General features: G+C 42.5%; 2 protein-coding genes across 3 annotated transcripts; one reads left to right on the forward strand and one right to left on the reverse strand.

The window, feature by feature from the left end:
* Nucleotides 1–3,350: 3,350 nt before the first annotated feature.
* LOC142059546 (amine oxidase [flavin-containing] A-like) lies at nucleotides 3,351–43,052 on the forward strand. The gene is made up of 15 exons (XM_075098358.1): nucleotides 3,351–3,492; nucleotides 15,339–15,433; nucleotides 17,972–18,109; nucleotides 25,157–25,261; nucleotides 26,508–26,599; nucleotides 29,598–29,739; nucleotides 31,455–31,604; nucleotides 32,808–32,967; nucleotides 34,264–34,360; nucleotides 35,957–36,010; nucleotides 37,548–37,605; nucleotides 38,033–38,130; nucleotides 39,569–39,680; nucleotides 41,127–41,189; nucleotides 41,687–43,052. Exons 1-15 carry the CDS (start codon nucleotides 3,447–3,449, stop codon nucleotides 41,840–41,842), a joined length of 1,566 nt encoding a protein of 521 aa, XP_074954459.1. The 5' UTR covers nucleotides 3,351–3,446; the 3' UTR covers nucleotides 41,843–43,052.
* An 8,281-nt stretch (nucleotides 43,053–51,333) lies between these two features.
* Nucleotides 51,334–104,019, reverse strand: LOC142059556 (amine oxidase [flavin-containing] B-like). 2 transcript variants are annotated; one of them, XM_075098372.1, is made up of 15 exons: nucleotides 103,893–104,018; nucleotides 87,397–87,491; nucleotides 86,349–86,486; nucleotides 73,046–73,150; nucleotides 72,192–72,283; nucleotides 69,156–69,297; nucleotides 67,694–67,843; nucleotides 66,868–67,027; nucleotides 65,369–65,465; nucleotides 64,563–64,616; nucleotides 60,326–60,383; nucleotides 59,241–59,338; nucleotides 58,076–58,187; nucleotides 56,314–56,376; nucleotides 51,334–55,895 (listed from the first exon to the last, which is right to left on the reverse strand). In XM_075098372.1, the coding sequence occupies exons 1-15, from the start codon at nucleotides 103,936–103,938 to the stop codon at nucleotides 55,740–55,742; spliced, it is 1,566 nt and encodes a 521-aa protein (XP_074954473.1). In that variant the 5' UTR covers nucleotides 103,939–104,018; the 3' UTR covers nucleotides 51,334–55,739. The 2 variants fall into 2 exon arrangements, with proteins under 2 accessions (XP_074954473.1, XP_074954466.1); XM_075098365.1 differs by lacking the exons at nucleotides 58,076–58,187; nucleotides 59,241–59,338 and having other exon boundaries at nucleotides 103,893–104,019.
* Nucleotides 104,020–132,571: the final 28,552 nt, after the last annotated feature.

Genomic DNA, 132,571 nt, shown 5'->3' on the forward strand with positions numbered 1-132,571 from the left:
CCTCACATCAGTAGCTGGTAAAAGTGAAAGCAAAACACCTGTAGTACAATAAAGAACTTGGTGATGGCACTCACCTTTGGATATTTTTCTTCAGGTTCTTTGATCAATAAATTTTTGCCCATTCTTGGGGCTACATGACAATTTTTATTGTTCCTGACACAGCTATGATCTCAAGTGAGAGCCTTGCTGTGGATGTTCCACTGTATTTATCAGCAGCTTTCAGTGTTTTTTTCCTGGTAAATGCAAAAGTCTATGTCAGTCTTGTAACTTTCTATACTTTCACATTTAATGATCATGCACACTCTGCAAGCTCAGCAAATTATTACGACTCATTCACTGAAATAGACATAGATAGACCAGAGAGATTGCTAGGAAATGGTTTAAGCAACAGTAGCTTCCTATGTTCATCCTTCAGAGTTGTCCCGTTTTTTTACAGTGCATAAGAAATAGGGCCCATTGGCAGGCATTTCTTTATTATTCAACTCTCTGTTCTGAGCAACAATTAGCTTCTTTTGAAATAAAATTTTATCTGCTTGGAATAAAATTTCCTTTACTGTAAAGTGTGCCATTCCTTTATTTTCTGTTGATTTCTTAACTGTAGCTGTACGCTTCTATGGGAGAACTTATCTTGGGCCGCATATCTCCGGGACACAGGGCTCTACCCACCCTGGGGACAGTGATGCACAGACATCAATATGATGGATACAAAATGTCCATTTATTTAGCTGCGTCACACGCTTATATAGCTCTTGCGCTTCCTGTTCCTGCCACTCCTATGGGGAGGAGTCTATCTTTCCGTCACATCCCGTGATCTTCCGGTCGCCGATCCCTGTCTATTCCCCTACACTTAACACATTTCAAATTTATCTTTGAAAATGTGGTCATAATATTTAGGAAAGGAGGCTCACTCTCAGTGTGACACATCACCTACTTCCTTCCCTGATTCTTGCATTTTCAGCAAGTCCCCAGTTTGTCCCATTGCTCTCAAGCAAGACTTCTGTATCTGCTTGCTTTTTTCCCAAATCCTAGATGTCTGCAGACCTGTATGAGTCAAGCCAGAATTATTCCGAGGTCTCCTATTTGTATCATACAGATGCTAAGGGCTTAGAAGTTATGGGGTTATGGCAGACATTGCTACCCTTGGAGGCTGCCAATGCCAGAGGTAATCCTTGGTAGCCCTCTACTCCAAGGTCTGAGGCAACCACAATATGTACAACACGCACTTTGATGTCATCTCTTATTGTTAAAGCTGTTCTAGGTAAAACCACTTGAATCTCTATTGCTCTCTAACAAGACTGTTGCAGCTCCTTTTACCACTAGACAACTTTTGGCAAGTTTATCTATCAGCAAGTTATCTAGACACACACGTTTCCTGTTCTTATCACAGAGGATGTTTGTGTTGTTTTCCTCCAAACTTGGCTTCTAGATTCTGAGGGAGGTGCGCTTGGTGAAGCTTTTTATTCATCAGATTCCCTGTGACCTGCTCAATGGAGTCAGCTGAGCTGTGAGAGTGGGTATCCTTATCACCCCCAAGAAGCAGAGACTTTCTTCCCCAATTAGTGCAGACAGCTGTTGGTACATTACATTTTCTGTTCCAGAATACACTTCACTCTCACAGTCTTGGACCATCCCCTTTTTGCTCACTTTACTCTGGCATGCAAGCAGCAGCAATCTCAGCGATAATGAGTTTCTGCATCAGTAGACAATCTCTCAGAGCCATGGGGATCTTGTTGTTGTTCTTGTTTGCTATAGCACCTAGCACTTGTGTGTCTGCAGCTAGTGCAACACACTTAGTTAGCATTACACATCTTTACTTTTTAACGTACCTGGTGTTACTTTGGAAGAAGATCTGTTATTCTGTCTCTTCTATTGTTGATCCTCATGGAGCTTAAAGATTTCATAGATGTTTCTGCCCTCAGTCACTGTTGTCATAGAATGGGTTGGGTTGGAAGGGACCTTTAAAGGTCATCTAGTCCAACCGCCCCTGCAATGACCAGGGACATCTTCAACTAGATCAGGTTGCTCAGAGCCCCGTCCAGGCTGACCTTGAATGTTTCCAGGGATGGGGCATCTACTACCTCGCTGGGCAACCTGTGCCAGTGTCTCACCACCCTCACTGTAAAAAATTTCTTCCTTGTATCTAGTCTAAATCTACCCTCTTTTAGCTTAAAACCACTACCCCTTGTCCTGTCACAACAGTCCCTGCTAAGAAGTCTGAAACCATCTTTCTTGTAAGCCCCCTTTAAGTGCTGGAAGGCTGCAATACGGTCTCCCCAGAGCCTTGTCTTCTCCAGGCTGAACAATCCCAACTCTCTCAGCCTGTCCTCGTAGGAGATGTTCCATCCCTCTGATCAATTTTGTGACCCACCCCTGGATCTGCTCCACCAGCTGTTTGCCTTGCTCATTTGGCAGAACTAGCACAACCCAAAAGCCCTAATTTTTCCCACTGGAAGAGAGCCAAGGCATTTCTGAGGACACCGACTCTGTAGTGTTGCGCTCTCATTCAATTCTTTGGTCATAACCAAGTTGGAACATGATTGCAGAATTGGGCAACTCTCAGAACTTATATCAATATTTAACATAAAGTGGCATTAGGATTTTCTGTAATTATGCGAAAGGTAAAGGTCTCCTGTGCTTACTTGGAAGGGGATGGACAGGGTCTCTATTTTTTCTACTTAGCTTCACAGAGATGACATTTACACTTTGGCAATAAAAATTGTACAAGCTGTAGAATGCATGAAAAAGCACAACCATCATGTGTTTCAGAGCCGTAATAGTAGAAGTACAAACAAAATTGGTATTTTGGCAACCAGTTATTATTTCAGGCATTGTCTTTGGAAAACTACTGTTGTGCAAAGGTTAACCCTTCATTCCCTGGCTCATGGTCTGATTGCTATTTGATTCTAGTACCAGGTGAGGCTTGTATACAGCTGTAGCCTGTGACGTTCTAGCTCCGCCGACCTCCTCCTCTCCCACACTCGCCGCTAGCATACCTTCTAAATTTTAGGAAATGAAAAGGGGTTAGCGGATGCAGGCTGCTAGAGCCGCTGCATCCTGCAACAGGCACACCTATCTGCCTCCAGGCCTTCTGGTGCACCCGGGGCGGGCTGGTGGGAAACAAAGACGGCAGCGAGCCGGGCCCAGGCAAAACGTTTACCCGGAGACAGCCTGTGGCAGCAGCTTCGCCCCCCGCTCCGTCGGGCCCTCGCACCGCACCGCCCCGTCGGGCCGGGCTGGAGGGGCGAGCCGCGGGAGGGGGCGCGGCTACATAGACCCCGCCTCCGAGCGGCGCCCATTGGCGGCCGCGGCGCTGGGGGCCGCCCAGGGGCGGGGCCAGGGCGGGCGGGACGGCGCGGCGCTGTCCGCCCGCCAGAGCCGGGTCGGAGCCGCCGCCGCTGCCGGGGGAGGGCGGGTTGGCGACAGCGGCCGGGACGGTGGGCAGCGACATGGCTGAGAAATACGACGTGGTCGTGGTCGGGGGCGGCATCTCAGGTGGGTCCCGGGGCTGGCGTGGCCACCACGCGTCCGCCGGCCTCTCCCGGGTCATCACCCCGGGAGCGGTCCCGGAGCACCGGAGCTCGGGGCCGGGGTGCTCTTGGCTGGGCAGCGCGGGGCCTGGGAGCGGCGGGACCGGGGGAGGCTCGTCCCCACGGCTGGCCTGTGGGCGTGGGCGGTGGTGAACGAGAGTGTCGTGTCTCCGGGGGCTTCAGATGCACGTGGGGAAAAAATTAGGAAAAATTATCCAGGTCGATATTTTAGGATGTATTTACTTTTTCTTCCATTGGTTGGTACTTCGTGCTCATCAGAAGAGAGTCTGTAGGAAAACTGGCTTTATAATGTCCACAGGTGCAGGAGAAGGCAGGGATATAGGCTGGGACTTCTGCATCCCATTAAGGATGGTATTTTGAAGTTGTGGGTTTTTTAGGTGGCTGTTGCAGTGCTGGCCATCATATCCTTTTGACAAACACTGCAAAAAGACATCTGGGAATATCTGTAAAAACGGGTGAGGTTTTGTTCCTGTGAGAAGAGCTGTACTACAGCCAGCCACATTCCCCCAGTGCCATGGGCTCTTCACACCTTACTAGGAAATACTTCCCAAAATATTCTTCATATCTACTTCAACACTAGCAAGTGCATCATGGCCCCTGATCCTCATGCTTAAAAAAGAAAAAAGAAGTAATTATTGTTATGGTACCTGAGATGAGAATGTCGCTATGTTAGAGAAAATCTGTATTTGGCTTGGCCATCAGATAAATACTGGGTTAGCAGCTTTGTCAAGGTTTTGATTTTCAGGGAGTCTTCACTAGTGACTTAGAAAAGGTGAGTTATGTGACTGAGTGACTTCAGTGAAACTACAACCGTTATAGCTATAGGTAAAATTAGTTTTCATTAGAATTAAGGAGTCAGAGGCTTTCCTTTCTTCAATCTGCAGTGAATTAATGCACAAAACAGCAAATTGTTTACCTAACTACATTATCTCATTTGCTAAAACAACAGTAATTGTTTAAATAATTATTTGTGACAATGTGATTATGTAAATAATCTGTAGTATCACCAAACAGAAGAGATTGGACCTAGTTTTGCTTGCTATCCATTTTCACCAGATGCTGGCTATTTTCCTGCTAGCACAGTGTCATTTGGCCTTCATCTTTAAGGCTCCTGTCAGGCACAGAGTGTCCTTAGGGAAGTACCACCCATGCTGTGTGCAGCTGATGGCGATGTGATCTTAATATGGTTTTTAGGGCTCTGAGAAGCTCTTCTTCCCTTGAGGGTATGTTGTTCCTCTAGCTTTCCAACCTGGAACAGTGTTTTGGAAAATGCTTCCAGCGTTTCTAAGTAGTATTTGCCTCACTAGTACAAGAATCAGTAAGTTACTTCAGAACACTTAAGCCTTGGACTAAAGCCTGGTGAGGAGTCTGAAATGGAGCCAAGCAGGAAATTTCAAAGCATTACAGTCCCTGAAAATTTGTCAGTGGCATTAGGAAGACGAATAAACATGTCATGACATACTTGGGGTACAGGAATATTTTTTTGCTAGTGGAAACCCTTATGCCGTGCCAGTGGCATAGAAATTGGCGTTTGCCTGTTATGAGTTAGAACGGGCTTCATTTTAAGAACACGGCCTTAGAAGAAAAAAAAAAAACAACACAAACAACAAATGCTTTATTTCATGATTAATCCATCTTTGTAATTCCTATCAGCTCTTGGTTTGTTTTGCTTTTCACACAGCTTCTCTGTCACTGCCGTTCCTGTACCAAGACACCTACACCTCAGTTCTGCAAGAGGTTAGGCAGTGCTGCTTTCTGTCCTTAAAAAAGTAATCTCTATCTAGAATTTTGGTTCTGGTGAGGCAAATAGTAAAACATGCTCCAGTATGGACAGGGTTTTGCCCTCTATGTCTCTCTGACTCCAGTCTTGACTTGCTGCTGTTTATTTCTCTGAAGATATATTTGCAATTGCCTCTTCTGGTAAGGTTACTGTCTCCTCTCCTTCTACTATATTTTAGATACTCATTAGCCAATGCTTGCAAGAAAGGATAGGAAACTTTGGGATAAACTAGTTCTTTACTAGAAATACATGAAATGTATATCAGGTATAAGCAAGCTGCTTGCTATATTAAGTGTGAGCTTCCCAGTGGTGAGATTATGGCTTTTTAAAATATTTGTACAATATTTGCAAAACAAAGCTCCCATCCTGACTGGCATTTCTGGAGATATCTATTCCTTAAAGTGAAGCACGGTGTTGAGAGCCAGTTTCTGTACAACCTAAGGCACACTTCTTGTCCAGGCACCTTGCCTCTGTATGCGCAGGGCTGTACGTGGTCATTCACAGGGACACAGAATCCGCTCTGCCTGTAGGAATCTGCAATCTAGGGATGGAGGGAGCTTCTGCAAAGGGTGCTTCACAGTGGGGAAGCTCTTGGAAGAGGAACTTGGCTCTCGTGGCCCCTACTGCTGAGATTTGTCTGCTGTACCCCGTGGAATCATGTTTGAATTGCCCAGACTGCATCAGCAAGTACGTTTGGACCCCACAGAGAGGGAGCTGCAGAGCTTGGGCTAGATTCCTGTCTTTACATGGGCGTGCACATTAGAAATGTTGATGTTGGCCAGGAAAGGCCCCAGGCACATGTTTATATCATTCTTAATGGTTAGTGTCCCCCATAATACAGTTAATATTAATTATAGCATTTTATACTCAAGCATATTAAATAAACTGATGTCTGAAGTTAAAGACTTTTCCCATACCCACAGTTACTTCTTATTTGTATGCCTTGAATGTTGTTTCCATTATTTATAGGAGTTTTCTACTGGACTGAAGAGGGTGTTCTGGTTTGGATTGATTTTGACCTTTTTCTCGTGCATTTTGGTTTAGGCTATTTAATTCCCTTGTTTGTTAAACACAGCAGGCTGGCAACACATGATGTGCCATGGATGTGTATCTGATTAATCGGCAGGATCATAACCCTGATGTCCCATCAGACGGTCCTCTGACACTTGGGTTAAGGGGCTACACTAGTTGAGGGCTGGGAGATTGTCATCTTCTGTGTGGACTGACTACTGTATTGATGACTCCCAGAAGTTGTCCCTTTTATGCAGCAAGTCACTGCCATACTTAACACACCAATTAGGATGCTAGCTCCATTACCTGCTCCCTATAGCTAAGGCCATAATTACAGGAAAAAACAGATTTTGGCTCCAATGCTCTAGGATGGACCATACCCACTTGTTCTGAGATATGAGATGGGTTGCAAGGAGGTCCGGGATGCCCAGTCACTCCTTGGGAACTGCTCATTAACAACTGGACAGCATTAAGTGCTTGGAGAGTTTTGACTGAAACCTGAGATATTTCAGCTTTTGAGATCTAGAAAATGGCTGCTGCCTATGTGATTCCTCAAAACTTTCTAACTGACTTATTGGGGCGTATTTTCACATAGATAATAAAATGCGCTATGTTGACTCAAGGGCTACCTCCTTGCCAAATTTCAAGTTGCTGCAAGAACTTGCAAAATAGGAGAAAAAAAAAAAAGCCATCAGTTTTCAAAACCAAAGATGAATGTTTGTTTCCTGGAGGTTTAGAAATAGCCAGCCAATTTTGACCAAGATTTTCCAGCAAAAAAGAATCAACCTGAAAAACACACCCTGAAAATTCAAGCTTAAACAGTTCAAAATTTGGCAAAAAAAAGAATGTAAGCAAAACACCCCAACCTTTTCAGCGGCAAGCTTGGGGTACATTCATATGCTAGCCTCACCTTACACGTGAATTTTGGACATTGGAAGCCCAGTTTCTCAAGAGAAGGCATGGAGAATTTAGAATGTTTTTCTACATAATGCAAACTAGAGATGTGTCAGATACAAAGTATGTCCAGAAGCAGGCAAGTCCAAGAGAACTTGTATGCAAATATCTTTTGGAAGAAATTTCAGCACATTGTGTTACGAGCACAAAGCACAAGGGAAACACAGCTGTAATTGAAACTTGCACTGAAGATTATCATTATTTGACGTGGATACTTCTCATTTCCAAATAAAACCACGTTTGTTCTTAGCTCAAAACACGGGGATCTCAATGGCTCAACAAAACGGATGCTTATATTTGCCAGCCAAGTGCAGGAAACAGCACTGTTTTCTATTGAACTTACGGAGGGGCCCAAGGGCTATAAATTGTAGGAGAAGCTGGGTTGTAAAAATAGTAGTAATTAGTCTTTATATTGAAATAAAACATATGATATACTATTAAGGCTTTTTTTTCCCCCACCCCTTTCCGTGGAAGAGTGCTATGTGTCGTCATCTTTTGCTCCATGCTGCATGATCGACAACCTTACCACTCAAGCCACCTACGCATTGGCTGTGGTCTCTGAGTGAAATACCGAATAATGAGGAGATGCAGATTTTCCTTGCTTGCTATAATGGCAGCACAACTTATGTTGTATACTGCTTGGTTTGTTTTGACAGCATGCCAAGATGCTGGTGGGTGGTAGTGTCAGATAAACTGTCAAATACACAGTGACTGGTAGAAGATATAATCAGTCCCACCTGTGTAAATCTGGAGTATTTTTCAGTAGATGTTTTTCTACTGTTACTCCTAAATTTACCCAGAACTTGACCTGTAGGAATGCAATAGCTGGTTCCTAAAATGTATCCTGTGTTTATCACATCTGTCTTGTGCTAGGCTCCAGCTACCTGGTTCCTTCCGCTTTCTTTCCAGATCCAACAGGAAAGCTGATAATCAGTCATAATACTGGCACTTGGTACCAGAAATTGCGATAAACCATTTTTTGGGGATGCAGAAGTAAACAGCAATGTTTCACAGAGCTCTCAGTTCCCCATGCACTGCAGCAAGCTGACTGCCATTATGACAATAATTTACAGCAGGAACAAAACAATCAGACCCCATATAAAGTGTAATGGACGTTATGTACAATACTCACAAATAAGCAGAAATACCAGTTTCCATTTGCCGCCTTCATCATAATGTGTTCTAATGGTTTGCTACCAAATACGCAAAACCTTATGATGTGGGGTTTTGGTTAAGATGCTCTTTTGTGCTATGCTCAGTGCTAGATGTTTAGTTTTGGCCAACATATAGTTGTGATGTGTTCACTGTATAACCAGATTTAGAAATATTATTATTATTTTCTTCATCTTTCATCATATTCTTTACATGGTTTTCTATGGTAATCACATCATTTATAAACATTGTCTAACCCAGGGAGCAGCCTGAACAGTCACAGCTGGTTCTGCTCCTGAATGAAGAATGTCTCAGGCTTGTTTCTGGCAAAACCAAAATGTACACCAGCATGATTCATAGGTTAGCAAATTCAGAGGTCCTAAAAAAGCGCTGTAAATGTATGGTTTGTCCTTGAGGAATAGATCTTGCACCATGCCTCAGGCTTAGGTGAAAGGTGTTGAAAGGTAGGAAAGAATATTCCTGTTAGCTAGGTAGGCTTGAAGTCTTAAAGAGTGTTATTTACTCCAGCGAGCAAAAGAAATAGCCAAGTAGTTAGGACAGATCTCTAAATATCCTAGCAAAACAAAAATGAGCATAGGGCAGGCATTATGTCTTTCCCAGGAATACCAATGCTGATGTTCTTGGTATTCGTGATAATGATGTTGATCATAGTTTTGCAGCAACATTTTTTCACATAAGTATTCAGCTGAAGATCACCAATTAACTGACAGGAATTTATTCTGTGTATTAACCACAACAGTTATCAGTAGTTAGAAAATGTGCATAATTACTTTAGATGTTTCCATAAACTAGACAGAGTTAAGTCATCATAATTTTAACCAGTGCTACTAATTTAAATATGTAAGAGGAAGGAGGATGCTCCATTTCTAACCCCATGCTTATACTAGTTAACTTTTTTCTGCCTTTATTTTGGGGGGAGGAAGAGAGAGTAATTCTGGGGAAGAGTTGTTTACTGCAATGGGCTTTGGACTTGAAAATCACAGTGGGTATGTATGGAGGAGCGGATTCATCCTCGGGATACAATTCCCTCTTCCTGCCCACTGTGTTTCTGTTAACATTGTCTATGAGAAACTTGTCTTTGTACCCTTCAGAACAAGGCTTGTGTCTGTTGAAAGCGTTTAGACAGAGGTGTTGTTGAAATCAGTTAGAGTGGCTTGGTCTCAGTTGGACAATGTACTCTGTAATAGAAAATATTTATTCTCCTTTGGTTGAAATCTTTGCTGAATCAACTGGTTTATTTTTGCTAGAGGGGGAAAAAAAATTGATGAGAGAACTGAAAAACATTTTGACATGACAGTCATCAAATTTAAACAATGAAGATTGACAAAATGACAAAATAAATAAATGCAACCTCATCCCCAGTATCAAGTACTCTACAGCAAGGATTGTGAATGAACATATGGAAAGATAAAATACAGTTTCTAACAAGCAGAAAGTTAGTGATGTTATGTTATTAGGCAACACTGATGAAAAAATGAATGTAGACTTGTGTGTTCTTGCTGTTTTGTGCAAATTTAAGGGGCTGTAATTAGGGTTTTTTTTCCATTTTCAGTGGCAATTTTAAAACTTCAAATACTTAGTCTGTGAAGGAAAACAGTTCTTTCATTCTTGGCCTTCTCTATCTACAACTCTATATTTACAATTCTCCACAACTACCTGAAAAGAGTTTGTAGTGAGGTGGGTGTTGGGTCTCTTCTCCCAAGTAACTAGCAATAGGACAAGAGGAAATGGCCTCAAGTTGCATCAGGGAAGCTTTAGACTGGGTATTAGGAAAAATGTCTTTACTGAAAGAGCGGTCAGGCATTGGAACAGGCTGCCCAGGGAGGTGGTGGAGTCACCTTCCCTGGAGGTATTCAAAAAACGTGTATACGTGGCACTTAGGGACATGGTTTAGGAGGCGTGGTGTTGGGTTGATGATTGGACTTGATGATCTTAGAGGTCTTTTCCAACCTTAATGATTCTATGATATGTTGTTGCCCATTAGCGATTTCTCTGGTCAGTCTGATGTAACTGAGTGCATTTTAGCTGTATTTTAACTATATTTTTAAACCATGGTGTGCACAAAAGTTCCAATTAAAAGAAAATCAGGGACGGGGGAGAAGGATAAGAAAGAGGTGAGGAAGGGAGATTTTACCCTGCGGTCATGACAGAAATATTTTGCATCTCTTATTGACAGGTTCACGTTTACTTGGCAAAGAGACTTCTAGTTAAATAACAAGAGCTGATTCTAAGGTGACCATTGCCAGATTTAATTACTCAATTGCGTTTGGAAAAAGTTAGGTGTTCCATCAGGGAAACAGTAAAAATAAACCAATATTAACATGCTGTTACAGTGGAACTTTAATGAGGATATAGTGACAATTGTCTCACTTTACTTACATATTATGAGAAAAAAAGTTTAAAAATTATTCTCCTGCTAAGATCAGGAAAATGAAAAGATTTTCCAGAAAGACTTTTTTCCCCTTATTTTATTAATTTAAAGCCTGCTACAGCAGTGCAATAATGGGTTAGTAGTCTTTTACACAATGTATTTATCCCACTCCGTGTACAGTAGGGTGGATTAACGAGGATTTTACAAAGGGATGTTGTATTAGGTTGGTTTTGGTAAATTTTCGGTTTGATAGTGGATGTATAAAAGGCAAATGCACTTTGTCAAAGAAGCTAGCAAGTTAGCGAACAGTGCATCGAGAAAACCAGCAGATGGTTACTTTTTCAGCAGTAACAGGTAATTTTCTCTGCCTTTGTTTTGGTGTGCTAAATATAGCATATACATAGCAGGCTCAGTTTGAAAGTTTAAAAGGTTAATGGTATCACACTGTCATCCCTCCCCTTCACTGCCCTTTGTTATGCTGTATGGGCACTGCTCTTGCATGTTTTGGAGGTGCTCAGCATACACCACGTAAGAAGTGCTGTCTCTGGGAAAGATGCTGGTGATTTTTGCTTCCAGTCACGGTGTATCAGTGAATCTGTTTGATGTACTGGATTTACAGAGCCTAGATTTTGCAAAGTAGAATCCTATACTATTACTACAGAATTACTATCCCATTTCCAATCAAGTAACTTTTTTTAAAACTTTTTTTGTGCTACAGAACTTGTATCTGCTCATACGCTGTGTATCAACTCCAGTATTGAGGCAACTTGGAATTACTCACATAAACACTAGTCTTATAAATGCTTCCCTACGAAACAGGGAAACATCTCCCACATTATGGGGCTCGGCTGGGAATCAAGCTCAGGTCTCTTAAGTCCCAGTCTTGTGTACCTCCTATAGAGATGAACTTTTCTCTCCTATGAGGTAGAGACGTGCTTTGTTGTATTTACATCAGGCTACATACAAAATTCAGTATTGTTCAGCATCTCTACGTGTATGTCTGATAGTCTGCAGGTTGGCATAAATTCATCTTAGTGGCTTTTTTTTTTTTTAAAACTATATATCCAGTGTTTTGATGCACTTGAAACTACTTTGCTTGATAGGATTACAACAGTTTTCTGAAATGAAAGCACTGGCAGTATGATCCGTAGCAGCAGCAGCAGCAATTCTGTGTCCTTAATAGCACTGCGGAATCAATAGGAATAGATCTTTCCTGCATGGCATCTTCAGGCAGGGAGAGCTTGGTGTGAGATTGCCATAGAAACCCGTGTGGAGGATGCATAAGTTGTCTTGCCTTACTTATTCTTATCTAATAAGAAGTGAATTTCTACAGCCAGATACTTCAAATAAGGCATGGTTTTGGGAGGCTCCTTTATCTTTCTGATGCAAGTAGTATACTTCTAATTCATAGAATTAGAGTGATATCTGGAAGGAGCATGGCCAATGATTTGGGGTGGTTTGCAGCTTTATCTCTAGGCTACGCTTGGAGGAGGTAGAGGAGACAATGGGGCACAAGAGCGGCCTCGGCTGTGATGGGCATGTATGTGCCACAGTCATACAGGCATATGGAGGCATGTTTTAAAATATCTTGCGTGAGTCTTGGCTGCAGCCTGGGAGGTCACAGCCCAGTGCTTTTTTTGGCCTGGTATGGGGTGCTCACAGGACACTCTGGGTATCCACAAAATCACAGGACATTGTGGCTGGTGACGGAGGGCCATGGCTCTATAGCAGTGCTGGCGTTGCGGGAGGCCCTTGTGGTATGAAGGTCCTGCAGCTCCTGGAAGGTGCAGCATGTCCTCAGGGGAAGTAGCAGAGATGTTGGAGAGGAGGTGAGAGGTAGGCTCCGTGCAGCCTGATGGGCACTGAGCAGGCAGAGATGGGACAAGGAACTGGAAAGGAGAAAGTCTCATTCCTTCCCCTCTCTCATTCTCACCCTATCGATCGAACAGAAATAAATGGTCTCTCTCTGGTGTTCAGTCCTGTAGAGGGTACTGGAAAAGCGACAAGAATCTTGAAAATTCAAGTTTTAGAGAATATAAAGGGAAAATATGCAATCCATTTAGAGGTTAATTGTCTACCAAAAGCACATAGGCTTCATGACTTGTGAGATGATTGGGTTGGACTTGATGATCCTAGAGGTCTTTTCCAACCTTAACGATTCTATGATTACGATATACATGTGGAAGCACCTGTGCCTGGTGCAACTTGGTCACACCAGAAAGGAGCTGAAGAGTTGGGTTCCATAAACAGCTACATAGAAATACCCTGTGTGTGGGTGCTGTTGCTAGTCCTCCATTTTAAAGGAAAATGGTTTCCGTGTTTTAAACAAATAAATGCTTAGCAACAATCTTTAATCAACATATTTTGCATTGTTTCTATTTCTGACTTGGGCCCTCTTCCAGTCACCAGTAAGCCATTGCTGTCCCAATGTACCTCTTGTCCTTTCACAGTCTGTGTGGCTCTGAAGCCTTTGCTTTTTTTGGAATCAGTGTCTACGGTGACACTTGGGTTAACAATAATGAAACTAAAAACCTGTAAGTCTGGAGTGCAAGTAGTACAGTTTAACAAACAAACAGTGACATTGCCACCTGTTCTTCATCCTTCAGCAGTCCTTCTTTATTTCGATATATCATATAATTGAGCTATAAACCAGTAGTAAGCTTAACTTCCAACCCAGTCTAGTGCAACCATTATTCTTTCTAAACAGCTGTGGCATGAATGTAGCTATCGTATACATCATGAAATGATGGTCTTAGGCACTGAGGACTTGCATAATTTTATTTTTCATACCTAGGCCAGATTTTTTGCTGCTTCCTGTTCCATAGGATAGCACATGAATGCCCTGTGCATTTTTTCAAGACTTTTATATCTACAGTAAACTTTTTCTTACAAAAAAATTACCCACTCATGCCTGAGTGTCTAGTGGTATTTACTCAGAATAGAGAAATTCAACCTTTTATTTTACATATGTAGGAAAACCACCTTTTTTTTGTGTGGCTAAAACCACTGTATATTTTGAAAAATAATTTTTCCTTATATAAAGAATATAAATATTTGTAACAAGATACTGCAGTTTGTGTTCCCAACATTATAGACTTCTCTTCTGTGTTTATATTGAGGAAGAAGAGAACACCATCATCAAAAGGATTAAAGAGTTAACTATAAAACCATTGTAAAATATTCTCTATAAACTTTCATGAGGAAAAAAAAATCAAAAACTACTGAAAGAAATTAGATCAATTTATAAGATGTTCGCTTCACTGACAAATGACTTGTATTTTTAAAAATTAGAATATTAAATAGATGGAAGAATTAAGTGTACTTCTGCTCCAGCAGCAATCTAAACAATATGATGCGAGGATGTAAAGTTCTTTTTAGATGAGTATGGAAATCATATGTATAATTTTTGTCAATGTAAGACATTAAGCTCCCTCAGTTCTGACTTCCAGTGAATGCTGTTCCACTTCCCAATTAAAAGATTATGTGTATAGAAGTTTATGGGATATTCTGCACTGTCCTCAGACAAATGAGTACACTTAATGCTGCCCAGAATGATTCCTCTCCTCTGGTCTTTTCAGACATGTATTCTTTGTAGGCTCACAAACAGTTGCTTTTAATCACATTTCAAGGTAGTGTAATAAACATGAATATAATATTGTTATTCCTTACTGCAGGGTATCTTGGAAGTTCCGATCAATAAGGCTGGCTTTCGTATACTTAAGGAGGAAACAACTCCAAAGAAACAACGCTTCAGTGCCAAATTGGCCTGCAGGGCAATCGGATAATCTGATTTCACAAACTCATGATTGCTTTTTACAATTTCAGCTTGCATTTGTCAAAAGCAAAGAGGACTCCTGTCCTATTGAATTTTCAGTTGTCTCTAGTGCCTCCATCACAAAGTCCTATAATTAGATGATTTTTGCTGAGACCATAATTCCTTTTATAAAGTATCTACATACAGCCTGATTGCCATGGTCAAACTCCATTGCTTAAAATGAATCTTGACAGTGAAGCAGACTTTCCTTCTGCATGTGAATGAGGACAACAGATAGCAATAGAGTTCAGGGGTGATAAATGAGTGAAGAAGTTGGAAACTTACCTTGCTGGAACATATCTGTTTAGTATATTATTATTATTTCTATCACTTGAGCCCTGCAAGCCCCACAAGCCAGGTTCTGCCTTTCTATGCACTGCACAAATGAAGAGTAAGATGTGTGTCCTGTAATAATTGAGATTTTACTGTTTTTAAAATGCCAAAATGCTAACCTGAAGGAGGAAACGTCGGTCTGTGAATGCTACTTATGTAGATGGTTATGACGTGCAACTAAGCAGCAGCCACGTGATTTCTGTGGTAAGACATCAGGAAAAGTTTCTGACTTTTCTTAGGAATGTTTGAAAACAGTATTGAAGTGTCTGACCCTGAAGCTTTCGTTCAGTTTTTGACCATTAACGTGGCTGATTGCTGCCACTTGTTTTAAAATACTTTCTCTTTTTCTTGTAGGTTTGTCAGCTGCCAAATTGCTGTCTGAGGCTGGGGTCAGTGTGGTGGTTCTTGAGGCCAGGAACAGAGTTGGAGGAAGGACATTCACTATCAGGGTAAGTGCTTCATGCGATGCTGGCCTCTCACCTGTGCTGGTCTACAACTTGGCAAATGTCACTCCTATCTTCAAGAAGGACAAGAAGGAGGACCAAGGGAACTACAGGCCAGTCAGCCTCAACTCAGTGCCTGGAAGGTGGTAAAGCAACTAATCCTGGACACCATTTCCAGGGACATGAAGGACAGGAAAGTCATCCATCGGTCAGCATAAATTCCCCAAGAGGAAGTCATGCTTGACCAAATGGATAACCTTCTGTGATGAAACGACTGGCTTGGTAGATGAGGAAAGAACAGTGGATATTGTCTACCTAGACTTCAGTAATTCAACACTGTCTCCCATAAGATCCTCACAGGCAAGCTGGTGAAGTATGGACTGGTTGAGCAGACAGTGAGACGGACTTAAAACTGGCTGAACAGCCTGGTTCAGGGGATGGCGATCAGTGGTATGAAGTCTAGTTGGAGGCCAGTAACTTGTGGTGTACCCCAGGGGTCAATACTGGGTCTGATCCTGTTCAACATCTTTATTAATGATCTGGATGGTGAAGGGACTGGAGCATCTCTCCTATGAGGAAAGGCTGAGAGAGCTGGGACTGTTTAGCCTGGAGAAGAGAAGGCTGAGGGGAGATCTCATTGATGTATAGCAGGAAGGGAAGGAAGGATGCAAAGAGGATGAAGGCAGGCTCTTTCTAGTGGTGCCCAGTGGCAGGACAAGAGACAATGGGCACAAACTGAAACGTGGGAGGTTCAAGCCATCTGAACAGTAGGAAACACTTTGTTACTGTGAGGGTGACCGAGCATTGGCACAGGTCGCCCAGGGAGGTTGTTGTGTCTCCCTCCTTGGAGGTATTCAAAAGCTGTCTGGACACAATCCTGGGCAGCCTGCTCTAGGTGACCTTACTAGAGCAGGAGGAGTTGGACCAGACGACCTCCAAAGGTTCCTTCTGATCTCAACCATTCTGTGATTCCCTTGCATTTGACATCATTAGCCATGGGGAAGAGGGGAAGTAGAATTCCTGAAGAAGATAGGTGTCTCAAGTTGCCATCACTTTTGTCAAGTAATAGAGGTCTGTTTGGACAGGTTGCATTGTAATATATGTCAGTGAGCTTCTCTTGACAGAAGGTGCTTTAAAATTGGTCTGGAAGCAACTCTGAGAGCCATTGAATGGGATTTGGGTGCCTAACCAGAAGTGTGTAGTCCCATTTTAGCTGCCCTAGGGTACCTTGCGTGGGTCGTGAGTCAAATTTGCCAGCCTTGCACAGAAGCCTTGGATACCTTGGGCTGTCTAAAATGGTGTTAAATATCTGTGTTAAGGTAATTGAATTCCACATAGTCCATACCCTTTGTCCATGGTAGGATCTGCTCTGCCTTTAACATGACAGGGAAACTATCATCTGAGACCGTGAGAGTCAAAGCATTTCTCCTGTCATTCCCATCTCACTTTGCATACTGTAACAGGCATGATGACTAAGAGCCCTGTAAGAAGCAGCCTGAGCTAGGGCCAGACATCATTACAGCTCAGACATACATTTTAACACAGCTTAAAATTATCTGAAATAACACTCCATTTTTAGAAAATGGACCACATCTTGAATGCTGTTAAAAAGAAAATGAGAGAAATGACAAGTCACCTGTGGTGCAGGGTAATGTAATACAGACGTTATCTCTGCTTCCCACCATGGAAGTAAGGGAGTAAGGAAATTCTGTCAGATGCCATTGCTGGGGAACCATAGATAAACAGTGGTGTTTCAGCAGAAATCATTGTATGTGAAACATGAAGCATAAACACCATCCTTCTGTGACACTGAGAATGCCTAGCTTAAAATGCTTACTATAAACAGTGTTAAAAAGAGTTACTACCTTGGGAAATCAGCCTCCTTGTAATAGTATGCGTCCCTGAAAAGTTTTGCTTTCTTCCTGCTTCCCAAGTAAGTGTGATGGTGGTCTGAGGGGTATGTGGAGCACCTTTGGTGGCAGGTGTGACTGGGAGCTGCTAGCCAGAGCACACCGGGCTAGAGCCAAGGTGTGCTGTGCTGGAAAGGAGATTATTCTCCTTGAATACTGCAGTGCAGTGCTCAGCATCTACAGCATTAAGTCTAAGCAGGTATCTACAGAGAGAAAACAAGCTTTGGTGCTGGAGGTGGTTTCAATTTGAAAAATGTTTTGCAATAACAAGAAAAGTAACATGAATTCTGAAAAATGGGGTTAGACTTAACCGAAGTATTGATTGGGTTGGATATTTCTTCATATTCTCATGTCTTCTGTGAGACTAAAAAGTCAGTACTGAAAACTATAGTGAAACTTAAACAGGAGTTAAACCTAATCACACCATATGCATGATGGAGTGAAGACCCTGTGATCGCTGTATGTCTATCATTACAGAGCTCAACACTGCCTACATTTAGGTCAGTCAGTACACATTTTCTCCTGTGCATATAGCTGCAGTGCTAGCCAGTATGGAATAATTCTTTCAACTTCTAGGCGTTTGTATTGAGGAACTTCCTTCACAGATTGATTCCTGTATTCTCTCTTTTGACAGAACAATCAAGTTAATTATGTAGATGTTGGTGGATCATATGTGGGACCTACCCAAAACAGGATTCTCCGACTGGCAAAAGAGCTGGGTATTGAGACCTATAAAGTGAATATGGAGGGCCATATGATCCATTATAAGGGGGTAAGTATTCTATCTTTCATGTTGAGATACCTAAAGGTATAACTGAGCTTTGGAAACTACTGACAGTCATTAAGGAGGTTTTGTTTAAAGCTCACTTTTAGTAATCCAGTAAGCACCTGTTTGACATGTTGTTATTCTATTTTTACTTATTGGGTGTTTGATACTATTGAATGACAATACTGGACAACAGTATTATGGGACTGGACTGGGAGTAGCATAACCTATTTGCCCCACTTATGTAACTAGATTCACATGAGATCCCTCCCAGTCCCATGGCATGGGATTCATCTTACTTAAAAATGGTTGTCTGGAAGTTGGGCATCTAATTCAAGGCTCATTGAGATTCCCTCTCTAGCTAATGGTGAGAAACAGGCACCTTCCAAGGTTTGCCCTAAACCTCATGTCTGAGACGCGGGGCAGCAGGGGTTCAGACTGCCACTCTTGAGTAAGTACTGGTGTAGCTAAAGTGATCTGGAATGAAATCTGTTTTCAGAGGATCCCTTGTCTTAGTTCTTTAGCTCACCAAATTTTTGCTGAGGTCCTAGTCAGGACCTACTGCCCAAACCACTGCAGAGGCAGAGCCATAGGGAGAGGGACGAAGAGAGGCCTAAGATCCATAGGTATGAGGTACAAGAGCCTGTCTTCGTAACTCACAAACTACTTTACTTTCCAAAGACCATAACTTTTTAATTTTTGTAATATCTTTTAGTTTTGGTACTTCCCAGACTCTGGCAGAACAAGGCTTGAAGCCGGTGTGAATCAGAGCTGACATATTTGAGAGAGGCCACGCTATATGATGGATCCTTAACTCGTTTCATTTTTATTATCTTCTCACTTTTTCTTCCTAGGTTTAGAGCAATGCATTCATACCGTAAAGTTTTATCATCTCGTTGTGTTACATGAATATGAGCCCTTAATCCATTTTGACACTGAAGCTGCAGCTTTTTTTTGTCCCACATTACATTATGCATGTCCTTTCTAATGACCATGTAATTTTGTAAGTTTTCTTTGAAGTGGAAGCATGTTTCTAAGCAAGAGGCAGCATTACGAGCTACTCAGCTGGATCACAGGCTGCGAACCAATTCTAGATTTGGATTGTGGTCCTGCCAAGCTAACCAGGGTCACCAAGGAGTTGTAGTTGTTGGAGCAGGGTTGACAGCAAAGGGGCTTTAAGGTCTCCCAGTGTGGCCAGACTTAGGCACTGAATAAATAATGATGCTTTTCCTTCAGTAGATCTCATTCTTCCCACATCCTATTCCCACAAATTGCAGGCCTTTTCTTCCCCCAAGGTTTTCCCACTGCTTTTTCTCCTTACTCTTTCCTTGAGACCTCACGTAGTCACCATGCCTTTTTTTTAGGGATCTGCTGTTGAACCCTCTCTTACATCCCAATTCTACAAGAAGTCTATCAGAAAGAAACTGTGCAGTCCTGGCTATAGGCTGGGTTGATGTGTGCTCAGAGACCTTAGGGCTTGTATGTTTTACCTGCCTGCTACACACTGTTATCATGCTGTGATGGTGAGTTGGCCAGGTAGGGATTTTTGCTCTCCTGGCTATAGATGTGCCCCTCATATTCATTAAAGGTGCTCCAGGAACCTGAGCATCTGTGGAATTTCCTAGATGATAGAAAATGTGTTAGCAAAGAGACGATTTGATATTAAAGGATTGTTGCCCCAGAAATTAAATATTAATCTCAAAGATGGATGTGTTCAGCTTCTTGGGCTAATATGCTGTCAGCCATGAGCCAGCTGCTGCCTTTCAGGTTTGAAAAGTATGACTAAAACTTTTCTACTTGCATCTTATCTGCTATTTCTGTCAGCTGATGGCTGTTGGGGAACGTGTAGCTGGGGCCAGACAGAAAGGTCTCTTCCCAAGTGCATTTCTCCAAAGTCTGCAATGCTGCGCAGTTTTTTCAGAGGCCAAAGGGGGAGAGTTTTGAGGAATGACTAAAGGTAGCTTTAGATTTTGTTATGACAGACATTCAAGTGTGTGTAATCTCAGCATCTTCAGATTAAGAGACTTTTGGTCTTTTGTTTGCTGTACGAATCAGTTAAGTTTGGCTCTTTCTAAGGGTTTCCAGGATACTGCTTGGATTGAATTAGAAGAAAGTGGGGAAATCGTTTATCCTCGCAGCGGAAGCAGCCAAGGGAAAGTGGAAATCCCCAGAGGGATTTCATGAGCTGCTTTACTCTGAAAGGAATTTTTCCCATATCTGTGTGGAAAAATTCCATGTACTGCAAGCTTTAAAAACCACATTGCTTCATTTGGGTAGGTTTTCTTTGTAGTTACAGTTTATTTAAAAAATCCAAATACATAACTATTGTTTATCTCTCTTTATTCATTCTTTCCCATCAGTTATCATGGTAACGTGGACTGCTTAGATATCAGTCAGGAGTTTGTTTGTATCCTGTCATCATAAATCTGTAACTTCAAACTGTAGATTTTGTTACAAGCCCCAGACTGTCTTTCCAGCCAAATAGCTGTGTGGCTACTGTCCCGTAATTCATCAAGAATGTTTTAGGACTGAGAAAAGGCAGTTGTGCTGGGTTCTCCCTTCCGAGAAGGGGCAGATAGCTTTTTATTCTTACAGATGTCCTCGAAGGTCATGCTGTGCTCTGTTTTCACCTTCTCTTTAGTAGAAGACCCTAGAAAGTATAGGTGTGGTATTAACCTTCTCATATAACTGTAGTCCTCTAATATCCAGCTGCAGCACCCAGTTTTGGTACACCTAACATTAGTAAATAAGGACTGGTTTTCCTTATTTGTTTCCTTATGATTTTCAGAGCAAGGCAACACCTGACAAAAGATAAGCATTTGTATGCAATGCTTCCCATTGGCCATCTACTCTTTCCTTTCCTTCAACTAGCCTTTAGATTAAGAGATTTGGGTGCAGCAGGTAAGTCTGTGACTAAGTCTGTGCAGATTGCCGTAAGTCTGCAGTTCAGACACGGGAATCACAGATGCTCCAAGGCACTACAATGCTTGCAAGGCTAGACCCGCCGGAGCTATTGAGCAGGGAAAGATGACCACCTGAGGGCTTACACCATACAGAGCTGCTGCTCTAGCTGTGTGTGCCGTGCACGGCCCAAGGGCAGCAGCAGCCCCTGCTCTGGAGCACAAGGGATGCTCCTTCTGTGCTTTCTGACACTGTAGCTCATCCTCAGCACAGAGGGCAGGAGCCAGACTTGCCTTTCTCAAGACTGGCAAAATTGTCTGTTCCTTTTGCACAAATCAAAACTTGGAGTGGTGTCACAGCTGGGGCAGCTTGGGCTTAATTCCTGTAGTTTTGGCAACAAGCCACAGCATAGCCCTGGGCAGGGAGAAGACGGACCTTGAAGAGTGCATGTCTCTCTCTCTGGTGCCTTCTTTCTAACCACTGAACTGTGGTGCTTGGGAATATTGTTTCCTTTGGATTGGTGTGCGGTAACTAATCCAGGCAGGCAGCAGGACCAAATCTGAGGTCTTCAGGAAAGCATTCAACACACCAGGAAATGAAAAAAAAGTTAGATAAACTCTGTGGGTCAGTCAAGCAGCCTTGTGTTAACATGGGAACAAAGCCAGTAGGTTATTTGCCTTTCAGTTAAGAAAACAGTAGTTCTCAAAATAATACACCCAGAACACTATACACGTGTTTAAAAGTGGAATATTGCAAGACCTTGCCTGCTTGCAGTGATCTCCTGTGCCTAGTAAGGAGACCATATTAAAAACAAATTAATAACTTACCAGCCCTGGGTCATTTGGGCTAGACTTACTCCCTGCTGTGGAGATACTTGTGCGAGAGAGAGAGTTGAAAAACTGATGTGACTAAGGTTGTTTGACTTGTGCTCTCTGATTGACAATGGGAATTTCTGTCCTGGAATTTGTTAGAATTGGGCTTTCTTCCAATCAGCTCCCACCTCTTATAGGTCCAGCCTCCCTGCAGGAGGAGTTAGTGTATCTGTGAACTATTTCAGGCTCTCTGAATTCAGTCCTAGCCTCTTCCAGTTCTGTTAGCACTGTTGTATTTTTCCAGCTTTTCCTGCCCTTGGTCTCCAGACATACTGAAATTATGGTTTTTTCCATGCAGAAGAAAGCAACAAGTAATGCAACTTTAGACTGTTACTTATCAGTTGGCATTTCATAGTTCTCAGGGAATAAAATATATTTTCACATCGATCTTCCCGGCTATGCCATTGACCAAATGAAAGGATTGTTCTTTTTCCAAATAGCAGATAAACAAACACTAATGTGAGATGTGTCATACCAGTGGCTGAGGTTGTAAGATTTCTTGATCAGTCCTCAGCAGTTTGTGGTTACGGTGGTCTAACACTAGTATAGAGGTGGAAAATTTGGAGGAAAATATTAGGTAGCCAGGCAGAGGGCAAGTTCTCACGCTAATTACCCTGTCTGCAGCAAACAGGGTAGTTTGGGAGTTCCTGAACCTGTAGCTGTTGAACATGGTAGAGTTAGTACTGGGAGCTGCAAAAGCTGCTTTGGCACAAACCTCATCGGGTTACTGAGAGAGACTTTTCGTGCACTGTTATTTCCAGCAATATAAGGAATAGATTTGGCTGAAAACAAGAGGAGCCTTAGAAGGTACTTTTTTGACTTTCCTTTTAAATAAGGGCTGCTTCTTTTGAGTTAAGTAAACTAAGGATAGATCTAAGTTATGGGACTCAGTACAAGCACAGTCACTTACCAAAAAGCTGTGTGAAATCATGTCTTACTGAACAGTGAAAATTTTTGAGAAGTTTTGCCTGCTACTCCTGAATAGTGGGCTTATCCCCTTTGTCCCCTTGCAATATTGACATGACAGAACTTCAGTAATAACTTATCTTCACCTGTTGTTGGGTGGCCTGACAGCATTGCACCTCATCTCTGCTTAAGGGCAGGATTACTGGTGTTAAAGCACATCAAGAAGACACATTGATGGCACCTGCATTCCTGACCAGAATAAAAAGTCTGGCAATAAATTAACATTGAAGGAGAAGTATCTGATGATCTTTTTGAAGAACAAAATGTTGCACAATAAGAAGAAAATTATTAGCAATTTATTAGTGCTTTGTATCAGGTTATCCTTGCATGTGTGTTTTGGTCTTCTTTTCTGTGGCTGAATACACAATGCTACAAACTGAGAAACTGTGTTCAAGGAAAAGGAAGAGGCAGTGTCATGCAGAGGATTCCATTCCTGGTAGTTCATGAGAGCATTTCTCTGTTCTTCCCACGGCAGAAGTGTGTTTTGCATACACATGTGTACCTGGAGAAGGCTGGAGCAGCACCCCCCACCCACCTTCCTCTAACGTAACTATCTAAAACAGAAAGAAACAGGGATAAAAGAGAAGAAAAAAATACACAAGATTAAGATTACATGCCCAGAAATCCAGAAGTAGCCAGCCACCACTGGAGGCATCCTGGCAACTTGAAAAGAAAACTCAACGTATGTTGGAAATTGAAAAAAAACACCCCAAAACACAAAAAACACCTTTAAGCACTAGGATCTCAAGTTGAACTAACTGCTGAGGTCATAACCTTGTGGTTTGCTTGGCCCAGAACAGAGATTACTCTGTTTAGACTAAACAGAAGAGCATTTTTGCTGCTGCCCTCACTGGCTATTGGGAGGAGGTACAGCACGGTGGGCTGTGGGCCTGGCCGGCCACCGGAGCTGGGGCACCACCGCAGCACTGCATCCTCTGGTGAGAGAGGGACCAAGCGGTATTTGCCATAGCAAGACTTCTGTCTCCTACCCATGTTCTCGTCTCTTCTCCATTGTACCTGCCATGGGGAAGACTAAAGTTGACCAAAATGTGGGAGTTTGTCTTTTTTACTGCTTTTGCCAAGTCTGAAAGCTCACTATGGTCTCTTGAGTTTCATCTGGCACCTTTTATCTTTTTTACAATCTTTGCAGAAAAATGTTGTGAAGCATATTAGAAATCCATATGCATTTACACACACATGCACAATTATCAGTGGGGAAGACTGATAAATTTTCTCGCTGCATGTGGGGAAGGGGCATTTGGCTCCTGCTTCATGTGCCCCTGTCCGTGGATCACTATCTTGTGCGTTTGCAGCATTGCAGCCTCTTGCTTGGTCTGTGACCCCCGCCTGCCAGGTGTGATGGGCTGGCATGGTATACATTGCACTGAAAAGCACATTGCACGCAGCACCACAGCTCCTGCCTGTCGTGGTTTGCTGCATCCTGCCATGTGACCTCCTGCAAACTTTTGACACACCTGCAAGAGCAAACATTAAAGAGGTGTGACGAGAGATTTGTCATTGACTCACATGGGGAAGGTTTAAAGCAATTTACTAAGAGAAAATGTTGCCTGCTCATCCAGTTCTCTTCCAGATTAAAGTTATCACAAAGAACCAGCTGCTGTTAGATTGTTTCACTTATCATTATATCACAGGATTACCCGAAACAGTCATATTCCTGTTGCAGTTATATGTCATACACATTGTAAGTACTGATACCATTCTTGCAAGTGTGCAAAATTCTTCTTTCTGCAACCAAAACTTTCTTTTAGGCAAAATTTTTTTTTTTAGGCTAGGTTTCTCCCAAGGTACTTGGCATAATAAAGAGGTATGTTTGCTTTTTATAGGTGAGGTGTACCATAAAGGTGCTTAGGTAGTTCAAACGTTTAAAATGCATTCAATTTTAGACCCATGCAAATGTTAGGATGAACATTTCAGCAGGCAAGCAAACATTAGATTGATTCATATTACCTCCTTGGCCATTGCTTGAGTCTCCTTAGCCCAGAATTTGACAACCTGCTCAGAACAAATGTACCCTTCCTCATCCTGTCCGAATAAAAAAAAAGTGTTACTGTCCTTGTTAATGTCAGCCCAACTGTTTTTTCCCTTTATACTTTGCGTCATGCATTCCATTGCCTATGTGCATATGCGGGGGGGGGGGGGGGGGGGGGGGGGGAATCCAAGGAAAAAGAAAAAAAATCTAGGTCTTTTGGGGCAACAGGTCAACCATGTGATGACTTTGAGATTTTTGTGTTCTTGAGTAATGAAGATATGCTCTGTTGTGTTTCAGCTGCTTATGTTCTTATGTGTATTTTAGGGAAAGTCACGCCATTTCATGGGTATTTCCCCTCCAACATGGAACCCCTTAGTTTACCTGGATTACAATAACTTCTGGAGGACCCTGGACAAGCTGGGAAAAGAGGTAGGCTGTGTAAACTGCATCTGTTTCCCACAATACTCATGTCATCATGAGTAAATCTGGGTTTTTTTGTTTCTGGAAGGCTTTTTTGATGCTTCATTAACATTAAAAAAAAAACAAACAACCACAAAACAAACCCCCCAAAAACCCCCAAGAAACATTCATCAGAAATGATCAGAAAGTATCTATGTTGCCCAGGAACTATCAGGAATAACAGGCCTTCCTCACTGAGAGAATGAAGCTTTATGACCTTTAAAGGTCCCTTCCAATCCAAACTATTCTATGATTCTGTGACAGGACACAAAAAGATCTGGAGGTGTCTAAGTTATCTGAAAAACATGAGGTTGAACCTCTGCATGTCAGGCAAAACCATTCTACAACCTGGGGGATGAGAAGAGTTTTCCCCTTCCCCAGTGACAGCCTGTTTGACTAAGGATGAATCTTTTTTCTAGTTGCCTAAGCTGGGCTCCAGTTTGACTTCATAGTAACTTTATTTCTGAAATTCTTAAACAGTAAATGCCTTCAAAATTCAAGCACTACAACTGCAGATCTTCCTGTGTGCAAAAAGTAGCCCCTGGAGCATCATGCTGTCTTTCAAAAGGGGCCTACCTTACAATAACCTTCAAGCATTCAAGCTGTATTCCTGCAAAGTTTGTCAGGTTTATGTGGTTTTGCAGAATCAAATTTATGCATGATACTACACCTTTTTTTGTCAAATAATATATATTTTTTCAAAGATTCAAATATACAATGGCGTCCTCACATGTCATGATACTTACTTGCAATGGATTATTATTAAGAATTTAACTGTCTACAAATAATTTAATAGTATCTAGACATTTTTTGTTCCCTCTGTAGTTACCAAACATAGGGGCCTTTGGATACCCATCTTGTAACTGTCTGAATCTGACTAGAGAAGGATTTTTTTCTCTCAGCTGTTAGAGGACACCAGGACAACTAAATTATAATAGACACCTCCTGGACAACTAAAGGCCAGATGAGTCCCAACATATGGATATAGTTCATTGGTCAGACAAAGCCAGATTTGGTGGTCATGGTACAATTCATGTGCAAAGGTGTGAATGGAAACTATTCCATTTAGTGACCTTATTCCAAATTTACAGCCATGTGCAGGGGACGAAAGAAACTCTTGGTCAACGTATCAATCATCACTGTGCTACTAACTAGCTATGACCAGGCAATGATATAATACTAAATAATTTCTTGAATATTGTTCCTCTGTCTCCAGATTCCTCTTGAAGCACCATGGGATGCTCCACATGCTGAAGAATGGGACAAAATGACCATGAAAGAGCTGATAAATAAGATTTGCTGGACCAAGTACATAACTCTTTGTGCACTTTGAAATGCAGTGGCAGAATCATAGTGGCTCCCTGGCAAATTCTGGCGTTCAGCTGGGTTACAGGTGGTGAGAGAGCAGGAGGTGTTCGAGATGAGGCCGGTCTTTGTGATGGGCTGTTGTCAGGTGGTGAGTGAGGGCCTGTGGAGGATAAGTGGTATGCGAGCTTGGGTTGGCTGGCAGAGGGGATTAAAGGTGCTGGGGAAACCTGGGGTTTGCCTCAGCAGGCCCTTGTAGATGAGAGTGACAGTGTGGGCTTTTCTCACCATGCTTTCACTTCACTCAGTTGGAGAATGTGTGCCTTTGTCTTCAGCAAAAGCAACATGTAAATAAAACTCTGCTGTGTCGGTATGAATAAAGGTAATTTGCAGGCATAGAAATGGAGGCAGAAGGAAGTGAGGGGGCTTCCCTGGCCCCATGGTAGGCTAGAAGCTGAAGAGTGATATCCTCTGACTCAGCTATGTCCTCTCCTGCACAGTTATCATGTGTGTCTGCTTTTACTGCATGAGCTGCATCATGTGTACCACGGACCAGACAGGTGCCGCTGGCACATCGGGGAGCAGCACGCCGTGCCGGAGGGCAGCTGCTTCCCAGGGGTAGCTCAGTGGATGTGGCAGCGTGAGACCCAAGGAGAGGGGAGTGAGCACCTGTTGGCTCTGGAAAGTCTAGGGAAGTTAAAATGCTGCTCCTTGTTTCAGCAATAGTACCCACTGGGTCTCCAAAACCCTTGGAGGGAAACAAGGCAGCCAAGGCAACCTTCCTTGTTGCCTTTCACCTGCCTGGCTGGTTTGTGCCAGAGCCCAGTCAGGAGCTCCATCTTCATCCCAGCAAGCCTGTTGCTGTGCATGCTCAGCTCTGCCCATGGCAGTGCACGCTCCCTCTGCTTCTGTGAAGCTGTCCTTGAATGCTAGCCAACTCTTCTGGGCTTCTTTGTCCTACAGGGTAGTTTCCTATTAGATGCTGCTAAGCAGGTCCTTGAGGAGGATAAAATCTGCTCTCCCAAAATCCAGGGTTGCAGTTCTACTGTTTATCTTACTCCTGTCAGGTTCTTAAACTCTACGGTCTCATGGCCACTGCAGCCAAGGCTGCCCTTCACTTTTGCATCATCTGACAGGTCTTCCTTGTCTGAGTAGCAGGTCCAACAGAGCATCGACCTTGGCTGGTAGGAAGAGGGCCCAAGGTGTTGTATCACCTAGAAAATGGCCCGTGTGTTTTATGTCTATGAGGGACAACACTGTACGAATAGAAAAAAGGAAGAATGTTCAATATGGGGTGACGACAACTGGAAATACTCTTTTCTTCCTTTCCTTTTTCAATTAATTATAAGGCAAAGAGAAGTGCGTTCACTGAGCTCTTGTGTTTCCCCTTGCTGTGCTGGCCCCTGTGCTATTCTGTAACACCCTCTTCCTTTATATTCTTTTATTTGTGTGGCTGTGCTCTGCCCTTTTATTCTGACTGCCATTTAGCACTGTGCCTGCAGCTTCCTGATCAAAACGGTCCATTTGAAATTTATTATGCTGGATTAAATCTTGTTCCAGCTCTGTATGATACAAGGTACAGCCATTTGGACTTTCTATTTCTCTCTGTGGCATTGTAGTTTTTCTTTACAGTTAGTTTTATGCTTGAAAACTCTGTCACTTTGAACTACCCTTTCTGCTGCAAGTATACTGGCTCTTCCTCTTCTAGTTTTCACAGTTCCCCTTAGTCAGGGAGCCAGTGGAGTATAAGCAGAACTGGGTTTATAGTGACTGCTCCTGTAACATGCTTCTCTGCAAGACTGCTTCTACTGCCAATGGGTTTATGGCACTGCAGTTTTAATGGGTGTACTCAGCTGAAACACGTTCAAAAACTCAGTAAAAAGCCACTTCAGATCTTCAATCCAAGACAGATTTTTCTACGCATAGTTAAAAACCACAGTGCCCTAAACAGGAAAGCTCTTCTGCAGCATTTCTATATTACTTGGGTCAGGATTACCAAAGATTTGTTTGTCATGTGTCACAGATCAGCATCTACTGATCCTGGAGAGACTTTTCACATTTCTCAGACTTGAACCTGCTACAACTGTTCAGTGTCTTAGTGCTTTCAGGATTGTTGCAGAGGGTTCTTGCATGCAGGATGTTTTCATATCCTGGCTAATGAAGTAGAGGTATCTGGACTTCATACCCAGGGAAATGAGGTTATAAAAATTTATAAGTTACATATTTTAGCCCAGATAACTTGCAAAGTTCCTTCCTTTAGCAGATGATTATAAATTAATGTTGTTTTATGAAACTTCATCCAAGTCAAAGGCCTTTCAACTTCTTTGCAAAATTCTCATTTCTCTTAGGCATCTGTCGCCACAAATGAAAGAAATGTGAATAGCCAAGTCCTCATTTCCTGTTGCTGTAACTCTGTTTACATTCAGAAGACTTACTGTGGTAGACAGCTGACCCTCTCCTTATATTTATGGCAATGATTGCCAGTTTGGTTTCTCTGGGTTATTTACCGTGTCCGATTCTTGATTTCACAAAAGGTCTGTGCAACAGTGTTACATGGTTGATGGGGAATGCCTTGGCCATGTGGCTAGTTGAGCCCCTCGGGACCCATCAGACCTTGGAAATGATGTCCCCAGTGAGCTCCCCATGAAGCAGAAATGCAGAAGAGTTTCACTGACTGATTACCAAATGCATTCACCTGTTGAGAAAAATATTTGTTCCGATGAAGGGAATAGCAGCAGGGAAACTATTTAAAGAAACAACTAAGGTGAAATCAGTGGGATTTCAAACTGAACAGGGAAATGCTTTAGGAGGGAGGGAGCACTGATATAAACCTATTGAAACAGTTTCATAACAGGCTAAAAAAAATGAGATGGATAGAAATCATCTTGGCTTTTCTGACTTTGGGGAAGCGGCCCGTACTGAGAATAAAAAAGACAATTCTGCAAGTGGTCAGGAAGTCACATTTACTCACTGCCTATGTCTGCTTTTGTGTCTCATGCAGAGCTGCTAAAGAATTTGCCACCTTCTTTGTTAATGTCAACGTCACATCTGAGCCTCATGAAGTCTCCGCTCTCTGGTTCCTGTGGTACGTGAGGCAGTGTGGGGGCACAGTCAGAATTTTCTCTATCACCAATGGGGGCCAGGTACAAAATGTCTTATATTCTTCCTCCTCTCTTGAATCCATAAAGAGCAACTGGAGTGTTGTATCCATCAAAGCCCTGCAATTAATGAAAAGAGGATGAAACACCAAGTTCATGTGGCATTCACTTCAGCACAATCCTTTTGTTGCTGATTTGTTGCTTTTTTGCCAATTTGTTTTCTATGGGTTACGTAGTATATTTGAATGTTTTCAGGAGTTCAAAGCAAGTATACTTCAGAGTGAAAAATGTTTTTTTTGGCATTCAAGTTTCTAATGATAAGAGCTGGAAGTATATAGCAAAAGGCCCTCCCTTCTTGGGACAGCTCACATGGCAGCATGTTTTATGAGCTACTTCAGGCTGTTTCCTCACCTTGGCCATGACAGGTGCCTGGTTGCCTGCAGAACATTGTGGTTTTCATGTGATTGTTCTGGATGAAGTTTCAGAAAAGGGGAGAGAGGGCTGTCAAATTAATTTGGATGTGGGCTGTTGGCACACTTTACTAGCCTCCTACTTCAGTTAACGCAGTCTCAGAAAGCACGCGCGGTTTTTCAGACTTAAGCTACCAACAGCAAAAGCAGAGATGGTACTGCACCCTTCCAAGTGTGCCCAGCTAGGGAGACGTTAAGAGAAGTTGCCCATAGAGGTGCGAAGTCCCCATCAACATCTGACCATTGGGGTAAGAATAGACAACCATATGTCGGGAAGGATGTAAGCAGAGCTAATGCTGCCACAGGGTAGGATCAAGACGCAAGAGCCTTCTTCCTCAGGAGCCCTCAGCCACATTTCAGCCATGTCAGCAACTACTAGAGGTTGCAGCAGGAATTAAAAATCAAATTAATCCTGGGATACTCATAGCTAAACAAGACATGTCGAGAGGGGAAGAGCACTTCCTTTTCTTTGTGCCTGGATGGGGCAAGCTGTCTTGGTTTCTACCATCCTTCCCTCTCTTCTCACCACAATGAAAATCAGTTGAGCAACAACGCTAAGGGTTTCCAACTTAGCAGCCATGACGAGTCTTATAAAACTTCTTCAGGCAGCCATTTTAGTCTTTCAGCACAAGGCTTTGTGGGTTCTTTCCACCCTGCCAGTACCAGCATCTTATATGTAAAAGTGAGCTGCTTGATATAACGCTGGTGGCTGGTAGATAAAGAGGGTTAGTGCTTCCCCTGAGCCTCTGCACAGACATCACAAGCAAATATGTGTCACAGATTGTGCTTTTTTCCAGACAGCAATGTCTTTCTATCTTCCCAGGGACAGATAAAGCTCATTGCCTGCTGCACTCAAGGCCAGACCCAGTTAAAGATCTGTCTTGCTTCTGGGCTGGTGCAGGCTTTCGCTGTACAGATGCAAGTTTGTGCCTTTGTCACACATAAAGGTTTTGGTAGCACAGTGATGGGTAAAATACTCAAAATGTCTTTTTAATGAAGTGATATGTTTATACTAAGTATAAATACCTGCATTATATTTGTTTGTTTGCTAGGCTTCAAGAGTCCTTAAGCTAGCTAATTGAGGAAGCCATTGCAAAAGTGGTTTAGGCAGCAATTCCCACTGAGGCTCATATTTATGCCTTCGTTCTTCTGAAAGTCTGGGCCTCTTTATGCACCCTTAGGACTTGCAGATTTGGCCTGGAGTTTCTTGGTTAAGAGCAGAAGTCATATTCAATGTCATTGTGATTAATGCTGGTGATTTTTTGTTTGTGTTTCTTTTCTGTTTTTTAGGAGAGGAAGTTTAAAGGGGGTTCTGGTCAGATATCGGAGAAAATAATGGAACGCCTCAAAGGCAGAGTTAAACTGGAGAGTCCTGTGGTCCGTATTGATCAGACAGGTGATAATGTCACTGTGGAGACTTTAAACCATGAGATATATGAGGTAATTTGATCAGAATAGAAGTAGAGTATGCATTTAGTTGGGGAATACATCTGCTGTAGCTCATAGCCAGATGTAATCAGGAGGTAACCATTTGTGTGTGTCTATTTCTCAGACTATGCTGACACTCTGAAACCTGCTTTACAGCTTTATTTATGACTGGATCCTTCTTAGTGTTCTGCTGGTTAGTTTCTATGATTACTCTGCCTTTTCTGCCTTAACTTTTTCTGTTATTATATATTTTTATATTTTAGTTCTGCACTGAGACCATTTCAAAGAAAGGAAAAATGTTTCTGTTCATACCTAAGTTCGTGGCTTGCAGAACAACTAAAAAGACATTTCAAATACCTTTTGTCTCTGTGCAGTGGTGCTGTGAAATGCTCTGTCAGAACATGATTACCCACAGTGGAACCCATGGGGTGGCACCTCCCTTCTGCATACAGAGCCCGGCCTGCCACAGGGGTTTGTGCAGGACCATCATGGTCTGCAAGACCCCCATCTCACCAGTGGCAGTGTTTGGAGGATATATAGAGAAAGCTAAAAGAAAGGGAAGGGGCTGTTTGGCAGAGAAGCTAGTCTAAGGATGTCCTGGAGGAGGGACTCTCTCCCTCTCCCAGGGATTTTTAACCCTGGATTTTTAACCCTGGAGCAGCATCTGTTGTGATATAATGTCACCCCAAGCACCAAAGCAGGACGTCCTTCATCGCTCCAGTCAGACACAAGACCTGCGAGAGGCATAGAGTGTGTTCAGGAAAGCTGAAATCACCATCAGTGTTGCTTGTCCTGAAGTAGATTCCTGTGAACATGCAGAAAAGTGATTATTCTTTTTTTTAACGGCTTATAATTTGGACAAATGTGGGTCACATTTTTTCTGGGGATGATAAAAGGCAATCTTACATATGCCATAAGATCTGTCTTCTCCCATTTCCCCACCTGTCTCTGGCCAAGTTTCAACTCTGGTCCTGTAGTGTCCGCAAGCTGTCAAGAATCATCTAACCACAAAACAACATGCTTTTCCCAGCTCCTTTTTCTGAAATGGCAGAATTATTTTGGTTACCTGGATATATCTGTGTAGGGAGCCAAGTAGCAAAGTCAGGTATGGGAAAGCTGATAACAACTAATAAGAGCATCTTTCAAATGTGTCCTGCAGGGTGACCTCAGTGAGAGGCAGCACCTTGTCTGTACTGACTGTGTTTTGTGTTTCAGGGCAAGTACGTGATCAGTGCTATCCCTCCAATCCTGACAACGAAGATTCATTACAAACCAGAACTGCCATCAAAGAGAAACCAGTTAATTCAACGCTTGCCTATGGGCTGTGTCATAAAATGCATGATGTACTACAGGGAACCCTTCTGGCAGAGGAAGGGTATGTGGGGAAAGTGAAGGACTTGGGAGCCCCATGCTACACAAATTTTGAAGCTCTGCTGTCTATCAGTGAATAAATCCAAGAGGGAGTTACACGTGCAAAACCCCCAAACCAAACACACAGATAAGTGAAAGGTAAAGCTCCTTAGAAAGGAGAGCTCTTCCCCCAAGCTTGAGTGCACACCTTGTCCCAAAGATGAGTCCAGACCCAAATAGGATCCCTAATCTCATTGTTGCTAGTTGAGGAGGGACCACTGAGAGAATAAGCAAGGTTTCCCTGGAAAGCATTACTGAAACCTGCAATGCACAGGAGCAGTGACCTTGCAGCAGCAGGTCCCTGCTTCTCCCTGCCAGGGACAGCGTTAGGGCAGCCAAAGAGAATTTACAGTAGATGACAAGGTGAGCTTAAGGTGTAAGCAAGACCATTCCCTGTTTTTAATCCTCTGTTCTACAGACTTGATATCTCAGAAGACTGGAAAAAATAGGTTACCTTTTTGTTTAACTCAAGATATTTTTTCCATGTGCTGCAACATCATGTGTTTCTCAGCTTTAGCTGATACCATTTCCAGAACTATTCGTATGAAAAGATTAGTTTCCACTTCCTGTGTAAAGATACTGAGAATTGCTCTGGGCGAGAATATTTCTTAATCAAAAGAATGTGATTTTGCATGTTGCAGGGCGTAAACAGGCCATTGGGATTAGAAAGAAATGTAGGCAGGTTTATATATTGTTATTTATATAGGATTTTTGGGGTGTTCATCTGAAACGTACTGATGTGATACTAGATTAGACAGTCCATGTTTCTGCTGCATTACTCTAACATGACACCATTTCTGACAGCCTTATCAGCAAAATCAATACAGGGTGTAAATTTGAGCCCACAGTGAACAGATGTAATTACACTAGGTTTTGTTGCTGCTGCTGTTGTTTTGGCCAAAGTTACTCACGGAATGAACCTTTGTAGTGCTTGCTAGATCTGTTTATTTTTAATGTTTATTGCCCCCAATATAGAAAGCCAAAGGGACTTGTAACAATCCAAAGAAATTCCTTGCTAAGTAATAATGGAATTTAAATATGACTTTCATAAGTCTGTGTACAAAATTTCCAAGAGTCAGAGGGAAGAGAGGAGAGAGACTGCTACAAAAACACTTCAGGCATGTAGGTATTATTGGTGACGAAAGAATTACCGTACAATTCCTTTTACAGATAATTTTCCTTGCTCCTTACTAGCAGAAACAATGACCATGAACAAGTTTCTCTGACAATCATTTTGTTTTCTCCCCCCCGCCCCCCTTAGGTTATTGTGGTTGCTTCGTCATTGAGGATGAAGAGTCTCCAATTGGAATAACTATAGATGACACAAAACCTGATGGATCTTTCCCTGCCATTATGGGGTTAGGATCTTCTAGCCCATACTTAGAGATGTGTATTTCTTTTTGTATGACGGAGTGGGAGGAGGAGGAAGAGGGGAAATGACCAGGTTACATCAGTGGTGCCTGCTCCCACAGTCTGCCTAGGTGGAGGAGAGCACTTCTGACAAGTCTCTTTTGCATCTCTAACCCATATAAGCTTTTAGGTGAAGCTTCTGCTACAAATAGCCTAGTATAAAGGAGATGGTTGGGACGAAGTTGCTGAATTCACCTATCGTTCATTTTAAGCATTTGGTTAATGTTTTGGGTTGTTTGTTTGTTTGTTTTTTTTTCTGTGTAGTAGATTTAAAGATGAACCCCTTTCTTACCTAGCTTTGTGAGCCTGTATTTGGCTTTATAAGGCCTGTATTAGGCCTTATATTTAGCACCTCGGCCAAAATAAAAATGCAATTGTCCAATAAATCCTCATTTGCCTCCTCTCTCCATTGAGCTGAGGCAGGACAATGAACATCAGCTGGTGGTTGAGTGAGGCAGCAGTTGTGCAGTGAAGAAATCGGGATTCTGAAGAAACTGCCAAGTAAAAAAGTTGTAGTTTGGACAAACAGGTGGGAAAATATGTAATAGCATTGACTGGCTTTTAAAGTAGCTTAAGCCAACGTGAACGAACAATCTTTACAAATGTTTCCACTGTAATCTGAGGTGAGACTGCCAAAAAAAGGCCAATATAAATGTCAGGCAACTACTCCTTAAGTATCTGGCAAGGAAAGCTTGCCACTTCTTTTGAACTGTACATGTTTATGGGCATGTTCAAGGCTTAAAAAATTCCATGACCTGAGAGCAATAAGCCTCCTCTGAACCCCATCTGGCAAACAGTTTCCTGCTTTCTCCTTGTGGATTTATGCAACTTTCTAAAAGAAAGCAGGAACATACTTCATCCCCTAGGTATCTCCACTAAGGTCAGATGTACTAATCACCAAATCTGTTTCCTTCAAGCTGAATAAATATTAATTCCAGGTCTTACAGAACTGGTCCATGATACTGTGCAGTGTTTGTTAGAGCAGCAAGCTCCCATCACTTACTAATGCCAAATGACATGGGCAGTGGTATGGCCAGCTGTCTGTGAGACTTCAAAAGCTCAAGGAAACTCAGGGTCTCATTCCTCTTGGATAAAGACCTAGGTATAAGAGGTTAGGCAGTGCAAGCTAGTTTGCTGGACAGTCATCTCTCTGCCCACTTTGGTTATTACTTTGCTCTCCTGAGTCAGTGGGGATGGGGAGTTCATGCTCATGGACCAAAATGAGGCCAGTGCTGGCAGCTTTGAAAACACACTTGCAATCAGCAACTTTCTCCTCTGGTAGCTGCCAGGCAGTCCTCTGTGCCTGCCCCCTGGGAATGTATGCTCTCCCTTTCAATTAACTCCCCAGGGTACCCTGCACAGGCCTTTTCACCTGTGTGACCTGTAATTATTAAGTGATGAGGTATGGTGAAAAAATGTCAAGCCCATTATGTAGCGGTAAAGTGCTTGCCTGTCTCTTTTTAGAGTAATTTCAAGCAAGAGCTTGTGAATCAGCTGGGGTGCTGACACTGTGTGATATTTATATGCCGTATTTTTCTTTTCAGTTTCATCCTTACCAGAAAGGCTGTTAAACTGGCCCATCTCAGTAAGGAAGAGAGGTAAGAGTTCAGAAAACATAAATATTTTAGAAATATGTCAGTTCTCTGGGATGCTTCCCCACAGGAATATGTCTGTGGATATGTGTGTGCATATGCACATATACACATGCTCAGTGCAACTACCAGTAATGGAAACGGGGACAAAAATTGAGCTTTTAGCATAAGCAGGTGGAGATACTGTCATGGTTTTAGCTGGGATAGAGTTAATTTTCTTCACTGCAGCTGGCATAGTGCTGTGCTTTGGACTTAGTATGAAAACAATGGTGAATAACACACAGATGTTTTGGTTGTTGCTGGGCGGTGCTCGTACTAGTCAAGGACATTTCCAGCTTCCCATGCTCTGCCGGGTGCACAAGAAGCCGGGAGGGGAGGGGGCACAGCTAAGAGAGCTGATTCAAACTGGCCAAAGGGATATTCCATATCGTGCAGCGTCATGCCCAGTATGGTAACTGGGAGGAGCTGGCCGGGGCAGGCAGGCAGCAATCAAGGCCGGGGGACGGGCAGCGCCGGTCAGTGGGTGGTGAGTGGTAGTATCATTTGTGTTTCGGGTTTTTTTTTCCCCCTTTTTCCCTTTTCCTTTTATTATATTATCATTATTATTATTATCATAATCAATATTATTATCATTATTATTTTAATTATCAAACTGTTCTTATCTCAACCTACAAGTTTTTTTTTTCTTTTGTTTTTGCTCTTCCTATTCTCTCCCCCATCCCACAGGGGTGGGGGGAGTGAGCGAGCAGCTGTGTGGTGTTTAGTTGCCGACTGGGGCTGAAGCACGACAACACTAATGCTAATATCCGTCCAGTTAGGCATATTTCTGAGTTTCCAAGTCCTGCCCACTATTCCGTGTTCTGACTTACCAGCTCTGCATCAATATGTGAACTGAGAAGGTTTTACAAAGACATTCCCAGGCTGCATCCCCACTGAATTACGCTTCACCCCAGGGATATGGGGAGCACTGGCATGCATGGTTTTGGGTGTCCTTGACATTCAGACTGGGTGATAAAGTTTTTAAACCTCCATGTTTACAACAGTTTGGTTTCTCCATTAGTCTGTGAAATGAACAAACAGTACTTCCTAAGGGTGATTTTTGGTACACATGCAAGTGACAGAGGAGTTCTGCTTAGGAGTATGAATACTATTCTCCAGCTCATATTTGGTTCTCAGCTATAGTAAATCTGTAGGGATTTCATTGATTTATATTGCTTCTCTTCTGGTCTTACACCAGTGAACATGAGAATGAATCAGCTCTGCATCCTAAAATAACTGTACAAAGATTTATTTTTTCAGAGCTCATTGCCAAAATCAACCTTCATTTCCCATTCCCTGGGTCCATTTTGGATGTCACATTTAGTCATCAGCATTTGAAATATGTATGTTAAGATAAGAACTTGAAATCAGACTTAAAACCAAAGCCAAACCCAACTATTTCCAATGTATTGCAATAAATGCGATTTCTTTATAAGAGCAGCAATAGCTGAGAGGGTTTTTTCCACCTTTTTTTTTTTCTGGCTCTGATTTTATTTTTATATAGGAAGAAGAAGATCTGTGAGGCATATGCCAAAGCAATGGGGATGGAAGAGGCTTTGCATGTAAGAAATGAATGCATTTTCACTTCTGTTGTACAGTAATGCTACTCCTTTGTTCTGGAGGATGAAGCCAAAATTCCTGGTACTTAAAATGTGTACCTAAAATTGCATGTTGTGCCATACAATTGTACTCCCAAGGGGAGGGCAGCAGTATCTAGTACAGGAAGAAAAGAGCTGCCAGTCTCGCTCTTTACAAGAAAAGAGAAGGCAGTGCATGGTTTAATTTGTCCTGTCATTTCCTCGTGGGAGGCTAGTGCTTCTGTAAAAGTGCAAAGATTTGTTTTGTGCAGATGGATAGCATTAGCCAGATGACATGGCACTCCTTTGACAGGTATCTTTATCATGTTTTTTCCTCTTCAAAGGAAATGTGTTTTTTATTTCCAATTTCTCTGCCACTGGTTCACTCTCTAATGTTTGCTAATACTTACAGCCTGTGCATTATGAAGAAAAGAACTGGAGCACGGAGCAATATTCAGGGGGTTGTTACACAGCCTACTTCCCACCAGGGATAATGTATTCTTATGGAAGGTAAACCAGAGAATGCTTTGCTTTCTTATTTACATTTCTTAGCTCGTGTACAATGATACGCCTTATGCAACAAACTTGTGGCATATGAGGCATATTAGGGAAACTCCAACCCGCTTCCCACTCCCCTCCCTGCTCCCCAGCTAACAAGGATCATGCTATTGACTTTAGCAAGAGCAGGGTTTCTCTAGTGACTTGCAAGGAAAGAAAGCATGGTCACAAAGGGACTAGGAAACCTTTACCTGCTACGTTACTCACAGTATTTGCTGCTACGCAGTATTTGCGATAGATCCCTTTAATGCTTTCTAAGACCTTGAGGGCTCACATCTTGGACGGATGAAGAGTTGCACTGACTGTGTAGGTGGGGCATCAGGTTCTGGTGAAGCACATTGAGTCACATCATGAGGGGAAGACACAAAACCCTTACATGAAAACTCATTCGCTCCTCCTCCCCTCCTGTGCCCTCCCCACACAGAACTGCTGTATTCCTAAAGGAACATGTTAGATAATACCGATTAATACTAGGTAGATCACTGAAAAGTGCATGGAAGGCATGTTTCAGCATGTAATAGGAACAACCAGACAAATCTTGTATCCATAGCCAACGACCAGACAAACCATGTAGCGCATTGCAGCGTGAGCTCCTTAGCATGTCCATCATGGAGTTACACCTTGCCTCTGTGCCAAGATACGTGTGGGAAGAAGTCATCCCATGCACTGAATCTTCTGCTGTAATTTATCTGAACACCTGGGTAGTAATGGGTGAGGCCGCTGACCCAGAGAAGCTGGTGTCAGACCGGGAAAACCTAACTGGGGATTAGATGGGAGCCCTTAGAGCAAGCACATCTCTCTGTGGGAAAGGGGGACCTCATTACCTGTGGCTGGGTTGACCAGGATGCTCGTGCAGCTTTGCACGGCTGAGGGGCTGGTTTATATGACCCTGTGGGGTGAATGCAACTCCCTGAATGCAGAGGCCTTCAGCTGCCATCCCCTTTTGGCAGGACTTGGAGCCAGGCAAGTCCAACCTCCAGATGGGTATTACTGATCCATCACTGCAAAACCATCATTCACATCCCATTGTAATGGCAGGATAACAACAAAGCTGCCATCCAGAAGACTTAAATCTATCAGTTGCACTGCATTTCTGGAGGCTGTTAGGATTAGCCCTTACCCCAGCACTAAAATAAGGCTCGTACTATTTTGCACAGAAGCTGGACACACTGATATATGCCTTAGATTTTTCTCTCTCAGATCTTGAGTTCTGTGTACAGAAGCAGATATGTTGTCCTGTGGGGACAGCTTATTGCACCGTGCTCTCCAGTCCACGTCTGCAGGAATTCTGGAGAACGGAAGTTGAGCACTCCAAAGCCCATAAATTGCTTGTAGACGGATCATCGCCTTCCTGTTACTTGCCATCTGACACTCTCAATTTGTTTTGAAGGATCATTCGCCAGCCCATTGACAGAATCCACTTTGCTGGCACAGAGACAGCTACCCAATGGAGCGGATACATGGAGGGGGCTGTACAGGCAGGAGAGAGAGCAGCCAGAGAGGTACAGACCATTGGTTTGCTTTTAATGTCTCTATTAAAAGGTTAAAAAGGATTAAGTACAGCTTGGAGGGACTGATTTGGTGCATCACAACCTGTAATTGTGCAGGGGCTCCTGGAATTGATGAGGAAGAATCCCACAAAAGGATGTGAACCAAAGCTTTTTTTCCAAACTTTACTTAGTTTGCTGTTGAATAAAGTGAAGCCAAGAGTCTCACCCAAATTGGAACATTATGCAGTGTGTTGCTGCAGTAGAGACTTAAAACAAAGCTCCTGCCATATACCTCGTGTTTAGCGGAAGAAACCCTCCAACCTGATGCTTGCTGCCCTTAGATATACTACCACAATTTCTAACAAATTAATCACTGCATGTTTTAAAAGTAATTTAAGTCATTACAAATGCTTGCAGCTATTTCCTATACAGCAATCTGAGCATTGTTCTTATTTTTGATCTATCCCTTCTGCTTCTCCTTTTACAAGAGAGTACTGTTAGCTTGGCTTTATGAATCCGTAATGGGCGGCTCTGATAATGTCTAAATCTCCTCAGAATGACAAGTGTTGGGCTGGGTTCCCAGTCACAGTGAAATCCCTTTACAACAGTCTGGAGGGAGGGGGTGGAAAAAAAACATTAACGGGTGTACATTACAGTTACAACTGCGGTATGGCAGAGCCACAGAGCTGTTATTTAAGGGAAAATCAGCCCTTTGCTTCCAATTGACAGAACGTCATAGTCACCTTATAATCCTCATTACTTGCTTTGTTTCAAGTCACCTAATTTCTCTTCTCTTTTCTGCGTGCCTGTGAGCAGTAGTTATAAAGATGGTTAGCTGTCTCTTCTGGAGACATTAATTTGCCCCCAAGAACCTCCATGATAGCTACAATCAGTTTATTCTCAAGAGAAATCCTTGATGAGCTTTGTACTGCCTGAATAGCCAAGAGAGGACTTTGTAATTGTATGCTTTAAAAGCCCCAGAGTTGTATCCCTCCTCTTTCTAGTTTGTGATCCAAGCAGCATCACTCCTAACAGGCTTTGCGTCCCAAGTGCGTGGCGGTAACGTCACCTTGCTATTTCTCAAACTGTCACGTGAGAAAGCATTTTCACTTGAACTCAGAAAAAAAAATGAAACATCTGGAGAAGCTGTAGTTCATGTGTATTTCTGAGTGAAGTCCTACTTTTTACAAATGACTCTGAAACTGTCCTTTTATCCTTAGAATGCTGGTTAGGCACATGACCATTTGATGGCCAGCTGTCATATATTTACACAAACTACCAAAACTGCCTCCTCCTTCTCTCTTCGCTGATATAAACAGAGGTTCAAGGCACTTTCAGCTATCACAGTTATGCCTTTTATCAATGTCACCTTGCTCTGACTTGCTCTGCTTTTCCAAAATTGAAAGTAGCACGGGTTTTAATTTTTTCTCACGTGGTACAAATAATTTTTTCTTCTAGATATTGCACAGAATGGGGAGGATCTCAGAGAATGAAATTTGGATGCCAGAGCCGGAGTCAAAGGTAAGCGGGATTTTCTTGTTGTCACCTGGTCAGGCACACACCCCTCCGTCAGGTGTGGTCCCTGTTTTGGCAATTCCTATGGGCCTGCCCCTGGGCAAGGTTTTGTTTAGCTCACATGCTGATGTTAATTTTCTTTGACTCGTCTGAGAAATATTGTTACCCCTGTCTGAGGGGTGGATGGCCAAGAGCCAGGGAAAAAGATCTCAGAGCCTGGGGGAATGCAAAATGCAGGAAATCAGCCTAGTTCTGCCCAGTCCCAGGCCATAGATTTAAGCCAAATATAACCTCCTTCCAGTCACAAGTAATTCCACCTTCACTGCTCTGTGGCTGTTCAGGATGGCAGAAAATACTTGCTTCACAGCCCTGACCCTACCTCCCACCCCAGTCTGGTCCTCAGGAAAACCTGTGATGTCCCCAGCCTAGCAGGGATGTTTGTTGCCTCCCCACTCACATGGTGAGGGAGACCCTGTGGTGGTACCATCTCCTCTCTCCCCCAGGATGTCCCAGCCCTACCGTTCACCTCCAGCTTCTGGGAGAGGAACCTGCCATCCGTGCCGGGACTGCTGTGCCTGCTTAGCTCCACCATGTGTTTCACCTCTGTGGCTGCTGTGGGGCTGTTTGCCTATAAGAAGGGACTACTACTTCGATACTAGTGGGGACCACATGTCCAGTGGAAGCTGCATACTCCCTCTTCTTCCCTATTACCAGATGAGTGCTATTTTTGGAGAGAAGTGGCACTGAGAGCTGGAAAGGGCAAAAGTCATTCTCCTTGTGATTTTTCTTTTTAGCAGCATAATTAATGCATCAAATCTACTGCAGTTGCTACCAGTGAAACAGAAATAAATCAACTGTGGGGGCATTTTTCATATTTGCCTTTTCCTTGTCCATTTGTTTTGATTGGGCATGATAATATCTATGGTATATTCCTAACACAGGGAAGGCAAAATACAGACCACACCTTTCCCAAAAGGCAAAGCGGCCTTGGAGAATGCATTCACTTCCACTCACTGCTTTAGTTTTTACCACACGAGATAATAAATACCCTTATGTATTCACTTCGGTTAGTGGCTCAGAATATCCGAGGTTATTCCTATAACATCCCTGCTGCCCAGAAGAGATTAGCATGCCAATCAGACCTAGAATTGCCAAATTAATTTTCAAATGCATTTGATTAATTATTAATCATCACAACATGAAGCTTAACCACGAGCTGGTTGAAAAGAGGTAATTAGCACAAAGCAGCTCGCTAAACGGTGAGAGAGGAAGCGCAAGTGGACTTTATTCTGCCCACTCCTGAGCGAACATCCGTGCTTATCTGTACTGCGGGGTGCCTGTGTCGGTGCAGCTCGGCCACGGCACGGCTCTCGGTTGCTTCCTGGCCCAAAAGCATCTGATCCAACCCGGCTGTTCTCTGCTGAAGCAGAGTGAAACGAGGTAGCAAAGTTAAAGCCCCTCCAACTTGCAGCAGATGCTAGCTGTTATTTTCCAAATGGCAGCAGCTTCCTGGCTCCCTGTCAATTTGCTGCCCCCTGTTTTGCTCGTAATCTGTACCGCCTTCCTCAATAAGGAGAAATATATTTGGGGCTTGAATTACTGCCTTGTAAATTAGAGTAATTGGATGCATCTGCCTGTTCTGCTTTTATTATGTACATGACACACTTAAAATAATCACTTTAGTGTTTAACTGGAGTCTGGAATATATGTTTCACAACGTTACCATCATTATGCAGTCTTTTTGCCATAAAATGTGAGCATTGTTTGTGTCCATGAACTCAATTGTCATTCAACATGGGTGAAATGTGCCTTTCAATAGTCCTGAAACCTTGATAAGCGGAGCTCTTCTATAAACTTTTCTTCAGGTTCTTTCTCGTGTCGTTTTTTTGAGAGTTTGCGGAAGGTGGTGTTTCCCTGCGTCAAACCACTAGGCACATCACATACAACAGCCAGCCAACCCTTGCTGTGCTCAATATGATCCATATGTATATGCCAATAGAAATACCTGCCTACCAAAGATGACTTCGTTTCTGGCCTCTGCTTCAACCACATTTGTATGTCCTCTCACTTTTTTTTACAAAAGCCTTGTAGACACCATAAGTGCAGACCAATCTCAGCCTAGGTGCTGGTGGCCTCCAAAGCAGAAGCCCTTTCCAGAGGGAGGGGGTGCTTCAGGTGGCCCTATGTCACCAGAAGTGAGCAGGCGCTCACGGTGCCAGCGTTAAGCACCGCACAGAAAAGGTTGTACAGACAGTACATGCCTCCTGAGCAACTATGTTCATTGTTCGCAGCCATTCTGTGTGCGGATCAGCCAGCCACTACCAATTCCTCTGGGGGGAAAAAGGCCTGAACAGATTATTTACAAGAAGATTATATCTACATATTCAGCTTCAGCTTTCCCATCTACCTTGAACTCACACATGCACTTCAAATTATCCACACTGGAAAGGAGAGAATAGTCTCAGTAGGAAGCAGCAATGCTAGATTTTGAACACGCTAAACTGTAGTATTAAATGTTTGTTTAAAGGATTTTTGACAGGTTGGTTGACAGGTCGGTTTATCATCCACCTTAGTAACATTTTAATGGGGTGGGGGGGTGACTAACATGAATTGCTGTTTGGCTAGAGGGCTCCCTGCAGATTTTCTCCCCACCTCCAGCCATTACCAAGCAGGGATTCCTGTGTGCTAGGACTACCCTGTTAAAGCCTGGCACAGCACAGGCTCAGGGAGGGAGCACAGACTGTCTCCTGACAAGCCTTTTGTGGCGTGAAACAGTTCTGTGCCGTTACACGCTTCCCCCAGGGGGATATTTCCACTGTCTGAAAAACACTGACCGTGTCTGTTCAAAAATATTCATTCATACGTGGATTTGTGGCAGTTAGAGCCATTCATTTTTGTGCCGACTTTAAACTTGACACCTGAATTTCACAGTTTTTGTGTGCATGTGCAAAAGGGACCCCAAACCAGCTGGATTATGCCCATGGTCCGACACGGTCCAGCTTCACTTTTCACCTTATCCGTGCACCTTTCTATTGCAATTTGTTTGGGTTTTGACGTGCAAGTTCAATTCACCTGAACTAGTCTCAAACTGTTAAACAGGGCCAGGTACAATGTTTCCCACTTTGCAGGGAAGAAGCATGCCTCATTGCTGTTGGGAGTGGTAAGTGGCAAATGAAATCAAAGAGGGTGATTAAAATTGGCATTTCTGAAACTCCTGTGGCTCCCAGGCACCGTGCTGCTGCAGAGAAAGGGCAGCGTTTGTCAGAGATTATAGACCAGCTTCCATCATGCTTTAATGCCCTTTCTGACAATCAGAACAATCTTGCTGTTTAAACATTAAACATTTAGCTTAAATATTAAACAGCCAGGCATCTTTCTTAAACCAATTTTGAAACAGAATGGGACTGAGTTTATCACCGCTGACAACTCTCCAAGCAAGCCACTGCCTTTATTAAAACCATGAGGCTGAAGCACTGTGGAGACAATTCTTCCTGCTGGGGACAGAGCCAAGTCCTCAGTCAGGCCATGGAGTGGGAAAACCTTTGGTGACCTCCCCTAACCAGGGGTATTCAGTGCCCTAGTTTTTGGAGGAAGAGCCCTGCACTCCCTTGGCAGAGGTGGGAGATGCTCTGTCCTCTCAAAGAAGGGGTGAGATGGGAGAGGCCAAGGTCCACACTGAGTCCATGAGCACCAGGTGGGAACCAAATTGCATTGACACACCTGGGAAATGGGAATGCCTCAGGAGAAAGGCTGTTTGATGCTTGGAAATAAAGCAAAGCCAGAGTAAGCACTGGCAGAAGGAGCAGTAGAGGGGAAAGAGAGGAAAAAAATAGATTAATCCTCCATACTAGCAGTGAAATAAGAAGCACCATGGAGCAGATAGATCAGGCAGTCTGAAATACGCAAGTGGAGATGATGCAGTGAGAGAACCTGCCTCTTTTTTAATTAAATTGCTGGTTTTGCTTACAGATACCACAGCATCTGTGCCCAAGCCCCTCACAGCATGGCATATAATTAGCCTTACAACACTTTTGAGAGCCACAGAAATCAGCATTGGCGATGGAAAAACCCTCCTGTGAGACTCATGCTTCCTGCTCCCCTCAGCTGCAGCTCCCACTTGTGCAGGGCAGCACAGCTGCCCCCTCCCAGGGCTGCCATCAATGAGCCCCATGGGGACAGGGACCTCGAAACAGGATGGGCTGCTGGGACGGGCAGGAGGCATGGGAGGAGAGCTGCTGGATGGCTTTTTTGCACCACCAACCCAGCAAGGTTTTCCTTCCCTCATCACTTGCCCGTCACGCAACCTCCAAAATGCCCGCACAGGAACTGACACCCCAAACCCCTCTGGTTGGAAACCCACCATGTGAGAAGTCTGGGAAGGGGCCACCATCATGAGAGTGAAGTGCCGGGCTGCAGGGGCTGAGTGCTTTGGCACAGTGGATGTGAACCTCCCCTGGGTCAGGCAGCATGCCTCCAGTCATGCTCCTCATGTGGAGCAAGGGGGAGGTCCGACCATGGTCACCTGGGCTGCTAAAGGTACATGCAGCCTCATCCAGCCTGGTCGCTTTGATAGTCGTTCACCAGCAACACTTTCCAGTCCATGTTTCATCCAGCCTCTGTTTTCACATTGTTTGATCTCTTTTCCCAGGATGAAACATAGCCCCAGCCACAGGCACAAATAAGCATTATATATCAGACTAAAAATACCACCCAGGGGGATGTGCCAACATTGCACAGTCTGATGGGTCATAATGTGCAGGTGTCGCACCAGTTGGTTCCCTCATCCTACTGACCAGGTTCTGCTGCCTGACAGCAAGGGCTTTCCCTGGCCAGAAACCACTCTGGGAACAAGCTGCACGTTGATCTTATGTTCTCTGCATATTGCTCAGCTCCCAGTTCCTGACAGCAGCATCATGAAATAGAAAAATGGACAAATCCAGAGAGCCCTCCTCTGTGGAAACATGATTTTAGTAGTTTCTCTTCCTTTTGGGCTGATTCTTTTCCACAGAGCAGTTGGAAACAATTTTGCTTTGTAAATGTTCCCTGCAACAGTTGCTTTCCACACAGACCTAAAGAAAGCAAATTTCATCTTGTTGAAAATCCGGGAGGGGAAATTAAACGTGCCCTTTGTTAGTGAACTGTAACTTTTCCCACTCAACTCCTGCACTTGGCAATCAATGCTTTGGGCTCCAGCTGCAATTGCTGTTCTGCTCTTTATTTGTAGCACTCGGCTTCCCAGTTTATGTTCTCTGTTTCTTACTCTCTTTGGGGTTTATTTTTGGACACATCTTATGTAACAGAGCCAAAATAACCCAGGAAGGAGAAGCAGGGAGAAAAAGTTTCCCAAGTGAGAGTGCATTACTTAGGAGAGGAAAGGGAAGCGTTAGCAGAGCAGCGCTGGCTGCTTGCTGGGTGCCAGAAGAGGTCAGCAGTGCCTGCAAGCTGCCTGTCTCCTCCTCCAGAGGTCCTAGGAAAGGTCATGTGCCTCGGCCTATAACCATGAATGGATCAGAGAGAGGTGTGAGTTTGCACTGCCTGTGACCTTATCAATCAAGCGCAAGACAATATAAGACAGACTTCCTTTGCTGTCTCTATTTTCACGTTGTTATTCTTTATGAAATACAACTGTGAGCTGCACTGCCACTCACGGTGCAACAAGACAGCTGCCACTCAAGATGGGGTTGAAAATGAAGCAAAGGCCATAGGTACAGTTTGTGTTCGTGTTTGGACTTCCATGGCCACACCATTCACTTGAAAACTTCTTGGATTCTAGCCTGAGCACTGCCATTTTCATCAAAATGTTGGTTAAATCCAGTATGTCCGGCTGAAAAGGCAGAGCCTAGCATTTGGTGGGGATACTGTCAGCAGACACCAGCTGCGGACAGCTGTGCTGAAGCATGGCCAGCCACCAATCTGCTGCACAGCAGTACGGCGCGGCGGGGCTCAAGGCTGAAATAAAGGCTGCCATCTTCTGGCTACATAACAGCAGTATTTTATTACCTCGCAAAGAAAAACATGGCAAAAGCTTAACACTTTGATTTGCAGAAAGGTCTCAGTGTGTATTTCTGCGCTGGTCCTGCTGGGTACCCAAAATATCAAACTCTGGAATGGAAGCACACAGAAGGAAAGGGATGCAAGTCCCCAGCTTCAAGTCCTAGTTCTCACCCGTCTCCAATCTCTGATACGCCACATTGGAGGAGGCAGAGAAAGGCGGGCTTCATCCCTGCAACCTCTCCTTCCCAGCATTAGCCAGTCCCTAGCAGAAATCAGGGTGATGAAATGGCTGCCACACCACCCCTCTGTCAGCACTGCAAGACTTCCTCTGAAGACTTAAGTCTTTTCTTAAGTCTTAAGCTTAAGTCTTTTCTGCTGCTTGGCAGCATGAAGGAGCTGGGAGAAAAGTGTAAGCACAGATCCTAAACACACCTGAACACACCCCACCTCTGAGAAGGGGGTTTCTCTGGGGGCAGTTTGCTTTATGGCTATACAGAGAGGTGTTGGCTCAAATATGCAAGATCTGAAAAGCACTCTGGCCAAACTCCAGCTCATGAAGAAATGGTTGGGAAATAACATAGTTTCTAATTTAGTTTAATATTCTCGTTCCACTTTGGGCTGAATTGGCAAGCAGAGGCTGGAGTAACATCTCCCCTTGATTTTGATTAAGTGCAAGCATGCATTTCAATTGTTTAAGATAATGACACCACAGCCCAATGGGACATCTCAGTGCCTCAGACCTGGCATAGAAGTTTCCACATCTGAAATTATAATGTAATTTCTGCTAAATACAACACTGCTGTGCAAAGTGTTTTCTTACAACTTGGAGCATATGCAAATTGGGAGTGAACAGCCTGAGAGATGACAAGGATGCCTCAGTGCATTATTAATACACTTCCTTTTTTTCCCCTCCTTCCCATCCAAGCATCAGAGCATATTCGAGTGTAGCATTGAATCCCATTAGATGGCGGTGCAGGAGCGAACCGAGCCATTTGACAAACCCAGTCAGCCAAAGGTTGGTGTTTCTGCTGGGTACCGCTTCCTTGAGCGCATCTTCAACAAGTCTCTGCTGCAGCAGGGAAATGACACGCGTTGAGACACCCTCCCACCCCCCACGCCCCACCCCCACCCCTCCCAATGTTACTACTGGTGTTCAATTACTTTATGCCTTGGGTAGGTGAGGCTGGTCTGTGTTTGCTCAGACCCATTCTGCTGTAGGTCAGATGAACTGATGGCTTGGATTTGCTTCCCACACACACCCCCCCTCAAAGCTGCAGGGAGAGGGAGTCTGCAGGACCTGTAGATGCCAGAGAAAACGGAGCTGGATGGATATCGATTATTTTGTTAGGGCTGTTTCACTAAGGAGTGATTGTAAAAATTGCTAATATAAAATTCCCTGTGCACATAGCGAAAAACAACCCTGGGTGAAAGTTACTAACCCTTTACTTCTAAATTAGAAAAGGGCTCTCTGACATTCTGTCAAAGCACAGAGTGAGACTGTCTTTGACCCACCGTGGACACAAAAACTCAAACCAACTTTGTTTGCCTCTTTCAGCAAGGTCCAGGAAGAATGGAAAACTGGGATGACCTAGCATGGCACTGGGTAAAGACCCAGTAGACATAACCGTTAATGTGCCTTTCACAGCTATTAAAATTAATTTTTGAGCTGTTTCTAGCCTAGCTTCAGAATAGCTTATTGCTACTGACTGTACAAATCACACAAACTAAAATCAATTTACAAGCCCTCTTACTCAGGTGTATTTTTTTTTTACAGCTTAACTTGGCACTCAGCTGCTAATTGAGAGCTTTTCTAACAAACACCACTAATATTCTAACTTCCTAGAATATCATTCCTAGAATATTCCTAGAATATTTGTTTTTCTTTCTGGTGACCAACAAAATTGTTGTACAGCCTGCCTGCGTAAAGGACAGCTATGTATTAACATACTCCATGTGCAGCTACCTATTAACATGCAATTTATCAGCTCGTGTCATGTTAGATTCACAGGGCCTACATTAACCCTGTTTGCATTTCTCCAAAGCTAAATATCCCAAGGAAGCATTTAAGTACCTAATTGCCATCAGCAGTTGGTGGAAGGTAGAAGCTGGTTAGTTCAGTATCCAAAGCACGTCTGTGCCACCTGCGCAGGGCTGGTTTAGGAGCATGGCCTCTGCAAGAGCTGTCACCTTTTGGAGCAGCAGCTGGAGACTGGTCAAGGTGCCCTCAGATTTCTGAAAGGCACAAGGCAACTGTGTTTTGGCTCCTGAATTGCTCTCTAAGTGGATAAACATCATGCACTCTTTGAAAACATCTAACCTTGTAATTGATGTCTTTGCCGAACAAGGGAACACACACATTAGATATAAACACTCTTCTCTGCACCCGAGTTCATCCCATGTATATGAAGCACATAACTGAGACACCAAAGTTAGAAACCCAGTCAATGTAGGTACCCTCCTACACTGAGAGCGAGAGAGAAGGATGTATCCATAGGACTCCTCCAGTCCTGCACAGGCTGAACCACCAGGCGAGGAACCCCCCTCGCCCCACTCACCCCACAGAGGAGGACCAGCCAGACAAGAACTGTGTCTCAGCAGCCCCGTTGATGGAAGCACCTCAAATGAGGTGGCAAAAACCTGGGCCTTAATACACTAGTCTAAATTAAACAGAGAGCCTCCCCTTGTTTCCAGTAGATACCAAACTGTATCTTGGTTCTGTCCAGTATCAGGCCAGTTTTGCCTTTCATTCTTGGATGCTTTTTTTTTCTGAGGCAACTCTACAGGCACAAGCGGAATTTATCCTGCCCTGAGCCAGAAGGCAAAACTCCTCAGTCCCTCAAGCATTTTGGAATTTGCTTTAGATGAGTAGATTGGTATAATTATACAAGTTGAGAGGCAAAAATGATCCTCAGTTCTCATACTAGAAGTGAGTTTTGTATGATTTAGCCAAACAATTTGCAAACACATCCCATCTTCTCCTAAACAATGAGTGGGATTTCTAATTGGTTTCCCAGGAAATCATGTTAGTATCTTCTATAGATGTTATATAAAATGCATTTCTCCTGTATTAATCTGCCCAAATTGGGTTTCTGCACACTGCACTGCTGGAAATAATGAAGTGGCCCCTGGCTGACATAGCCTCTTTGACATGCACACTGAAAGCTTTGTAAATAAAAAGCCAAAATAATTAATTAATACCATTTCAGTACCCCCTCTGGGATGCCACAGGACATGTCTGAACAAAGGGTTAAAGAGGTAGTTCAAATCTGACCCAAGGCAGCAATGATTAAGAGTCATAACCATTTGTGAGCTGCTTTGAGGGCCTGCGAAATGCATTGCTGGCTCTGATACGTTTCTTAGGGGACGGATGCTTTATAGAGCATGCAAAGGATTAGTTGAGGGTATTTGCTTTCATGGTATTTATGCTCCTTTATAACTCGTAAATAATACTAAAGGTAAGCCTATACAAAGAGCATTACTTACTTTTGATGCATTTTTCACATGGATGATTACGCTTTTTCCAGTATTCATAGACTACGTTTTTGTGAAACACAGGTCCCTTCCCAAGGCTGAATTTGCTTTTCAGTTACGTTATCTCTCTAGCACTAACACTGAGCTGCCAGATGAAATTAAGCCAGTGATTTTTGTCTCTCTTCTTCCAGCTTTTTTATGTTTACACCACACAGTATTTGGTACAAGATCTGTTTCTTCCCATGTTCAATTACAGCCACATACCACCTGCCCTTGACTCTTACAAGCAGCTATAAAATGTGTCCCTGCCCATACGTATTCTGGTAAATGAGGTGCTGCGAGAGGTATGTTCATGATGGGGACACTCCAAATCCACCTACAGCAATAAAAACTAATTCTTAAGTGTAAGAGAGCTGGTCACCTATATGTTAGGAACCATTATTGCGAAATGTGGTTTGATTTTTCTTTTGTGTTTGGTTTTTTTTTGTGAGGGTTGGGGGTTTTGCGGGGCTTTTTTTTTTATCCTTCTCTCCTTCTTCTTTAGAGAGGTTTCTTTAATGAGACAAGCTGAAGATACCTCACTGGCTTCAGTCTGAAATGCAAAATGTTGTGCTACTAAGTAATACCACCACAACCAAGTCAAAAGGGGCTTCCACACACAAAAAAAAAAGCCTCAAACAGTAAATGTGACATGACAATATTTATTGATTCTAAATTAAGGTTAAAAAAAGATCACAGCTGTCAGGTAAAAATATCTGCAGAGCCTACTGTAAAGGGAACTTAAGAAGGAAACCAAAGGAGACAGTCACCACAGAGGCACTTGAGAAAATGCTACAGTTATAAAAGGCACAAATTCATCACACACACAGCATATATATTCCTGCAAAGTGAAGTCACTCTTTTTTTCCAAAACACAGAGGCAGGCACCACTGAACACTGACCTGTACATGACTACAGGAGACACGCTATAAGCAGCAGCCTATGACAACACCTGAACGATTTGACTGTAGAGATACTTTGAAAGCAAGACTGCTTTGGTCATCTCGTTTTTATCTCTATTGAAGAACAGATTGTAAGATCAAGGTGATTTTAAGGTGGTGGAGATGGGAGAGGGAATGTTAGGTCATTTAAACACAGGTCAGGTTTATTTGCAAGCATTTGTAATCTGTGATGTAAGTGGGTTTCCTTCTTGCCTGAGAGCAGTGGCAGATCTGTTGACATTTAATCCTGGCTCCCTGTTGCATCCAAGTGCTTTTGGAGGAAATACAATTGCTTCTTCCTCAAAAATATTTTTCTTTCATGTCTCAAAAAAAAAAATCCTCCACCCTTAAAATTTCTGCACTTCTTTAAAGTCTACCTCAGTGAAACAACAGTCCCGCTGAGGGCACAGGAAGATTATTTTAATAGAAGTCCCTAGCTTCTCCTCCAGTGATGGACAATGCTCAGACACATACTTAACTGTGATTAATATCTTTGTTGTACTGACAGCAGGTGTGCTATTTGGAATCAAGATCTGCACTGAGAAAAAAAAATGTACTAGTTACAGGAGAAACAAGGGGCTGCCTCAGATTGCTCACTTCCTTGTTATTGTCGAGTAGTTTATACAATTAGCTTTCAAGTACTTTGGCTAACACAGATTTTCATGCCATGACCTGACATCCTGGGCAGTATACAGTTGCCATCAAAACCTACAAGCAAGTAAACCTCTTTTTTTTTTCTCCCTTCAAACTCTTAAGAGCCTTACAAAATATGCATGGTAACACAAACCAGTTCATAAGAGACAACTACAATTATTTCCATAGTTGTTCCTATAATATATTTTATGAAGCTGGTAAACTGCTGGAACTTTCATGACAGCAGTTTTCTCATCAAATATGTTAATAAATTAGGAATATAGCACAAGTTACCTGTTAAACCAGACTCCATTCCTCTCCTTGAAGGGATGGCACAAAGGAATTTTAGAAATGGTCCCTCTACCCATGGGGAAGCAACTTGATTCTCTACCTACATTTGTCAATTTTCTCATCACACTGGCATCTGCATACACAAAGTGCCACATATTCCTTTTATGTGGAAGATGTCGACAAAACAGCAGCAAATCCTTCTTTTTAATCCCATAGTGGTGATAAACTCCACACCATAATGGTAGCAAGACACAGCTATAAGGACAAAGAGAGCATTCCTAGTGCTCTGGCAGTCTGGAAAGAAGAGGACAGAGACTTTCAAATGCTAATACAGATGTTGCAATTCAGACCTCCCAGCTCCATCAGATTTGGCTAGAAATCTCAGGGGATCCAAATTTGATTTGACATTTCAAGTTGCGCCTACTTTTAGTTGTGGCAGAATAACATGAGAAATGCTTTGTGGGGATTTTTTTTTTTCATTTTTGTTTCACTTTGGATCTAAGAAGAAGAAAGGTTCATAACTATATACACTTTTTTTTTTTTTTTTTTAAATTGAGCAGTCTCATGAAAAGCTTTGGTTATGATTGAGTTCAGTTCTAACTATACTTAACTTCTGTTTTTCCTTGGATTTTTTGCCCCTACAGCACACATTTTCTTGTTAGACTGGGAAAAGCCTCTGCCAGATTGAGAAGAAGAGAGATACATTTTGGACGTGAATAAAACCAGTTTATCTTCGTTAGTCTCATGGATCTGCTCCCCTTCAGAGTCCTGCAGCGTATTTCTAGGGCAGAAGCAAGACCTGAATTCCAAACAGTTTTGGCAGAGAAATCATCTGTAAATGCAGCAGTTCTTTATATGTTAAGTATGTATTCACCGTCTAGCACTTAAAAATATTGAGTCAAGACTTTAAAAATGTCTTCCCAAATTTAGGTTCCTATATTTATTTCCAGCCTGAGAATTGTCTGAGTTGCAAAAGCTCTGAACTTACACAGTTCCCATTCAGCTTTCGGTTCCTAAGTCATTTAGTAAATAAATCACACAGAGGGAAAGCCATGTAGAAGCACTTTGTGGCAGGCAAACGTCCCAGCCAATTAGTGCTCTATGTGATACAATGAGAAAGGCCATATGTGCTGCTGCACTGTTCTTCTGACTTAAAGATCTTTATGTCTGAAAAGTTCCCCTATGCATTTTAAAAGGCTGTTATGAGGATATTGTCTTGTGATAAAACCCAAGCTGCTGCTAGAAGAAGATTTTTAACCGGCACATGAAGTTAAAAAGAATGAAACCTAAGGGCCAGAAACTGATGCGCTGCTCACAAATATTACAGCTTTATAAGTCGTTCAGTGGATTTCCATGGGACTATTTGGAGAATGAAGAAGTACTCTACATAAGCAAGATCAGATGCTAGCCCAAAAAGTCTGGTGATAGTTCCTCTACCGTCTGCTCACACTAGTTGCTGAATATATTATTATACTTTCCTACATGGCTTTTTACTGCAATGCAATTTTTAGATATAAATCAGCACTTGTTGAAGGGAGATGTGCAGCAAATGGGCTCAGAAAAAATCCAGACATCTCAAACTTCATGTGCACCAAATCCTGTTCTCAGTTATACCTGTGTCTTCCTGTCCTGTGTTGTGCAGATGTAAAACAGTAGAAATACCTAAAACAAGGTACCGTCACGTTGACAGGGGGGCAGCTACGGTTGTGGTGGTTGGGGTTTTTTGGTTTCTTTGTTTTTCGTCTTTTTTTTTCCTTTTTGTTTTTACATCGTTTTAAAGGTACCAAGCCAAGGAAGGCAGAAGCACTTGCATGTGACTATCCTATTCATGGTTCTCTTTGATCTCTGTATCATTTCAATCCTCGATTAGCTACCAAAAATGCACAGTCAGTACAACACAGCACAGCAAGGAGAAGTGGAAGTGCAAATCCCATCAATACCGTTGGTAGGAGAGACACAAGCTCTGAATCAGCCAAGCTAAGTTCAGCACAAAGCAAGTGTTCGGGGGCACTTAAGTTGGTTTGTTTTTTTTTTTTTAATGCTAACACTACATTTTCAAGCCCATTGTGCCCTATCAGTCAAGAGACAGCCTCAAGGTGTTCAAAGTATAAATTTAAGTAGATGAAAGGAAGGAAGGAGATAAGAAAAAATATGTAAGAGTTTTTATGGACAGCTTTACAACTTCCTGGGGTAGGCAGAGGTTAATTTGTTCTCTTGCTATCTTGCAGCAACTTAGGGAGCTAAAAGAGGACCTGGAGGCAGAGAGACATCAGGCAGGGTGAAGGAGGTTCAAAAGGCTGTGTCTGTACATTAGCACAAGGTCCCCCATGCACACACAGGTCCAACAGCCTGATCTGCTATACTGCTGTACACATCACCTGTCATCTGGAGCCGGCCAGTTTTCCCGGCAGAGGAGATCTGATCCCGCACAGGGATGGACTCAACTGGGAGACACAGGCTTTGCCCTTCCAGGCAGTGTGAGCACAGCTGGGGAGCCTAAGATTCAACCACATTGCCAAAGGCAGTAAAAACACTGGCCTTTAACTCACTGTAGGACAAATATGCCACTGGAAATGCCAACAACCTATGGCCACACTTGCATAGTTCAGATGGATAAATTTAGCCTGACTTGTCCCTTAGGTGCTGCCTGGGCTCTGGACGTCTGGGTGAAAAATAAAAACACTAAAAAGATCCTTACCAGCAATTTGCATGAACTAGTTAATTATTCTTTATGCTATGGATTTCTTTTCTCAGTCTACCACACAGGAAGACAGAAATCCTTCGTTTATAACTAGAGATGAAAGTGCCTGTGAAGACTTGGAGTTCAGGGTCTGGTTCAGATACAAGTGTAAAAACAACTGGAAATCTCATCAGAACAGGCTTTATAGAGGTATTTTGTCAATTCTGTTCTGAGATCTGGATAAAAACCTCAATGTGATAACACTCGGCAGGGTCTCCTAGGAATTCAACAACCAAAAAGTTACTGCTAGAAGTAGGCCTGGATTCAAGGGGTTCTTTTTCAATATGGATGCCCTTCCTTCATCCTTCCCCCTCCAGCCTCTTCTTTCTACTGTATTCTTCTCTTCCCCAGTCCTGACCTGATTTTGGAGACAGGGAAGTACATGCCAAAAAAACCTCTGAAAAAAAGAAAACCGCTCAAGTGTGAGGCTTTGCATCGGAACCTTCTTCAGTTTCGAACTAGAAGTCCCTTTTTGTAGGCAAATAACCCAGCCACAGCCACAGAAGTGAAGAAAGTGGAAAATCCAATCAGCTTTAGCAGTCCTGGCACAGACGGCAAGTTCCTCTCCCAGAAGGTTGTAGTGATGGGCAAAGCTGGGACATCCTGCAGAGAGAGCATCCATTATCAACATAACATCTCCACTGTGAGAGGCAGGATGTAAATCGAGAGATTCTTGCAGCAGAAACAGAACTGGTTTGAAGCAGTTCATGCTATCAAGACGTACAGTGTATCAAAATTTTCTGTGCAGTTAAAGGGATGAAGAAGAGACACAGGGCAAGGATTCACAGCCTGGTTAAGAAGTGCAGTTCTTTCTGACTCTGCGTTACAGAGTTGTCAGATGGGTGCCCTCTCTGAGTTTCTATCATGTTCCTTTTTAGGGAGGGGCAGTTTTGGGGAGTAAGGGAAAGTTCATTGTGACTTTGATTTAGCGAACTTAAATAAAAACAGCCAACAAAGTTTCATCTCATCAGCAAAACCACAGAAAAAAAAATTAATCAATTTAATCTACAGAAAGACTTACAACTGATTCAGGTTCTGGCTTCCAAATTTCACTGTCTGGGATTTTCCTCATAGCAAACAGTATCTGAAAATAAATAAAAACATTCTCTAGTAAGTATCATTCATTCTTTGAAAGGGAAAGAGAGTTGCCTTCATTTTTTGATTTAAAATAGCTCAATGAAGATAACAATTGAACACAGAAATTGCTGTGTATTGACATTTGAAAAGAAAACTCAACCTTTGTACAACTCATTTCTGGGGAGGCCTGATACTCCTCCTAGTGGAAAATAGAAACAGTAACAGGAAAGCCTCCTGTGCTTAGTCCATGCAAGATATCGGGACTTGACTAGTCCCATGGGAACAGGGTAATACGAATATGACTGAGAGTTAAGTATACACTCATGGCAAAGTGAGGCATGCATAAACCAGCTACTGCATGGGCAAGCTATATAGCCAGGAGTAGCCTGCTTTGCAAATTTTACCATGATGAAGGAAGAGGAACAGAATCCTGTGAGTGATGACAGACCACCACTTTCAGCCAGAGAAAAGCAAGACTGAAAAGAAAACCTTCACATCGGAAAGGTAACCATTCAAAGTATCAAAGACACCAGAGATCAGTAGGATAGCAAAGATTATCTGAAATGATAGCCATGAAAGACAGCAAGATTAATGTCCTCTACAGTAAAATAAAATGGAGGTGGTCATATTAATGTTTTTCCTATTCCAGGCACTTGTAGACTTAATATTTGCAGTCTCTTACAATGGGCTTTTATTCTAGACGAGATTCATGAACCATGTCAACTTTTCAATACAGGAGAATGAGAAACACCCTTGCACTAGATTTTAAACATAAACATTTTCTTCTCACAAGTAAACAAGGAAAGGAAAACATCAAAATTTTTGCCAGTCAAGCTCACTTGCCAACTTCCCTGCTGAGGCCTATGGAGGTTCTGCTGTAATGTCCTTACGTTAGAGAGGTTATGAAGCACTACCTCTGGAGGTTTTCAGGAACAGGTTAGGTATAACCTTCACAAACGGGACAGTTTAGGGTCAGTTGATCCCTGTCTTCTGGGGCAGGAGTACGGGTTAGATGAACTCTTCAGGTCCCTTCCAGGCCAATTTCCCTTCCACAGCTGTAGTTTTTAGCCACAAGGTTCCCTTCACCTCATAAAACAAAGATGAAATTTCTTTTGCTGCTCCATAAACTGTAATATTCCTGAGAATACTTGAGGAATTGGCATTTTCTCAGAAGCAAAATATTTAAGTCCTTGTTTAATGCCTATGTAAGGCTGTCTCAATGGTGTATCACTGTGTCAATGGCATTGCTGGATACAGCTGAGGAAGGGACTGGCTTGCGTACAGAGCTGCAGAACTGAGCTGTTCCTAGTGAGACTAGTGGCCATGATCTCTCGGTATGATGACTAACAAAGTGCCCATTTGGGGGAAAAAATGACGAGGGGACAATTTGGGATTTCGGTTAGGGTTAGGGTTAGGGTTAGGGTTAGGGTTAGGGTTAGAGAAGAAAGGTTAGAGAAGAAAGGATTTCATTCCTGGAAACAGAGAAGGGTTTGATGAAATAGCCAGCACCCTTCCTAAGCATTCCAAATCTCAGTGCAAAACCTTTATTCCTTTTGAACTCTATCCCCTTTGCAGGTATTTGCATCAAGATTTCAGAACACCTGAAGCTGTCAACAATCAGTTCCCATTTCACCTCCAACCAGAATATCTTTCATTTTTCTATAGGATATTTGACAGTGCCCCTTGTTTTGGGCTCAGCTCTATACCTCTCTGGCTGCTCTTTCTCCAGCCTGTACAGCCCCCTCCATGTATCCACTCCACTCTGTGGCTGTCTCTGTGCCAGCAAAATAGATCCTGCCAACAGGCTGCCGAATAATCCTGGAAGGGGACAAGCAGTAAGTCGCATCAGCCATATGAGGAAAGATAATTGAAATCCTTGGGTTAATATTAGAATAACAGTGTTTTAAACAACAGTGAGCGCTTGAAGGTAGTAACTTTGTGTGTGTTGAGCTGGAGGGGGAATCTGCATTGCACTTCATTTCTTACAGTAAACACACCAGTGTTCATGTTTTCTAAAGATACGTGTAAATGACAATTAGCTTGAGATGAGATTTGTTCTTTCACAAAATTTTAGCCAGTGTCATAAATACCAATGCTAGGCATCACTGGCACAGTGTATCATTCTGAAGTACACCCCCATGATATCTAAAGTAAAAAGCAAATAAAAAAAAAGGGGGGGATTTGCAATAATTATCATTAAAATTACTTTAAATACTAAGGCCTCCATATGCTCTCCATTACAACTGCTTTATTACTCTAAGTTCTTCTTAAATCGTTAAAACTTGTACTTCAAAAGTAGGGCTATGCCACCTCATTAAAAACTATGTATCTGAATCCAAACACTGGTCTGACCAGTAAGCCTTTTTCTTTTTAGTAAATCTTATTCTCATGCAGAAACATATGTTAGAGAGGACTGTATACAATGGCACGCTGATTACTATATTAAGCCTTGACTGCTAAAAGGAAAGGCACAGTCCAGAGAAATCACTCATTACTGTCAATGCTGGCAAGAATTAACTGTCTGCCAGTATTTATAAAATACCAGCTTAAGATGTGCCAGAAACAGTAATACCGACCTCAAATACCCAAAGCCAGTTTTGTAAACAGATTGTGAAAGCTTCTCAACTCCCTTCCAAGAACCTACCCAGCTGAATAACAAGAGCGAATAAAACCCCCTAACGATACTGCACTCATCCATCATAAAGCCCAGCTGAGACAAGTAGAAGGTTATAGTATCTGTTTAAAATATTCCTCAGTGATCTTAAAAGTATAAAGTGAACAGTGACAGAGGATTTATGACCCATTCTGAGGATATTCATTAACTTGGTCTTATCTTACTACTCCAAAGCCCACTATAAATAGGCACTGTACCTTCCATACTGAGTCATTATGCCTGGTGGGAAGTAGGCTGTGTAGCAGCCCCCAGAATACTGTTCTTCACACCAGTTCTTCTCTTCATAATGCACTGGCTGTAAAACAGAGATTAATTCACTCAGGAAAGGACAAAGACTCGAGGAAGCTGATAAAAGAACTGAAGAGACCGCAGAGAAGAATAGCTTAGGATTTGTTGCATGTCAATGTCTGACAAGACGAGCACATTTAACAAGTCTCTTAATGTAACGTGGATCCAAGACAATAAACCTTAATTTTAGACACTGCTAGCTATTTTTAAAAAAAAAAACTAGCTAATCTGGCCACTGTAGAACAGAATCCTCTTAATCTGTCAATGTAAATTTATGCTTTTATGCTTTGAGCCATGTAAAGCAAAATTAACCTCTGGTGTACACAGGTATAATTCTTGTAATATGTGCACTGGATGCAAACACATACTGTGAAAATGCATAGTATGGCACTTGCATGGTTCTCCATACAATATCATTGTGTTTAAAATGATATAATCTCGGGACTGGTGCCTACAACATTTAACTTGTGTAAAATTGCCCTTAGAGGATGAACGGTGTTGAACACATAAACTAAGTGTTAGATCACACAAATCCTATCAGTTATTTACCATTACAGGGAAGAGCAGGCAAGGGAAAGGCAAAAAAACCCAAACCCAACAAAAACAAAAAACCCCACATGCAGCAATGGACTAATAAGAGAGAAGAAACATGCTCCACGTAGACTGAGAGGGAAAGGCAAGCCTGTCGCATCTGAAAACAGCTGAGATGTACGGTGGTAAGCACTGTGATTGCCACCCATGAAGCTGGACAAGGACAGAGCTGCCTTTTAACTGTTTCATAAGCTCATTCTTATCCTCAGGGTCAAACACAATCCGAGACTTGCAATAACATTCTCTCCACTCCTCTACAGAGGGCGGCAAGTGCTCCCGTAGCAGGTACCTTTTCCAAAATGCTACGCAGTGTGTGCCAGAGCACTGCTGCATTCCGGTTTCATTCTGTCCCTCCCCAGCTCAAGCCTGACAAGAGACGCCATGGTTTAGATTTTGTGCTTACATGAAAAGCTTCCTCTGATCCCAGAACCTTTGCATAGAGCTCACACAGCCTTGTCTTCCTGCAAGAGAAAAGCAACAGAAGACTTCTGTGTGAGGAAAGAGAAACCAAACCAAACCATGTGTCCTAGTTTCAAGAGAACAAATATTAGTATCTGCTTAAATTTGAGGTTCCAGCTTTCTGGGATCTGTCCTAATTGGGCAGCCTCTGGATCACTAGAAATAACTCAAACTCCTGTGCCGCCTAAGTGCCAGTTTTTTCCAGCAGTTACGTAAGCTGTTCCCTTAAGATACCTCTAGCAGCCCAAATCCATACATTATCCAAAGGTTCTCTAGGCTGTCAGGAAAAGAAAATAGTAAGGCACTGCACTTTTTTGTCTTGGCACGTGGTCTAACTTATGGTTTGTTCCTACAAAGATGCAGGTATTGATAGCCTGAGGCTCTCAGGGAATCGGTACTTCATTTCTGTATCTATAAAATTTTCTCATGTTTTAGTTTATGAGTCTATAAATCCATGAATATATTTCATTCTGTAGCAAACCCCAAGAGCAATTAAGTTTGTTCCTACAAGCTTTTGGGTCTTACTATTTACTGTTAGCCACACTGCACCAATTCCCAAACACAAGAAGATCAAGATGAAATAATAGTTAAATTATGAAAAATAAACACACAAACACATCACTGGAAAGACATTTACTTCTGGAAGAAAGTCCTGTGCTCCACAGAAAGCCATGCTGGGCACAGAAATACAGCAGTCCCAGCTCTGTAACTGTATGGGCTACGCTTGCAGCTATACAAGCGTATGAGGCAACTGTATCTACACTGCTGTATGAAGCAACCCAGCTATACAGGAGCCCAGCTATTACCCATGAGCAGCTGAACTCGAAGAATGCTGTAGAAAGGGGATGAGAAGGCAAAAAGCCAGGAAGACCTGAAAGGCCTTGAAGAAGGTGTCCTCCTGTGCAGGCTGGGGCTTGAGCAGGAAAGTGAAGGCTGCTACTGTTCAGGACGAGCCATGGCCCTGGGGTGATTTTGCTGCTGGCAGGTGTCAAGCCCAGCAGCAGCAGAGGGAAAGGAAGCAGCCCCTTCCTGATCCCCTGGGACAGCAGCCTTCTCCAGAAGCAGAAATGCAGAGTGATATAGCAACTGGCCAGGAGGGCTCAGAGAGCTGCAGCATCTATATATGAACATCCCTCTGCAGCCAGGGGGTGACATGAGTCCAGCAACAGCCATAATAAAAAGGGATCATCTCCTCCATCTCTCTCTCTCTGTCTCTCCCTACATGAGGTCGTCACCATGCCCTGCAGACCACCAGCATTTATCCAGTGTCTGAAGAGAATTAAAGCCATCTTAACAGCATGATCCAGCAAAGCCTCTGCTGAGGTCTGACCACCACCTCTCACAAATGCCCACTGGCTCCTGCATTTGGGGTGTGTCAGTAAGACCATGGGGCTCCACAGAAAATGAGTTACCACCTTGGAACCCGTCTGCTTCTGCTCCTTCCACCACTACAACAGGGATGAGAAGGACCCCTGTAATTTGCCTGTGCCCTGCCCTTTTTCCACATGTGATTTGCAGACCCTCCAGCGAGCCCGGAAATAGCATACCAGAGGCTGGTAGGGATTCTCATGTACAGCCAACTGCAGGGCTCCAAGAAGGTGCAAGTTCACTGCTGTTTGCTAACTACATTGCAAATACAGATAAAATTAGTTTAAGATAGCTGTGCAAAAGAAAGTATTAAGCTTCAGGTCAAGGGCATTTTCAGACTCTTAAGAAATTTCGACCTTGGAAGGAATTATTCATCATTAACATGGTACTATTTGACAGAAGAAACCTCACAGAAATTCAGTTTCTAAAGGATTCAATCATACCAACAGTAATATATCACCGAGGACATGCCCCCTAATAAAAGCAATCCTTGCAGATGTGCTGGTCTCCCTGCAACATCTGCATGTTTTGTCCCAGAACAGTTTAAATAAATACTTATTTATGGATTTATGGCTAATGCTAGCATGGAATATATGGAATATGCCAGTGAGTAAAATCCTTACTTCGTGGCTTTGGACTCAGCTGTGAAATTGCCACTAGTACTAAATAAGAGTAATGTTACGCCTGGAGGTACCTAGGTAGGGTCCTGTTGACAGTTACACTGCACATGCAGACACTCAGCTATTCTCTCTGGTCTCTTTTTCCACAGCAGTGTGTGATGCCATCATCTTCGTTGCACAGCTGTGAAAGGTAGGGCACAACCTAACCAATGTAATTATTCCTTGGCACCCGGCCTGGGAAGACCAGCTGGCAGGCAGCAGTGAGTTTTACTTCCTTCCGTCTGGCTTAGGCTGTAAAACAGTTTCCATCCCTTCCCACAATTGCTGTTCCCAGCTATGATTTAGGATAGCTGCCACAGACTCCACATCCTGCTCTTCATACCCAAGGATTACTGAAAACCTTACCCTGTCATCAGTGTGATAAAGGGAGAGCCCAGCTTGTGTTGGTAAGTGAGCACAGCATCTCAGTGAGATGCATCCTCTGTAGGGTGCCACAAGAAGCCTTTCCTCAAAAGAGATCCCTCCCTGCAAACACCATAGCCCCCATCTAAACAATACGAACTGGTTGCACCTTGAGTATACACTGGCGGAAGGTCTGGGTTCACCCTCTGCCTTCTCCTGGACCCAGTTTCCGCTGGAAGGAGACTTGTGCTCATGTGCAGGACAGGAGCTGCAATGCAGCCCAGTGGGGTCCTGCCATGGCTGACTGTGACCAGGACTTTAGGAGCCAGAGGCACCCCTGCCCCCTGCACCAGGGTACCTCTGTCAGGTACCAACCCAAGCATATTCCATAACCGTTCTTTACCAAAGCAAAGCCCTTCCTAGTCTACAAGAGGCAAGAGTTCAAAATCCTTTCGTTTAAAACTCGGCTGTAGGCAGCAGCAGAGTCAGATAATTGTGCTAATGCTTTTAACACCCAGGGGAAAGCAACTTTTTTTCTTCATGGTGCCTTGCAAACAGCGATGACAGCCCTCCATTTCACAGAAAGAGAAGCTGTTCTCAAATACTGCAAATGCTCAGTTGTATCTAGTGTATTGATACACAGTATAAGACACCATTTGGTGCTTATGATGGCTTAAAATGCTGGGCACACTGGATTTCAGAATACCTACACTGCTTTTATCATCGGTCACCTGCTGGGGGACTATCTCAAAGCCTGAGTGCTGAGGAAAAGGCTGCCTTGCCCATTCCTGCCAAAATTATAAGTGCTCTGTGGTACCTGGCTGTCATTTGAAAAGACTGGGATGTTAACAACCCCATTTAGACCCATTAGCCACAGACTGCAAAGCTAATCTGAGATGACTACATCTTCTCTAGTTAGACTACCTATTACTGTAAAAATGTTTACTTGGACACAGTATTCCTTGTGGCATGCTTTAAAAACAAACGTATTTTCTCCATGTTAAAATAAGGCTCTCCTCATATCCACACTCTCCAATTGTAGCTTTAATTTGATCAGATACTGTGAATCAGTGTGATGGAAAAAGCTCATTATTTTGTAAATTCTATTTTAGTAATAAACAAAAGAGCACTACTGTATGCAGAAATCTGTTTCAAGAAGACAGCAAAAAAGACATTCATCTGTGCCTGAAGGGCATTTTTTCCCCACAACTGAGGGTGGAGAACTAGAGGCAGCTTTTTTGACCCCTTTGTGATCCAGAGGTCTCGTTCATGGCTGCTACAGCAGCCCCAAGTTTGCACTAAGTTACAGACAGTGAAAGGACCCTCCAGGGTGATTAGAAAAAAAATCAAGTACAGGGGCCAAACCTGTCCCTTCTGACAAGTTTTCAAAGAGCTCAGTGCACTTGCAAGAAGCCAGAGGGGTAGCAGTGGGGAGGGATGAGGCTGGCCCTGGACGCCAGAATATCCAGGCTACTTTCATAGTCAACAGCTTAGAGCAGTTCTTTTGCCAAAGTCACGTAAGCAGAGCAGCCCTGCTGGAAAATGAGAACCAGGACATGAGTGTCCAAAGGGCAGGGCCTAGCTACCACATCTGCTGCCTGTTTGTGGGAGTTCTGTGGGATCTTCATCCAGAAACAAGTAAGGGACCTTCTTCCTTAAAGTGACATGTCCTCCTACTGTTGTAAAGTTACAGACAACTTCCTTCAAATAGGGGCATTTTTTTCCTGTTCTGGTCATTTATAACAAAAATTTTACTCAGATCCCGTGCATGTCTCCAGTGTTTATACTTACCTTTCTTCTTTTGTGAGACCTGTCAGTCTTCTACACTTCCGAGCAAGAATGAAGCTGTAAAAAAAGGAAGACCACAAACAATTTACTTCCATTACATTACTACTCTTCCTGCATTATTTAAAATGCCAATTCCTTACGACGAGATGCTTGTGATTCATAACATTAGCTTTTGGGTCCCTATCCAAAATATCCATTCCACCTCTCTGCACAACGTTATATGCCACACCTGCTGATTGCAGGAACCACTCTCGAAGGAACCACTCTGCAATTCAGGTTAGAATACCTGTATGAGCTGTTTCCCAATGACCTTAATTTTACACAGCAGTGCATGCAGACATATAACAACAAGAGGTGAAGCCTGGGATTGAACTGGAAATTATTGTTAAATAAACTTTCTAAGACTGATCATACCCCCTGGTTGTTTAAAAAAATAAAAACAACAAACAGAAAAAACTAAAATATATACTAGAAAACAAACTTTCATTTAAAGAACTGGAAGATTTGGGGAGGCAAAATATTTGGAGAAAACTTTACATTTCTGGAATTATTCCCTTTCTTCTGCTTCCTTTCCTCTTCTCCAATTTTGTATTTTGCCACACAAAATGCAAAATATGACAGTGAGAAAAGGAGAAGAAACACAGAATTTCATTTTTCTAAACTGGCAATTAAATTCACCACACACTCAGAAACTCAACCCTTTGACTATTTTGAAGTATTTCCCTTCAAAAGTAGTGGGTTTTCTGTTTCAGTTGTTGCCTCTAAGGCAAAATAAAAGGGCATTAACTAGACACCTTCTTTGATCTTACCCTATTATGGCAGGAAAGCTGCCATCAGGCTTAGTATCGTCAAGTGTTAAACCAATTGCAGCATCCTCATCTTCAATGATCATGGTACCACAATACCCTGGTAAAAACAAAGTAGAAAAGAAGTTAGGATCCATGTGTCCAAACATAGGAATGAGCTTCCAAGAAGTTGTGAAATACTCAGAACTTGACTGGACAAAGCCCTGAACAACCTGATTTAAATTCACCCTGCTTTGGGCAAGGCATTGCACTAGATGACATCCAGACATCCCTCCCAGTTTCTATCATTCTCTGATTCTATGATTCTTATGTAGGGAGATAGGAAAACAAAGGAAAGGAACAAAAAACCACAAAACCAACAAGTAAAGCGATGCCCACCAACTGACAAAGATGAGCACATAGCTCCCTTGCACTGTAGTGTTCTTTTGGCTTAGAGAAGTGCTAGATCATCTCTAGCAGAGAAAATTCAGGTCTGAGTGTGCTGACAATTAACAATCCTTTTCAAGCATATTTAAAACAGAAAGTCAATAAAGGAATCTCCTACTGTTGAATTCATGACAGAAAAATAAATTATTCTGCAACCTGGCTAGCAAGGTAATTATTAATTGCCCAGAACAGATTGCTCTCAGATACTGAATATGTTCAAGTGCCTCCAGCACAATTGCTTCCGAGTATGGCATTTATGTCAGACATAGAAAGAGATATTTGTACATTGTTTTTCAAACACAATTGTACTTAAGAGTTTGAATAACAACAATGTTAGCAAAGCACAGTATGCACCCTATGAGTTCTACCAGGGAATGGGAGTCAGCTCTTGCCAATCCATCCCAAACCTAATAGCCAGAACATGCCAGGATCCAGAACTCTTAAAACCATTCAGAGGTGAAGGGTGGATGACATTTGTAGACACATGCAGATGGGGACTCTTTATAACCAGTGGAGAGAAATGAGTGCTGTTACTGAATCAAAGACAATCTGCAATGTTAAGTTCTAAAAGAAATCTGAGGAATCATGATAGTATTCAGCATGTAAAGGGAGTGCAGGATGGCTAGGCCAACTGGGGATATCTATGCGGAGACACCTTAAATTAATCATGCCCAGTGTATCCAGATGGCAGATTTTTCACAGGCTGATAACTGATGGGATAAAAACCTTTCTCCATCACATATCACTTGTACCTTAAGATTACTGTACAAGTGGGAGAGACTCATCTCATACCCAGGTGCCACTGAAGGAAAAAGAAGACAACAAAGAACAACCAAGGCAATAAGAAACAGACATGAGTTCTCCCTTCATGCTTACCTCCTTTTTATTCTCGCATCCACCCTCTCCTCCCAACCGATCTCTCAAGTTTCTCAAACAGGTAAAGGCAAAAATGGCAGGGAAGCGTACAAGGTCCCCTTCTAAGGTCCAGCATCCTCTAAACATTAAGTCTACCCAATTACCATGTACACTTTTCCCTCTTTCTCTCACTACTATTCCCTTCAATTAAAACATAATACCCTTCTTTCTCCAGAAAGTTTCCTTATAGTACACAATGCACTTGATGACTGAGCCCATGGGGATTCGGTTGATGAGCTGGTTTCTCATTGGCGGCAAAGGCGGGCTGAAATGAATCTTCAAACCAAGAGCTGGGGGAATGGCACTGATGACATATTTGCCCTGGAAAAGAAATTATACATAACCCAAATACATTCTCTACTACTTCATCCTAAGTATACTGCTCTAATCATCTTGGCAGACATCTGGGGAGGTTGCAGTGTATATCTTCTGAAGCAATTTTGGCATTTAATGTAAGAATTGCAAAACTGAAACCTCCAAAAACCCTGGTTGTTAAACAACAAACACGTGCTATATAAACAGCCATCTGTTCCAATGATGGGCAGCTGCTCTTTCCCCAGCACTTGAAAAAAAGCCAGTGGAAAGATTTTCTGTGTTACAAGAGTCCATTGGTTTCCCTTCCCTCCAGACTCCTCTGTTACAACTTGGAAGCAAAGCCTGAAATTTTTTTCACAGAAAGTTTATTACTAATTATTATTATTTTGTGTTCACCTTACAACTAGCCTTTCATTCAGAAGGTAACTGAATACTAAGAAGAGATGCTAGTGAAGGAAGAGTTTGAATATATGCTTTGCATTTCAGGCATCATTTTAAAGCTCTATCATTGCTATTACCGAGGGACAACGAGGAAGCGTGACTTTCTGTCATAGTCACTTTAACCTCTGCTACTTTTTTGTACAGGGTTTTGAAGAAGTCAAAAAGGAAAAGCTAAAGGTTTTCTAGCCATTCCAGCACAAACAGTTGCTTATATGTTAGAGGTTTAATTACCTCATATAATTCATGATCTAAGGTTTCTACTACAACACTTTCACCCGACTGGTCGATGCGGACGACTGGCTTCCTCAGCTTCACCCGGCCTCCCAGGCGCTCCATTATTTTCTCACTGATCTGGCCAGAGCCCCCAACAAACTTCCTCTCCTGAAACACAGAAAACAACAACTTAGCAAAGCAGAATTAGCAGAGCGAGGCACATGAAGCATGTGTCACGACAGACGATTTGCTTGGCATTCAAAACAAATCCCATTCTTCTGTTGTTATCAAACTGTTTTAGGAAAGTTCAGCAGTCTCACTTCACACTCCTTTCTCTTTCAGTGAGCTCTTCAAACATTTCCATTTGACCACCAGCCAACACTAGAAGTATCAACAACCTCATGAGAAAACCCCTTCTCATGTGGTCTCCAAATGGATTCCACAGACCTGTGTGAATCAGCAAGACTTCTGAAAACAGCTTACACGTTTAAACCTTTCTCTGAGTTCACTCTTATCCCTGCAGAGGTCTGTGTGTCAGAAGCAGGAACCTTCATCCTCATAATAAATAACAAGCTATAAAGAAGGGACGTAGCTCACACCAAAAATGTATCCTGCAGTATGTATTCTAACCTAACCAAAACTCAAATCACCTCTACCATAACACAGAATTCAAAGAATCTTTCATGCAATGCATTTACAGCTTTTATCTATAATTATCCATATCTATTATCTGTATCTAATTATCTATGATTTTCACTTATCTATGCATATTTATGCATTGTAACATCTTTTAATGTAGTCTTTGTATTTTATTTATTTATGATTAAATAATATGCATTTAAAAAAATACAATTATTTCTAGCACAATTAGTAAAATTTGCGTTTCTCAAGTAGAAGCCCATTAACAGAGACTTTGCTTTCTCGAAATACAGAAGCAGCACTAACGTACCAGATTTCAAACATTTCAGAGCAATATCATATTTAAGCAGGACTGTTCATTTTCTTTAGACTGATTTTAAAGTCTCAACAGTTTTAATCCATGGAAGCTTGCTTCTTTAGCAATCCAGCTCTGGGCTACATTTTCAGTATTAACTTGGAGCACTCCACACACTTGTGCACCTAGCACTGCCATCTCCATTGAGTACTCCTGAAGAGGTAAAGCTTCCTTCAGCCTCATGACAGAAATAAGCGTAAGTAAAACTTCCTTTTTTTCTACGTGGATAAGCAAAGTACATGTTCTAACCAGAGCCCAAAAGGAAGCCAGAGCCAGGAACTGATATGCCTTCAGCACAGAAACAGCCTTCAACACTAGTTTCGCAAGATCTAGATTAACGTGCCAACAAACCAAATTAGCTATCCATGTGCTGCTGGCTCAAAATCATGACTTCTCAGTTGGACCTCTGAACTAAAATAAACAAGCAAAAGAATGAAGTTAAAACAGGGCCTGTCAGAAGCTGCAGAAGGCGATGGCTGATAGTACCTGCCCTCCATTGGTCGTTGAGAATATCCTTGTTGTCCCCCCACATTGTTTCACATACCACAAAAACCAAAGGGCAGAGACCTCGTGGGGTTCAGAAGTGACATCCACATTCACAAACAGAGTTGCAAAACTCTTGGCAGCACTGGAACAAACACAAGAAAGTGAGTTAATTTAAAAACTGAAGAAGGGGGTGACAATCTTGTTCTTAGAGACTATCTTTGGCAACCTCTTCTTTCACTGAGAGCAAAGGACTCCTTAATTTCAGTTGAAGTAGGAAACAATATCAATTCCTTTTATGCAACATTTTTCAAACAAGCTTAATCAAGTACTGCTGTATTCCAGCAAAATTAGGGCTCCAAGAGACATGAGAACCAATGAAAGTGTATGTCACTTTATGCTAATAGAAAATTAGCTTGTCACTGGAGACTCAGGATCAAGGGAAGCAAGCCCTCCTGCTTCCACTGGACTCCAGAACCGCTACGTCCTCCCATGGTTCCTCCCTTGGGTTACACCCAAGATCTGCAGCTGTTTGCACCTGCTGAATGCCTGTCCCTCAAGCACACAGCATAGGGATTATTCAACATCTGTCATAACAAAAGTGAGGGATCTTGTCTAAACTGATTATCTAAACTCTCTGGATTAGTCAGCATACCCTCACCGCCCGCTCCTCTGCTGCGCTCAGGGAGGGTGTTGCAGCTGGAACACAGTAAGGAAAGAAAGGGAAGTAGGAAACCATAAATGAAGAGACAGCATACACACATGCACGCAGAAGTCTGGTAAGAAAAAGGAAAAGGTACTTTTGGCTGCTCAACTCAGTATTTTAAACAGTGGTCTGGTAGCCAGTGGTGATGTACACAGAAGTGGAAAAGTGGCCTGTGTCTGAAAAAGGATTACTGCTTTTATGTCCTCCAGCTGATGCTTTTGTAACAGCTCTACTGAAAATTACTTTATAAACCTGTACAAGATTTTGGGGGGCACTAAGACAGAGTTAATTTCAGTACGTTCAGAATGTTTCAGGGAAACATTCCTCCTTTTAGAAGCAAACACTTCCTCTGCCCTCACTCTGAGGAGGAGTTTAAAGGGACATGGGCAGGACCAGGAGGTGCTTAGCTTTACTGCATTGTGACTGACAGGGCCTGAGATTCTATAGGTATTTCATACACCAGGCAATCATTAACTTCCAAAACCAGTACAGAACCCACTTTTAGTTGCTTCTTTCTTTTTTTCAGTCTTCAAACAAAAAGAAAACAAAAAACACCAAAAACCCCAAAAAGCATACTCGTAACTCCAACATACAATTTCAAACAGCTGTAGATCTACACAGAAAAAAGGCAGCTTCTGTCCTTTCTAAAAATGCAAAGTCTCACTGAAGTAAAAAGCTGATCCATTTTCTGAATTGCCGGTACATTCTGGCTTCATTCTTGAGAGCCAAAAATAGCACAGAAAATATTTATCAATTTTTGTTTGTATAAACACATATTGTAAAATATAATAAACTCAAAGATATTTTGTCTAATGGGAGAATTAGTATATTTATTTATGAATATTACATAAGCAGAAGGTATTAGATGGAGGTTAAATTCTCCTAGTTTCTGCCACCTTCTCCCATTGCTTTTCAGTATTTCAGTTCCCCAGTTTCTCCTGGTATTTTACCCAGAAATGGCGGTATGATTTCAACCAAGAGCACTCAGGGTATTTCCAGCATGCAATTCTAGCCAAAAGCAAATCTGTACAATCTGTTAGATGAGAGGAAAGAGTGGAAGATAACCCTTATGGATCATTACCTTCCAGGTTGGGGAGTTTCTACAGCATGTTACCTAAACCTTGAACAAACTGGGCAAATCAAGCAGAGATGCACATATGCAATCTGAAAAGCACCTTGGAATTAAGGGAGCCTGACACTTATGCCAATATTCAGCTAAAATGTCAAGTCTTATTCCATCAGAGTTTGAAAAAAATATGACTGTAGTCACATGAGCTATTGGATATTGAATGACTACCTGTGCACGGTATTTTGCTGACTTGTACAGTTCCTTACCAAATCAGAGGTTTAGATGGCCAGCAGAACCACCAGCATACTCTTCTACTTGGTTTTACTGAATATGGACCGTGACACAAACAAGAAAGGCTTTCTATGTCTTTGTACGATTATAACTCTTGTTAAAGCAAAATAACCAGAAGATCAAAAGTTTCTGGACAAGAGCCTACTGTCCATTAACAATGATCATATTGCTCTCTAGAGTCTGGCTGAAGCTGTAAAAACGCCCCTGTCAACGACAGGGTCAGCTTCAGTGAGTGATAGCAGGTTTCTACACCGAGCTCGTGCAGGCTCGCTGCAGCCGCATGTCAGGTGCTTAGCAATTCTAAAGAGGCTGCTGCAGAAATCAATCTGCCTGACAGTGAGGCAGAATTAATGGGGTTTTTTTTTTTGCTTCAGTGCGAAGAAAACCAATCAAACTGTTGTTGAATGGCAAGTAAAGAAAAATTGCTTTGAGGTATACATAAAAACAGGGAGCATTTTCAGTTTCCCTGAGTGGTATACAGTGCAGCCATTAAACAATAGGATGATGGGTGTTAAAGTGATTTAGTGCTATTTCAAGACAAATGTTATTTTTATAGCACTTTGGTAAAATCAGCTGGTCCTGCACAGGATAAATGTGTGTTGTTCCACAAAAGTTTGATTCAAAAACCTGCTGTAGCCAGAGCATTTTTCTCATAAAAGTTAAGCACACAGTAAATAGAGGGAAAGTGCATATAACAGATGAAGGTACTACCTATGTCTTCAGAAGTAACCCTCCCCCAATACATTTTCCTTTTATCTTTATTTTAGTCTAAAAAGTTAGGGAAATATAACAGAATCTACTGTGTGTGCTGACAGGTGCTGTGGTCCATTATTACAAGATTTTCTCACCCCATTTATTCAAAAAGGCTGTATTCTAGTGGTAGTTATATCTGCTTGCAAAGCAGTAATGCCTATTTGGAGTTCTAAGGTATATAAATATAAGCTATCACATTTCGTATTAAAGAGCTTCTTACTTAGTCCAGCAAATTTTATCTATGAAATCTTGCATAGTCATTTTGTCCCATTCTTCCGCATGTGGAGCCTTCCATGGGGCTTCACTAGGAATCTAAGGAGACATAAAAGAGCATTCATCAGGAAACAAATGAGTGGCATAAGAAAGAGACAACAAACACAAACAATCACAAACAATCTTATTTTTGTATGGTAATTCAGCCTGCAAATTCCTGGCAGGTAATACAGTGAATTTAACAGAGGATGCTTTTAGGTTTTTGTTGTTTGTTTCAAGATTTATTTTGTTCTAGATTTAGGAATAGACAATAATTTTAGAGTTAAGAACTTTGCTTAGAAAGGCAAAGTACAGTGCTGGGTGATGCCTCAGACTTATTCCATACCCCTCCCATTCATCTATGCAAGTAACAGCAACCTCTTCTCAAAGTCTTGTAGCTCAGTCAATAGAAAACATACACTACTGGTAACAAACTAAAATGGCTGAGCTGAACCTGAGGGTGGAGAAGGGCATATATTTGAAGTCTACAAGCCTCAAAAATATTACTTACCCATCGTCAGGCAAAGTGCTAAAAATCACATGCATAAACCCTAATGTTCATATATACAGAAAAATTAGGGTATGGCTGCAAACAGCCTCAGCAGCATGGCCTTCAGAAAAGCTTGCCAGGACGCCACTTATAACATGTGCTCCGACCATCAGTTTGTACCAAAATGCATGGCACGATGGTGCTCTTGCCAGCACCAGGTTTGTTCAAGCTAGAGCAGCTTTGCCTGTCTGCATTGTAGTCCCGTCTTCACTCTGCCCCTCACTGAGACAAAGCTGAGCTGAGGCAGCCAGCTGCAATTCCTCATGCCGTACCTCTTTTCCCATTTCATCCATGGTCCTCCACAGGTTGTTGTAGTCCAGGTAGGCCAATGGATTCCACATAGGAGGGAATGGACCTTTAAAGGGGTAAGACTTACCCTACAAGATTAAAAACAAACAAAGCCATCACAAAAAAACTAAATACAACCATTATCATGGCTTCTGAGAGCCAAACAGTTAAGTGGTCACTGGAAGAAAGCACAAACTTAATTAATACATGTAACAGTATCCGACAGATCATGTGTGCATGTGCACGTAGAACAAGAGGCAATGGGCACAAAATCAAACATGAGAGCTTCTGCCTGAATGTAAGCAAACACTTTTTCACTGCGAGGGTTACCAAGCACTGGCCAGGTTGCCCAGAGAGATTGTGGAGTCTCCATCCTCGGATGCCCAAAAGTCACCTGGACACGGTCCTGGGCAACTGGCTCTAGGCAACCCTGCTTGAGCAGGAGGGTTGAACAAGATGACCCGTAGAGGTCCCGTCCAACCTCAACCATTCTGTGATCCTGTTATTCTACATGTGCAACTTAAGTGTGATACACAGTTGAATTAAGTCAGTTGAGTGCAGAACTGATACTGCCTCCTATCTTCTATGCTTTATATCAGGTACTTCTGAGCAACAGAACTAATACTCTGCAGTAGAGTCACTAAGATCAGACAAAAAAAAAAAAAAAGAGATGGAGCAGCATTGCTCAGCTATGACGAAAAATTGTCTATTTGTTACTGAAAAAGAGAAAAATATCTTACATTTTTTTCTCCTAAATGTTCATGAAAAGACTGAACTGTTAATTGTATTTAGTGGGGTCTCCCTTCTCCCAGAATCAAACAAAAGCAGCTGCGATGAGCTTTATTACACTCTAAAATCATAGCCCAGAGACCTTCCTGGAAAAGACTGGTTTCAGCTAACCTAAAAATGCCCAGCCCTACAGAAAATGTAGCATTTACTAATAATATCTTCCAAATCAACATATCTGGCCATAAATTCCAGAGAGTGATAGTGTGGCCAGTATGAATGTCCTAATTACATCATTATATATTTAATAGTTAGATTTGATATATCTGTATCTCCACTATTAGATATTCAGAAAGTCTAGCTGAATCAAGAGTGGAAGAAGACAGGTAATTTGTAGAGCTATTTTATTTACATGGGATTTCCCTGCCTGACTATATGGATGGCAGTATAACAGCTTTAAAAATTCACAAACAAATGCTTATTAGCGTTATGTGGTTACTCATTTTTTCACAATGCATTCTGGACTCCATAAAATAGATAACCAATAAAGGCCATATTGTGTGCCACAGCTGATTTTTCAAAGCTTATATTAAATTATGTATTTAAGCGGGCACAGCATCAACATGAATGTCAATTGGTAGAAGTACTAACTTTTAATAGATATTTGATGCAGTGCCACACTAACGTGTCACTAAAAAAAATTTTACATTGGTTTCAGAAGAAATACTGGATCAAGATTTAATATTTAGAACAAGGAAGCAACAACAACACTGTGTCTTGTTGATGAGAAGTATCAGAAGACCACTTACTCCAAGAACTGTCAGGCTTGATTTGATTTAGCCTCTTCATTAATAATGTGAAAGGGACAGAGAGCACATCGCTCAAATCTGCAGGTGTTTGCAAGCACCAGAAGAGACAGCAAAAAGGCACAAATGGATCCTGGAAGACTCAAAACTTGGTCCAGAAATAAAATGAGATAAAACCTTAAAAAATGCTGTCTAATAATTCTGAGGACTTCCAATTCAAAACGAGATATATTTAGAAAGCAGTAAGGATATGGATAACCTAAGGATAAGAATAAGGGAAAACTAGCTTACAAAAAAACCCCAACAGGTTAAAGAAAGAAAAGATAAACCTTTTTTTTCACCTAGTCTTTGTACGGATGCAGGACTCTAACGGAATCCTTGTCAGAAAGACCAAGGTAATGAAAGTTAGGAAGAAAGCAAAGTGTGGGAGGAAAGGAATTAATTCTTTGGTACATGGACATATAAAGAAGTAGCTGCAAAACAATTTCATTTGCAGTGCTTTTGAGAAGAGATTATGATTTTTAAAATGCCAAAATATCAAATTTTGAAGTTTTCAGTCAGAAGTTTTGTCATAGCCAGAGTAGATCTCCAGACACTTAAGGAGCCAGAGGTACCAAGGTTGAAAATTTAGCATTTCCAAGTTAAGAATGGACATTACAGCACATGTTCACAAATACTCCAGAAAATGGAGGGTCTGGGTTTGGGGTTTGTTTTTTTTTCGGGTGTGTGGGTGTGTGTGGGAGTGTGTGTGGTTTTTGGTCTTTTCGGGTTTTTTCATTCAGCATGGAACAAAAGTGCATTTCTACAGCTTTTGTGCTCAACCATATAAAAATACGTTAAATTGAAATCAGAAAAACATATCCCTGTAGATGAACTCAGTGAGTTTGTTTGATCAGATGCATTTGGTCCCAACAGGGACATTTGGGTACTATTATGGAATCTCTTAACATGAAATTAATTTGAACTGGGACACACCTTCATACTCTGCTGCCAGCGGGCTATTAAGAGCAGCAAAAGCTCTCAGACTGAGCGCCTTCCTGTCCCAGTTAGTAACATCCGAACCCTGTCAGTAATTACCTTTTAGCCTTTTGGGGCACATTAAAATTCCATAACTAACTCCTATGGCAGCAAGAAGTCAGTTTAACCATGCCTTCTTCTGCGCACTATAACCACCCTCCACTAGTGTAAAAAACACTGTGTAGATACTCCAAAGACAGAGCACATCAGTTTGAAGTACCTAGCATTTCCCACATTTAGATTTATGGAACGCGTATACTGCTGTGCTCAAGAAAACCAAGACAGCATCAGAATGGGCTATTCCAATTACTGATTTTGTTCTGAGCTTCCTGCTCTGCCAGAGGCAATCCTAACTGAGTTATCCCCTCTGAGTTAACTCAAGTCTTATGACTTCCCTGTCGTGCTTCCTCATGAGTGCTTGGCTTAGAGACACACAAAACAGATCTTTGTTTTAGTATTCTTCTATTTCACTGCATTTGAACTGCTGAAAGGGAAACCTTGCTTATGTCTCCTGTGCAGAAGTCTGGGGTGACAAGTCTCATAAACCACAAGAACAAACTTCAACCTGGGAAAATAAAAACACTCATAGAAGTGAGGGAGTGTCCTGTGGAAGTTAATTTCAAGAGCTCCTAAGACATTACCTAAGATCTGATCCTTATTTCCTACACAGACAGAACTCCAGGAGCTGTCAATCAGAATTCTGTTTGAGAAGAAACTGCAGGACTAGGCTCTACACAGAAACAAAAATGGCAGCACCAAAGAAAGACTACACATAGCTCTGAGTAGTTACCAACAAACTGAAACATTTCAGCTCTGCTTCTGATTAATTTGCACTTTAGCAAAAAGAATCACCTTATTGGTATTTAGGCAAAATTTGCTTATTTCTATCAGCAAGTTTGCTGATGATACAAAACTGGGAGGAGTGGCTGATACACCAGAAGGCTGTGCTGCCATTCGGCGAGACCTAAATGCGCTGGAGAGCTGGGCCCAGGGGAACCTCATGAAATTCAACAAAAGCAAGTGCAAGGTCCTGTACCTGGGGTTGTACTGGTGCACAACCCCGCGCACCAGTAGATGTTGGGGACTGACCTGCTGGAAAGCAGCTCTGTTGGGAAGGGCCTGGGAGTGCTGGTGGACAGCAAGTTGACCCTAAGCCAGCACTCTGCCCTTGTGGCCAAGACAGCCAGCAATATTCTGGGATGCATTCAAAGGATTATGGCCAGCAGGTTATGGGAGTTTATCCATCCCCTCTACTCCACCCTAGTGACGCCACATCTTGAGTGCTGCATCCAGTTCTGGGCTCCCCAGTTCAAGAAAGAGGGAACTACTGGAGGGACCCCAGTGGAGAGCTATGAAGATGATCAGGGGACTGGAACATCTCCCTTTTGAGGAAAGGCTGAGAGACCTGGGTTTGTTCAGCCTGGAGAGGAGAAGGCTGAGGGGGGATTTCATCAATGCTTATAACTAGCTAAAGGGTGGGTGTCAAGAGGATGGGGCCAGACTCTTTTCGGTGGTGCCCAACGACAGGACAAGGGGCGATGGGCACAACTGGAATGCAGGAAGTTCCACCTGAATATGAGGAAAAACTTGTTTCCTGTGAGGGTGCCAGAGCAGTGGCACAGGCTGCTCAGGGAGGTTGTGGAGTCTCCTTCTCTGGAGACATTCAAAACCTGCCTGGACGCGTTCCTGTGCCCCCTGTTCTGGGTGTGCCTGCTCAAGCAGGGGGGTTGGACGAGATGCTCTCCAGAGGTCCCTTCCAATCCCTACCATTCTGTGATTCTGTGATATTGCTGGGAATAGCATTCTCCATACCTCCTGGTGCTGTATAATCTCTAAAGAAAAACACAGCACAAATGTAAAATATGCCCCAAGATGCACAAAACATTTCCTTTCAAATATTTTTATACCTAAATCAGAGCAGTATAAAACCAGCAATAATAACCACCCCTTCTGATCATTTGACATATTTTAATACCAGTACTATAATGCTCTGAAGTATTTCTTATTTAATACAGGCATATATATATATATATTTATAAACCTTTTCATGATACCACTTGCAATGCTTCCAAAAGCAGAACACCAGCATCAGCATTTGGAGGACTACCTGCTATTGTATGGGTCACTTGCTGCTTACAAAGGCTGTTCCTGCAGTATGGGCTAAAGCATTCTGAAGAAGCTGAAACTATGGGGAGGAAATTCATGCAACCCAGCTGTCTCAGGAATAAACAAACAGGGAAATAAGAAAACCAGTGTTTGTCACAAATATCACAATTCCCAAAAGATTTTCTCATCCACCTGTTTCGCATCAACAAATTTTTGGCTTAGTACACTGGACCCATGTAATATAAATAGCATGGAAATAAACTTTCTGCATGCATCAGCTCTGTTTCAGGTCAAATAGCTGACATAAGAAGTGGGTTATTACAGGTGGAAAAAACCCAATATAATGGCAACTGAGTATCAGCAGCCCCTTGAACACCAGCCCCAGCAGCTGGGATGGCATAAGGACCAGATCCCACACACTTTCTCCTGGGAAGGTGACAGTGACGGAATGGTTTGCTAAGAAAGGACATGCTCTGCCAGGAAATATCATCAGTATCTCAATGCAGAGTAGGATCTCAGAGGAAAGTCTGCTTTTGCAGGCACAAGACAACTTCATGCTCCCCCTAAACATTATGTACTCAGGTAGCGCCCAAGTGGGATGGAGCATTGTGAATTGAAGGCCCTGGTGCCAACGATCCATGCATTTTTTTACAGCACAGTATAAACATCTTATAAACATTGTCAGCTTTTGTTAGAAGAAACGAGATGGTGTGGTGCATTCTTTGCATCACTGAATGAGCACAGATATTCCCTCAGCTACATCTTCTAAACCTTGGAGTAACTGATGCTAACTTCACCAAGATGTCGCTCTGCATGTTAATTCACAGTTACATAGGCTTATAGGCACATAGTGCCCTCTGCTGATTCACAGCACTGGTACATCACACATACCTTGTTCTCTCAACTTAAAACCCTAGTAATGCCATGCACAGCAGCACAGAAACAGTAAGATGCAAAGCTGTGAGAAGGAAAACAAGAAACAGCAAAGCATCACTTCAGGCTGTAAAAAGCACCACTTCAGCCTGTAATTCTGTACCTGTCTCAGATACTCGGTTTCTCATCTGATGACCTGTGGAAAACTATCCTTTTGGTTTGGTTTGTGGGGGGTGTTCTTTGGGGTTCTTTGTTTTGGTTTGATTTTAATCCATAGCATCTAACAATATGTGTCTTTGGGACCAAGTCTCTTGTGTAATCATAATTCTCAATAAAATATTGCAGCTAGCTGGACCAAGCTGAGAGAAGTATACAGGCCTACTTAGAAAGCTGTAACAGTGTTGAGCATCACTGAAGTTCCCTTCTCTGAGAAACTGTTCAGGAGCTCATATGCCTAGCTTGTTACTATACTGACAGATATCCTAAAGGTAAAAAGATATATAGGTTAGAAAATGTAAATGCAGCATAAAAAAATCTGGATAATATTGTAGCTCTGCACCATCAGTTAAGACACACCAAAACATCCTCCAAATATCTTTCAATATCTAACTTGAGATCAGCTGTGGATGCCAGATTGTTTTGGGAAATTTGTTCAGCAAAAGTAATCCCATTTTAAGCGTAGCACAGCCAGTCACATTGGCTTGAGACATGCATCCTGAAAAGGAAAGGGGCTAATTGGGAACAATTTGTTTCTGCCATATTATAAAAATAAAGTTCATCTTTACTCTGCCACAACATCAGTCATACAATTGCTGGAATACTTATCTGCAGAAAGGCAGGATGAGAAAAACAACCACGCTGAAGTGATTTACAAATGAAAATCAAAGTTTTGCTCTGAATTTAAAAGCAAATATCATTATTTGTTCCAATCAGCTGAGAAAAGGGTTAACTAAGTCTCCTCCCTAGTAGAATGGGGTTTTTTGTTTTCAGAGACTAAAAAAAACCTTTACAAAAATATTCAGGTGTTTTATGAAACACAGATTTATAGGGACTGTGGATCTAAATACTCTTTGAAACCAGGTCTGCATGTGAGTTTCAACACCTGAATTAAACCTGCCAACAAAGTGGTTAAAATCAGTAGAAAACTTTCCAGTATTTCTAGAATTAGTCTTTAAAAAAAATGCAAAACCTTCTTCCCTTCCCCAAAGTGAATAAATGGGCAAAAATAAATGAAAACAGGATAAAAGAGAAGTTTTGTCTGAGAGAAAGCCATCAAATGAGGTCTGCACACAGATAGCATAACCAAGCACACAGGGCACACATGCTCTCTCACAACTAAAACGCTGTCTTTAAAGTAGAAGAGAACATTGGGCTCACTAGTTTTGTTTCTGAGATACTCCAGGCTATTAACTTTCTTATCTAAAAAAGCTAAATGAAATCTTACATAAAACTTTACAGATGTGTGAAACCCAGTATGCTTAGGCAGCTGGTCCTGTATGAAATACACATTTTTCTAATTCTGTTTTTCTGTAGACCTCAATCAGCTTCTCAAGGGAAACAAAAATCAGTTCTTACAATCAGATGCAATTGAAGTTTTTCTCCCAGCAGCATGAATTAAATAAGCTAGGTGGGAGCACAGCTCCTTTTCCTTATCTCCTAGGGAACAGACCCTGGGGTCTGGGAGGGCTAAGGCTGAGGAATTTTCTTTCCATTTGGATTTAATTAAGAAATGCATACTTTATTTTCAGTTCATTTTTCTTACTACTTTCATCCTTATGCTACCATTAGGTCACAGCTGCCAGTCTTCCAGCCAACCTTCTTTATCAACAAACATCCCTTACAAGACTCTGCTTTACAGTCCCCTTTGACAGAGATCACTTGCAGATTTGCTGTACATAATCTGGCTTCTTTTATGCTGCTGCAATACAAATATTATCTATCTTTTCATTAAAAAGGCCTAATTACAAACTTCCTTCTGGCAACTACTGCCAGATGGCTGGCACAAAAGAGGGAAGATGCCCCTTGATTTACAGGGCAGGTCCAATGAGACTGAAACAAGACCATCCTTTCCTACACTCCTTCCAATGTCTGTTCTTCATTCACAGCATGGAGGATATCCCTTATGGGAGTCTGGAAGACGCTTTCACCAACTTCAGCCTATTCAACCCTCAGACTCACTTTTGAGGCTACCGGTGAGTGCAATTAATGAGACAGTGTCTTGTGACAGGAACCCCTGCATCCTCGTATCTAGTAAAGAGTTAAAATAACATAGATCTGCATTCCAGTAATGACACGTGAAACTACCAAGGCCCCGTAGTAATTTAAGCATCTTTGAATTTACTTGGTTTCCTTTTCAAGACCAGCTTCTTAGAGATTCAGATGTATTCTTCTCGGTTCCTCAAGTTCTTGCTTACAAACTGTCAGCAAAAAGGGGAGAAACCAAAAGACGTGATGCCATTTCACCTCGCTTAAATTGATGGCAACTGAGTCTCACAGACTTTTCATTTTCTGACTGCACTCCAAGATATACAATGAAAAATTAAAGCGTTTTATCTAGTCATTCAAAAATCCATTTAAGCTGTTACACTATATACTACAGACTATGCCAGGAGATATTGCTCTTAGATTTGCAGAGAAGCAGGTCAAAAGCTTAAATAAATCCTCTTGCTTAGCTTCAGTGCATATATCACTGATATGACAGAAGAAACACCAATAAATTCTGTAACTTTAGATGCAGCAGTCACTTATCCAGCCGCTAATTAAATCCCAATACAACAGGACTATCACATTTTTTTATTCATGAACGAGACCAGAGCAAACTGCATTTTAATAAGCACAATAGTGCTGAAAATGAATGACACCCAAGAGGGCTGTAAAATTTTTTTCTGCAGATCTACTGTAGATCAGTATGTAACCCGCTAACGTTAGCGCAGATTTGTGGTCCTACTTAAAAGTTTTGCACGTATAAGACTAAATATTCACCTTCAGTGATGTGCTGCAGACTGGGTTCACATTAGCATTGACCCCAGAGATGCTGATTGTATATGAAAGTTGTGCTAAACTTGAAGAGGGCATGACATGCATTTGAACACCTCTAGCCAGTCCTGCTGGCAGATGAACGGGTATGAGAAAACTCCATTCTTTTACAGGGAACTTAACTGAGGTAATGAAATAATCAGCAACTCACTGTCAAGAGCCTGTCTAGTGAGCAGGAAGGAGATGCTGCTTCATGTTTCACCCAGCATTTTAACCTGAAAGAGCTCCCTGGACGTGCGCAATACCAAGCCTGCCTTTTGGAGCTAAGAAAACAACTAGCAGGACCTAGCTCAATTACCACCACACGAGGACTGTTTCAGGTGTAATACACTGTCAAAATAGCCAACTACCTAAGCCAACCGTTAGCACTATCTGCAGTCTGCACTGAGACACCACAGAGATTAAAAGGAATAAATGTTACTACCACTTTCTAGCAACGATGCTATAATCTGGGGAAATTTCTGGAAGCATCAGGGCATTATCCCATATAAAGTTCTAGTGGAAAAAACATCTGGAAAAAAATTATAATGAACACCAATGGCAGTGGGAAGACCTACCACAGACTAATAACTAGACTTTGAGAAACAAGCTTTGTTGGTCTAATGTAGCCAGCGAGGAGTCCTGTTGCCATGTTGCCAGGTTTTAATGCAAGCTCTCCATCAGCGAAAACGGAATCAGAGAGCGTTCAGCTGGCACCACAGCAGGACAAAGGGTAGATCTTCCTGACTGTATATGAAGGAATCAAGTTCTAAAAAGATTAATTTGGCAAACGAGTCATACGAAGAAATGTTTCTTTCCACAGATCTAGGGTACCAGAGTAAACCAGTTCTACAGTTATCTTACTTAGGAAAGGAACCTGTGTTACATTTGATAACATTTGATAAATTTGTGTTTTAAAATGCAATAAATTGCCATGGCTGTTGGGACTGCACAAAAGTGAAGTGCAATTTGAAATCAACAAAGCAAATATATTGATAATTAAACCCTCACAATAACTGACATGTTTTCATATTTCAAACCTCCTTTCCAGGGACTGTTACATGGCAGTGGTAAAAATCACCTGGACTATACGTACTTTGGTTTGTTTTTCTAAGACAAAAGTTGTCATTTTGGTGAGGAAAATAAACACCACCAAAAGTTACAAATCTGCCTATCTAAGGTAGGGCCCTGAATCTTCTCTGGGGCAGCTAAGGAAAAGTTATCTTATTTTAAGAAGTGTTTTACATCTGCTTACCAGCCCAATGGGAGCGCTTGCTAGGAGATGATAACTTCCCAGATAGTTCTGCTTTTGCTTCTTAAATCTGGATTTATGAACCTAAATGGAGTTACGCTGCTGAAAAGCAGTGGTGTTAAGGCAGCAATTTGCCTACCAAATACTACTTGCAGAGCTATACTAATTTTCTCACTAAGGCTGATGAAGCAGTATTTACAGCAATGAAAAGAACATACTAATCTCCTTTCAAAGACCGTGAAAAAGGCTGCTTAACAAGTGGAGGAAAAGGAAGAAAATGTAGGGCAAGAAATATAATTTTGAGTTTCTGTGAAGATATCGCACACAATATAAGCACGACCAAAAATAATTTCACAGCTGAACCTCACATTAAAAAAAGATTAAAGGGGAAAAAAACCACACAACCTAATCAAGTTGGTAAAGCCTAATTAGCAAAGATCCACCCAGAGATCAACAAAATATGTTCTTTTCATTTTGTAGTACAAAGAAGCTGCATATATTACTTGTATTAAAAAGCCTCTAAAATGCATTTAATTAACTACGAAAGGCTGGATTTTGCCTTTGGGTATATGTAAAAACAGCAGCTGATTTTACAAGATGCACTGTGATGCCTGATTGTGTAGTCAGAGAAGAACTAAAACCTTTAGGTTTCATTGCCTCTCTGGGTTCAGAGAGAATTTTGTGGTCTAGAATTTAATTAGATTTGGCCACAGTCATAAAGCTTGTGACTTTAAATTCACACAGGGGCAACAGAACTTTGTATTTTTTTGGAATCCGATTTGCAAGCTATGACTTGAGAGTACTAGTTAAATTTCAGGGAGCGCACAAGAACACTGTCCATTTTCAGGGAATGCATGGGTAAGCCACATAGCTGAAAGTAAAAGATCTGTAAGGAATGTATTACAGTTACATGAAATGCAGAAGTCTGAAGATCATTACACTGATTTGGCTACAAAACAATGTATATGTTTACTATATACCAGTCATCTTCCAATTCTTTAACTGCGAGTAATTCTTCCGCTGTGACAATACTTTTCCATAGTTGTATAAACACAGAAACAAAAAGGAAATAAAAGATTTAAAATGAGTGAAATTAGGTGATTCAAAAGAGGAGCTGTGGAATATCTCCTCTCTCTACCTCCTGCTTGGCTACCAGGAAGTCCTGGCACACACTTCTCTCCCTCCTCTCTTCAGGAGCTCTCCTACAGGCAGCCACAATGGGAGCCTGAGTCTACAAACTCTGTCTGAATCCAACCTGCACTCTCCCAGGTGCCCTGGGAGCACCTCAGCTAGCAGATGGGATCTCTCTCCTTGGAGACTTTCAACATTTGACTGGGGATGGTCCCAAGCAACCTGACTAACTATAAGGTAGACACTGCTCCAAGCCCAGGGTGGAGTACAAACCTCAAGGGTCCCTTGCAGGGCAGCTTTTTCCACGGCTCTGCGTAAGGTATAGTGCCAATCTCACACATGCCTGCCAGCACACAGACCAACTCACTTGCCTGCATCAAATTGCCATGGATGCTCCATCCCCCTGGCATATGTAAGAGCATAACCTGCCATCTATGAGCATCCCCCAGTAGGTCTTAGCATAGGCATGAGTGCTGGAGCAAGCCCAGGCCCTCAGCCTTCCTCACAGCTCCCCCAGGATCTGTTTGCACAGATGCCGGCATTAACCAAAGTAGCAAGTACCCCATATCTCCAGGCTTGGATGTACCGAATGCCTCCAGTAGCACAGTGGCTTCCCACACCTCTGGATTTCTGGATAAAAGTCATACTACTGTATGGACTTGTGTCCCAATTCAAGGCCCTTTCCATGCCCAGCATACAGACAAAGCTAAGGCATGCCCCTCTCTGCCAGCGTGGGATACGTTCCTGAATGCCAGCAAGTCCTGTCACTGTTGGGTAGGGAGGAAAGCTGAGCACCTTGACTCACACCAGCACTCACCACTCTGGGCTAAAAGACAGACATAGATGATGGTAAAAGGCTATGTGCAACCTCTGGCCACTCATGCAATAGGACACTTGTGGTCAAGGGAGACAGATTGTCCTTGGCAAGAGCCCAAACTTCCTTGGCAAGAGCCCAAACTTCTACTTTTGTGTGTGTTCTCTCACTTGAAAAGCCTGTTGGAAAAGAAAAGATTATTTTAACCAGCATAGTAATACTTATTCCTCCACAAGCTCATTCCTAGAGATCCTAAAAGAAAATGGGGTCTGGCTTACTAACCAACCAGCCATGCTTGTCTGGCCGCTGACAATAGATCAGCTTCAGCAACTTCTGGCAGCATTTTTGAATGCCCCCATGCTAGGGTAACAAGGTTGTCCTGAGAGCTGGTCATCCTGACTGGCCATATCAATTTTACTCCACCATTAAGGTTTCCGCTCAAGGCATGACCTCCTATTGCTGTTGAGAAAACTCTGAAGGCTAAATAGTGTGAACAAGTAGAAAATTTGGCTTTGAGGATGATGCCAGAGGCACACGAAACAGAAGAGGGTGGATGTACCCATCAGTTCTACCACAACAGAATCATGGACAGTTACCATAGCAAATCACCTTGAGAACACACTATTTTTTATAACAATTGAGTGGGAAAAAATACTGGAAAATGTATGGCAGAACACCTTTTCTCTATTGCTGTTTTTAAATCTGTCAATGTTTCCTTTAACCTTTGATCAAACACCAACTACTATCTGACAAATATTTTGCCAATCATTGCACAATGGCTTTTCATTAACATTGAATTTTATTACATGCTTATTTCCTCAGGACTAACATAGAAAGTTTCCCTTCTGTGGGAGTGCAGCACCGCTCTATATCAGGAAAGGAGAAAGGATGCTCTTTTGGAGAAAGCGTAGTACGAATACTGAAAATATGTGGTCTTTCCAACAGTTTTGCCATAGCTGTCCTGTTTCAGGTTGTGAACAGATCGTTTAGATCTGCCTCCACAAGAATGTTTGACTCCCAGAGCCTTTTGCAATTCTTATTACAATGCCTTTTGCTACTCTGCATGTTAGTTTTCCCATCAGCAAAACCAGACTTGACCTCTCCCATTTCTTTCAGTGAGGATAAAAATTGTCACTGGTTTAGGAAGCCTGCCCTGAGAAACTTTCAGCCTGATTAGAGATACTTTTAGGACTTCTGAAAGGGACTTTCAGACACCTTGGGCAGTGTATATGAGAGCTGGCCTGTACAAAACAGTCACAGTTGTACCGTTCATAAACAATGAAGGTTTCTGAGAGCTTTTAACTAAGAGCTCAGACCTGAACCAAGGCATCAGCTAACAGGATGCGTCTACAGGGTACACAGGTAGATGTCCATGCATATAGTGATTTGTATGAGTTCTTCATTACCAACACACTTATTTTTCTCCAAGAAACTCAGATGATGCATACTTAAACAGGTACACTCCACTGTAGCATGGGTGGAAAACAATGAGAAAGGAGATCACTACAACTTGCCTGTCTACAGCAGCATGCTTGAGAGCATCTTACCTTGACATGGTGTATCAGGTGCTCAGCTTCATTCACTTTGTAAGTCTCTATACCTAACTCTTTAGATAACCGCAGGAGACGATTTTGTGTTGGCCCCACATAAGCTCCTCCAAGGTCCACATATTTAACTTGCTTACTCTACACAAGACACAAAAAAGAAAAAAAAACTATTAAAAAAAGATAAGCCCTTTGTAAATAGGACACAAGTTAAAAGAGCAGTCCAGAGGAGCTCTTTATTGAAACAGTCCCAGAGCATTTTGGGTGAGATTCCTTCCTCTCCCCATGGAAAACTTCAGTTCTTTGGCAGAGTTCTGGTGTGGCGATTACCAAGAATCTCAGATAAGGAGTTCATAGACCGCTTAGCTGGCCTGTTGTTACATTACAGCCTTAACAAACATGAGAGGAGAGAGCCTGACAGACAGAGAGAGAAGGACAGAGTCAGAGACATCTGTGCGGTTCTTGCTCCTTCAGGCATCTCGCCAACAACTAGTTCAAAGCAGAGGTAAGATTTTCAAATGAGCAGAGTGGGAGGGGGTCTCCCAGGTCACGGTAGGGCAAAAAGTAAAGGAGTGAAGGGACACATGCTGGTTCTAGTTCCCAGCCACTCCTGCCATTCCTCTAGGCTCAGCTCAAGGCTCTTCATGGCATGGTTGGCCTTATGGGCATTTTTTCATAGAGGTTTCTCCAGTGTCTCTCCCCGGGGAATTATTTTGAAACTTAGCCAATCAGTTCTCCTTCCCAGAGGAAAGGACTGATTAATCCAGAGCCTGCATATCACACAGAAATGTTCTGTCCTGACCATCATGCCAGTCTTTTCCTACTCCTGCTGGTACAATATCAGGACATTTCCCACCTGCTAGTGCTCTAGAAATTTTCCCTCAAGTAGGTCCTCTAGCAGGAAAGAAAAAGAAATACATTTATGTACACTATTCATATAGCATATTATACATATATATACACTTACACCATACATGTGTATAATTATACATATGTGTAGTATATACTATATGTATGTATATGTAGTACAAACGGGTTTGGAGATAATTACCCTTACAGTGAAAGTTCTTCCACCAACCCTGTCATTGGCTTCCAGCACCACCACGTTCAAGCCTGACTCAGTCAGCAATTTGGCTGCTGAGAGACCTAAAAGATGAAAAGAAGCACAATTAAAGAATACTTCTGTAAATGGACCCCATGGCTTTTGTGACTTGACATGTAAACACTCACATAGCTATCCATCCAAATCTGGAATTTTTCACTCAAATGCTTTGCCAGAGAGGTAAGTTGGAATTAAAAAAATTAAAAAATCATGAAATGGAACTGAAGCCGTATATTAAAACAGTTTGTGGTCAAATTTTACATGTGCTGAGCACCCTTTGCACCACATGCTCAGCTCTTCTGATGCATAAGATAGCACTTGTTATGACAGTCATCCAGCCAGGCAGAGAATTTGGGGAGGACAGCTTTCTGTTTTCTAACATCAGCCCATCATCTTTTATAACCTCAAAAAAAAAAAAAAAAGGAAGAAGTGAAGTTCTATTAGGACTGTTCTAAATCTGAAAAGCCTTTGTGAAGCTTGTAAGCATCTGCTTTCCAGCTCCAAATATTTTAAAGTACATTAGCAAAGTTCCCTCACAGTCAGGTCACAGGTTTCTTCTGAAGAACATGTGGTCTGACTCAGAAGAGACAGAATGTGCACTTGTGTGTGGCAGTAACAAGAAAAAATACGTGTAAGCGTACCCCAGAAAGATTGTTTCATTCCTCATCTATTTTCTCCACACACTTTTATTTCCATCTTGCAATTCTTAAAGCTGAGGCAAGAAAAGGAACAATGGGAATACAGGAAAGAACATCTCATTTCAGTTCTGATGCCATAAATCCTCATAACTGCAGAGGAAAACATTAGCGTCAGGCCCTGCAGCAAGTGTGTCAAGCCACTATGGGAATAAAGGGAACTAGGAAGGGTGCGCAACATGGAGAGAATACAGCCCGCAACCTCTCAGCTTCTTAAGATCATCTCTGCCTTTTTCTTCACCACACAAACTGAGATTTGTACAAGCTGAGGTTCTTACTTTGGCCACATGAGAGTGAATTTCTAGTGGCATGACACAAATTACGTTCTGGAGGGTTGCGTCATCCTCTTGAACAAATAGGATATGTTGAATAAAGTTCAGCACAGACCAGACTAGAAGCCACACCAAAAAATCATAATTCAGCTATACTTTCTGGCTCTACCACCAGAAGGCAATCAGTTTCCTCCCTGTGTCCTAGTACATGTAGTTTCTGAGGAGTCATCCAAGCAGATTGTTCCAAGCATAAGGCAGCCATGGAAGAAATGGCAAAAGCCCTGGAAGGAAAAACAGATGGCAAGCTAGCATGGCAGGACTGAATGAAACAGTATTGAGGAAAATATAGCAGCCCGGCATAGAGAGAGAATATTAATGAGAGCTACTAAAGGCACTACAGAACATCCTGGTCATCAACTAGTGGCTTGGGAGTAGGAGAACCAGGTCCTGTTCCCAGCAGTGCAATGAACCTGCTGCACTGTGCTGGTTAAATCACTTAAGTTTTCTTTGTTTCCCCATCTGTAACAAGAGAGAATGGTGTTAGACCTATCTATCTAGAGGATTTTACATTTTCTGGAGAAAAGCAGCAGATATTTCCATTAAAAGACCATACTATCCTGCTTTTATTTCTAGCTTCATGGGCTTATTTATCGTGGGTTTTCTCATAAGTGTTAGTGAGAAAACTAGTAATGACACTGATAAAGGCTCCATAGTTCCTTATTGAGGAAATTCTATTGCAAAAACATCTGGCTGGATCGGTGGCCTTGACTATGCTCACAAATATTTGAGGATACCAAGGAAGAACAAAATACAGAAAACAGTCATGGTATGCAAACACAGACCACCCCTTGAAACAACTTGCAAAAAGAGATCGGTTCCTGAAGGAAAAACAGGCAACAAAACACTGAAATAAATATAGTTTACCAGTTAAAGAAAAAAAAGGTTTCCCTTAAAAGACAAATATTTCATCAGCTGGGAGAGGATCAATAGTAGTTATTAATAATTTACAGAATGAATACATAATCTGAAGGCTGTTGTCACTGCACATTTCTGTTGGCTTATCATGCTAACAGATTTTGACTAATCAATTAATAATATTCAGTTACCAACACTGATTAAGGAATATGAGATTTGACTTTCTCTATTAAAACCTAATGAATAAACGTTTCAGTACAGCTGGGAACAAAGGCAGTTTATTCCCAAGAGCTGAACAGACAGAGAAGCTTGTGACAGGATAGTTCTCTAGACTCAACTGAAACACAGCCGATTCGCAGCAGTCAGCCCAGGTACCACCTCGTTGTTTCCTTATGCACCTTTCATCCACCCTATTGTGCCCACCTACTATTTACTCCCTGCTATTTATTCTGAGGCAGGTGCCATTTATTTTTTTTTCTCCGTACATTCACAGATGTACCTGTTGGAGGTGGATAACACTTTATTCTTTCCTGATGCAAGTACAAAAAAAACCAAACTAGTGTTGAGGGGGAAGATTGGGCTCATTAATACCTCGCTGCCCCATGCCCATCCTCTAGCAGATCAGATCTCTGTAGGGGCAGGGATGTGTCCTTGGGGCTTTACAGTGAAAGTTGTAGCCTACAGGGTTCCCAAGCTAAGCACCACCTGACCAACTACTCCTCTTCGAGGGCTGGTGGTCCATCCCCTCCTCTCACCTACATGGCAGCTCTCTTCTGGTCCAAAGTTTTGCTGGAGAAATTATGCAGATAACTGCTGACAGAGGCAGGGAACACAGCCTGCCTTTAGCTCCTCTCCCTCATCCCTAATGGAGATGCCAAACATGTAACTGGGGGAAAAAGGTGGAAGAAGTGAAGGCAGAGGCTCAGGAGGGTCAGACAGCACAGTGAAGGACCAGATTAGGCCTTATGGCATGCACAGTACAGGGTAAGGCAAGACCACTGTCACAGATACCACAGTAGAGTGCAATACTGGCAGGAATTTTGCTGGGTTTGGTATCTCACACATTTGAAATCACAGTACTGCCACATCACCCCGTACCTGTTCCCTGGAGCTGGACCCAAAATCCCAAATGGGTTCTTGGACTGTGTAACAGCAAGAGGACTGGATGCTGCAGAGGGAGCGCTCTGAGCCTAAGTGATACAAGGACAGATAAGGTGCCAGGAGCAGCAACAAAAACATACTAAAATGGAAATGAATACTAGGACATGAACACTGGGGCATGAGAGTGAGGTTTGTTTTTTCAGAAACTAAGAATTGCTGCAGGAAACTCCTACAAACCACAACCTCTTTTCTGGGCAAGAGTCAGAGTGGCCTCTCTGTGCTTAATACACCAATTGCCACAAACAGCATGCATGAAGTCTGTGAAGCAAAGCCTGGAAAAATCTGTCATACACGACATAAGATCTCCTCTTGAGAAGTTTAACCCTTCACAGGCTTCACACATTTCAGCACTGCCTCTCACTTAACTCTCACTCCCTCACACATCACTAACAAAAGGCAGATCTTTAATACTGCCCCTGTTGCTCACAAGTGAGGCAACCAACCACATTCAGATGTAAAGTTTGTCCAAAAATGTGACTGATGCTGTTGCTACTTCCATTTTGTGCACAATGGTTTGTCACCCAGTGGCATCTTCTCTTCCTCCCAGGGGCATTTCAACAGACTCAGATCTGAATTGCAATATAAGGGCTCAACTGCTTTTGCCACTGCTTCACAGAGGACAGTAATTGGGTCCAGTTTCCACTGCAGGTCAGCTTTCTTCAAGGGGCAACAAACAGCCATATACATAGTGGAAAACATACAGTTATGCAGCCTCACCTGCAGTTCTGCTCAGAGAATCAATAGGCAGATAATTAATGCAGACAACAAAGAAGCCAAGTTGATAGGTCTTATTTGAAGCCCCAGATTGAAAATACCATTGTGCTTAGATGATGTTTAACCAGGCAAGCCTTCATCTGTTACCATAGCAACCCGGTACCCAACCACAGCCACTTGGAGATACTGGCGAGAGATTTCCTCCCCCAGAATTTTTCAATGCATGTGTAAGCCATGAAAATCATTTCTCCATCATCCAGCACTCTGCAGTCACAAGGATCTTACTCAAACGTAATAATCACAATAATTATTTCATCTTCAGTTCCAACTTATTTCTTCCCTGTTTGAGACCTCTGTACCTGCTAAACATCTTAAATTGCACCATTTCATTAAACAGCTTCATTATAACCATACTTCCTACCATTAACAGCTTTCTTACATTAAGAGAACAACTAATTTGCGTTTTTCTTTTTTTAAAGAGAAAATCTTAAATTTCTGTGCTAGGGCAGAATCCAAACTTGCATTTGGATTGACAAATGTGACAAGAGTCAAATTTTTCATCTGACCCCCATGTACTATGGGCTACAATGAAGCCCTACAGTCCAACACATCTGACTATTTAAAAAAAAACATTTTAAAGTAAATTTTTTAAAAACTGATTAAAATTTTGTAACACCAGGATGCTACTGCCTGGAATCAGCAAATTTACTGAAATACCCTTTTACCTTAGCATTTCCACAGAAATCTCACTAGAAAGGACACAACTGGAAGTTGCACCTCTGATACTTCTCTATATGATATTTGTGCCTTCTTTCATTAGGCATCTGTTTTGGTTTTTTTTCCATAGGATACCTCTGCCATATACTGGATGGCTAGACAACCAATACGTAACATCAAACCCATCAGCAAGATTTTACTCCTCCCTTGGGCTACACCCAATTCCCTCGCAGCGTACAAGGGACAAGGCAGGTAACTTGGAGGTGGATAGATTAAAAAGCTGTAAATAAAGCTTATTTCAGAAGGCATTCCCACAGTTCCTGATGTAGCTCCTCTGTATTATTCACTACTTTATCATGTTCCCCCATGTTTATTATCCCCCTTCTAAGAACGAAAAAAATATCTCTTCTCTCACATATCCAATTATAAAAATCACCTACAAATTCTAAATTAAAATTCATGGAGGGGGCAAAGAAAGAGCCTCTAAGCCACTGGCACTAATTTAATAGCTTCTAAGAGGGCTGCCAAAAATCCTTTTACTTTATAACCTTAAAAATGGCTCTCTCCAACTAAAACTGTAAGCTGAGCAGAAAGACAGGCTGCCATCATACTTGTACTGTACTTACTTGAAGGTTTTACTGCAGAACTTACATGCCTCACACCTGGATTTCCTCAGATTCATGAAGTTTACAGATATTTCTCTCCTCCTCTTTCTTTCTTTATCTTAACACCAAAGATCTGTTTACAAAGTACTGCCCAGGGGAGTTTCAACATTTGTAACAGATGGCACCTTGTTGCATACAAACCTTGGCTGGAGGTTAGAAACATCCAACATTTTTTAAAGAGGCAAGGAGCTGATTTTTACCTTTGTTGTGCCTCTACAACGTGAATATACATGTGTGAACAAGCTCTACGCTGGCTTGGTTAATTGCTGACAGCGCAGCGTCCCCCCTGATAACATGTGTTTGAGCAGGGGCTAACACCTGGTTTTCCCAGCGCGTTTGCAGGTGCAGCAGCCGCACGCCAAGCCGTCCTCTGGGCAACCAGCTGAGATCTCGCGCGTGTCTGCGTGAGCGGTGACTGCTGCGATGTACCTTGTAAATAATGCCAAAACTGATGAGATTCTTGCAGACTTTTTCCTTGCTCTCAACCTGTTCGGCCACATCTAAATCACTGTCTGCAGAGACATCAAGTAACAGATGCTCCTTTACCCAGAGCCAGAGGGCAGAGCAGCCTGCAGCACTGGAGCCTGAGCACTCTTGATGAGGTCCAGGACAGTAAGCAAATGAGACTCAACATGAGGACCTGTCACAAAATGCACCTTGGAAATGGCACTAACAACCACAATCCGGTGCCCTAGGGTGAACGGAGAAATGGTGGGATGTAAAAATATTTCAGAAGACTGATAGAGAGAAAAGTAAACATACCAAAATTTATTATATGTAAACAAATAAGAGTTGAGTTCAGGGTCACTAAGATAAACGAACTCAAGTACTTCTTAACGTAAGTATTCAAAAATATTAGTCAGACCACCTTTGCCCACGGACATTTAACGTCTTGAACCTGTTATTTTAGAAGTCTCTAGATTTGTCTTCTCGATTTTGAGTCTAAGTCTCATTTTGACCAGAGGGGCCAGGAATTTCATTTCTTTTTTTAATGAAGTGATGAGTCTCACAAAAATCGTGAAACCTGAAGTAGCTGAAGTGTTAACAAAAACCAGCAAAGCTGTCAAAACCTACACAAAGTTACAGAAGCCGGCATTGCTGTGGGATCACATCGTAAACACAACTCCCCTCGTTATTGGTTGTCTGCATACAGTAACTCTTACCTACCACTTCTGACTCTCCATTTCTCAGAAATACATACAAAATGCACACAGTAAATAAATGAGTTTCACCAAAACTGCTGCACCGTACCCAGCGAAACAAAATCCACCTGTCTTAACACTGCAGAACTCTTGAGGAGAATGCCTTTGTTATCAGCCAACACAAATATAGCACTTGACCTAGGATAATAGGAAGAAATAAAGAACATGTCCCAGGCAGCTGAGGTAAATTGGGGGGGGGGGCATGGAAAAACACTCCTTTGACCCGTAATAGCCTCAGGGTAAGTTCCTAGCACCTAAAAATTAGATCAGTTAATGGAAGAATCCTGTTTGCTGTTGCTTAGAGCTCATTACTCTAAAGTTCAAATAAAAAGCCTTCTTGTTTATACTCGGAGTTCTTTGACCTCCTTTTAGGGGATGTCCCCAAACACCCTGTAAGTTCAGTGCCATTAACGCGATACAGTTTTGCATACTGCTGCAATACTGAAGGGACAGAGAGCAGAGCCAGTGGCAAGGCACGCAGTTATCTGCAGCTAAGCAGCCATTTTGCACCAGTGGGTTTTCTCCTTTGAGTCTTCCACAGTTTCTCTATTACATTACTGTGCTAGAAACTGCAATTTAATAGCATTGTTTTCATTTGTGTTGACTGCTCTAATGAACACAATCCGATTACTGCTCTGCCACTGAGGCATTGAACCTGGCACTGGTCACCTTTACCTCTGTCACTCATCATTAGCCAGCTAAACTGTTTTAATTGAAATAATGGCTTGAGACAATAATGCCTGTAAGGCATTATAGGAAAGGACTGTAAGCAGAATAAAAACCAAAACAACAAAAAAGCAAACCCAACATTGCCCCAGGGTCTGGGTGAATTAAGGTGATACAGACATTTTTTTGTAACTTTCCTCACATTATGGAAAGGTCAAGGGATTTTGCTCTTGTGAAGAATACTATCCCTTTATAAATTCAAGGGACATGCTGAGAATTGTAATGGCAGCACTACAACAGAGCTACAAGCACACTACCTGAAACTCAGTTTACATTAGGCTGGCACAGTGCTGCTATCAAAAATGGTGAGCATGAACAATATCACTTTTCCTGATTCATTGCTTGCTTAGCCCTCTGCAAGACAAGGTACACAACATCCAGATTGCTCCAAGAGTTGTCTTGGTGACAATACTGCTGAAAAGCAAAGGGCTACAAGGACAACGAGATACTACAACCCGACAATAACTTTAATTAACTTGGCCCCTCACCGACATCCATATGCTTCAAGGGGGAAGGTAACTTTTTAACTTCTCTAATTTGGGGCACATTTACAAAGGTACTGTAGATATCTGACCCAATCTCATGGCAGAAAGATACAAAAATTGTAGTCCAGAACCTAAAAACACGGTAGAGCTGGGTCTCAGTAAATTGCTGCTCTTGGTTATTTTCAATGCCTTAACGCCACGTGCTTAACAGTACAGTGAAAGGTATCAAAGCAGCAGGTTTTTGATGCAAGTATTTTGACCATGGTGGGAGATACTCTCTTTTCCTAAGCTGTATCACTGAGCGGCAATGAATGCCAATAAAATTAATATCACTCACTCACCTACAACATCAGAAAACTTAAAAAATAAAATAAAATTACAGTTTCAGAAACTCCAAGGAGCAAAAAAATACATTATCAATCTGCCTCTCTGTTTAAAATGTACATTTACTTAAAATATTTGTACAAAGGACATAACATTTCAGCCTAGGATACAGCACTCTGTGACCAAATATAATTTATTTCTATTTGCATTTCATTGTCTAGCCAAGGCAATGAGTTTTTCTGTCTGAGCGCTAGTTCTGTAACCTTGTCACTGAGGTCAGTATGAGCATGGCCATTAGTTAATGCGACTTTATGTGAGCATAAACTCTAGTCCCAACTTTCTGTGATCTCTTCTCCCTGAATCATCTCCTAGATGATTCATCCACAGTATTTATTAAGCAGAGTTCTGAAAACCAACATTAAAAACATTCAGCCTACATTTGTCCCAGGGTTTGGACGTGATTAAGTGATATAGAGCCTGGCCAATCATGAGTGAGACGAGCAAAGTGGTCGTGCCTTATGTTCAAGCCCTGCCAAGCAAGGCCTGAAGACAGCTTGTTGGCTTTGGGTTGAAACCCAGCGTCTTCAATGCTGTGGTGTCCAGGCTCAAGTGCTCAAGCCACAGCTGTTCCGTCCTTGCACAGGGCTTCCCTTTAGTGTCCACTGTACTGAAGCTTCCAAACTTTAGATTGACAAAACTGGGCACTCCAGCATTTTGAAGGACAAGTATTTCTAGTAACAATCATTTATTCAGTATTCTGTTCATTTTATGGACTTGTGATGTCTTACACACGGAGCTGTACACCCATTCAACGCCAACCTCACACTTCAAAAGGAAGAGTCAGAAGTCTGTTTCTGGGCTTCAGTCAGGTAAAAACACCCAAACACATTCTGCATGCCTTTTGTTACAGCCCCAGGATGTACTGATGAGTTAAAGTTAATTGCATTATTATTATTATTATTATCATAATTATCTGTACTGCTGTATTATCTCACTTTCAATCCCAGGGCCTCCTTTGGCTTAGGTCATCCCTTTCTGCTAGTTTACCAACCCAGGCTGCCTCAAAACCCAACAGACAGAGGGCAGAAACAAAGGAGATAAAGAAAACTGAAAGACAAGGTAACACTACAACAAACATACCATAGCATTGGAAGAAACAAAGCTTAGCAGAATGAAATGGCTGAGGCACTATACAGGTAGTTTACTAAAAGCATCCTTTTAGGCATTACATGTTACAAAGAGATATACAAGCAAATACAATGCCAGCCAGATTTACCCTGAAGAAGAATTTTGTCTTCCATACACAGCAGTGTCGGGGGAAAAAAAAGACTAAGATACGTCTGGAAAATTTTGCAAAATTATGCAGCAGTTGCCTCAGAAGATAAATGCTTGTCTGTTTTGGAAAGTCTTGCATGTTCTCAAGCAAATAATTTTTTTTTAATCCCCTGAGAAAAGTAAATACTCTAAATACATGATCAAATAGAAAACATGAACTTAAAAAAAATAAACAGACTATCATTCTCGTACCTTGATTTTAAAAAGTAACGTGTAATTACCCAGATTTCTCAGTATCTGGTGACTTCACAGGCATCAATCAGAATATAGATGTAATCCAGAGAAGCCTAAAAGGGAACAACTGAATAAGAACATTTTCAAGTGTCTGTCTTCCCTCCATTTCTAAGTGCAGGCAGGAGAAAGTTTATGACCCAAACAGCTCATAAAAACAACTGTGTTATGAAAGAAAAAATGCTACCATTAGATTCGTACCATTCTGATACAATGTGTGAGGAAAAAAGGTGAAGGAAGCATAGAGGAAAAGAGAAGTATCCAAGGTGTAAAATAAAAGAATTTACACTCTTTCCTTTCCTCATTTGTGCTCACTATTCAGCATAACTCACTGATTCAGCCTCTGGCCAAAAGAGCCGCATAAAAAAATTAACTCATATTGGAACAGAAGTGGTGTCTTGCTCCAATATTTAATGTATTCAAACACGGAGCTACCACTCAAGCAAACAGGATGCAAATTTATATGCAAGCTATCCAGGTAGCCATGATGCATAGTATGAACTGGCTGTTTGATCAGCTGTTGCCGTGTGCAGTCAACCAAAAAGATTGCATTCATTGTTTTATATATGAATTATACCATCAAGATAAAGACCAGCTGGCTGGGAGCAAGGAGGCTACAAAGGCATCTTTCCTCCCTAACGTGCTCACTCCCAGCTGTGTAATACGGTGGAAACCAAAAAAGTGAAGAAGTTTAATAGTACAAAGTAGTATTTGTTATATTAACAGGTTTCAAATTAAGTAAAACTTCATGGAACTCTCTAACCACCTGAAACATGATGTGCCCAACAGTGGTCATCACCATGTAACCTTGTAACCTTGTAACTGGAAGATGACAGAGGCTCTAATGAACCACAGCCAGACTCTTCAGTGTTAAGCCAGTGTTAAAAGTTAGCACATCTATGATGTATTTTGCCATACACACCAGTTACCAGAAGTAGCTCATGAGGTCTCTAACTTTCTCGACTGGACTACCCTTTCCTCCGTGGATAGTCTGCACTTTGTGTTTACCCCATCCTGTCCCCTGCCCCAGCTTCTTACACACACACACAGACCCCCTACAAAAATTCCCATGCCCATCATTTCCGTAAGCAGTTCCCTGCTCTCCAACCACAACTGCTAATGCTCCTCATGCCACCAATAGCCCTTCCCTCCTAACACTAAGTCCATGCAGCTGAGTCCCGTGGGGCTGTGGGTGGGGTGGGGACAGCAGCCCCACATATTTGCTAGGTAGGTGGGAACATCTTTCTGGCAGTGGCAGCAGCACGAAGAAGGACAGGGGAGAGAAGAAGGGATGGGAGAGAAGAAAAAGATGGGTTGAATTCCCATGGGCAGCTTTGTCCTTGAAAATATTTCACTCTTTCTGCTTGGAAGCTTGCTCTTCCCGTAAGTTTCTCGACTAAGTAAATGCAACAACTCGTGCCTTGACAGGCACTTTCCAGCACCTCCTTTTTTGCCAATTTATCCAGAACTCAGGATCTCCACAACTGAGATATTGATGCTCATTCCTCTTTTCTGTTCCCTTACAGCACTCCATCCCCAAATACTGGTCATAATAATGGCTTATGGAGCAAATACAGTTTTTAAGAGACTTCACACTGACATTACTTTTAAGTGAGCTCTTTGAACAGAAAAGTGACAGGACAGCGAAGGTTGCACAAAATACAAATGCATGGATGGGTTATTTAAAAGAATACTAGACACTCATGGTTTAAATACTAATGTACTGCAGGGCACTCTCATTGACGACTGAAACCAGCAAAAAAAACCCCAAAACATTACAAAGTTATAAACATTAGACACAAATCAGTCTGTAAGGAAATAAAGGTAGTCAGTTAGATGAACGATCACGTTTTGACAAACCATCTCACAAGGCAGCAAAAACCTTAATATCTGACATAAGTTTACAAGGATGAAACGAGTTACCAGCCCAGAAGGAAAATCATGTTCAAAAATGGCTTTAAAAAATTAAACAACCAAAACTGTAAAGAGATTAACTCAATTTCCTCAAGAAATTCAAGCCCAGCTGAATGATGACTGATTTCAGAAGACATAATGGAGAGCTTTGTAAGTGAATCAAAACACATTCTCTGTAAAAGAAAACCAAAGGAAGGTCTTCAATCCAGCATGGCATTGCTCAGCAAACTTTTATAACCATGGTAAACTACCATTGTATCAGTGCACCCCATGAAGCAGCTGCTACAGAACTGAGACAAAACACAAAGGCAAGCTACTCACGTTCTGGGGAAGTGACACCACAAGACTTTTTATCTTTAAGTAACAGATGTGCTTAACTACAGCTGTCAGTTGTGCTATAGAGAAGGACACTGTGCCAGTATTAAGTGCGCCAAAATCGCCCAGATTCTTTACGTACCGAATAGTAACTTCTGAAGAAGAAAAGCCTTCTCAATTGACTAAATTATGCATAAGACCTAATTCATTGTCATTAGCTGCTGTGTCAGATATGTAAATATAGAGCAAGTTCTCTGCTCGTTTACGATACTACAAGCAGCGCTGGAAGCTTACCCCTGGGACTATGAGGGCTGTGTAGCCTGCACTGCTCAGGCTGCCTACTTAAGCAGTACAAACATGCCTACTTAGCTTTTGCCACAGTTCTCCACCTTTTGGTAAGGCCACCTGCACTCACTCGCTAGCTAGCTGTCCTTCAGTCCTTGCACACTCCTGAGATCATGTTAGACAGCCTGAACACACCCAGGAGCCGGCCAGAGCAGCGGGCTGCTCCTCACAGCCCCTCGGATTGTAAGCAACAGCGTTTGACCTGGACTCATATCACTGTGGCGATAAACATCTTGCTATTTGCTGGAGACTGACACTACAGTGACTCGCTACAGGGGGGAAAGCATGCTGCATCGTGCTTCTTCAAAATTACTCCTGTCCTTGATGATGGTGCCGTGGAGTAAAATGAGCAAATGAAAATTCATAGGCACATAGAATGTGACCTTTTGGCAATCTCTTGATGCTACAAGAAAATTAAAGAAAGAAAAATAATAGGCAAGAAGAAGGCATAGAGGATGGAGACAGAGGATGCAGGTCTACACCTGTGGTCAAGACGACCAAGTAAATTATTCTAAATTGTATCTTCACAGATGAAGAGCACAAAATCGAAATGCTTACTCTTTCCATGTTACCACCTTTGAACTGCAAAACTTAAAGTATCCCAAGACAGCAAGCTTGCAATGTCTAGGTTGGCAAATAGTGCCAGATGGAAGATCTGCAGAGTAAAACAGCTGTATCCCGAATACCCAGTATCCATGCTATATGCATGAAAGGGGTTTATTTCAGACTAGCTCTTGTATGGTCTATAGGCTGACCATCCCATTAGAGGTTGGAGCTCAACTTTTGAGCTCCTAGAGCATGTCTTCCCATTTGGTCTCGTGCAAAAAGGAATCCAATGCATATGCTCTGAGCCTGATCTGTGGTGCACGCTGTAGAGCAATAAGTAGGGTCAATCAGGAGATTCGCTCAAGGTACACGCTTGATTCAAACCAATACACTAATGCCGATGAATACCCACCACCACGTGCAGTGTGATTAGGTTCTAGTCGAGTGCTAGACTGGACTGACAAATTCAGTGAACTAAAACCACCATTGCAGGTGGTTGCCCAAGCAAACAATGGACTGAACTTTCTTACAAAGAACTTTAAGCTTCTCCTGTGTCTAATCTTGTTTGTCAAAAAATATGCATTTCAGCAGTACAGATGAGAAAATCCTGTGGACTTTGCAGTTCGAAACTCGTAACACCAACTGCTACATATAATCTTAGGTTCTCCACCAGTTATCTCCATAACAGCTACCCAGGAATCCCTTGCACAAAGTTTTGCCATCCTAACTTACTTCTTTTGCCGCTTCCAGGGTGGTTATCACATTTTGCTGAATAGACAGACTGAACTTTCCCTAATACCAGATTTCATAATGGTTAAATGAGCTAATGAAAAAGCTTTCCTTAATGATGCACCGCTCTGAGCCTCGGGAGATGAGATGGCTCCTGCAGGTAGAATGGAAAGCTTCTTATCAAATTAACTTTCAGACCAATTAGGATGTATCAATCAGTAGCTTGCAATACTGTCCCTGCTGCCTAGGCTACCAAACTCTCTCACAACATAAAGCAGCTGCTTTCTGTCCTGTTTACTGTGTATTGCCAAGGTTTTTGTGAAAAAAATCTAGAAGTAGAATGGCAGGCTCCACTTAACTGCCTTATATTCCTTTGCAGTAGCTATGAGAGTACTTGAATACAAAAGGAAGAACCCCCTGATGGCAGACACAGAGATGAACAACTGAAAATGTGAACGAAGAGCTTCATCATGTCAAATGACAGGGAAATGTTCTGGATTCCCTTTGCCTGAGCACATCCCACAGAGGGTAGTATCCCTCAGAGAGGGTCACAGTCCTCCCACAGATGGGTCCAATCCACTTCATCCTGCACAGCTATTTCATCCATGCCCACGGTTTGGTTTGGGTTTTTTTCCTCTCCAAATGGGCATCTAGTATAAAACTCCTAGATCGGTAACATTCTCCAAAAAATAGTGTCTCATTTGGCAAACTATCTTTTCAAAGGAGAATTATTACAACACTGTAAATTACTACCAGGGAGAAGAAAGAAAATATTAACTAGTGGAGGCTACACATCTCGGATACTGTTCTTACAACATGTCTGAGATTTGCTTTGAAAAACAATTTTGCCCTCTGCTTCACAGTTCCATCACCTGGCTGCAAGGCCAAGGATTTGCAGAGAAGTGTGTGGCAGAAGATAGAGATGAATCACGAGTGGCACATAGTAGCTAAAGGAAAGTGACCAAAGAGAGGTGCTTAGTCATTAGTAATTTTTGTACATGTGTATTTTTCCAGCCTCTGTGTGAGGACAGGAGAAAAGTGCTGCAGCATGAAACCAGGGTGTGTTGGTGAAGATTTGGTATAAAAGGAAGTAAATAGAAAACTGGTTCCTTATACCCCACATCCCCCCCACCCCGCCACTTGCTGCTGCCCGCAGGTAGCAAAGCGCGAAGCACGCAATATAACACGGCATAGCACTGCTTTTCTTTTGCGAGTGCTCTTTCAGAAAAACATATGTGGGCTGTGCAGGCCGGCCATGAAAATATTTCCATGGCAACCCTGAAAAACAAGGGTATATTAACAGCTGTTACGCTAACTCTTTCACTCCAACTCATTGAACAGAGGGAACCTGTAGTACTACTCCTGTACAAAAGCACGCCACTGGAAATATTTTCGTTTAGAAGGCACGAATAGATAGTTACCATTGGTTAATTTTCTGCCATCAACTTTCACTGTGAAACACTGTGTAAGCTAAAAATTAGCCATAACACTGTGTTCAGAATCAACTGTGCTTTACAGAAAAGCGATGGTTAATTTTTGTTAATGACATAACCATACTCAAAACATTCAGTAATTATTCAGCAATTTGTTATGAGAGGATCATCCTCAGGAAATATGGCCAACGATTTCATTCACTGCATTTTCGGTATCATTCAAACTGCACGCTGCACACCTTAATGTAATGGTTAAATAGACGTCTAGAATTATATATAAATCGACAGTGGAAATTAACAGCCACATTAAAAAAGAGATTAATAAAATCATGTTTTGTAACACATCTCGAGTAATTTGCAGTCTGACAAGAGATACTACTTGGATCTGTGGACGTATGCATACCCATTACGAACGGAGGAGATGAGCATACAGCACAGGAGCTACCACACGGCATACCTCCCAGTGCTAACAGGCCAAAAAGCAACTGTTTGATATGTCAAAAAATCTATTTGTAAAAGAAAAATAAAAATTCAACCGCACATACACAATCTGTTTGGGCACGTGCATCTCAGAACAAAATGCACCAAAGAGAATGACTCTGGGCAGGCACAGCGCTCGTCTAGCCAGGATTAGGTTAAAAACAGCAGATTGCTACCCAGTGCAGCAGGGCTTCCAGGCCCTCAAATCCGTACCTGTGCTGACTGACGAACTAGAAACTTACTAAACGATCCAGCTGATTTCCAGCATTTTTCCTTTATGCTTCTACCTGCCCTAAACAGAAGGAACCCCAAGATTTAAATTAGACAGGTGTGACCGAGGGCCCCTGCATAAAACACCTAGACTCAGTGCAGAGGATGCAGAGCGCATATAGCCTCGCATGCCCAAAACTTCCAGGGGCTCCGCTAAGAATTACACAGGTTCAGGGGATACCGGGGCTGGGCAGTGCAAGAACCAGAAAAGTAAAATTTAAAATAATAATATTTATTAATACAATAAAATAAAATAAAGATAAAATAATAAAATAAAATAAGATAAAATAATAAAATAAAATAAGATAAAATAATAAAATAAAATAAAGATAAAATAATAAAATAAAATAACATAACAAATAATTAAAATATTCAAAAATAATAACATGTGAAATAATTAAAAAATCAAATAAAACCAATAAAAGTAAAAGTAAAACAATAAAAGTAAACAATAAAAACAATTAAAATAAAATAAGACAATACACGCTAATAAAAATATTTTAAAAATAATAATAAGAAAAATTAATAAAAATAAGAATAATTAAAATTAAGTAAGAAAACCGAAATCATAAAAAATGAAATAATGAATCAATTAGAAAATAAAATAAAAACCAATCAAATACTGCCCGCACCATGTGGCATTCAGCCCTAAATTCGGGGACGGCACTCGGCCGGCTTTACCGAGCTGGTCGGGATGCGCTGGCACCTCGGGCATCCCGGGGGGCCCTCTGAGGCCGCGGCGGAGGCCAGCACCAGCCCGGCTTCCCCCGCCGCCGCCGCCGCGATGCCCCGCCAGGCCGGTACCGCCCCCCCCCCGGCCGGCGGCTGTGCGGGGCGCTGGCCGACGGCGCCCAAGCCGCGCCCCGGCTCCTCCTCCGGCTCCTGCCGCCCCGCCCGGCCGCTGGTCGCCGAGGCTCGACGCCCCCAGCGCCGGCAGCACCCCCCGCCCCGGGCCGGGCCACCCGACCCACCTGAGATGCCGCCCCCGACCACGACCACGTCGTATTTCTCGGCCATGTCGCTGTCCCCGCACCGGCCGCTCGCCCGCTCGCTCCCTCCCGCGGCGCCTCCGGCACGGCTCTGGCGTCCCCCGGGCGGGCCCGGCCTCACCCCGCCCCGGCCCGGCCCGCCCCGCCTCGCCGATGGGCGCCGCCTCCCGCCGCCCCGGCCGAGGCCGGGGGCTGGCGGCACCGCCGCGCGCTGCGCCCGCGGGGCTGTGAGGGGCCGCCCGGGGAGGGGTTTCGCCCGGGGACGGGGGCGAGCAGGGCTTCTGCTGACCCTCCAGGTGATGGCCGACCCCTCGCATGGCTCCACTCACCCACAGCGAGAGCCGCGCCGTTAAGAAAAAATAACCTTTGCCTCTCCTACCTCTCGCAGGACTGGGGAGAGAGTGTGGCCCCGGTTGAGGGGCGCAGTCCCCGAGGCGTGGCAGCCACGGGCTCGCTGCCCTCTGCTCTCTGAAGGCCACTGAAGTGTTGGAGTCAGTGGCTGGCCCCAGGCTGCCAGAGGGGACCCGTGGCTACCAAGGCTGGACGTACGGACTCTGGAAGACCAGTTAGGGCTTTCCTTGAGGCGGCCACCTTGAGCAACACCTTGTGCCTACCACCGTTTGCTGTGCAATGGAGAGCCATGTGCATCGCTGCTTCTCCAGACCGGCCTCCACAGTGAGAGCGGTCTGCTGAGATCACCAGGAGACTCACCCACAGAGAAAAGGACTGGCTCATTCAGAAACAAGTGTCATCAAATTCATCTGGAGCCTTTAGGCTGGTCCCCTACAGACCCAACAGAGTTTTCCGTCACTCAGGTTTCTACTTTACCGTGAATGAGGCTCCAGGAGGACTGGATTTGGAAATGGTCCAAGTGTGCAAAGGTGTTTCATTAGGCATATCCGTACAGATGACCTCCAGCAGTCGTGTCAGCCATACCTGACCTTCACGCCTAGCAGGCTCATGGCAGAAGGTACCCAGCTCCAAGACTCCTCTGAGCCAAAGACACTTGTTCAGTCTGTGCTATTCTCCATTTAATTGAGCCATACATTGGAAAAAACAGGCCATGACAGTCTGGACAGGATTCCTTCTCCTTCTTCCATAATACCTCAAGTGATAGTTTGTGGTGTAGAGGGACAGGGGCACCTGTGGTGGGAATCACAGGTACCGACTACAGCAGGTGCAGCCCTGCCTTTTGGGGGAGAACGGGAGGGAAGAAAATACAGGGGTCAGGAAGCAGAATAAAGATAGATCTATATCACCTGTCTGCAAAGCTAATAATTATTCACGGACTCATCTTCTCTTTCCCTGCTGGGAACAGTTCCTCCTCCATGCCATTCCCTGTGTCCTGCCAGGGCACTGCATGGCACGGTGCCAGCTGGCATGGGCCAAACAGTGCCAGGAGGTGTGCTAACATTTAGGAAGTATGATTATCACGGGGCACTGTCTGAGCACGTGTCCTGGACACACTTAGTTTGAACTAAGGATGAACTCCCCTTCATCTTGCAAGTATGCTATCTAACAAGCGTTCTCTGTTCCCTTATATTTTTCATAGAATCACAGAATAGTTTGGGTTGGAAGTGACCTTTGAAGATCATCTAGCCCAGCTTCCCCTGCCATGGGCCGGGACACCTTTCACTAGATCAGGTTGCTCAAAGCTCCATCCAACCTGACCTTGAACACTTCCAGGGATGGGGCATGCACAACTTCTCTAGGCAGCCTGTTCCAGTGTGTCACCACCCTCATAGTAAAAAATATCCTCCATAAAATTTTTTTCCATATGCTTCTACCTCACTTGGGTCCCCATCTCTTCTTCATCTCTCATTCCCTAAAGATGTGCTCTCCATTCTTCTCCTGCCCTTTTTAAAAACCCTTTTCCAGCCTTCTTCACCTGGATACCTCCTCTCCTTGTATCTTACCCACTGGTTCTCCAAGCTGTGCGCCAACTGACAGATACATACATGTAAAAGCCTAACTTTTAGGATGAAAGCCCCCCAAAACCTGAAGAACTAGTGAACTAAACCCCCTGATTTCAGCATAAGGGGAAGTTTGGGTTAAAGGAAAGATTAAATCTTACAAACCCCCAAAATCTAGAGAAAGAGCAATATCTAGCTGAAAGTAGTTTACCACCATCCTCGATATCTGAAGTATGAAATTTTTGTTTGATTTACCCAATATCTTTATTACTTTGTGACTATTAGATTAATAATTGCAGCAGCGATACCCAGAAAACATGTGCAGCGCTGACCTTTCACAGGAATGCGATTCCTCCATGATTGTGAGGATTTTCTGTTTGGCTGGGAGAAGGCATGCCAAAGGGACAAGGGGTGTCAGTGCTAGGGACCGAGCCATCATCTGGAGGGCCAGCTCACCTCTTGGAACATACAAGGAAATTCATTCTAAGGCAAGGGATGTGTGGTACTCTTTCTGTTAATATGCTTAGCATTTATATTTCTGAAGTTCATGCTGGTTGCCTCTAAGAGGAGAGATCAGGGTGGATAAAGGGAGAAGAAAAAGGAGTAAAAGAGGAAGATGAGAGGGCAGTGGCCTTCATTTATTTGCCTCTTGCCTGTGCACTTTTTTTTCATTCACTTTTAATTTTCTGAGAGTGAGAAATCAACCAATATACTTCAGAACTTGAACTGAATTTCTTTCTGAGTATGCTAGTCCTAAGAAGTTCTTAGTACAAGTGTTCCTTTTGATGTGGTCAGCAATAAGCTGCATCGCCATACCTAATATGTTTAATGTCTAGGATATTTTATTGTATTTGAGATTTGGGTCTCATTTCATCACTGTAGTTATGAGTATCGTAACTGCAGTTAGGTGATGTATCTGGAACTGCAGTTCCAGATAATTTTAGACATTTAATTCTGTTTTGCTCTAGTGAAGTCTGCTTTGGTCAAACAAATCTTTTGCTTTAAAAAAATAGGAAAATTTGTGAAGAAAATTTACAGCTCCTCACTCCATTATTTCTGTACTCCATATCTCCCATTCCATATCCTAGGTCTGTTCTCTAGGTCTTTGCCTAGCTGCTTGGTTAGCCTTTCTGGGTACTTTTAGATGTGATCTCTTTCTTATTAAGGCCATATATGTATCAACTTCTTACAAAAGAAAGTAGTCTAATGAGACCATCTACCTTTTCACTCTTATTACTGCATTTCTACCTAGAAGATATGTGAAGACAAGAACCTTTTCCTCGTTAAAAGTATCATAAATATCTCGCTCTGAAAACGGTTTTTCTGAGTGATACTTGCCCTGCCTGCAGCAGTGCTGCATGATTAATCATTTACAGGGAGCAATGCCTTATTTTTGAGAGAAGTGGTTAATGGAGAAGAGAGAAAGAGGTCTCTCCAAACAACCTGAATAAAAAGTTACTGGGAGACCGATGAGGCTGAATTAACAGAAGATGAATTTATAGAAGATTTTTAGTTTCTGCTCAGAAATATATATTCTTACCCTGGTTAAAAGAATCTGTCTGATTCGAGGATGGTTAAATCAAACTCCAAGACCTTTTCATACTAAGACACACACAATTATCAAATGGTGGTCAGAAATAATAGTTGTAGGGATTATTTTAAACCCCATATGAAACATTAAAATGTAGGGAAGGCTATTCCAAAAGCAGAAGTGGGTTATTTTATTTGGGTTATTGGGGAGCACAGCTATAGTTACATCCATGCACTTAATGTGAAGAGCCACATATTCAAAGCAACTGAGAGCCTCCACATTTTTTTCAGCTGGGAAGAAAACTCATCAGAGACGAAATATATTGTTTTCATAAATTTTGTTAGGAACTTATACACTGTGGCAATGAGATGGCATAAATAGCTATACTGTCTGGCAGAAAATATAATGACAGCCCTGGACTAAATTTTGAGAAATGAGTGGAAAGCTGATGGAGTAGGGGTCAAAGCCAAAGACCTCCAAATTCATTAAGCGTAAGAGGTAGAATTTAGGCACATGTTTCATGACTATCTGGTCAGTGGCTGGTAAAAACACACTGCAGCATTTTAAATTACGCATCCTCTCAGCTTCTGCTCCTTAAATAGCAGTGCATTTAATAAGCCAGTTTTTCGTTGTTTTGTGTTACAGTCTCTCTTCTTCATATTTAGTGAGAAAGTCTTTGTTTCAGGACAGTCCAGTTTTCACTGCTAAAATTTCCCACTGTCAAGTAATAGATGCTGATGTTGCCTTTAATCAAGGTGGCAGAATGGATTCCTCCATTTCCTGCAAGCTGTATTAGCACCTGCATCGCTAGGGTAATTCAGCGACAGCATTACGATCAGAGCCAGGATTTCTTCTAAATTCTTGGGTCTGGATGAAATCTCCCACTGCGCTCGGTCCGTGTCAGTGAGCCCTGGGTGTTCATCCTGCCTCCCACCCTTCCCCACCACTGCCACCATCCCCTACCACACAGGGAGGACGCCCATGCCCATAGGCTAGGTGGACACTATGGCACACCACAGTGGGTCCTCAGACCTTCATATCTGGGGTCAGGGCACAAGGACCCAACAGGTTTTAGGCTGTTTGATGGTCAGAGGTTCAGGTTCAAGAGCACAGGTAAGTCTAGATGCAGCCTTAGGTCATTACACTCACATGCAGAGAAACTGTAAAGAGAAAGATAACATAGAACTTGGTTGTGAAGAGTGAGATTGCATCTTCCATCAGTCACGAGCATACATTGAGACTTGGTGCTTTCGGGCACCTAGTGAATTTGGTGCTTTTACTTCATTACTGGTTTGTGGTGGAGAATCCCTTGAAGGTAGGGTGAACATAGCTTGCTACTTCTCTAGTCTGCAACCAGGTCATGCCATTCTTCTGGTTAGCACCTTTGTGTCTGCTGAATACTGATGGTACGGAAGACAGACATGTTTTAAACTAATTTTTAAACATATATTTTACATAATTTCAAATTTCTCTAAAGAAATCAGTGCAGAAATTCTGAAAGCACACACCAGTGCTTTTGAAATGCCATACAATTAAATGAGTGTAAGCTCCATGCCAGGCTTTCCAATAAAGGAAAACTGCTGCAAGGAGTCTCAGGAGATTGTCTAGTCTGTCCCTTTGCCCTACGGCAGCATCAGTCATGACCAAAATGTATCTTGATTCGCAGTGAATGTTAACTGGAGAGGCTAAATGTTAATAGTCAAGATTTTTATCCAACGTACAACAGTCTGACATTAATCTAGAGGTAATAAGCAAAAATTGGATATTTTATCAGTCAGATTCCATTCAAGGTAAGACTGATCATTAAATATACAGCCTACAAGATTAAGCCCATTAATAAAAGCAATGAGTGAATGTAAACACGTTACTCGTGAGCACACAGAGCCATAGCACAAGAACAGACAAGGGTCTGAGTGCCATGGCGCAGCCAGGCTGGCAACACCCTGAGGCCAGGGGCTGGGACCATGAGGACTTCCCATGGGAGGATGCCAGAGCAGGCCCTGGCAGCCTGGGCCCGTCCCACCACCCCAGCCCGGGGCACTGGGGCAGCCCCAGCCCCAGCATTGGGCACATCCTTGGGTCGGGGACAGGCTGAGATGAGCCAGGCTGTGGGCCCATGGATGGGCCTGGCTCAGTGGGGCCCATGGCCAGGCATGGCAGGGCTGTGGGGAGCTGGAGACCAGCCCAGCTGTACTGTCGCTGGGGCAGGGGCTGATGACACCAGGGGCCTGACATGGGGTCCTGAGCCGTGGTCAGGGTGGAGGGAGCCCCAAGGGGCTGCCAAGGGACAGTCGGGGCTGGTCATGCCCTCAGGGCCCCAAAGCTGAGTGAAAACTGCTTTGAGTATTTTCAGGTTAGTCAGAAAGACCAGCAAAATTAGGTCTCCACTGATACCATAATCATTAAATACAAGTGCACAAGTTTCTAGACCACAACATTATAACACCAAATAATTTTGGCTTTCTTCTTATTAGCTCTTTGTCTATTTAGGCTTAAGGATCCTCCTGGCCAAAGCACCTGTAACTGGATGTGGAGGCAGCCTCCCATTCTGTGGAGGGAGGCCAAGTAGGCTCTAACACAATGAGTCATCAAACTCATGTCCCCTTTTTAGATCTCACGGGGAACCCATTCATCACAGCTGCTTGTGTAATGAAACCCCAAGAAGGAGTGGAGGAAAGTAGATGTAATGTCTCAAACCATCCCAGCTAGCCCTACTTCATAGTCTCTAGTTGCCTTTCCCACTCTTTGTCCTGAGCCTGCTTTTACAACTATATGACTGATGTAACCACTGTTCTGAATCAAAGGTTAATAACAATTATGGTCATTATACAAGAATATCCATATTTACTAATATAGCCAACAAAGGAAAAGCAGGGGAAAAACCTTTAACTAGCATAAATTATTTTCCCGATTTCAAGCTCATCCCTGTGCTATGCTAATGTCTTCCTGCCATTAGCTACAGTTCAGGCTGGTCCAATTCCCTTTTTGCAGGTTTTCTCTTTTTGCAAAATTTTCCTCCAAAAGAAATCTACCACCAGGTTTGCAGTAATGTTTGCTATTGGTGTTAGCATGCGGATCTGGCAGAGGTGCCTGGTACTGCCATGGTATCTGTGACATGGATTTTACTGATTTCAAAAGACATTTTGCATTCATTCACAAGCAATGCCGGTCCCCACTATGCAGAAGTCCTACGAGACAGGTCCACAGGTGACCTATACAGACAAGGATAATGACAGAATGGAAAGCAACATTTTAAGTAGATGGAAAGGAGTTAGAAAAATTAAAGTCCCTTAGAAGGTAACAAAATGGAAAAGAAAAAATAAATCTCAAGAGCAGCAGCTAAACTGAACTCCATGTGTGCATCATGGAAAGGTGGAGCACTGGTGTCCCCATTGTCCAGGCTGGAGAACTAATCTGAATAAGGTGGTCCCAAGCCCTACAGTTCACCTAAATCTTAAATGCCATGAACAAGACCGCCAGGCAGGGCATGACATGGAATGGCAGAGGGCAGTCCAATGAGTATCTCCCTGCTTCAGACAGAGCCAGACTTAATTTTGCCATCGAAGTATATTGTTCCAAAAATCAGTGTTTTGTAAGCAGTGACCAGAATACATACATTCTGAATGGAAAATAAGCCTTTGCTATGTAATGCCTAGCTTTCTGACCCTTGTCTAGAGTCCGTCTGAGCTCAATTTTTCTCTTGAAGTAGATGAGCAAAGGCTAAAGATGCAAAACAGGTGATAGCAGTGAAATTCCTTCTCATACCTTTAAACAGACAGTACCCTGTGTAATATGCATTGGCATAACTCAGAACACATGAGGAAATAAAACACTTGGATCCTTTTAACAAAAATTACTCCCATGTCCTTCACCAATAACCTAACCTGAAAAGTTCCTGTAGAGACAGGTTATGTCTCTCGCTCATATCAAATGTTTTCTTAATGAATAATGACAGGTGACCTTTTATTTTTTCTTATTATTGACTTAGACTAGATAAACTTTCAAATTATTAGAACTAATGAAGTAAGTCCCACTCCAAGTATGTACTTAGGCAGCAAAGAGCTACTCATAGAGCCCTTCAGTGAAGGTGAGAGAAGTGCTAACTAATAACCTAGAACAAAAGGGAAAACCAATGCAAATCTTCCCTGGAAACTTACCACTTGGCTTATTTTGTACAGACCATAGGATCTTCTCTTTGTTCCTGAGAAGCAGCAGGAGGTTGTGTGAGCAGCAAGCAAGATAAACTGTCTCATTGCTCTTCCATGGGGGCCAAGGCTACCTCTGCAAAGGTCTCTGCTGTCCTCCTGCTCATTCTCTGTGCCTTTCATTAGCACCCTTCAGTGCCCTAAAGCAAAGCTGATACAGCTTCCTGAATGAGCATGGCGAAACCTTTACATAGGAAGACTGAGGGCTTGCTACTTGTTAATGTCATAGCACAGATTTTAAGCACCCATAGACACAAACAGCATTAGCTGTATGCTGGACCAGAATCAAGTTTTTATCTTATAATTGCCCTTTGGACTCTGTGTTTTCTAAACACTCGAAATCCTGACATTGCAAAGTGGTGAGTTTAATCTAAATCTTTCTGTGCTAAATCATCTGGGGTCATGACTTGGTTCTTTTTTGAGACTTTGTGTAGATTTTCCATATTCATTTTTATGTTTGTTGTATACACAGTTTTCATTCTTTCAGGCCTCAGCTTTCTCCAAAATGTGTAACTACCCTATAAATGCCCAAGTCCAGCTCCTCATCAACTTTACCTTGTATGCTTCCTTTAACTCATTTCCATAAAAGACAAACCTCCTCCAGAGAATGAAAAAAAAAGACATATGTATCCACTTACCAGATGTACAATAGTTTAAAATCCATAGAATCTGGATCTAAAGAAGCAGGGCTTTTCAATTTAGCTTCCTGCTATTTTTTGTCTCTCTAAGTATTTACGTCTGTCTTTGCTTACTGCCTTCCATTTTAGTGCCTGCTTCTTTTGAAACACTTGAGTATTTTAATAAGCCTAAATTGCAAATGTATTTTGCTTACATTAGCACTTCTCTACTGAACAGCCAGCATCAGTCAAATGTTTGTTTTCTGCAAAATGAGCCTGCTGGATTCACTTTGTGTTTACAGATCTACAGAACCCAATCTACTTTCTGGTTTCAAAGAAATAAAAATATTTTTAATTTAGGTGCATCAGAATTCTAACTACCGTCACATACAGACACTGAACAACAGTTTTCAGGTAAAAATAGTATTTGGTCTTATCTCACATTTCTCATGGTCAGTATTTTGTTTCCATGAGGTAGCCAGTGTCACTGTGGGTTGTATTTCACAAAAGGTAAATTTTGGAGGATGTCAGTGCTAGGCAAGATCTTTTAAAATGCTGTTACTTTACAAAGAGCAAACAGCTGGACAGCACCAGGGAACCTTGTTTCTGCCCCATTCCTCTGCTCAAGGAGATTTAGTTTCTTGTTGCTGGTGACTGCATTGGATGGAGTTGTCAGGGCCAAGTGCAACTTTTTTACCTAAAGACCTCACCTGGTCCCAGCTCTATCTTCATGAACTATATTTTTGAATCAGAACGTCATCTAGAACCTAGAATATCATCAACCATCTAGGTTGCGGTGTGAAAACGGAAGTCTGTTGCTTTCAAATGCCTGACCCTACTGTTTGCATGCTTGAGCGAAGAACTGCACTGATTCTTCATCTTCTGACAATGACCATTTCACATCAGATGGGTGAAAAAATCAAGGTGAGCCTTCTGCATCTTTTCTGTTGGGATTAAAATCTTGGTCCTGAGCCATTGCATGCATTTGACTGATTGCCTGCCTCCTTTCTATATGCAGTGGCCATTGCTTTCTCTCATGCCCTGATGGAGAATGGCTGGTACTGATGGTGATGCATCAGACGTTTTTAACACATTGTATGCAGGCACTTGCAATAGGTGCTCAGCAAAACTATTTCTATCTGCTTTGCTTGTTCAGACAAGCATCCTTTTATTTTAAATGTTCTATTAGAACTCCAAGTGATGTCCTGGGATCAGACCATGTACTGATTTGAGTCTTACCCTTTTTGAAGTCTTGCCTGCTTCCCTAACGTCCTTTTGGTCTGTCTTGTTTTGCATTGTTTTCTTCTGGTGCCCTGGCATTCTCTACCATTGCTGAGTGAGCCTGAACCTTCGCGGTCTTTATTCCTGGTACCTGTATGTATCTGCAATATAACTATATCAGCCAGGGAAGCTGCTAAGACATCTTTCTGAATGCAGTAGCGCTGTTTGCACCTCTTGTTTATGTTGTGCATATGGCTCGTTCAGCTGCGGGTTGATTCATCTGCTATGTCTCTCCATCAGTTTGGAGATAAGTCATAAAATACATTGCATTGTTTGGATTTTTTTAGTATTGCACACTGTGGTGTGAGGAACTAGATTATAACCATCTGCAACTTCTGCCACATTTTTTTGCTTAGCATATTGCTGATCACCAATGTATTTTGTGATCTTGTTCCAGGGACTGTTGGAGTCAGTGGAGAGATTCATACTGGTATCAAGGACTGTTTTCTGAAAGATTGTATTTTGGTTTTTATTGCTATTCTAAAATTCCTGTGTTTGAAAAAACTGGGTTTTTTAATGCATGAGTTTAGATTAAAAGAATATTAATGTGTGCAGGCAGTTCACTGAAGTTAGACAGACTTTTGTCTAAGCTGCACAGGTTTCCGGAACTGGTACCTATACAGAGATACCTGGACAGAGGTACAAGAAATATCTGATAATTCTTCTGGCAAACAAGTGTGACTTTTATGTTATGTCAGTCAAGTGAAGCAATTGAAGCAATTGTGTCAATCAGATCTTATGAATTCACAGTCATAAATGCCTTAGCACCAATACAAGATTTTAATAAACCAAGTATATTTGCATACTTTCATACCTGGAGAATATATATAGACAATATCAGAAAGAAATGGCCTTTTGAATATTGGCTAGAGATTTCAAATACCCTGAGTTCATTAGAGTAGTCAGTATTTCATCTGGGATTGAGTGACCAATAAAAATAGTAGAGATAAGCAAAGTAAATACACTATGATTAATTAGCAAATATATGTGGTATTTCTGAAAAAAAAAAAAAAAAAACAACAAACCAAACCAACCAAAAAACCAAACCCTGACATTTTCATAGGAGTGTCTGGGATTGCAAACATCGTATAACCATAAGGCTTGCCTAATGGGGGAATATATTCTGAAGTGAGATTCTCTGATGTACTTGTATCTTTTAAACTGGCAGTCAGTACCCATATCCCCATGAACACTGGCATTTACCGCATTACAAAATACCATTCCCTTGAGAAACAGGTGTTGCAAAGGATGGATTAGCACTCCGTTGCACAGCTGCTAGGGTCTGTACTCGGTAGACTTGGTCCGATGGTCAGTGGTGAGTGACCTTGCAGAAGCTAGCCTGTAGCCACTGAATTATATACCCAGGAGTCAAACTCATAAAACCGTCTCTTCTGCCCTTGAGCTGTCTCCTGGGGAAAGCCAGCACAGTTTTCATGCACCTAGATCATGATGCATAAAACTGTTTTCTAGATTGCAGTGCTAGTGCAAACTGTGTTGTAGTGCTGGGCTGGCCATAGTGTCTGTATTTACTCAGGTTGATCAAAAGGTCAGAGATAAACTTGAAGGTTTCAAAGCTACGTGCTGTAACTATGTGTTGATGGAGGGCCAGAGTGGCCTTCTGAAGGCTGGTTGGTGGCTGCATTCACACTATTTCAGGCAGTGCTGATACTGAACTCAGTGCTAATCCATGTGAAGAAATATTGAGACTTTGGCCAAAGAAGGTGTAGGGGAATATACAATACAAAATAAGCAGTGCTGTTGCTCACTTGAACAGTCTTTCTAGCCACTCTGAATGGGAAGGAAGATGGCAGTCATGCCTTAAACCACAACAGGTTCCTTCCAGGGAACTCTTTTCTATCTAGAAGTTTGATTTCCATCCAACCAGAGCAGCAACAAAGGTGCCTTAGCTGCCTCACGAGATGACAATCAGAAGACCAACGACCTCAAGGGTGTGTATGGTGTCCTGGTTTCAGCTGGGATAAGAGTTAATTTTCTTCATAGTAGCTGGCATGGGGCTATGTTGGATTTGTGCTGAAAACTGTGTTGATAATGTGGAGATATTTCAGTTGTTGCTAAGTAGTGCTTACACTAGTAAAGGACTTTTTTGGCTTCCCTTGCTCTGCCAGGTGCACAAGAAGTTGCGAGGGGACACAGCCAGGACAGCTGACCAAAGGGATATTCCATACCATATGATGTCATGCTCAGTTTATAAAGCTGGAGGAAGGGGGAAGAAGAGGACGTTCAAAGTGATGCCATTTGTCTTCCCAAGAAACTGTTACATGGGATGGAGCCCTGCTTTCCTAGAGATGGCTGAACACCTGCCTGCCCATGGGAAGTAGTGAATAAATTCCTTATTTTGCTTTGCTTGTGCATGCAGCTTTTGCTTTACCTATTAAAGTGTCTTTATCTCAACCCACAAGTTTTCTTATTTTTACTCTTCTCATTCTCTCCCCTATCCCATGGAGGGGAGTGAGTGAGCGGCAGTGTGGTGCTGGCTGGGGTTAAACCATAACAGTCCTTTTAGGCCCTACGTTGGGCCAGGAGAGCTAACTTTGGCCTCTTCAAAGACCTGCTTGGAGGAATCCCATGGGTTAGGGCTCTAGAAGGTACGGGAATCCAAGAGAGCTGGTCAATATTCAAGGACCACTTCCTCCAAGCTCAAGATCAGTGCATCCCTATAAGGAAGAAGTCAAGCAGAGGAGCCAGAAGACCTGCATAGATGAACAAAAAGCTTCTAGGAAAACTCAAATGGAAGAAGGAGGTTTACAGTACGTGGAAAAAGGGACTGGCCACTTAGGAGGAATATAGGAACGATGTCTGGGTATGCAGAGATGCGACAAGGAGGGCCAAGGCCCACCTGGAACTCAATCTGACAAGGGGTGTCAAAGATAACAAGAAGGGCTTCTTCAAATACAGCAGTAGTTAAAGAAAGACTGGGGAAACTGTAGGCCCGCTGCTGACCGAGGTGGGGGCCCTGGTGACGTAGGATGCAGAGAAGGCAGAGTTACTGAACGCCGCCTCTGCTTCAGTCTTTACTGCTAAGGCTGTCCCTCAGGCATCCCAGCCCCCAGAGGTGAGAGAGGAAATCTGAAGAAAGACTTCCCCTTGGTTGAAGAGGATTGGGTTAGAGATCTTTTATGGAAACTGGATCCTCACAGATCCATGGGCCCCGAAGGGATGCACCCATGAATGCTGAGGGAGCCGGTGGATGCTGTCACTAAGCCACTCTCCATCATCTTTGAAAGGTCACGGAGGACAGGAGAGGTGCCCAAGGACTGGAGAGTAACTAATGTCACTCCGGTCTTTGAAAAGGGCAAGCAGGACCCACGAAACTATAGGCCTGTCAGCCTCACCTCAATTCCTGGAAAGGTGATGGAACAGTTCATCGTGGAGGTCATCTCCAGGCATGTAGAGGAAAAGAAGGTTACCAGAAGTAGTCATCATGGATTCACCCAGGGGAGATCATGCTTGACCAACCTCATAGCCTTCTACAATGGTGTGACTGGCTGGGTAGATGAAGGGAGAGCAGTGGATGTTGTTTACCTCATTTTCAGCAAGGCCTTTGACACTGTCTCCCATAACATCCTCATAGGTAAGCTTAGGAAATGTGGGTTGGATGAGTGGACAGTGAGGTGGATAGAGAACTGGCTGAATGGCAGAACTCAGAGGATCATGACCAATGGGGCAGAGTCTGGCTGGAGGCCTGTCGCTAGTGGTGTTCCCCAGGGGTCTGTGCTGTGTCCGGTACTGTTCAACATATTCATCAATGACCTGGAAAATGGGCCTGGAGAAGAGAAGACTGAGAGGGGATCTCATCAATGCTTGGTAACTATCTAAAGGGTGGATGTCAAGAGGGTGGGGCCAGACTCTTTTCAGTGGTGCCCAATGACAGGACTAGGGGCAATGGGCACAAGTTGGAACACAGGAAGTTCCACCTGAATATGAGGAAAAACTTCTTTCCTTTGAGGGTGCCAGAGCAGTGGCACAGGCTGCCCAGGGAGGTTGTGGATTCTCCTTCTCTGGAGACATTCAAAACCTGCCTGGACATGGCCCTGTGCCCCCTGCTCTAGGTTTACCTGCTGAAGCAGGGGGTTTGGACAAGATGATCTCCATAGGTCCCTTCCAACCCCTACCATTCTGTGATTTTGTGATTTATCTCTCCCAAGAACATGCCTGGTATTTTCCATGTCATGTTTTCCTTTGCATAACCCTTTGTCAAATAAGCAGTGTTCATGCCTTATAAACTGTCGTGAAATTTCGTGTGTAGTTCTCATCTTCTTGTGTTATGGCAGAGTTGCGATACCTACTTTCACGGTGGTTTCCTGTGCTTGAAAAAGAGATTGCAGATGTATAAGACTTAGGCAATGAACAGTGCACTGCGCAGTGTGGGTAAAGCTTAGATTAAGAACTTTATGGTGACAGGAGGTTAAGATAACAGATATTGGCACAGGTACTGTCAAGGAGTGAATGTAGTGACATTAATTGATTCAGACTTGGAATATTGTCATGACAGCTGTTTGATGTTGATTCATTTCTTCATTAGGGATAGCTGTAATTTGTTTTCACTCGCCTCTAAAAAGTATTAATGGTAATAGCCTATGGCAAGGTTTCCTGAGCTCTAGATGAATGTTGGCCAATGACTGCAGAAATAGGTACAACACCTGTGGATAGGACACGCTCTAATAAAGATAAGCACGGGGATTCTGCAGACCCAGAGCACTGTTCCTCTGTGGATATTCTTGCCGGCGTACAGTAGGTCTTATGTGTCCATTTTTTAAACTTGGGGGTATTGGAACCCGGCTCTGGGGTTTATTTCTTAAGATGTCACTGTGCATTCAGAATAATCTTTCTCCAAATGACCAAGGTTAGATAATAATATATTATCTGCAGCAACTGTGTAATTTATTTAAAACAGTTCCCAACATTCATAGCCTGCTGGTCTGCATCATTCCAGCGACTGTAAAATGCATCCTGAACAGGGACCTGTTCCAGAGATAATGGTGTTGCTTATTACCCACCAAATAATGTCATTCTGAATTTTAAAGGAAATTACTCTTTGTACACTGTAAATTAATCCCAAGGAACTGTTTGTCTTCAAAGCTTGGTGTTCTGCAAGACTGTGGCAAGTGATCTGCAGATGATCATGGAGCTAACATCACCTTCACAATATTTCTGATTAAAACTGTGCTGAAGATGCATGGTTGCCTACAAAAATTCTGAGAGGTGACATGAGCCTGAGGGATAAAAAGTCTGGAAATCACCAAGTGAAGAATGCCAGACTCTATAACCTCTGGGTGTTATGGAGGAGTGAAGATAAAATATAAATGAATATTAATGTCTGGGGACAGCTTAATGATACAGCATAAATTTAAATGCTGTCGCTAATTCCTAAGTGTGAACAATATTTTTTCTGAGAGGAATTATTTTGATTATGATTAAAGATGTTTCAAAAAAGAAGGATTTTCTGTTCATAAATGTCTGTCTGTCTGTCTTCAACTGATGTGAAGGGCATATCTCAGTTCTATGCACTAGAAATACTGTGAGACTTGAATGTCTTACTGTGAGGAAATACTTCCAGCACTTCCAGATGCAAGCTATAGCTTAAAATTCATGCATGCCATCAAATAGTTCATTTCAAAGGCGAGCTGTCACTGCATATATTCTGCAGTTAGTGTTAGTCCCATCCTATCCTGCACTAATACTGCTCATAGACTGTTGCACTTTTAGTTGTATTTCATCATTATTAGTACTCTACAAGAGGAATTCTTTGTAAATATTTGTAACAGAAATAAATACTGAAGAGGAATATAATAAGATTAACTATTTGTATCACAGGCTTCATTATTTGACAGTTATTTCATCTTGTTAGCATTTTGGTCTGTGTTCAATGTAAGACAAACTGCATTGTCACTAGTTGCTTTTGAATAGGCAAGCAAAAAGGTGGTGTGTCTCAGCTATGTTATGAAGTACCTGTTTGTTCTCTTTCTTGTGAGCAGTGTGGCCTTTTATTACATTCGCTTGACATTGGTTCTGTTCTAGCAAGCTTCCTCGTTTTTTTCTAACATCTAATCGTGCTCCCATCAAAGTGTTAGTCCCTGTGGGAGAGGGAAGGAGGGGAGAAGCATGTGTTGCTTGCCAGGAGACAGAGAAGCTGTTTTATTTATAATGAAAGCAATAGAACAACTTGGTTTAAATATATGAAGCTGCAAAATGGAAAATCTCGAGTTTTATCAAAAATGAGGCTATTTTTCCTCTACATGTCAAGGTTTGGTAGATTTATCTGATATTCAACAATGATTCACAACCCAGCAAAATCATAATGACAACTTAGAATGCAATAAAAAGTATGTTTTGGTTATTACCATAGTCCTATGAAGCCTCAGAGCCTGAACACATGTCCTGTACTTAGATCACAGAAAAAATTTCAGTGTTGGTGTTTGAAAAGGCCATGGCAATTAAATGGGATAGAGGCAAAGCATACTACTGGCTGGGGTATACTTCTCCAGAAGGTTCATAACCTTAGTGATTTCAAGACAGACTACATTTGAAGTAATCTTCAAATAAAGTATGATAATGTCACCCTACCTCCTTGTTGACATTGGTCATATTCCAGATCATAGTTATTGTCCAAAATGGTCTATAGGTTATACATGTTCATGAGCTGTAAGGGACATTTGTGTTCCCCAGGAGACTATGTAACTGTGGTCTCTTTGTGACTGAAGGATTTACACTTGATACAAAAAAGAGAAGAGCTCCCCACAGTCATCCTGTTTCTGTGCTGCCTCTCACACTCCAACCAGCCTGCAAAATACAGACGGATGGCACTAAACAACAGGCAACATGGAGCTGCTCATTGCCTTGAAAGGAGCCAATCTCCAACAGGCTCTTGCTGCTGTCTGCCAGTGCAGACAGGGGAAAGAAACGTCGCAATCCTTAAAACCAGAAAAAGCATGGTGTGGCACGTCATTATATTGTACAATGAGGTATCTGCTGATCTCCAGGATGATGAATTGGGCCTCACTCCTTCCTGGTGCAACTGAAGGTCTGTTTTTGTGGTTTGTTTGGTTTTTTTTCCCTGCTAGCTTGTCTTTGAATTCAGGAGAGGTCATTTTAACATTCCTTCTGTTGAAAGTCGGCTGTTCCAGGAGCACAGATAGGTAGTTAGGAAAGCAGGGAATACACAAACATAACTCCCTCTTCAGCTGGGGTTGTGGGGGGTTGGGGGGGTGGAGAACAGCAGTACTTCCTCTTTTCAAAATGGAAGTCCTTGCTTTGACCAGTTCTAGTGAAAAACAGGATTAGTAAAAGGTTATACTGCATTACAAGAAGTCAGTGAAGCTGCCCAAGAGCCTCCTGAATAGGGATCTCAGAGCTATAGTGCTTTAGCAGAGGCATACACACAGCAAAGCTCACTCAGGAAAAGGCTGAGGTTCCTCACACATCTTCACTTAACCATTGCTCTTTGCCATTAGCAGAGATTCTCAGGGGATGCCTGCTCCTATAGTCAGTGTAGCTCCATGTGCCTATTCTCTGTGGAACCAGCATTTACATCTTTTTTTTGCATTGTAGTTACAAGTCACATCCCTATGCCTCACCACTACCTTCTCCCCTCAAAATATTTTGTTTCGGGTCATTTTCTAAGGTTTCAAAACACCTTTCCCCCTGCCTTTTGGCCATTGTCTTTCCTATATATCTTCACGGTTATGAAGCCTAAGCCTCTTTGTTCCTTTATTCAAAACCAGGATACCTTATTTCTTACAGTCTTGACACTGTACTTCAGACCAGTAGCATATCTATTTATTGCTGGAGCATTATAGCAAGGAAGGATTAGTGTTGCTACTGGCTGTGTCAAGGACCTGACTTCAAGCCTTGAGAGATTTCTAAGCCTCCTGGCTTTGTGACAAGTGCTTTAAGGTCTTTGGAAAGTGCAGAGTACAAACAAGAACAGGACTACGAAATGTGAATCAGAAGAAACAGAATCAAGTCACTTTTGGAGAGGGGGAAAAAAGGGTAAAAGCAGATGAAGAGAGGTACGTTCAAGACTTTGGGTTAAATCTACCTCGGCACTACAAACATCTGCAGCAGGCACTGAGAGCTCATGCTCGCAGCCGCAAGCTAAAGCTAGATTTCCTTTTGCCAAAGAAGAGTCAAAACAAATAGGCTACCTTAGCCTACACTTTAACAAGCCAAATGTTGCCAGGCCTCTGCAGGCTTCCCTGCTACGTGAAACAAATTCACGGAATATTTACTTTTTCTAAATGTTGCAGCTCTGCTGTCTTTTTAGCTCAGTTTTGACAGCAGCTAGCAAGTGACTCTGCTTTTCTGCTTCCCTGTCAGAGAATCACTTTGACATATTTTTTCTGCGGTAACCCCTGCAATGAGGCCCTGCAACGCAATGCGTGCCTTGACTTCCTCTACTTAGTTTAGTGGCACAATTTTTTTAACCCTCTCCTCAGGGGTGATGCATCATGAACTTACCCAAGAGAAAGACATTGTGACAAAATGGTCATGATGCACAGGGGCCTGGAAAGAGAACTGAGGAAATAATCTAATTTACTGCATTGTCCGGAGGTACGGTTGACTCTACCTAAACATTTATCTAAACTGTTCTTAAAGGCACATAAGGATATATCTTAACATACACCTACTCCAAGCTTTTCCAGTCCTTCATTGTCTTCTGTTTAAGAATGTTTTTCTTTATGGGTATTAGGAATCTAATCCCTACAGCCACTTTTTTGCATATTTTAATATTTTCAGCAGATTTTCCCACCACCTTCTCTTGTCTAGGTTATACAACCCACTTCCTTCAATTCTTTCTTATAGGTTATTGTCATGGTTTTAGCTGGGACAGAGTTAATTTTCTTCACTGTAGCTGGTATAGTGCTGTATTTTGGACTTAGTATGAAAATGTTGTTGATAACACACTGATGTTTTAGTTGTTGCTGGGCAGTGCTTGTACTAGCCAAGGACTTTTCTAGGTTCCCGTGCTCTGCCGGGTGCACAAGAAGCCGGGAGAGGAGGGGGCACAGCCAAGAGATTGAAACTGGCCAAAGTGATATTCCATATCATATGATATCATGCCCAGTATATTAATCGGGGACTGGTGGCGTCGGTTGGTGGGTGGTAAGCGGTTGCATCACTTGTTGTTTGGGTCTTTTTACCTCCTCCCGAGGTTTCATATGTCTCTCTCTCTCACTATTTTCTTTTTCATTATATTACTACTACTATTATTATTATTATTATTGTTATTACTGTTTTATTATAATTATTAAACTGTTCTTATCTCAACCTACGAGTTTTCTTACTTTGGCCCTTCTGATTCTCTCCCCCATCCCACTGGGCTGGGGGGAGTGAGCGAGTGGCTGTGTGGTGTTAGTTGCTGGCTGGGGCTAAACCACAACAGTTACGTTTTCATACCCTCTGATTATTTGAATTTCTCTCCTTTATACTAACTACATTCAATTAGTAAACATCTTTCTTGAGCTCTAAACTGATCACTCTATTCCAGCTGAAGCTTCACTAACACTGAATAATGTGGAAGGATTGCTTCAGGTACCTCATGATGCCTCCCAGTACTGCATTTAGCTTCCTCATAGTAACATGAGTTTACTGAATTATGCTCTGCTGTGACCCACCATAACCCCCATATCTCCTCCTGGTGAACATTTGTATTTGTACAGCTGATTATTCTTTCCTGTCTGCTGCATCTCTCAGGTCTTCCTTCTGTTTACTTTAGGTAGTACCTTCAATTTGTCAGGTTTGCTTTGAATGCTAATTTGTATTTGTAGGCCCTCCTGCTTAATGCCACGTGCAAATACAATGAGCACCATCTCTATTTGATCATCATGGTCATCAGTGAAAATATGAAGGGTCCCAACTGATGTAATTGCCCATTTTGACAGTGTTTACTAGTAACTAGTCTCTGAGAGTAGTTGCCTACCTCTCAGAAGTTCCATCTAGACCACTTTTCCTCATTTTATTTGTAAGGATATCATTAGAGACACTGTTAAGAGCATCACTGTGACTCCTACTGATCTCCACAGATGCTGTGCCGTTATACCTGGATCTGGGTTCTTTGAGTTAAAATTGCCCTTCTTTTTTGCATGTACAGTATATTGATCTATACCTGTGACTCTTTCTGCAATAAGAAAGATAGCAAAAGTAATAAATTGTATTAATGGAATTGATTTTTTTTTGAGGAAAGAAATAGCAGATGGATTCAGCTTGCAGATTAAGACTGGAGAAGATGTCTACCTATGCAATAGGTGTCTAACCTCCTGTTATAATCCATGGGCATCTAGTCAGGAGAGTCAGTTCAGTCTAGAAGGCAACTCACTGCACCCAGAGGTAAACACCGATGTCGAGTCAGATGACTTTACTCTAGACTCAATCATCTCAACTGGATCTCCACCAGCTGCAGTGGGAAGTTAGACACAGGCCTGATTCTGGGTCTTTTCATCTGTGAGCCAAATCCTGCCTGCTAAGATCCATATAACACACAGGATAATATGCTGTATTCGGTATATTCTAGCCATGTTTTGGTACACATTTTTAGAGTGCAGGAGAAAATCAGTGAGAAGAGTAATATCTGTTGTTAGCAGTGCAAATTGCGGTAATGCTGCAACACTGGAATTTGTTAGTGCTTATTCAGTAACTACTTACAGTAATGAGTAGTCATCTGTCATGTGAAAGGGATCGTGAGTCTTCCTAACCCTGACCTATGAGATCATCTTAAATTACTGATGTTGCTTACATTTACAGCAATTGGGCTTTATCCTGTGAAAAGAACAGGGAGTTGGGGGAGGAAAATAAAGTAATAAGAACAGAATGGGAAGCATGAGCTGGCAACACTGTTAAAGTTTGTTTCCCTTATAACTTGATTTCCTTCTAAAACTTCTTATCACATACATGAGAGGGAGGTTTGGATACTGGTATGAGGGATCACAAAATGGGGAAGGATCTGTGGTGCATATGTAGTTTCATCTGATGAAGATTTTTCGGGAAAATAGAAAGATTTACTATTTTACAAATATTCACAACCATTAAGGTTTTTCTCTTGCATAGGTAGAGAAAAAGACAGAGAATTTGTGAGAATCCAGCTGAAATAAGCAAGCACTAAAGTAAGAAAGAAGAGTAGCTCTGCAGGCAGCAGAATTACAAAGCCTATCTGGTTCAGACTTAGGCTTTGTTTTGGTATATTTTCAAAACACCTCTTGCCCTTCTAAGCTGTCCTTTTTCTATACCATGGTTGCAGACAGTTCTTCCTTGGAGGCACCACTTTACATTTCCTCTTTATCTGTCACTGATTCTTAGCTGTAAAGACTTAAATATCATTTAAGTACAAAGCTGCAGCTCTGTCACAAAACCTGCTCTTCAAAGGCCTTGGTTGCTAACAGAATATTTGAACTTTGCCTCCCTTTTAGGTGCCCCAGCTGCATACACTCAGACGTTGCAAGACAGATTCTCCTGGCTGAAGCTGGTGTAGACTGGCAATATCAACTTTCTTTGTCCCTGACCAAACCTCATGTCAATTTATATCAAGTGCAAGAAGAAACAAGAGCTCACAGTCATGGTATTTCATGAAATGTCATGAAATGGCAAAAGTGTTAGAGTAACTCTGTCGTTAATGTGTCACCACTCAAGCTGCAGATTTGGGAGAGGCCGTCTGCACACTGACCCCAGAGTTCAGGGTCACTCTAACCACCAAACTTTTTAGTTCAGCCTAGGGGCAGCAAGTTAGGGGCACTTGTTATAAATCTAATCTTTCTATTCACTTCCAGGTCTTCAACAGGGCATTTGGTACCTTCTGATCCCTCTTTGATACCCATGCAAGATCCTCAGCATCCCACAGCTGGCAGGTTGACAACTTCAGTGTAAAGTTTTTTCTTTAAAAATTGCTGTCCCAAACATCTGTTTATCCCAAGAGGTCTGGGAGTGTAAAAAAATAGTGGGCAAGACTTGCAGTTATGTCAGGCTCTTCTGGGAGTATGGTGTGATATTACTGGCAGTGTCAGGTGTAATAAGAAAAAAGGAGTGCTGTGGTTTTGCCTTTTCGTGTTTTGCAGGTTTAAGGACCAGTCCTGTCCCCATATGCTTTCTAGAGCTATTCCCTGGTGCTCTCCAGGACACCCAGGTTCTTCATCCTCCTGAGCTGACACAGACCCTGTTTATCATGCCTGGTATCACCTTTACAGTGTGAAATGAACACAGCTTTTACAAGGCTGGCTTTGTTAGGCAAAATTGTTAGCTCTTACATATGACTTAATTGCAGTCCACTGATCTGGGGTTTGCTGCTAGCATAAAGCTGTCCTGTGCTCCTGGGCCATACTATGTCTCACTCTAGAAGTAAAGGTGCCTGGGACCCTTTCAGACGGGGATGCAAGGTAAACCTGGAGGGAGCTTCCCTGGCTGTGTGTACCTACACAAAGAGTCTCTGATAATGTACTCATCCTGCAATGGTAGCCAGGTGCACACAACACCTCCAGCGCCAGTAACGTAGCCTAGCCGATGTGGATCCGCTAGCAGCCTTATGTCCTGTATGCACTAGTCAATACCATGTACGCAGGGCAAAACTCATCTTTGGCTTTCAAAATACACCATTTTTTAGCTTGTGAGGAACTTGGCTATTAACCTGAGCCATGAAAATCAGGAGAGGACGTCTGCTTTCCTGGCTCTCTCCTTGCAGAGCTGGGCCACGTCAGCTGTGTCCGGCAGGAGCTGCAGTGCTGTTCTTCCCAGGAGTGGCGGTCCATGAGCTCCACCTAAAGGCTCAGCCCCAGCCCCAGCTCTCTCCCAAGAAGGAAGGAGGAATCTGCAGGGATTTCATCATGCCTGAACCTCATGCTGTGCTCCACCTCCAGGGAAAAGCATAGGTTACTCAGCAAAATGCAGGCGCAGTGAGTAATGGCCTTTGCCTCCATTGCAGTCAGGTGTGCTGCTGACCTAGCACCATTTTGTATTTATCACCTTTTATTTTATTGCATTTGAGGTCATTCATGCAGTTATTTTGTCTGGTAGCAATAGCACTATGGAGGTTTAAGCACATAAAAATATATTTATTAATATATAAAAGTAGATTTGAGTGTATCTCTATGTTTCTCTTTTATATATCATTGAAAGACTAATATAAATCATTTCCTACAAAGCTGTGGTTATCAAGGCTAGAAACTACAGCTTTTCCCATCCTCATGTAAACACAGTCTCACCCTCCCTGTCTGTGTGCCTCTATGCATGGATGTGTGCACAGACACATACACATACACCTGTATCTATCATTACAGTCTAATGCAAATAACCACAAAGTAGTCATTAGTAAGTTTCCAACACCAGGTCTCAAAATAGATAGCCCCAATGTCCCTGACACTATGGTGGCTGAAGATGAAAAGCCAGAATTTGCACATCATTCAATCTTTGAAACAAGATGCAAAAGAGGAAAGACTTCACTATAGAGGAGAGTGATGCACATATTTGCCCCCTGAGGCTGTTTCCAAATTGGAGAGTACAGAGGAAGAGAGGTGGACTACCAGATCCTCATTGCTCGAGGCCTTAAAGGCAGCAGCAAATGTAAACAAAGAAATAACATGGGAGAAATTAGGAAGCGCAGGGATGGATTCTCCCAGTGTAGGGACTCTCTTGCATTTCAAAGGGAATGAAATATGTTAGGCAGTAGTAACTCTAGTCCCCGAAGTGGTAATATTTGAACACATATAACTCTCAGAAAATTAGAATCGGTTTTAAGTCTGCACAGTCTTGCTGCAAGAGGTCACAGGTTTCTTCTTCCAGCATCCCATTCCCAGTTACTGGGAGTGTTTGGACAAGCTCTGTATGTGACAATGTGGAGATGTGTCTGACATTAGCAGTGGGGTCCCAGCAGCATGATTGTGTCCACATGTTAGAGGTGCAGGGTAGGTAAGGAGGAGCAGAGCGGGCAAAAGGGATGGAGAAAACTTAAATGACTTTTCCTCCATTAAGGCCAGCTGACTTGTGAACATCTGATGCTGAGGGATGCCAATATCCTGAGCAGGTGCATCACAGACCTGGATCCTTCCCCTTCTCTTCCCTTCTTGCCTCCCCCATCACCCTCTGGTTGGAGGCTTTGCGGTGCTGGCCAGGCTTTGTTCTCAGTGAAGTTACCGATTGCTGTCCTTCAGTGTGAATGGAAGTGGAGTTAAGTCAATACTGAGCACCTTTGAAAAATACCAGTCAGGCTTAATGTAGTGTTTATTCAATTAAGTATTAATTATGGGACCTCTTTAGCTAAAGAAAATCCCTTACTGTCGTTTCCTCGAAGTGTAGAATATGGTATCTTAGTTCCCCCAAGCATCCTCTGCTGCATTTCATCTTCCGATGTATTTTTTCCCACAGTTACAGTCTGTAGAGAAGAACTACATTTTTAAATATAATTCCAGTGTTGAGGAATGGCACAATTTCTAAACACCATACAAAAATTTTGTTAAAGTGCCAATAATTTCTTTGTCAATACTCTAAAGGGAACAAAACAAGAGTTGGAAAGATCTGCAATTTAAAAAATAAGAGACCCATAGAAGCCACAGATGAAAAGAGTAAATGTAGACACACAGCTTCGTATGGGATGACTGTGATCCCTTTTATACAAAGAGCAACAGAACTTTATGTCTGGAATATTTATTTGGCTCCAGCAAGTGACCCCTGATGCGACCACAGGGAGCTGTATTTGAGCAATCAGCTGAGGGACTTAGGTAGGTTTGGATGCCTACTGTGATGGCTCACTTCAGGAGAATGAGTGATTCAGGCCACCTGCTTGCTAAATTTTGTCCATCTTGCAAATGATGGTGAAACATAGCTGCTTTCCAAAAGCAGTGGAAAGGGTCTAAGAGGTCTTTGCTCCTCTCCAGCTACAAGGCTTTCAGGGAGTAGTAGAAGGCTGTGAGGCTGAAGAGACGCATCTGTGAAATAAAGCCTTGTTTTGTCCATATATGTACATATACATATATATGGGAATATAACAATAAAGTTATTACTTCTAATAGTACCCAACTGCTCCTTAATAAAGCTGTGGGGATGATTGTCCTGCTGAATATTTGACTTTTGTTTTCAAAAAGCAAAGCAGTCAATAAGCACATCATTTCAATACTTGAAATACTTTCAACGTATTTTCAATACTATTTGTGTGAATTCTGCTAATCTAATTTCTAATACACAGGCATCTACCTGGGACTTTTTTGGCCTCAGAGTTTCAGACAGACACCTCTTTGGTCAGCACAGGTTATCTCTGCCTTTCCTACAGGGACTACCTGGGAACTGGCATCTGCATGAAGTCATTTGGCATACAGAAGACTCAAGTCCAAAGAGGCACTTAATTTTTCTGCCAATGTTGAGACCATGCTTAGCTCACCCAGACTGCACTGCATTTAGGGACAACAGCTTTGGCGATTTTACCAACTCGCTTTTACACAGCTCCCGTGGGAAAACATGCTCACCCAAGACAGTGGAGGTTGATTCCAGACCTTCCTCCACTTCAGCAAAGGGCTTGACCCCTGTCTGTTACAGAGCTGGGGACTGATACTTTCAGGGGACAGGACCTTCCACTTCTCCTTCCAAGAATCAATCATTGTGGAGGCAGAACCAGACCCAACAAGACAAAGTCTCTAGTGCTTAGGGTAAGAAGCTGGGGGAGATAAACCCTGGCACATCACTCACTGCTGCTCCCCGGCTTAATCCTCTTTCTTATACAGTGGTTTTCTGCACTACACAACATCAGTGCTAACCTCCATTAGTTTTTGTGTCTGAAAAGCCTCTAAAGAATGGAAAATTATGAAGTCCTGAGATCCATGTAGAGCTTGGAATAGCAGTTGTGCATCTGAATGAATACAGCTCTAACTCAGGATTTGCTCTTTAATTCTTCCTAGAAAAAAAAGATCAGATTAATATACATAGATTACTTGAGAATGTGATGAGCTATTTTTAATATTTCATTTTCATGGGATGTACTGTTGGTCATCATCTAAAGGAAGTATTAATTCTGACTCAGACAACTGATAGATGTCCTTTTGTCTTTTCATACATGATTTTGGTTCCTAAACTTCCAAAAGACTTATTACGAATAAAAAATAAAAAGCAAAACAAAACATTTTGAAATATGCATTCTTGGTGCAGGCCAAACAAGATTGCTTATTTTCATTAGTGAACTCTGATCTTTTGTACCTTAATGTTCATAAAGCATCTTCTTCCTATCATAAAGGCACCAAGAACCATTTTCAGTGCATTAGCCTGCTTACTAACATAGTTTGCAGACTAGCAATTACCTGTCCTCTCTCTTTTGGACCATAAACAAAGATTGCTTGCAAAATAAAAAGGATAGACTATTTGGATTTCCAGCCCGCTTATTTGTACATGTGCAGCACAGCAAACTTACTGGGCTGCTACTTCCCAATACAGGCTGCTGCACTTTTGTAAGATTCCTAGTTAGCTATAATGCAATCTATCTTAAAAGGCTGTCAGTCACTTTTACCCTGGATAGAAACTTTTTCCACACTTTTTCCACTTTTTCCACAGCCCTTGTATTTTAAATAACTGAGCATCAATGAAAGACAGCCTCCTACCCACCCCCGCTTGCACTGACCTTTTTAATGGCATTTGGATTTTTCAAAAATACTTACAGCCAAGCCAGAGGAAAAATTCTTTGCTAAGCAGAATTCTGTTTCCTGTAGGGTTTGATCCTGTTTCAGACAAATTCAGGAAGAAGCCACTGTCTTTAAACATGTAGGACTAGGCACTGAAAACCCGCTCACCCACAGAAAGGAGCTCAGGGGCATCTCTTTTCCCGTACCGGGACCTAAGAACTGGGGTTAGACACACAGAGCAGCAGAGCATCAGTCTATTATTTCTGATAGGCACAAAATGCATTGGCATTACAAGGCTTCTCTTACAAGCAAAGGGTACCAGCAAAGGTGTAGTGTTTCCCTGTGGTCTCCATGAGTGCAATCCCTCCAGCTGAAAGGTAACACCACCACTGCTGGGATGGGTGGCTTTCGAAAGTAAGCCAAGCTGGTCTGAGAAGCTTAATCAAAGGAAAAGGGGGTATAGGGTGGTGACAGTCAGAAGTCTGTATCACATCTCATCTGGAGCAAACCACAGGACCGTCACAGCTGAACCAGCCTTACTGTGAGGGAAGACAGTGCTTGAAGGGTGAGGTGCAGTGAGGGGAAAAAGGAGAAAGCCATCTCATTCAAGTCCCAGTGAGAGGATGCTTTAGCAAAGAAAAAGCCCCCCACATTAGCTGGACAACACGACATTGTTGTTTAATTTAAGATGAACTTATACGGTAGTCTGACTTGAAAAACAGAACCTAAGTATCCAGAGTGGTGACAGGCCAAGGAATCAGGAAGTCATTTCACCTCCACGCACCGTTTAGACTTTCTTACCATGAGCCTTATCCTGTGGTTTTTACTTGAAGCCTCATTTTCTTTTGCTTCAATACTCCCCCTGAATTTTAACATGGGCAGCACTTGTGTGCTTCATTCAGCACTGAGATGCCTAAAATACTGATAAAAAGTATCAAAATATGGATTTATAGCCAACTTTGGGGTATTTGGTTTTGAAGAATAGCTCCTCCTTTTCTTAAATGTTAATAATGAAGGTAGCGTGACATAGCCAAAAGGAGAATTTGAAAGTTTGATTCATTGTTTAATATCCAGTTCTAGCTATTCACAAGTATGTTTTGTCTTGTCATTCATAAGTTCTGTTATATTCCTTCTATGCATTTATTCGACTCAACAGTTAAATTAGACAATGTTGAATTCACCGCAACGTTTATGCCTAGCAACAGCCTTTGCAGTCACAAGGCGATGATTTCATTAGAGGAACCGAGCAAAGTGGAAGGGATGTGGGGTGTGAGAGGGGGAAAAAAAGCTTTTGTTGAAAAGTTAATATCTTCTGTGAGACTGATTTGAGCAATTATAGCTCTGGCACTGTGATAGTGAGGGGATATAGGAATAAATATTAACCAAGGTCTTCTCTCACTATAAATATTATCGTTTTTTCTAAATCAGTTCAGGCATGGTCTCTGCTCAGACCCCTCCTGTCTCCTTACCAGAAGACTATGATAGGGGCCATGCTGCTCTGCCACGTCCCGTCCAGCCAGCAGAGCCACTTGCATCCGTGCAGGAGTGCTGCAAATCATCACCTGAATTTTGTGTCACAGCCCCCTGGCATGCCATTTTGCACCAGCAAAGGAGACCAGTGGCAGCATGACCCGGGGGGGGGGGTGTGTGTGTGTGATGCTGGATATAGCAGTTACCCTTCAAACATTTCCCATTCCTTAGATAACTGCATAGCATTGTTTGTGTGCGGCGGTCTCTATACCCACGCTTAGAGGTCACGCATATTTTGCTGTATAGTTATTTGGTTATCAAAGGTATTGCTGATGTTTGGGATAAGGATTGGAATTTTCTATATATAATTAACAGTAGGGGGTGGTGCTTTTTTGGATAATGGGATTTTTAGATGCTGGAGGGTGAAAGAGAGTGGAAAAGGGACGCACATATGATCTTTCATGTAAAGTAGTCTGGTGATAATGCCCGGCTCGCACTCCCTTTGCTCGCCCTTTGATGTTCAGATCACGCATCAGATGTGAAAAAATGACTGACAGTGCTGAAACAACTTGTGGTGTCTAATAAGCGCACTGGGGCTCATCACTCCCAGTGTTGGCATTTGAACTTGAGCCCCTCAGCTTCTAACAGTTTGATTCACCCTTTTGTTTGCCCACAGCTCTGTGTTGTTGAAGACTGGCTATCTCCAGGTCATCTCCAGAAGACAGAGGCAGTCCTTCCATGTATCACAGACCTCTCTTAACTAGTGTCTGTGGGTGTACTTGTCTCCCAACACTTTCCACTGCTGACTGCCAACCTGTTCCAGGATTTGGTGTGCAAGAGCAGTGCCTGTCACCTGCCTGCCTTCACATCTGTCCTGGTTTCAGCTGGGATAGAGTTAATTTTCTTCCTAGTACCTAGTATAGTGCTGTGTTTTAGATTTAGTATGAGAATAACTTTTCAGCTTCTCGTGCCCTGCCAGCAACCAGCTGGGAGGGGGCACAGCCAGGACTGCTGACCCAAACTGGCCAAAGGGATATTCCATA

This window comes from Phalacrocorax aristotelis, chromosome 1 (assembly GCF_949628215.1).
Source record: "Phalacrocorax aristotelis chromosome 1, bGulAri2.1, whole genome shotgun sequence".
NCBI classification, from domain to species: domain Eukaryota; kingdom Metazoa; phylum Chordata; class Aves; order Suliformes; family Phalacrocoracidae; genus Phalacrocorax; species Phalacrocorax aristotelis.

Coding starts and splice junctions, on each gene's coding strand:
- LOC142059546 (XM_075098358.1), top strand. CDS start 3,447: ATGGCTGAGAAATACGACGTGGTCGTGGTCGGGGGCGGCATCTCAG. Junction 3,493..15,338: donor GGTCGGGGGCGGCATCTCAG/GTGGGTCCCGGG, acceptor TTTTTCTTGTAG/GTTTGTCAGCTGCCAAATTG. Junction 26,600..29,597: donor AATAAGATTTGCTGGACCAA/GTACATAACTCT, acceptor TGTCTCATGCAG/AGCTGCTAAAGAATTTGCCA.
- LOC142059556 (XM_075098372.1), bottom strand. CDS start 103,938: ATGGCCGAGAAATACGACGTGGTCGTGGTCGGGGGCGGCATCTCAG. Junction 67,028..67,693: donor TAGATCATGAATTATATGAG/GTAATTAAACCT, acceptor TTTCTTTTCCAG/GGCAAATATGTCATCAGTGC. Junction 64,617..65,368: donor AGCTTTCCTGCCATAATAGG/GTAAGATCAAAG, acceptor CTTTTTTTACAG/CTTCATTCTTGCTCGGAAGT.